The sequence below is a fragment of the Aplidium turbinatum genome, chromosome 12 (assembly GCF_918807975.1).
Source record: "Aplidium turbinatum chromosome 12, kaAplTurb1.1, whole genome shotgun sequence".
In the NCBI taxonomy this organism is placed as follows: Eukaryota; Metazoa; Chordata; class Ascidiacea; order Aplousobranchia; family Polyclinidae; genus Aplidium; species Aplidium turbinatum.
Window position 1 is genome coordinate 11,668,815 of NC_137483.1, and position 120,338 is coordinate 11,789,152.

At 38.1% G+C, this 120,338-nt stretch overlaps 4 protein-coding genes across 4 annotated transcripts; 3 read left to right on the top strand and 1 right to left on the bottom strand.

Moving 5' to 3' along the window:
• Window positions 1–31,493: 31,493 nt before the first annotated feature.
• LOC145780769 (tuberin-like) lies at window positions 31,494–63,159 on the bottom strand. The gene is made up of 4 exons (XM_082592399.1): window positions 63,071–63,159; window positions 52,456–52,510; window positions 36,355–36,543; window positions 31,494–35,598 (listed from the first exon to the last, which is right to left on the bottom strand). The coding sequence occupies exons 2-4, from the start codon at window positions 52,498–52,500 to the stop codon at window positions 31,738–31,740; spliced, it is 4,095 nt and encodes a 1,364-aa protein (XP_082448525.1). The 5' UTR covers window positions 52,501–52,510; window positions 63,071–63,159; the 3' UTR covers window positions 31,494–31,737.
• Window positions 63,160–81,731: 18,572 nt separating this feature from the next.
• On the top strand, window positions 81,732–83,898 carry LOC145780816 (NF-kappa-B inhibitor-interacting Ras-like protein 2). The gene has a single exon (XM_082592457.1). The coding sequence runs from the start codon at window positions 81,778–81,780 to the stop codon at window positions 82,345–82,347; it is 570 nt and encodes a 189-aa protein (XP_082448583.1). The 5' UTR covers window positions 81,732–81,777; the 3' UTR covers window positions 82,348–83,898.
• Window positions 82,557–94,636, top strand: LOC145780815 (ubiquitin carboxyl-terminal hydrolase MINDY-2-like). The gene is made up of 8 exons (XM_082592456.1): window positions 82,557–84,201; window positions 85,155–85,212; window positions 88,486–88,709; window positions 89,450–89,552; window positions 90,600–90,742; window positions 91,390–91,560; window positions 93,014–93,114; window positions 93,309–94,636. The coding sequence occupies exons 1-8, from the start codon at window positions 84,004–84,006 to the stop codon at window positions 93,472–93,474; spliced, it is 1,164 nt and encodes a 387-aa protein (XP_082448582.1). The 5' UTR covers window positions 82,557–84,003; the 3' UTR covers window positions 93,475–94,636.
• Window positions 94,637–108,378: 13,742 nt separating this feature from the next.
• LOC145780587 (retinol dehydrogenase 12-like) lies at window positions 108,379–113,420 on the top strand. The gene is made up of 6 exons (XM_082592212.1): window positions 108,379–108,565; window positions 109,059–109,148; window positions 109,544–109,696; window positions 110,347–110,452; window positions 111,556–111,767; window positions 113,128–113,420. Exons 1-6 carry the CDS (start codon window positions 108,379–108,381, stop codon window positions 113,418–113,420), a joined length of 1,041 nt encoding a protein of 346 aa, XP_082448338.1.
• Window positions 113,421–120,338: the final 6,918 nt, after the last annotated feature.

The following is a 120,338-nucleotide window of genomic DNA, read 5'->3' on the forward strand; positions in this document are numbered from 1 at the left end:
CACAACGTACAATTATAATGATGCTGAGGGCCAGTCTATCGAATAACACATGAATTTATATGAACAACTTATTTAATGGAAAAGTACACACAATCAAGTTACACATTGAGTTTCAGATATCTTGAAGCTCAGTTTTGTAACAAGCTCAATGTCTTTCTTGTAACCGTGAAATACCTCTTGCTGTTTGCTCAAAGACTTTTTCAACTGCTGCATTTTGTCAACCGTAATTGACCCACAATGCTATCATAATTAGCAGAGTGTTTTGCACAGTAGTGTCGCTTGATATTGTACTCTTTCATTACTGCTATAGTGTTTTGACAAATCAGGCAAACGACATCTTGATTGTGTTGAACAACGAAGTAATTTATACACCATTCATTGTTGAACTTCCGCCTTTCATAATCAACCTTCCTTTTCTTACTTGTTGACATTTTTACTATGCTAAGCTTTTTGTAGAATAAATATTAATATATTCACCACACTGCACCCATAAAGTACGTAAGATTTATGTTACTAAACCATTGCCAGAAGAACAAGGCGGTTTTCTGCAACGCTTACTAATGACGCAACAATAATGCTAATGATGTAATAATGCTAATGATGACGTTACAAATAACAACATCCTCCGATCTAACAGTGAAAAGTATTTAAAAATAATGGGCTACTTGATGAAGAATGTGCGGGCCACGTAAATGGGTACCGCGGGCCGTGCTCTGGCCCGCGGGCCGTATGTTGCACGCCTCTGGTTTAATGTTTTTATTGTAAAAACACAGTAAAATTGTCAAAAAATCCATATCCATTCCGCTTTTATCACCTTCATTGTGACGCTTTTCAGCATCCTTGTTTTCACCCCTTATGTAGTGGTTGCGTCCGTTTTGTTAGGTCATGTTGACCAAGAAGGCGGATTCTATACTTGCACCTACATAGGTCTATCTATACTGATAAAAGTTAGAGAAAATATTTTTTTTTGTTTATTTATTTGCATCAGACTCAAGGTGGTAGCCTATGCTTGCTGTATGCACCTATTTTTAGTCCAGCATCAACATCATAATTGTCTGAAACACTGACGTCTCACTCTACAAAAATACTTAATTTATATTAGTCTAACTCTAGACTAGACAGCTCAAAAAGCACTGTAAGTTAGTAAGGGAATACACACTTGCCAGCTTGAATTGAATGGTAGCCACTTTAACAAGTAGAAAACTAGAAATCCTGTCACTGCAATTGACTAGAATCAAGACGGACTATATAGAGGCCATGACAACGTACAATGGGATTGTTAAAACTGGGGGCAGATAGTGACGTCATAGTGCCATTGTCTTCAATGAAATTTCTCTACAGATACTTCCATTTTGCAGTGCGTTTAGTTCAGGGTAGTCAGGAATTATTTTACTTTAATGAATAGGCTACCGGTAAAGTAGCCTACTTAAGTTAGAACTCTAAACTTAGTAGGAATGTGATTTATCGGTGTCCTATATCAGCATTATAAGGATGAGATAGATCGATATTTGAAACAGAAATAGCCTAGCCTACTTTGATTTGTTTGGTATTTCAAAATATATTTTTTTAATCATTTCGAAATCCAAGCAATTTCATTTGATTGTGCGTTTGAAACGATAGTGAAAAACTGGAGAATCTCAGAACGTAGGCCTAATAAACTGCCGGACTAAATTTGACCCAACACGTCTGACGTCTATATGAATGAGAGAGTCTCCTACAAGTCAGCAGTTCTTGATATCACCAGCTGAGTGTATGAAACTGCCATACAAAACTACTAGACTAGGCTACTAGTTTGAGAAGATCTCAAATAGGCCTGTCAGTTTCTGTGAGGTAGAAAAAGAATAATTTGCCTTTTCCGGAGTGTTTTTTTTTATCATTTCATTTTGATTTGAAGCAAATTATACTTTTCTTGGCTTCCCCTTAATCCATATTTCGGAAATTTTTGCAATAAACATATTGAAATCATCAGTCAAAAAGTTTTCCCACCTCTAGTGCTATTGCATAGTAAGCTGCTTTTCCGGTTGTAATACAATGATTGTTTTTACGTTCATGGATGATTTGATTCGAAACAGCATAGCCTAATTGAATTGCTGGTCGTCATTTGAGCTATTAGGGCGGAGGGTCTACCCTTGAGAAACCCAGTTACCTTACTAGTAATGAGTCAGGATGCACCGTAAGTAGCCTACCGTATTTCGAAACATGTTTGTTTCGAACAGCCTTGATAGATAGGCTATTCAACGTCCTAATACGTCTATATTTGATTCAATCTTATATTTGATTTGTTTTACGTTATGAAGCATTGTTTGTGATATATTAGTACCCTTGTAAATATGGTTAATTGCTGTGTCTTTAATTGCAATGGAAATTATAGTAAAGAAAATAAAGTTGCAGTTTTTAGACTGCCTAAATGCCAACCGGAACGTGATAGATGGCTTGCCATTATCCCAAGGGATAATTTCCCGATTCTAAGGACACCGTCGTTTGTGAACGCCATTGGCCAGAAAACTATCCTACCACAATCAAGTATGGGAAAGTAAGACCTTTGTATCCACCATCTGTGTTTACCTGTGTCCCTTTGAGTTTAGTTCCTTCACCATCATTTCTCCCTAGAAGTACTCAAAGGGCGTTAAGTGGAACTCGCAATCAGCCTGTTGATGAATTACCAAGTTTTGACAAAAGGGACATTATTGTGAGCTTTGAAAATCTCCTAGCTAATGCTTTTAGTGTCCAATTTCCTTTTTTAGCAGGTGATGATGTTGTTGTTTTTCAATACAAGGAATTTATGCAAGATCATATGCAAGAATTTATGCATACCCAAGTTTGTGTTAAGAATTGATGACAATCTGAGCTTTGAAGCATTTCATTCTGGAGTATCTTGCATCATATGGAATTATCTCATCAACAAAGTAGCCTATTCTTTTGCAACAGATGAAATCTATGAATTTTATGCGGGCTATAGAAAAGAAATACACCTTGGAAACAATCGTTAGGTCCTTCGAATATTTTTCTTTGTCCAGAAGCTTATACAACCGACTGAGACGGGATTTCAAGTTGCCCAGTAGGCTACTAGAACACTTACAATTCTCAAGCTTGGGAATTAATTATAGACTAGTTAACGTTAGTTTATGAGCTTTTCTGGATATTTATCAATTTTTTTTCTTGAGTGTTCTCATTAATACTGTAGCGATCCATTATTTCATCGTATAAGTTTTCCTGCCTTTTACTAAAGTTTCTGTAATTTTCCATGCAACTGCTCCCAAAGAAAATAGAAAAAAGGGGGCACACAATAAAATGGTTTGTTCGTCCTTTGACGAGAGCTCTATCAAATCGGACCAGCTCTTCTATCAAATCGGACCAGCTCTATCAAATCGAACCAGCTCAATTAGACAAAGAGCTCTATCAAATCGGACTAGCTCACATCAAACCAGCCCAGTTAGACCAGTTCAGCTCTCAGAAAACATTAAATTGATTGTTTAGCTAAAAATGTAATGATTTGTAATAATAATAAAAGTAAAATGCCTGGTGAACAGTCTCTCTCTGTTTTTACTACGATTTGTAATAATGTTTCCCTGTTCCGTAATTTCAATAATGTTTCCCTGTTCTGCAATTTCACTATTCTGTAATGTATAAATTCAAATTGTGTTAGAGACCTACAATATTATATGAACACCTTCTTAAAATTATAATTCGAATAACAATTGTGTGGAAATTAGTTCATGGAGTCAGATAGCTAAATTAGATAAATAGAACTTTCATCAGGTAGTCAGACAGCCGTAAAATTTAACTCAACTTATAAACAAACCATTCTCATACTTAAATAACTTAAACACCAAAATACCACATTGATGACCCCGCACGTAAGTAGGTTTTTAAAAATAAAAGTAAGTTTAACAAGATAACCAAAATATGGAGACTCTGGTAAGTACATTATGCTACAAAACTTTTATTTCTACGTCAATAAAAAAAAAAAAACACGAGCTCACAATTATTTTGTAAAAACATGTCACCTTTTATGATTTCACGCGTCGGTTTTCCAACAATTTTTCTGTAGCGTATTGTAGCCTACTTTTTAAAGCACCCTGCCGGCAATTTATTGCTTGTTAAACGTAACTGATTTTTGTTGTTGTTCGCTCAATGGAAGTAATGAAGCGAATTGTTCAACGGCAGACTACTCATTTCAGCAGCCGATGTGGACAATTAAATTTTATGCCGAAGCGCCAATTGCCAATTTTTAATGTTTTTTAAACGTTGCTTAGATATGCTAATTACCAACAAGTTGCCGTTGCAGGGAAACATAATTATGTAATTTTTTGTGTCAAATGTTATTTAAATCCTTAGCTCAAAATGCAGATAATGCAGAATTATCGCAGTGTCAAATGTTACTTAAATGCTTAGCTCATTTTAATATATTTTTTTTATTTTTGCCTTAACCTAAACATGCAACTAGCATGGAAGATTGCCAGGTTCGAGCCTCAATCTCACTTTTTATACAGACGTACACGTGCAGGCACAGCTCTGCAAAGCGTTATGGTGTCGCTTCCAAGCAACCATCCGTGAGTTTGTGCGTCTTTTTACTCCGACAAGGAGATCTCCAAATAGGAGAAATCATTGTGAAGACTTTGCTTCACAACTTTGCCACCCTTATGTTCTCAGCTGAAGCATCAGTTTGTATAACTCTGTGGCGCAAAGACAGGGAAAATTATGCGAAGCCACCCAAAGAGGTTGTAGTTTTCGTGTGCCCCAATTTTTTTTAATATTACTTGGAGCTAACACGATTTAAGAAACGTTGTTTCTGTTTTTTGTTTGCATTGCACTACTGTAGATGCACAGTTTTTTTTTACCCTGTAATGGAACTTTTTGTGTAAGCTTGCTTGGCATTTAGCAATATCTTTTGTCTCTTGAGAAGGCAGAATCGCTGTCACGTGTGCTGGTGCTGAGATCGACAAAACAGCACTATCCATCACACTTAACTTTTACTCAGCAAAACCATCCATTGATGACATCACTCGCATCGACTCAACTGACACTATATAATTTCTTCCATTTGTAATTTTGTATCGAAATATGGCTGATCAACGTTGGATAACCGTTTTGTAGCAAATCCCTGAAAATCTTCCCGACAACCCATAGGGTTGACTGCAAATCTTAGTGTTCAGTGTTCACGTTGCATGAACAGTTTTCGATGTTTTAGTTATGTTGCTGTATAACGTTTTTTTTCGTCAACAGTGCTATTATCGCCACCAATGATGTCACACGCTGTGAACAACAGTGATGGACCTTCGAACCCCAGAAATGTAGCTAAACAACAACCTCATCAATCAGTGACATCATCCGGCGAACAGTCGATGGGCAGCTCATGTGATTAAAAGCTGCAATATCTTTCGTTTACGTTGTATTTTAATATTGTAATTATGTAACTTTATACTGTATTTTTTGTGTCTTTTTAACAGCGCCAAGCTGTTGTGCTAAGACGAATGGTCTTAAGGATTGTCCACTCCAGCATTCGTCCATTTGTTTATTTTGAAGTCTGCAGAGCAGCAATTTAGGTTATTTTTGTTTGTTCTAAATACATGTGACTGTTTAATCATCCTATGTAGTTCTTTGCAGGACAGTACAGCGTCTTCCAGTATAGCCATCTCAAGTACGCCTACTTCGGCAAGAGATGCATCTCAGCCAATTGGCAATTCTTTTTCAAGTCTCTTGTAGGCTACAAGCTGGCCTACCTGCGTTTCAAAAGTTCTTGCCTCCACTGCAGGTTATATTACTTCGTTGCAGGAAAAATGCAAATATTGCATTAATACGAAATCGTTGTTTTTTTCTCCAACTGTCTGCATTCTTTCCAATGCAGACCTAGTGGTTGTCAATTTCAACCTTTCTCTTTGTATAAGTTGTTTGCTCAGCGTTTTTGTTTATTGTGTATGGTTGAATATGACTGCAAGTCTGCAACTGAGCGTGTGGCATGCAAATGCACATATCTAATGGTTGGCACGGCGTGTTACTAACCTCATCATCATCATAATCCATCGTCGGTTTGTTCCCCACTAGTGGGGGTGGCCGATTGTTTCCGCGCAGCAATTGTTTTAATCCCTTTTCTCCATTTCACCCTGTCCCTATTTAACCTATGTTGGGCAAGCATGCATATGCCCACGAAACATTAGTTTACATACTGTATGAAACAACCGCATGGTTTTAAATCATGTACTGCATCTTTTTTATTTCTGTGTTTTATTTGCAGTTGCCGAACGACTATCATATAACTATCAACTATCACTGTTCAGACTAATGAACATTTACGATTTTGTGAATGCTATTTAGACCTATCGAAGCGTATGTTCTTTTGTTACGTATTAATTTTTTTTTCCGTATTACAAATAGTACCTTCACATTTTGTACAGGTCGACTAACAAACCAAGTCGACAAATATTTCTATAGTCGGACGGGTAATTGAATGTATTTTGCCTTTTTCAGAAATCATCATGAACAACCAACATCAAAAACGCAAGTGTTCTGCCCTTTTCACCGCCTGCAACAAAAAAGTGCTTCAGATCCACTTGCAACCGACTCTCTAGCGCCTCACAGCGAATGCAAAAAGCCAAATGCCAACAATTAAATGCTATGACCACGTCAATGATCTCCAGCTGCGTTGATCTCTAGCAAACAAAAAGGAGACAAGGCTGCTGCTGCTGCATTTGCATCAACTCAATCGGCATGGTCTGCTTTTCAACAGAAAGAGCCAGACAAACAATGAATGCCTGCTACGGTTTTCAACGGCGCTTACAAAACAATTAATGTTTCTACGAGGTGGACTCTTCAACACAGCACAAACTCAGACATTCCTTTGCGGAAGGCGGTGGAACCACGCAGAATCACTTCGCGACACGATATCACAAACACAACACCACATTATTATCATAAACACTAAACATACCTATTTCATACTATGTCTGTTACAATTGTGTTAACGTTTTTAACTCCTTAAATTTGAACTAAACTTGGTACCCTTGGTTCCAATTTAGCCCAAATTTGGGGGGGCCTCTGTAGCGATCCATTATTTCATCGTATAAGTTTTCCTGCCTTTTACTAAAGTTTCTGTAATTTTCCATGCAACTGCTCCCAAAGAAAATAGAAAAAAGGGGGCACACAATAAAATGGTTTGTTCGTCCTTTGACGAGAGCTCTATCAAATCGGACCAGCTCTTCTATCAAATCGGACCAGCTCTATCAAATCGAACCAGCTCAATTAGACAAAGAGCTCTATCAAATCGGACTAGCTCACATCAAACCAGCCCAGTTAGACCAGTTCAGCTCTCAGAAAACATTAAATTGATTGTTTAGCTAAAAATGTAATGATTTGTAATAATGTTTCCCTGTTCCTTAATTTCAATAATGTTTCCCTGTTCTGTAATTTCACTATTCTGTAATGTAAAAATTCAAATTGTGTTAGAGACCTACAATATTATATGAACACCTTCTGATAACTTAAAATTATAATTCGAATAACAATTGTGTGGAAATTAGTTCATGGAGTCAGATAGCTAAATTAGATAAATAGAACTTTCATCAGGTACTCAGACAGCCGTAAAATTCAACTCAACTTATAAACAAACCATTCTCATACTTAAATAACTTAAACACCATATTACCACAATACTACTGTAAGTCGGGTTAGCATATCAGTAAAATTCTATACTAAAGATGATGCGTATCAGCCTTGTCTCGATATTGACTTGTTTATAAGGCTTAGTGAATGATGCTTACCTTTTTACACGTTAACAATATTAATCTTTTAACTTTGAAGCGAGTCTAGGCTACGAGTAGCTGGAGATTGTTTTTTTTAAATACTTTTTGCTAGTGATATTACCACTTTTTTAAATATTTCAATGTTTTCCATCGCAATTTTCAAGGTTGGTGTGGTGCAATATCAGTATAACGAACGATTTAATTGTATTTTTCCTTTTACAAGTTTGTGGTGGGCCCGTTTGATACGAGATTAAAAAATATATAAATTGTTTACAAGACGAGTAGCGTACTTGGCGATTTATTTCAACTTTCAGTAGGCGACCGACCGACCGTTCTGTAACAACATATTAATTTTTTAAAGCTACCACAGCTTTCGTTTCAGTGTTATAAATATTATAATAACGTTCAATGTAGGTTCAATTGAAGACAATGGCACTATGACGTCACTATCTGCCCCCAGTTTTAACAATCCCATTGTACGTTGTCATGGCCTCTATATAGTCCGTCTTGACTAGAATGCAACCGCCAACCAATCAGAACACGTTATAAGAGGCTACTGTCCAATTGTGACCTTTCTAGCACTCAGCCATAGAGTTAATGCTTGTTTTGAACTCTATTTGGTAATTACAGAAGAAAAAAAGGGCAATAGCAGTGGTGGGAATCGAACCCGAGTCAACGAAATAACTACTTTCTAGCCCTAACCCCTAAGCTAACCAGCTGACAGAAAACCCATCACTTGATTTGCTCTGTATCATCATCTTTTCGCTCTTTTTTGCGTCATAGAAAACGTAGCTTATGATTGGTTGGCGGTGCATTCTAGTCAATTGCAGTGGCAGAATTTTTCCTTGTTAAAGTTGCTACCGAATTGAATAGCTTCGACTGACCAGGGTTGCCAATAGGTAGCCTATATCACTGGCATATAGTCCAGCAGTTTCTGTCGTAACGAAAATTTCAAGACTACAACATGGCAACATGGTACTGCGAAATTTGAAGTAACTCAGCCAAAATCGCCGCTTCCAAAAGTTTCGCACATGCGCAATACAGCACAAACAAGCCGAAACTGGGACTGCACGTCACTGCAGTACCAGAATTTCCGTACCAGAATTTGTTTAATACAGTGATTTGTGCTATTGTTTTCTAGATATGACGATTGGTTTGAGAAGAATTTCAAGAAATACACATACATTAGGTTCTTCAATAAAGGTTAGGTTATACATTAGGTCAGGGCCTCTGAGAGAAATTTTCACGAGGGGTACGAAGAGTCATTCCGGGCCCCCCTCTCAGTCCGGGCCTCCTTTGTCTTGGGCAAAACGCGTGCTGTTTGGTTACGCGTATAGCAGTAGCACATCATACAACATTTTACTACAGAATTGGACATCTGTGCACAATAATAGTATCAGGCTGCAATAAAACTATTATTTAGGGTTTTGTGTTGTGCTTATCATGTGATCTGTCCCTCGCCAATTTGTGTATCCTGCATTGAATTCGTATGTCAGTTGTTGATGGTGCTGTTGAGAGGTGTCGCTTGTACAGCTTTAATGTAAAATTTTCAAATTCATTTATTTATTTCTCTTCGATGTAGCCGATAATAATCATTCCTGATGAGGACACTACGGGTTGTCGAAAAGGTTGATTAAGTAGTCTTTTTCTTGTTTTTTTGTATGTTTAAAAAAAAATGTTAAATCCGTTAACGTTACTGAGTGTTATATGTAGCCTATCTGGTACAAGCCAAGCTCTCTACCAAAACTCAAACATAACATTTTGTTAAAACATCATCAAATTAAGCGTCTGACCAATAACTTTTCTTCATTAACTTTTGCATTCACCACACGCCCAGCAGAGGTGAACGAAGTCACTTTTTTTTACGGATCCGCTTCTGCTCCGAAAGTATTGACTCCGGCTCCTACTCCGAAATTCATTTTGAAGTGAAATAAGCGTGAAACTACCTTTTTCAAATAGTTTTAAAAAACACAAAAAAAAACACCCGGGCTTTTCGCCCGGGTTTTTCTTGCTACACTATGCCCCCCCAGACAGGAGAATAACCAACTTTTATGATTTAATTTAGGGTGCTTTTAACAGAACATTTTTTGCACGTAAAGCATTAAATCACCACTTTGGCTCCTAATTTGCTCGCAATGCACACAATTACCTTTCCGGGCCCTTTTGCTACATCACGGCCCCCAAGGACTAAAAAATAACCACTTTTATGCTTGAATTTAGTCATTTAGATGGTCACATCTAATTAGTCACATCTCCTCACATCATTAGTCACATCTCCTCCATGCAGCATTCAAGAGACCATCACCTATAAAGCAGCGGCTGAAATCAAGACGCCCCTTTGTGCCTGCCGCACAACAACTACTTAAGAACGCAGAAGAACTTGGTTTAAGTGCGGCACACTAGACGAACCATATGTGGAACACGGAGTGGCAAAATCACACCTCCACGCTCCGTGACTTCATACCCGACGCCGATCCCCGTCCACCAGGGATGTCCCTCGCAAGGCTTGCGTGGGTCAGGCTTAACCGCTTGCGAACTGGCGTCGGCCGCTTCCGTTCGGACATGCACAAGTGGGGCCTGGCTCCTTCATCAGAATGCGAGTGTGGTGCCACTGAACAGACCGCAGACCATGTCATCCACCACTGCCTAATCCACCGGCCTCCACACGGTACGCATGGTCTGAGGGTCCTGGACGACGAGACTGTTGAGTGGCTGAAGATTTCCTGCCCTCCAATCTAGCCTGGAAAGATCGCTCATACGCCATCATCAACCAAACATTTTTGCGCGTAAACCATAAAATCACAATTCCGGGCCCCCCAACAAACACAGGCCTGGGCTCTCAAGGGTACGCCGTACCCTCCGTAACCCCCTCTCATTGGCCTTGCATTAGGTTATATGTGCAACAGATGAAATTAAGGCAGGGGTGCTGCAGTACCGCAGCACCTTCTGACGAGCCGCCACTGACCGGGACGCGAAATTTTTTTTCCCACGAGATTTCTGTCTCATTGATTCTAATCACTCTAAAACAGCGTTTCTTAACCTTTTCTGACTTTAGCACCCCTCTAAACAGGCCTGACCAGTCTAGCACCCCCTAACTATCATTGACATAAGACTACTACAGTACCGACCAAAAGTTTAGTACAGGCCGAAATTTTAACATGCCTTCAGATCGCTGGAGATATATTTTGTAATGAAGTCTCTTGTTGTAAACTGAGCAGTTGTTTTAACGCAGTTGATTCAGGATTTGGTATTTGGCTTTCATTCACCAACAGAAATTCAATTATAACCATATGTAAGTGAATCAACTCCCTTAAAACAACAGCACCGTTTGTTAGGCGACAAAAATATACAAAATATACCGCCAGTGATCAAATAGCATGTCAAAATTTCGACGCTGCCATTAAACTTTGGCCTGCACTATTGAAAGGAAAGCGAAGTACAAATTAATCATTTTGTTTATTCTTCAAAACTAGGCCTACTGTCGTCATTGGTGATAAAAGAAATAGGAAAACCCGAGAATAGTAAAAGAACATGGACAAACTTAAGCATATTTAAGTTACCCAGCTGGGTATCTAGTTACACATGTATCAGTGTGATTTCTGTTGTTGCTTATGTGTGACCAATTTCTCTATTCGAGGCTTCGTGTTTGTCAAAGCCACTCTCATGTCGTGGAGCAACCCATGTTGAAGGCGGCTCCGGCCAATTGGTTTGATTTGGAGCATGGTGGAGAACGCCTTTTCACACAGGTAGTTAGTCGGAAATGGGACGATCAATTCCATTGCTGCTCGTGCCAATGCAGGATGTGCCGTCAACTGGTCACACCAGAAATTAGCAAGCGGAAGGACGAAAGTTTGTCTCACAACTCTGATTCACCTGCATGTCAATCATAGCTCCTCCTTTAGTCTATTAGCCTATGATCACTCATGTCTGCCAAGAAGGCTGCTGTATCCACTCTGGATACCTTGCCATGGTGGTTTCTAGAAGCGAGAGGTGAGCAACAATATTACAACAAAACACCCACCAGATAAGTTTGCACAATCTACTCAGGATCAATTTGAGTATTTGACTGGGAGATGACTACAATGACAGCAAATCATGTAGGCTACTTCGAAACAGCAATCATTGATATGACAACTGCTGATACTGGCAGAATAACAAAAAAATGCAGAAAATTAAAATGGCATTTTTGATATTATACTGCATGCATTTAGCACCCCCTATAGTCTATTCCAGCACCCCCAAGGGGTGCTAGCACCCCCGGTTAAGAAACGCTGCTCTAAAAGTAAGATTTTCCGAAAGTGTTTTGAGAGATTGGTTGATTCAGATTGCAAAATAACTATTTGCCAATGAAATTCTGCAATGATAATAAAATATAAGCTTTCCCAAACCCTACTTTTTTTGAAAAGCTTTTGTGCACCGCAAAAATTAATTTAAAGAAAAAAAAGTTTGACTTCGACGGGCGCCGAACCCTCGTTTTCACGATCACTAGGCAAAGAATGAAACCACTGAACCAACCGTGGCAACGAGAAAATGTTGCATTCACACGGTTTTAATACAAACTTCTACCAAAATATGTAAATGAGACAGAAATCTCGTGGAAAAAAAATTTCGCGACCGGGACCCACAAGCGTCAGAAACAAATTGGGTTTGTGGTACAGTACAAAAAAAAACATCCTAAAAACGGATTTTACTAATGACTATGTGACATCACATAAAACTTCGTGAAAAGACAGAAGCTTCTTTTTGCCCAAGTTGGGAATTTTCGGCATTATGAAAACGCGCTTTGCCGCTTATACATTTTTCTAGACTTCTATGTTTCGCTGTTCGCATAAGCGTATATTGTTTTTCGTCGTAATGGTCAGAAATAGAGATGTAAATGCAAAAAAAACGAACCGTTTTTTTTTGAAAAAAACGTGTTTTTTTTCAAAAAAAACTTGAGCCAAAAAAACACTCGTTTTTTGGTTTTTTTTTTTTTTTTGCTTTTTTTCATATTTTTCTGAAAAAGTTGCAATTTTTTTGCAATTTACAGCTTAGTTTTATTATAGTGCTCTTGAAAAACATTAAATTACTAAAAATAGCTTTATTGGTGTGCTGAAATTCCTAAGTGTTTGTGTTTGGCAGCATATGTTCTTGCATAGTCCTATGAGGACCTATGTTGTTTCGCTTTCTTCTTCATTCTCTGGCATGTTTGTGGCAGTAGACCTGACAAACATTGAATTAATGAAATTTGATACATGACATAATGTAGATGAGTTAATTTCTTTTTCCTTTTATGGAAGTTAGCCTATGATGTTAGTATACTGTGGTACTGGTTATTCTTGTACACACTCAATGGGTTGACGAAATTTTGACAAAACAAGGTGGCAGTATTCAGTAGGCCTACACACATTTACCTTGTTTGTGGACGTGGTAATTTACTAATGCAAGCTATTGCCAATAGCTTGTTTAAACATGTTTTGTAACTGATAGCTTGCCAACGATGTATATGCTTTATAAATGTTGAAACAGAAGTATTCTTTTCGTGTGTTGTAAGATCTTGGATTGGACACTTTGTCATTGATGCTTCTTGCAGATTATTTGGGACATATAATGCAAGAGACCTTATCACTGATATTTTTAGCTGTCAAAAGTTAGTGCATTTGTCAGAAAAGGTTTAGGTTAATGTTCCTTTCAAATGCCCACCACCCATGTTGACTATTGCTAGTAACTACCATTCTACCAACCTTGAATGAAGAAACTTTTCCTTTGAAGTGGAGTTTTTCAGCACTGCTCAGTGTTCACATAGTGAATAAATGCTTTATAATGCTTTTCCTGACAAGAATAAAGTTTTACCCATATTCCCACAATGCAGGATAAAGATACAAAACAAACATCAAAGATGAAAACTTATTTTATTTGAGAACTAGGCCTACTGTTTTTTGAGATAAAAAGAAATTGACCTCTTGTCGTTACGCACCAATAAAACCATGATGCAAACTTTAATTTTTTTTATTGGGCAGAGGAAAGATTGACGAAAAGTTAGGCAAAAACAAAAAATACAATTTGGGTAGAGAGGTAACTCTTTTAAACCATAAACAGACATAACTAAGCAACAACACTACATTTAACATTATAAAAACAAAAAACAACAAGCGAACGTTTTCGGCTAGTCATATAGCCCTTTTCAAGCCTATAAGAAAAATACATTATTGAAAGAAATGCTAAAGAATCATATAGTATCACAGCAAAAATATGGTCAAATCTAAACATTTGAGAAACTGCCTCGCTCACACAAAATGATAACTGAAAATTACACAGCGCAACGGGTCAAGTATTTCAGAGGTAAAAATAATTGATTGTTCAGACAAGGACTCAGGCAGATTACGCAAGAAAGACAGAAGCACAAGTAGTCCAGTCGTTGAAGCGAAAAAAAGGGCCGAACCTTGACTTAATTGGTGTAAAGCTGAAACTTTGCACATTGTTTCTGTTGATTATGTACATTGACCAAAAAAAAAATCCCCGTGAAAATCTTTTGGTGAAAAAATGTTATCCGCCTTTTTTGAAAATCCGCCATTTTTTTTTCTCAAATTGGCGGATAAACAAAATTTGAATATTTTTCCGAAGTATCGTCATACTACGGCTTCTTTAAAATATGATATTATCATTGTCACAATTAATTAGCAAGTAGGTACTCAATAACAACTATATTTGACTTTAAACGAAGTGACATTAACAAAATATTATATAATAGCCTACGCTAATGCATAATAGTTCCAAAAACGATAAATTTGTTCACTTATAGTCAGGTCAATGTATGGTTTGACCCCAAAAAATTTCTATACAAAAGGCTTTCCAACGGTTTTTTCTAGTAGTTATCATCAAGAATAATATATTAAAAATCTAGAAGAATCAGAGCACCGGAAAGTTGTCATTTTCAAGATGGCCGCCAAAACAGTATAATGACAATAATTCACTTAATATTCATGCTAGAGCTCTAATTCTGGCGTCTATCCCTAGGTTTAAGGTGGTAAGGAATTCATTAAAACAATTCAAAATAAAATTAACTAATTAGTTTAATGGAAAGACTTATTAAGTTATATGAAACCAAACCAATAGTGAAACACTGGCAGCACAAGAATCGCAGACCACTTATTAAGTAATTTACATTCAGTTGCTTAATAAGTCCTGGTCATCATCCTCATCCAGTAATGACTGATTGTACGTATTGTCACAGGCATCAAGTTGCACTGTCCACATGCTGAGGTACAGGGTAGATTATTCTGCCTACACCTGGCAGTGCTACAGGCAGTTGTGCAGTTGCAGTGGATAATCCATAAGAAGAAATCTGGCTCCGCATTCATGTCCGACTCTGTTGTCACAAACTGACTGCCTTCCAGTTTCCAACCCCACCCGCAAGTTTCCATATCACTCTTCTGTCCTAGCCAGACCATCATTTGGTAGTAAACCCTTAGACAGTGAAAGTTTGTTGATGACTCAGTAGGTGGTAGGCGTTCTGGTGTCACAAATGATTGGAAAGAGACTACTTTTTTTCTTAGTACCCTACTCTGTAGTGCAATGACGAGAGGGAATCCGTCCTCGTGCCCCTAAAAATCACAGCCATCGCTTGACAATCTTTGTTTACAATGGATGCTGCTGTCTGCTTTGGAAGAAGGAGGTAATTGACACAGTCTTTCAGAATAGCATCACCCTTTACCAGCTTGTGAACGACAGTTTTTCTTACCTACACCAAAGATTCTTGATGTTGTGTCACATCCAGTGTAGGCATGTAGAAAAAGTAAATGAGAACATAATTCTTCACCCATCACCATTTTCAGTTCGTTTATATGATACACTTTGTCAGCATTTTCCTTGTCGGAACGGAAATATAGATCTCTGTTTACTTGTTGCGCATAATGAAAAAGCAGGACCAACAGATCTGTGTCTTCTCCAATCAACGTTGTCGAGTGTGACACTGCACTAAGAACAGTAGCCTTCACAATCGGAACATCAGCATCCCCTGGAGCAGTGATCACTTCGCAGCCTTTAGGCTATCCCGAAGTGTTTTACTGATCGAATAGGTCGATCATTTTTTTTGTTCATGTTCATGTACATTAACGTTATTCTCGGTCACAACACCATTCACAATATTCCTCAGGGTTTGATCTTGAGAAAAAGGTACATAACCAGCCAGTGATGTCTTCTACGCTTCATTGGCAAAGCGGAGTTGCATGATTTCAATCCTAGTCTTCTCTGTGATGTTGAGTTGTGATATGCTGTGCTTTAGAATCATACGGTTTGCTTTCTGACCCGATGTCAAGGCAGCAATCATTCCCATCCGGTGGAAAGTCCCCTTCCCATCCAGGGTGATAATATTATGATCAACATTGTCAGATGCAAATAACATTGTGCTTTCGAGTTGGTCTATGTTCTCTAGAACAGCGTTTCTTAACCGGGGGTGCTAGCACCCCTTGGGGGTGCTGGAATAGACTATAGGGGGTGCTAAATGCATGCAGTATAATATCAAAAATGCCATTTTAATTTTCTGCATTTTTTTGTTATTCTGCCAGTATCAGCAGTTGTCATATCAATGATTGCTGTTTCGAAGTAGCCTACATGATTTGCTGTCATTGTAGTCATCTCCCAGTCAAATACTCAAATTGATCCTGAGTAGATTGTGCAAACTTATCTGGTGGGTGTTTTGTTGTAATATTGTTGCTCACCTCTCGCTTCTAGAAACCACCATGGCAAGGTATCCAGAGTGGATACAGCAGCCTTCTTGGCAGACATGAGTGATCATAGGCTAATAGACTAAAGGAGGAGCTATGATTGACATGCAGGTGAATCAGAGTTGTGAGACAAACTTTCGTCCTTCCGCTTGCTAATTTCTGGTGTGACCAGTTGACGGCACATCCTGCATTGGCACGAGCAGCAATGGAATTGATCGTCCCATTTCCGACTAACTACCTGTGTGAAAAGGCGTTCTCCACCATGCTCCAAATCAAACCAATTGGCCGGAGCCGCCTTCAACATGGGTTGCTCCACGACATGAGAGTGGCTTTGACAAACACGAAGCCTCGAATAGAGAAATTGGTCACACATAAGCAACAACAGAAATCACACTGATACATGTGTAACTAGATACCCAGCTGGGTAACTTAAATATGCTTAAGTTTGTCCATGTTCTTTTACTATTCTCGGGTTTTCCTATTTCTTTTATCACCAATGACGACAGTAGGCCTAGTTTTGAAGAATAAACAAAATGATTAATTTGTACTTCGCTTTCCTTTCAATAGTGCAGGCCAAAGTTTAATGGCAGCGTCGAAATTTTGACATGCTATTTGATCACTGGCGGTATATTTTGTATATTTTTGTCGCCTAACAAACGGTGCTGTTGTTTTAAGGGAGTTGATTCACTTACATATGGTTATAATTGAATTTCTGTTGGTGAATGAAAGCCAAATACCAAATCCTGAATCAACTGCGTTAAAACAACTGCTCAGTTTACAACAAGAGACTTCATTACAAAATATATCTCCAGCGATCTGAAGGCATGTTAAAATTTCGGCCTGTACTAAACTTTTGGTCGGTACTGTAGTAGTCTTATGTCAATGATAGTTAGGGGGTGCTAGACTGGTCAGGCCTGTTTAGAGGGGTGCTAAAGTCAGAAAAGGTTAAGAAACGCTGCTCTAGAACAATGGATTCTATCGCTACACAATCAGCTGCATTCTTTTCAAACCTCAGGACTTCTGCGTAAGAAGACCAGTATCCCATATTGTGTAAAGTATCAACAAGAAATCTCGACCTGTACAAATAGACCGAGAGCCTACGACAGAAGATTTCACCCCATAAGGTACAAAAGGTTTGACCCCTTGAAGTTACTGGGGTCAACCATGTCACTCACAAAAAGTATGGAAGATTGACCGCACCGGGTGGATCTGGACCCTAGAGCCCCCTAAAAAGCCCAAAAAGGGGGTTAATTTCACCCCATAAGGTACATGGATCAAACTTGGTGAAAACGAAGTTCTATGTCAGGACATCACAAAAATATCAAATCTAACAATATTTTCGAGTGGAAAGGTGATGTAAGACTCCCCCCAAAGTGACCCCCCAGGGGGTTAATTTCACCCCATAAGGTACATGGACCAAAGTTGGTCAAAACGAAGTCTTATGTCAGGACATCACAAAAATATCAAATCTAACAATATTTTCGGGTGGAAAGGTGATGTAAGATGCCTTCAAAGTGACTTCCCTTAATGTGACCCCCTCGGAAGGTTTATTCCACCCCATAAGGTACATGGACCAAACTTGGTCAAAATGAAGTCTTATGTCAGGACATCACAAAAATATCAAATCTAACAATATTTTCGGGTGGAAAGGTGGTGTAAGATGACTTCAAAGTGACTTTCCTTAATGTGACCCCCTCGGAAGGTGAATTTCACCCCATAAAGTACATGGACCAAACTTGGTCAAAACGAAGTCTTATGTCAGGACATCACAAAAATATCAAATCTAACAATATTTTCGGGTGGAAAGGTGATGTAAGATGTCATCAAAGTGACCCCCAGAGGGTTTATTTCACCATAGAGTACATGGACCAAACGTGGTCAAAACGAAGTCTTCTAGGGCACCACAAAATATCAAATCTAACAATACTCTCAGTTGGAAAGGTGATAAAAGACCTACCCAAAAGTGAATCTCCTCCTATAGTTTAATTTACTTCATCCCTTTCTTGAACCAACCTAGGTGTAACGAAAGTGCTATGCCAGGACAGTACGAATGGATTAAATTTAAAAATATTTTTATATAGGTTTTGATGAAATACATTCACACGCTGTCCCATGATGCATGAAATGGAACTATAGCCTACTTTACAAAAAGTTTTTGTATAAATCATATTCAGTCAATCGAAAAAAGGCAACAGGACATGACAATACATGGCTTTGTAACACCAAAAACAGAAAGTACATAAGAAGCATATAGGCTACAGTAGCCAGAAAATTGATCCAAGATCTTGATACGACCACTAAATGTGGACTTAATCGAACAACTGACTATCCAAATCAAAACGTTTCGAAATGAATCATTTGGAACGTTAATTTAGGCAGTAATGAACATTTTCCAGCTGCTACAATAAATAACCCAATAAACCCAATGTAGTAAATTTTTGTTTAATGCCATTTGCTTCATGTCTCCAATCAGTTGTTGTAACTGTTCATTCATAAACAGAGATTGTTCGTGTAAATGTAAACGGTCGTTTCTTTATTCTTCATTGTCACTGCTGTCGCTTTCACTTTCTTCATCTTATTCTTCAGATTCATACAATTCTCCTGTTATATACAGAGATAAAGCAAGCTGTCTGCGATGTACCAGCCCCAAGCAATGTGGTTATCCGCACGTCTGACACTGACTGTCTTGTAATTGGGCTAGGTTGCTATGGAACTTTTGATCCTTCATTAAAGATATGGATAGAAGCTGGCTTGCAAAGCAATAACACGCAGCGGTACATCAACATCAACCAGCTGCATAGGCCTACCGCACTTGGAGTGACGATTTGCAAGTGTTTACCTGCATATCATGCCTTTACAGATTCTGATTACACCTCGTCATTTAGCAGGAAAGGGAAAGTGCGGCCGCTGAAATTACTCCAAGGAAACCACGAAGCGCAGGCTGAACATTTTCCAGCTGCTACAATAAATAACCCAATAAACCCAATGTAGTAAATTTTTGTTTGATGCCATTTGTTCATGTCCCCAATCAGTTATTGTAACTGTTCATTCATAAACAGAAATTGTTTGTGTAAATGTAAACGGTCGTTTCTTTATTCTTCATTGTCACTGGTGTCGCTTTCACTTTCTTCGTCTTATTCTTCAGATTCATACAATTCTCCTGTTATATACAGAGAAATAAAGACTGTACGAAACAATTGCTATTATGCACTACAGATATGCGTAACATACAATAGTAATTTTATTATCTTTTACAGACGTCTATTTTTCTTCGAATAATGCAACATTGCAACTTACTATTAACTGGAAAAAGTTCAACATTTATTTGTTATTTAGTGCACCCAGGCATTTTTCTCAAGATTGCAGAAACTATTGGTTATAGGTTCCTAAAACGAAACTTTACAGCCAGTTATTGGCTAATGTTTACAGTAAGAAAGTAAATGACAGATAGACCAGGAGAAAGTTTTATATTTATAAAGGGTAATCCAAGCGACATCCAATGTTGTTTACCTTCTTCTTGACTTTCCTGGATGAGATCAGATTCCACGCAGAGACATCTAAAGATGCTTTATACCTTTACCTTCAAACCACACCACTTTATAACAACCTCCTTCTTCTTTCCAGCCATAGCCTACTCTAGCAGCAACGTTGCTGCTTGTTCACTTCTAGTTGAAGATAACCACCATCTTGTGATGAGATGTGTGCGCCTTGTCTTCTGGAGAAGTACTCGTAAACAAAGTGGTAGAGTACTACTATCTACAGTAGCTTCTGGTATGCATGATATCCTTTCATTTTCTTTTTTGGGTTTGTAGCCGTCTAAAAACATTTGTAAACGGACTTCGTTGACATAATTAATTTTCTTGTTTTTGTACATGTTACACACAAAGTTCTCTATTGCGATGATAATGTCTTCACTAATTTCTTTGTCTTGTCCGAGTTGGCTAAAAGCTGCCTGCGCTTCGTGGTTTCCTTGGAGTAATTTCAGCGGCCGCACTTTCCCTTTCCTGCTAAATGACGAGGTGTAATCAGAATCTGTAAAGGCATGATATGCAGGTAAACACTTGCAAATCGTCACTCCAAGTGCGGTAGGCCTATGCAGCTGGTTGATGTTGATGTACCGCTGCGTGTTATTGCTTTGCAAGCCAGCTTCTATCCATATCTTTAATGAAGGATCAAAAGTTCCATAGCAACCTAGCCCAATTACAAGACAGTCAGTGTCAGACGTGCGGATAACCACATTGCTTGGGGCTGGTACATCGCAGACAGCTTGCTTTATCTCTGTATATAACAGGAGAATTGTATGAATCTGAAGAATAAGATGAAGAAAGTGAAAGCGACAGCAGTGACAATGAAGAATAAAGAAACGACCGTTTACATTTACACGAACAATCTCTGTTTATGAATGAACAGTTACAATAACTGATTGGAGACATGAAGCAAATGGCATTAAACAAAAATTTACTACATTGGGTTTATTGGGTTATTTATTGTAGCAGCTGGAAAATGTTCATTACTGCCTAAATTAACGTTCCAAATGATTCATTTCGAAACGTTTTGATTTGGATAGTCAGTTGTTCGATTAAGTCCACATTTAGTGGTCGTATCAAGATCTTGGATCAATTTTCTGGCTACTGTAGCCTATATGCTTCTTATGTACTTTCTGTTTTTGGTGTTACAAAGCCATGTATTGTCATGTCCTGTTGCCTTTTTTCGATTGACTGAATATGATTTATACAAAAACTTTTTGTAAAGTAGGCTATAGTTCCATTTCATGCATCATGGGACAGCGTGTGAATGTATTTCATCAAAACCTATATAAAAATATTTTTAAATTTAATCCATTCGTACTGTCCTGGCATAGCACTTTCGTTACACCTAGGTTGGTTCAAGAAAGGGATGAAGTAAATTAAACTATAGGAGGAGATTCACTTTTGGGTAGGTCTTTTATCACCTTTCCAACTGAGAGTATTGTTAGATTTGATATTTTGTGGTGCCCTAGAAGACTTCGTTTTGACCACGTTTGGTCCATGTACTCTATGGTGAAATAAACCCTCTGGGGGTCACTTTGATGACATCTTACATCACCTTTCCACCCGAAAATATTGTTAGATTTGATATTTTTGTGATGTCCTGACATAAGACTTCGTTTTGACCAAGTTTGGTTCATGTACTTTATGGGGTGAAATTCACCTTCCGAGGGGGTCACATTAAGGAAAGTCACTTTGAAGTCATCTTACACCACCTTTCCACCCGAAAATATTGTTAGATTTGATATTTTTGTGATGTCCTGACATAAGACTTCATTTTGACCAAGTTTGGTCCATGTACCTTATGGGGTGGAATAAACCTTCCGAGGGGGTCACATTAAGGGAAGTCACTTTGAAGGCATCTTACATCACCTTTCCACCCGAAAATATTGTTAGATTTGATATTTTTGTGATGTCCTGACATAAGACTTCGTTTTGACCAACTTTGGTCCATGTACCTTATGGGGTGAAATTAACCCCCTGGGGGGTCACTTTGGGGGGAGTCTTACATCACCTTTCCACTCGAAAATATTGTTAGATTTGATATTTTTGTGATGTCCTGACATAGAACTTCGTTTTCACCAAGTTTGGTCCATGTACCTTATGGGGTGAAATTAACCCCCTTTTTGGGCTTTTTAGGGGGCTCTAGGGTCCAGATCCACCCGGTGCGGTCAATCTTCCATACTTTTTGTGAGTGACATGGTTGACCCCAGTAACTTCAAGGGGTCAAACCTTTTGTACCTTATGGGGTGAAATCTTCTGTCGTAGGCTCCCAGACTAAAATGATGTCCTTGAACAGCAAGACCAATTTGCAATGGTGCAATCACCGCTCGCGGTCTGACGATCTGGTCGGTCGAGTGGTGAGAACGACAGCTTGGCCAATACGTCCAACCTTTTGCTTTGTGTCTTTTCCTACAAATAAAGAACCCAACAGTGTTCGCAAAGTTTCAGGCAAGTGGGCTACATTAGAGCAGGACCGAGATTGAGTGTCGGTTGCGTAGCCAAGTGGTGAGAACGTCTGCACGACGTTCGAAAGGACGTGGGTTTGACACCGCTCCAGAGCACGCGGCTGTGTCTCGGCAAAGACACTTAATGGCAAGCCAAAATAAGGGGAGCAGCTGACTCGAAGACTATAAGTTATGTCACTTCGCTGCTTCCTGTCGTCTGTTGTATCGCATCTGCGATCGCAGTGTTACTGTATGTTATGTATCGCAATGGGCGCACATAAAACACGATTACTATTATTATTGAGTGCGTCAGTGCTTGGATAGTGATCATTAACAGATGGAACATCATTTTTGATGATCCTTGCCGCAGTTATAACTATTTCTCTTTTTTGGGACTCTTCATCATCCTCATGCCTTGTTTCTAGGTAATGAGATCGGAGGAATTCGGATGTCTTTTCCCTCATAGTGACAATGTCATGAAGGCCCTGACCTTCAGTTATATAAATAGATTCATTGATTGGGTCTTCAGATATTTTGATCCATAATAAAGGCAATCATCATTTGCTAAAAACTCCTTCATTGTATATCTGAGGTCTGATATCGTTAACTGTTCTTCATCATTCTGTTCAAGATGGGAACACATCTTTAGAGATGCCTGGTCCTGTTCCTTATCCTTCGGTCGCCCAGATTTTCGACGTTTTGAAAACAAACAATGAGTCTTACTGCCGAAATTGCCATCAAAAATTCGAACACTTCCTTTCCCGTGACGCAGGACCCACTTTCCTCTCTGTTCTTCTTAAGCTGTAGGCTATATCGATTGGGTTGGTGTAACGTTTACGACAGTCTATGTGTACTTTTCGACCAGCTATTGCAACAATGTTGTCGCCTCTATTAGTACTGGCAGCACTAATCCCATCAGCACCCTTTTGACGCAGTATACTGGAGGCTTCAGAAGCTTTTAAATCCCAGTCACAGATCGTAATTTCTTTGCAGGCATTTTCCCTGAATCCCTTTCCGTGTATTCGTAAACTTCCTCCGGCAATCACGGTGGACCAAAACTTTGCCAATGTGAAATAATTGCAGCATGAAATTTACTTTTAAATGAGCACCAACACTAACAATAGTTTTATAAAAATTGAATATTTCAGTATTTGTACATCCGCCATTTTGAAAAAAATGGCGGAATTTCGAAAATAGCGGATAACTTTTTTTCACCAAACAATTTTCACGGGGATTTTTTTTTGGTCATTGTACACAATGAACAGAACCAATGTGCAAAATTTCAGCTTTACACCAATTAAGTCAAGGTAAAACCCTTCAACGACTGGACTAAAGAGATAGTGGCACAAAACAAAGTAGCCTAATGCGAAAAACAATTACTTTGTTTTGTGCCACTATCTCTTGTGCTTCTGTCTTTCTTGCGTAATCTGCCTGAGTCCTTGTCTGAACAATCAATTATTTTTACCTCTGAAATACTTGACCCGTTGCGCTGTGTAATTTTCAGTTATCATTTTGTGTGAGCGAGGCAGTTTCTCAAATGTTTAGATTTGACCATATTTTTGCTGTGATACTATATGATTCTTTAGCATTTCTTTCAATAATGTATTTTTCTTATAGGCTTGAAAAGGGCTATATGACTAGCCGAAAACGTTCGCTTGTTGTTTTTTGTTTTTATAATGTTAAATGTAGTGTTGTTGCTTAGTTATGTCTGTTTATGGTTTAAAAAACAAAAAAAGTGCTAAAGTCTCAAAGTTCTGCAAACTAGTTCAAATTGGATGGATTAAGTGCAACCAATAACCATACTTCTTTTAAACATGTCTATGACAGCACAATGGTGTGATTAAGGGAAAACAAACATGACTATGACGTCACAAAGGATTATTGAATCTCTTCAGGGAAAATAAAAAAACATCAAAACGTTTCCATCTTTCACTACATTTAAATGTGATTTGGGCTAAAAGTTGGGACTTTAGCACTACACTGCTTTTGCCAAACTTGTCATCAATCTTTCTTCTACCCAATTATTTTTTTTTAATTTACGCACCATGGTTTTATTGGTGCGTAACGACAAGAGGTTAATTTCTTTTTAGCTCAAAAAGTAGTAGCCAAAACTTGTTTTAATATTCATAAACAGATAGCCCACCCCATAAAACATGGGGGTAGAGCTAAAACTTATGTAAATATGTTGAGCGGTTCTTGAGATATGGCCGTTTTTCTATTGCTCCTTATCTATAAAGCCACTCAGTGGCTAAGGTTATTTCACTTATAACTCGAGAACCGCTTGTGTGATTTTCATCACGTTTGCACCAAATGCACATCAACTGGAACAATCTCTTGACGTTGTACTGGTAATGGTGTGGTGTGCTGGTGAAAAGTGCCTTTGTGCAGTAGAGAAACAGGACCCTGACCACCTGGTCCTAACGTAACATGCCCATTAACCAAAATCCCAGGTGGCTTCGAAACTGTACACGAGTGTGGTACTGCATTTAACAACTGGCTGAACCAAATTACAGACAATACTTGAGATGAGCCAACCATAGGACACTGTGTTACTATTTGAGACGATGAGAAACCTTTATGGCTCGTGTGTTGAGACTTGAGAGACATATTGTCTCATTTGAAAGATGTTATACGAGTTATGAGACTATTTTTTTGTTGAAAGAGACGCTATTGCAATGAGTTTACCCTAATTGCTGCATATTCTGACATTTAATTAAAAAATAGGTAAAAAAAAACAAAAAAAACGAATAAAAAACAAAAAAAACGATAAAAAACAAAAAAAACGAACTCGTTTTTTTTTAAAACAAAAAAAATGTTTTTTTACATCTCTAGTCAGAAACAAACTGATCTGAATAATTGACACTATTTACCCGCGAATTAGTTAAATTAAAAGCCCAATATGCAGATACTAAACTCATGTTCAGCAGACGTTTCGAAAACTGTAGCCTACTGTCAGTGGCGTAGCCAGAAAAAAAATTGGGGTGGGGAGGCAAATGTTTGATGAATTGAAGAGAATGACAAAGTGTTTGATTTAAGACATCGCCACGTGATTTGCAGTGGCGTATCCTGGTGGGTTGAGCAAGGGAAGCAATAAAAGTGGTGGTGGCTAGGGGGTCCGGGGCCCCGGAAAATTTTTAAAAAATTACACTCAAATAAAGGATTATAGCGCTTTCTGGAAACACTTTTAGGGTAATATTTGTATGAAATTTATTAGCAGATAAACTATTAACTTATTAAAGGTAGCTATTACACACAAACGGGCAAAAACTGCGGCTAAAATTAGAAAACACCAAAAACTACACAAAACCCAACAGAGTAAGCGATTCTGAAACTGCTTCCACAGATTAGTTAAAAGAAGCGTAAATCGCGTAAACTTTGCGCGATTTACGATTTGCAAAATTTATTGGTGTCTTTCTGTGTGTCTAAAACAAGTTCTGGGGGGTGTTAATAGCCAGATGTCTTGGAAAACGATATAAATTTCTACAAATTTTATTATATTTTCAACAAAGGGCTCAACTTCGGAATCCAAAGTTTGAAAATTTGAGGGGGCTATGGCCCCTTTCGCCCCCCCCCCTGGCTACGCCTATGCCTACTGTCTACACAGGGAATCCTAAGCTACTGACTGAAAAATTGTCACTAAATTGCATAGACGAACTTAACTGATAGGCAGTGTTGGGCGCGATAACTCATTTTTCAGTTAAGCGATAACGATAATCGATAAACGAAAAATGCCTAAAGCGATAACGATAAATCAAAAAAACGTTAAGCGATAACGATAAGCGATAAATTATCGCCGATAATGTCCGATAAGGACAATTTTTTTTCTTGATTAGCACTGCCCCATCCCATGCAGCACGAACTGTTTTCATCAACATGACGAAAAATCGAACATAATATACTGTAAAGGGACAAAACTTTTTGTAAGTTATGCAATAAATATGCATGAATAGAATCGCAACAGCGGCAGTAGGTATCGAATCTTCAACCTCTTGATTCAGAATCAAACCACTGAGGTAACCGCCGTGCTTATAGTTATACCTTCAGATACCAGTTGGACGCTTTTATCAATTGAGTTACACTACCGCTTACGTGCAGTAGGAAAAATAATCAAATTAAACATAAAAAATTCCAAACTTTGTATTTTGCTTTCTGCTTAAAGGGCTGTTTGCAGCAAAGTCAGCAATAATTAAAATAATTCCAAAAAACGTAAAATGCTTGAAAATTTATCAGTAATCTTAAGCGTTATTGGTAGTAAAAATGTGCATACTGTGAAATCCATCAAGCTTGTCAAATTAGTCGTGTTTGTTTAAGAACAAAATCATAATTATCGTAATTTACTGATAATTTTTTTTGTTTTCTTTGTGAACACCATCATTAAAACAATGGCAGGACGCTGAGTTGTTGTGATAAGAATTACAATATAGCCTAGGCACTGTACTAGTGGGAATAAAAATATTTGATTGAGGTAGGCTAGGTCGCATAGGTAAATGAGAAAGGTTATAGGCCTACTGTATTTAGCATAATTTTACCACGCAACTCGATGCGCCTATTGTCATGCAAAAACTACTACAAGATGCAAAAAATGTGATGTCGGTCTGCATGTCAAATGCTTCAAGCAATATCATATTCCGCAATGACTTGTTTCAGTGATATTGTGTTACTTTGCTAATTTTCATCTTTATATTTTTTGAACTTTCATTTTAATAAAATGCTCGATGACAATAATGACATGAACAAGACATTTCCCATTTATCACTTTGAGCGATAGGCCTAAGTAAAATGTAATAACGCTTAAGCATTAGCCTACGCACAAGAAACTTGTGAAATTTGATAACGGATTTGCCTAGCGTCTTATATATAGGACGGTTTTTTTCTCAAAAAGTACAAACACAATTAGGAAAAAAATAATTGTGATATGTTCTTTAGGTCATAACACAGGGTCATAATTATGCAATATTTAAATTTTCCGAAATTTTTTTTAAGTACTTTCACTTTCGGCACAAATGGGTTAACTTTTTAAGTTAAATGCCACTTACGAATTTGGTTATTATTTTTGGATTAAAGTTATAAAGCCAAGCTAGAAAAAAATCGATCTTATAGTCTATAACCGATCTTGTGTTGTTATTGTGTGTAAATTTTGTCTTTTAAACTGAGTTTGTGACGTAACCGCACTTCTCAAGGCAAGTTCTTGCAATTTTAGTTAATCTACTCATCTAAAGATTTAATGCGCTTAAAACAGTAAGTTTCATGTTTTGACGAGAGGGGTTTTATTTTTTTTACGACAGTTACTAAAACTAACACTTCCAACGAAAAAAGAAAACACAAGAATAAAATAGTTGATCGTGAGGTGGCGCGAAAGACCATGTTTCCGATGTAAAAGCGGCCTCGTATTGCGACACTTTTACAAACCACTTGCCAATTTCTTTCGCTTCAAAGGAATCTGTACTGTCTGTGCGCTTACATTTTAATTGTAAAATTCACTCGCGATTGCCGATTGCAGCAAAACAACAAGAGACTTGTTGCATGCATTTCATTGCATTGCAATTTGCAACTCTAATAGTTATTGTGTTGTCAGGGCCGTCGCTGCAGGGGGGCGTGACCCCTCCCTTGACAACGACCTGTGCACACACACTTCAGGCACTGAAGAAGAACTGGTTTTAATTTTAGTTTCATTAACTAGGTGGCTAGTAAAAATATTACTTTTCATGGTCTTTCCACTTGTGTGTTGATCCGAAATAAAATTTATCGGCGATAATCAAATATTGCCTTTGGCGATAACGATAAACGATAACTGAAAAAATAATTGAGCGATAACGATAAGCGATAAAAATTTATCGCCGATAATGCCCATCACTGCTGATAGGACTTACCACGCCACAATATTCAGATTTTCAACTTGTATTTATTTATTACGCACACACACAAAAATTTGCTTTTTGGTTGGTGATAAAACAAAATTCCAAAAATTTAGGCAAAAATTATAATAAAACAGCACCAAAGGGCATGTTCAGATAACACAAGAACATGGTAAATCAGCATCATACAAAAAGAAATTACAAGGAAAAGTTTCATACGACAAAGTACAGTCGGAGTAACACCGATCTCCTTTAACTGAACTAAACAAAAATCGGAAAAGAACTGTTCATAAATTTGTGTTATTTACACCGTGCAGGTCTAACAATCTATTCACTTTCCAAAAAAATAACTTATTTGATATTCTATTACGTTATAAATATTTTCCCATAATGTGGACCAAAATTGTTTTCCCCATAGATTCAGTGCTTTGCATTAAAACATAAACATCATTGATTACCATAACTGCATACAGACATAGAACGACAAATATGACTAGCTGAAACACTTTGGAAACATGGCGTTAATCACACAGCACATCATCGGGAGCAGTGTATTTCTTTTTCGATTTAAGCAACCAGCATTAATCGGGTCAGGTTATATCCAAGAAACTGTTGACCTGATATGTTCCTCCAATAACGAAAAAACTACGTTTTTGCAAATTCTGGGTGAGTGGTTGGTCAAAAGGCATATGACGCGTTTTTTGCCGGTTGCCTTAACAGTTAACACATATGATGTTTTAAGCCAACATACACAACACGAAATGATGGTGCTGACACCTTCCAAAGGAGGGGTTCATACAATATGCGAAGCGTTCTTAATAAAAAAAATTCTGTCGCTGTAACACTGTTGTCGTTTTCTTACTTGCAAAATGGTGTTAAGGGTTAACGGCGGTAGAGTAGTTGCAATAGCCTAGAAGGTGTCACATTTCAACCAATTAAAAGAAAGATCTGCGTCACTTGACTACCACTCTACGGCATAGCCTACTGTTAAAAATAACGCCGCAGAAAGGTTAAAAATTGTTTTACCAAAGCGGACAGAACAATAAGTTCTTGGGTAAATTGTGATTAGTAAAACAAATTCTTTATTCAGAATCTACCATGTCCCTGCTTGCTTTAATATGGCTACGACCGCAGTTAAGAATCAGCAAATGACGCACATGAAATCCATCAAAGAAAATGCCTAGAAAGAAAGCGCTTGGTAAGCAGCAGCAGCAACTATCCGACAGTGTACCTCAAGGCGACATTGAGCATACATTATTACATTGTATAAGTATCAAAACCTAAACCATTGCCAAGAAAACAATCATTGGTAATTCGCCAAGCCAGGCAAACTTTTGAGTTTCAACGATGTTGCTCATATTTTAAAACTCAATTGATATTGTATAATAACGTTAAGGTAGATAGATAACCATGATTTGTAGTGAAAATAATAATCTCTATGTATTGTACATGCACAATGTTCACCATGCAAGAACAGCTTACATTTTGCATTTGCAGGGAATCGACCGGTAATTGTCCTAATTGCGAGATAGACATTGTTTTGAAGAAATGAAAAAAACAAACACAAAATTCGAACAGTTTGAGGCTGTGGTGTTTAAAGATTTGCTAGTTAAGTCTATCAATTCTATAAATGACGCAAGCCGAATTTTAAAAATTGTACAGTTTAAGCTGTGATACTTTTGTGATTGATAGGTAATATGTAACATATGCAACACATGTGCGTGCATTGTACAACGCTCAACTGCGCTATCGAATTGAAACTGCTTGTCAACAACCTTTGCTTGCGCAACAAATTGAATGTATGGTAAGGTTTAATGATTTTGCTTTTAAAGGATACCGAAGCTTGCTTACAGGTAGTCAAAGTCTATGAAACTGTGAAATAAAGCGTATGGTAGATCACAAAACCATTGCAATTAATCAGACTGCTTCAATACACAAAACCTTTCCATAATGTGGAGTTACTTCAACGCTAGGCAAAGCATAAAAAGCAAAGTTTTGTACCAGTTTTGTAGATTTTGGATAACACAAACAATATAAAATATCCACAATACCGTATTACAGGTGAACTCAAGATTGTCACTTGCAGAAAGAAATTTGCAAAACAAAGATAATTTTACAAAGTTTACTCTTAAAATTATATCATCAGCATTTTGTTCTAACGCTACCTTGCGCAATCTCTTATGTAAATATTTGTAGAAATTTGCGGATGACTCTTTTATCTTGGTACAACGTCTTCACAATGGTGCATTCGGCCAATACCAGTAGAGGCAGTCATCACTTTTTCGTGACAAGAGAGGGTTTAAATAGCACGTATTGAAGTAACTGCAATAAAATCGACCGGTAATTGGAAAGATAGGTAAATCAATGCAATTTCATATCATACATCGAGGAAGATTGCAACTGAAAAAAAAAGATTGCATCTAATACGCTTGTTTAGAAATGCTTTTCGACGATGTTTTGCAACATGTTTGAAGGCGTTAAGGGGTAATTATTAACTAGAATTCTATTCAAATTCCATAAAGTTAAAATTTGAAGAGTATTTTGCCTAAAATTCCTAACCATTTAAACAAGACTAAATTATTAGAATAAATCATAATAAAATGAGCGCACACTAATCCAGTTCTATTTTATATAAAATAATCGCTCAGAGTGAACCCATTCAGCCTATGACATGCTCTACTCTCGTGTCCGCTTCCAACGAAAACGAGTTTCCGAATCGACAGTCAGGTAGCCTAAGCTTATTTCTTTTGGAAAATGTTGCCAAGTTAGCAGTGATACTTTATCCCAGAAACAAAAAAAACGCACTCGTTTACTGTAAATTTAAGAAAAAAGTTATGTTATGTTTCAACAGAAATATCAAACGTTACTTTTAGCAATGACCCAGAAGCAAAATCCGTCATTTTTGTATTGAATCAACGGCTGCAGACGTTAAATCAATGTAAAATGACAGATTTTGCTGTCTGGGAAAATGTCAAGACAAGCTGGTTAATGCGCAAGTATGTTTACGAAACTTTCACTCGTTAGTAAGGTTTCCTATAAACGCATATATTCTTGAGTTTTGATAACGAGTTGCGGATCTTCTGGTAAGAATTTGTATGGAATGTGTATCCAATGTCGATGGCTAACTGCTTGTGTTTGTCCTATCCAGGCTTACGCCCGATGATTGAAGATTTGGATTAAGTGGGCGGGAAGGTGACAAAGACGCAGTGCATGCCCTTGAGCGGTGTCCAACCGGCGCTCTTTCGAGTGTCGTTCCAGGGCTCTCGTCACTTGGCAATGCAGCCGACGTAACAAAAATAAAGAAAATATAACGCTTTATGAGAATCTATCGATAGAAAAATGAACACATTTTCCTGCGGCTCCCGCAGGAGGTGATTCGCTATTGAAATAGACAGTCTTTACACTAACACTGCCGCTTCAGAACATATCCAAAGGTAGGCTGTGCTTCACGAGCATGGTGGCAGTTAAACGTAATCGGAGAACTCTTCAAGTGAATAAAGATCATTGTTTGCAGAAGCAGTGCCATACCGTTTTGCCTTCACTTCGTCTTTCCAAGTAGTTTCTTGCATCGTTCTTGCTCTGATACGCTTGATTTGTTTCAGCCTTGAAAGCGCTTTGGAAACGAATTGCTCGGGAGATTTCTTGTGAAAAGCAGCAGCAGCCATGTTAGCGTGAAGAGCAAGCTGTCTGACGTGCACGCCAAGTTTCTGATCCGATACCGTGCGTTTCTCATTAATTTGCAAGATCCCTTCAAGTTCTGGTCTGTGATAAACGACTTTGACCAAATTGTAGCCCAGATCTAATGGCGAAATGATGATTTCAACCGACAAAAATTGGCCTTTAACTATGGAGCCTGGAACGTAGACCTGGGTGTCGTTATCATCGTAAACAATCATCACATAGTCGTTACCGATGTGGCGTTGTTTGTTGCTCACTCCTGACTCGCGGTTAGGCATTAATGTTGCTATATGAAATACCATTTGCATGATATTTTCCTGCCATACATAGGTGAACTCCCCGTCCTCTCCGTCGTTTTGGTCCAAGCCACCGAGATACGTGTGAGACATATCACAGTTCGCAAGGGAAATCAACTTTCCCAACGACGAAAGCATATTTTGATACCGTGCTGAGCCATGCTGATTGTACAAAATAGCTTTTCCGTCATCCGTTTGTCCAGGCCGAACGTAAACGACTCCCGTTTGCCAGGTGTCATATGGCGGGATCAGATCGAGAACGTTGACAGCGCGATCAATTGTCGTCGAGTCGGGAAGACGCAGCGGGCGTTGCAAACCATCGGCCACTATCGCTGAATGAAAGAGTTGCAAAAAGACAAATTGTGGAGACAATGCGCAATCATCACCTTGGCTTACATTGTTGACAATAGAAGACGTTGCTTGGTTTGCTGAGGATGATTGAAATGTGTTGTTTGAGACTAGACCGCGACTCTTCGCTTTGGCAGCAGCCCGAGCGGCGGCACCAGCAGTATAGTCTTGTGACGATGACACTGTGTGGCTGCGCTGACGAGAAACACTTTCGGTATTGTTTGCTTGATTGTTCTGTTGATCTGAAGAATCTTCATTAAGGTAATCGCTGTTGCTTGCGCGTAAATCGGAAGTTGACGAAGAGTAAGTGGATGTATTTACAAGATCATCGCTAATCAGTTCCGTGGACTCTGGAAGCAGTTTCAATTGGTGAGCATTCAACAACCAGGAAGTGTTGCCAGACGGACGACGAATACAAATTTCGGCCCAGCTCGAACCTTCGTCAGTGATTTTCAAACAATTTGTATGGTGTACGTTGTCACCACATAGGAGAGTTCCATTTTGTATTGCATTGTTGTGATATTCACTGGGCTCCATGCTTTTTTTCAATATAGCAGCACTTGACTTATGCCGATGTCGTGAAGACGCCACAGAAGAGCTGTCTGTTGATTGTAGTTTTCCGGGTGCCTCGGCTGAAAGTTTTTTATCAGAACCAAGTGCTGCTTGATCATTTTTTATTTCCGTTAAATTTTTCGCAAGTGATTCGATTGCATCAGCATGGCTGTTGCCTGAAGTGGAAAACCTCCGCTCAGTTTTGATTGTAATGAGCCGATTGCCAATCAGCCAAGTTGCTCTTTGACCTGTCGTGGAGAAGCTGCGTTGCAAAACGGTCTTTTTCGTCACAGGCATAGAATTGGAATAGGTGTAGCGAGCCATCACATCAATGCAGGATTCAATCAAGTTGTGTTGCAAAGTGTCATTGTTGCTGTGTCTGTAAGCACTTTGCAAGTTGAGCGTTATGTACCTGACGAAATCAGGCCTGAAAGCAAGCCTGCATTTGATGAACCACATATTGATGACATGATGGGCGAGGGATACAACATAGAGAGAAAATTTCGATGGGTCGGCATGCTGGAGTGCTATCTTGAAAACACTCATGTATTGATCCTCTACAAAGTTTGAATACAGATTAGGTAGTTGACCTAAGGATGACAAAAGTTCAAGAACAGCAGTTGCCAGATGCACTGTAGCGGACATTTGCGAAAGACGAAGCAGAATAAATGGAAGAACTCGTAACAAACATTCGGATTTCATTTCCATGATACACAGTGTAGTGACAGATATACACTGTTTAGCGCATTTCGTGTTAAAACCAGACTCTAAACATCTCAGTATTTGCCTTTGCCTAGATATCATAATATACTCGTGAAAAGATGATAGAACTCTGATAGCTGTCAAAGCACATGATTGCAAGTCGGTTCTCTTGAAACCTGCCGGAGTTCCAGACAACATCATAGCCCGGTTTGAGTTGGACACCAAACTAGTGAGAGCTTCAGCTAATTGGTCAATTTTTGGAGGTGGGACAGTTAAAATTAGCGTTTTGTGGTCGAGAATTTCACACAAATTTTTTATCGTATTCTGCAATAGCGGCCAGTGATGCTCTTGTAATAAGCATTCAATGAAACAAGAAAATGAGTCTTCAAATTTTAAAACAACGTCGTTGACAGAAGCGAAGGATTTTTGGTTGAAGCTAGGAGACATGGGAGTCATCCTGTTGAAAGAACTATCTTCAGTATAGCAAATGACATTGCTCAGAAAAAAATCACGAGAATTTAAGGATACTTGCAATTTAACATTAACACGTATTAGAAAGAGGGCATCGAAGATTTTCGCCCGTATCTCTCCAAAGACAGAAGGGTGTTTCTGCAGAGAATGGCATTGGTAGTAGTTATTTAAGAAAAGAACTAATAACTGAAACGCATTCACAGAATGCGAAGAATAATCACCATAAAACTTTTTCAAAAATAAATCAATCAAACCACTGAGGACACATTCAATACATGAAACCCTCGGGTTGTTCCTGGGGTCATCGAAGTCGTCTAGAAACGAAAGAAAGTCTTCCAATGATCGCAAAATAATAATACATCTACTTGTCTTGCAGTTTTCACATATGTTAAACAAAAGCTTAATAGCCTTTTCTTGTACCACTAAAGAAGTGCCATCATTTATGATCTGCAACTTTGGTAGAATAACAGTATCAATAAGATCTTTTTCGTATAAATCGAGGTTGTTTATCATTATTTCTGCCAAAATATCCAAGATCTTCAATTTGACTTCGACGTGCATGGCTGGGCAAAAATATCTATTCATAAAATTTAATAAACTAGCTATCCAATCGTTTTTGGCGGGATTAATAGCTTGAGAACGATATGTGACTAACAAAACAACGGAATCGTATGGTCTTTGCTTCATGCTTTGTTCCAAGATATCAAATAGTTCATCAGATGATCCGTTAAAAGCTTGAGCTTTATACAGATTTTCAATCAACGTTAAAAGTTCATGTGTAGCTTTTTGGAGGGACATATAGTGTTTGCTTTCATCGCCGGCTTCTACAATTTTTAACAAATCAATTATAATCGACAGCATGGTGTCCCATGCTGAAACATGCAATTCGTGACCGAATTTTTTTATGAGTCTATCGCAAGTTATGCAAACTTCAAAACCCAAAATCGGGCTATGTAATTTGAGAGCACATTTAAACGATGGCAACACAGACTGGGGTTTATGCATTAAACTGTTGACCCCTTTGTTGCCCCACAGACCCATTCCAATGAAAAAAACTGCACTGCGTAACAACCCAAACTCTGTTGAAGTTTGGTCTTGCAAAATCTTGCAAAGTATTGCTACACAGCTATGTCCCAAATGCGTTCCAAGCAAATTTCTCATCAACTTCCAACTGAGATCGCAAAAGTCTTTGAGATTCAGTGTGCGGCATAATGTTGCAATCACCGAATATAAACATGCTTGTGGAAGACAGTTATAACAAATGATGGCATCAAGCACCTGTAAAACATAAACTCCATGACAATTTCACTTATTAGAAGCAGAACTCACCTATAAGTTTCAAAGAAAATATATACTGTACTAAATAATAAATACTATTGTAAAACTACAAAAAAGTGCTCAATGCCTAGCAAAACAGTAAAGCAAAGCGATTTGCATCAAATGCAGTTACAATTCACTGTAAACCTTGCCAGGCTGTTTCACCCTTATTAGGATCATCAGAAGTACTTATTTAAATAGAATAATTTATTAAATTTTATTCTATTAATACTAGTTATATATATTACAACTAATTATTCTATTTGAATAAGAACCTTCTGATGATCCCAATAAGGGTGAAACAGCCTGATAAGGTTTTCAGTGAATGATAACTGCTTTTGATATACTATGTAGTAGGCTATGTATCTAGTACTACGTATATCCCGTATCTGGCAGAATAGCCTATAGAAAAACTCACTTAACGTAAGTACATGCAGTGCTATTGCTACGTTGCATAAAACAGTACATATATAATAAAAATATTCCTGACATCAAAATTTTCAGTGGTGATAGGTGTCTCATTGCAAAACGTGTCACATTGTCTTGCTTCAGACCAACTGCACAAAATATGTGCCAATTCTTTAGTTATACCAATAAGCAACTTGCCTGAGGAACATCACATATTCTCGATTACTGCTCTATACATCACAGTAAATCAAACAAAACAAGACACATACAAAATATAACACAAGCAAAATCTAAGCATCAAGTAATGACCTTAAGAAGAGATTTCAGTTCATCAGCTGACAAAGTGGAGCTGCAGTGCTTACAGAGGTGCTGCACAATTCCTTGAATTGTTTCTTTTCCAAGGTGGGAAGAATTAAACTTAATTATGTTTTGAAGAAGAGACAAGTATGTTTCATCCCCTCCTAGTTGATCCATCCACTTCACTAAATGCAATCCAATCTAGAAATTGGATATATTTAATTTTATGTCGAAGTTGAGTCAAGTTTCACATCCAAACATAATAAGGTGCATGTTTTAATAATATTTGAACACTGCATTATCATTATTTGTCATTTTTATTAATTATTTGTTAAACTTTTTCTCATTATTTATTTGTATTAGACACATCATCATCAGTCGTTATCTCCGCCTGCGGCAGATTGCGCATTAACATGGCTTATTTGCTTCCAAGAGTGGCGATTTTGAGCCAACTCGCCCAGTGTCGTCAAGTGGAGTCCGGTCCATGATTGAATGTTATCTTGCCATCGTTTTGGTTGTCTGCCACGTTTTCTTTTTCCTTCTACTTTGCCTTCTGTGCAAACTTTGCTGATTCCGAATTGTGATCTTTTAGTGTGGCCGAACAGTTTTAAAACTTTTGATTTTATTATTGCTGCAATTGGACGTAGTTTTGTCATAGTTAAAAGATCTTCTATTTTTGTGTGATCAAGTAACCTTTTGTTGGTCATGCTTCTCATGATGTGATTTTGGAAGGTAGTGAGTTTTTTCATTGTTGATGATGTCCAATTTACGCATTCTAGACCGTACAGCACGACTGGTAAAACGTAGGTGTTGAAAATTTTTGCTTTCAGTTTGACTGGGAGTCTATTGGATGTTAGAATTTTTTTGTTCTTTTCAAATGCTGCCCAGCCTAAGCCAATTCGGTGTTGCACTGCAGTCTTTCCATTGTTGGTTGCGGATAGTCGGTGGCCAAGATATATGAATTCTGGTACTTGTTCTATTTGTTTTCCATAGAGAGTGATATTGAGTGTGTTGTTAGTTTTGTCAGTTGTCATACATTTGGTTTTGGACACATTTATTCGGAGGCCGTATTTAGCAACATTTTTTGACAGAGCATCTAGGTATTCCTGCATTTTCAGTTTAGAATTATTCAAAATGGCCATATCGTCTGCGTAGCTCAAGTTGGATATTACATGACCGCCGATGGTGAATCCAGTTGTACACTTATTTTCTGTTTCTGAGATTATTGCAGCCGCTACGATGCAAAACAGGATAGCAGACAAGACATCTCCTTGCTTAACACCTTTTATAATATCAATTCGTCTGGTTGTTCCGATGTCTGTTTTGATTAGTGCTTTAGAGTCGTCGTACGTTGCTTTCAAGAGGTTGATGTATTTTTTGTTGATGAAAGTTTTATCCAGAAGTTGCCAAAGGTAGGGTAATTTAACACTGTCAAACGCTTTTTTGAAGTCAATGAAGGTGATATGAACGGGATTGTTGAATTCAATAGACTTTTCTATGATTTGTTCCAGCGCTAAGGTTTGCTCAATTGTTCCTCTTCCTGGTTGGTAAGCTGCTTGTGTACGGGGGAGGGATGCATATAGGTCATTTTTTACGCGTGCCGCAATGATAGTGATAAAGAGTTTGTATACATGACTGAGTAGACTTATTGGACGGTAGTTGCTGCAGTCGAGTCTATTGCCTTTCTTGTAGATTACAATTATTAGAGCTTCTTTAAAATTGCTGGGTATCTTTTTCGTTGTTAAGATAGAATTGAAGAGATGAAGCAGTGCTGTGATTAGAGGTTCGCCTCCTGCTTTGAGATATTCCGAGTAAATGCCGTCTATACCGGGAGATTTGTCATACTTTAAGTTGCTTATAGCATTAGATATTTCGCTTCTTAAAATAGATGGGATTTTGTCAGAGGCAGAGTCATCGATGAGTATCTGTTGCGGATTGTCGTGATAGAGTTCTTCATAGAATTTTGCCCATCGTTCGAGGATACAGCTTTTGCTCGTGAGGATGTTTCCTTTTGCATCTTTAATTCCCCAACTGATGTTTTTAGATTTTGTTTTAAGTTTCTTTATGGCAGCATTATAGATTTTGTGTGGAGGTAGGGTGTTGAGTTCATCGATTTTATCTTCTAATTGCTTCATTTGGTCTTTTTTCACGAGCTTCTTCGACTCAGATTTAGCGATTTCGTATTGAGTAGATGAGGATCCATGTTGTTTTCTAATTTTATGTTTAGATTGGATGGCTTCTTTAGTTTGTTGCGACATCCAGTTCAGTTGGTCTTGGTGCATTTTTCTGGGAAGAACAACTTCTGATTCTTCCCGTAGTCCTGCGGTTATAGCTTCTTGTATGGACTCTGGGTCTGTCATTTGCTGTAAAGTGGCATATCTGTTTTGTAAATTTACTTGGAAGTGTTCAGCGACTTCTTGTTGTTTCATAAGGTGGGGTCTTTGGATTGGTTTCCGCTTCTGCTTCTGAGGCCATGAGAAGCTTATTCTGAATTTTGTACGTATCATTCTGTGGTCTGATATGTCGGGAGTGTTCAAGGTAGAGCTGTTCAGGACGTTTGGAAATCAATCTACTATACAAAAGATCAAATGAAAACAGCATTACATAAATGCTTTAGCTCAAGCTAAACATACTGTTAAAGTGCAACTGCACGATTGAATTAACATTGGCTAGAATCCATTGCCAAGACATTCGGTACCTGTTGAAAAACTCATTTCCTTACAATTGAGGGCCACAGCCGAGAAACCGACCCTTTTCCCAAACTCTCTAACGCTTCTCTCTCACGCTACATGGCAGTGGCAAACTCCTCAACGCCACCTAGTGATATGACGTGAGCTGGAGTCGAGCTTAGTGGAGACCAAACTAGCCGAGATAGGCTTGGTTGCTAGTGAATGCGCAAATTTAAAAGGCATCCATAATGAAGACGCATCTTTCAGCCAGCATTATACAAACTTAGTTGTTCAATGTTCATGCCTGTGTGCCAGGAGTGGTTTGCGAAGCCCATTGCCGAATGCTAGTTTTGTAGATTACAACAGCCAAACTTGGTTATATTGAAAACATTTTGTATTGTATTGTAGGACATAGTACATTTGAATATCATGCGATAACTAGGGCCATTTTTATATGACCTTAAAAAATCAATAATATGACTTTATTTTTTGGAAAATATGACTTTATATGACTTTATGTGAAAATCGTTTATTTTTACATGCGAACAACGTCACTCACGGAACCAAAGAGTAAAACATACGCAACATAACAGTAATTCACATCCATTTTTATTTTAAACCACTGTTGTAGTACAGTTTCATGTAGTGTGGAATGTTAGAGTCTTTGAAGTTACGATTTGGACGTAAAATGACTTTAGTAAGGAAAATGAGCGCTCCACAGACGCTGACATGGGTTGACACTTCTGCAGTTTTGCATAAAGCGCTGGTGAAATGTCTTGTCTTTGTAAATCCATAATTTGTTTCACATGGTTTTTATCCAATCGCTTCTTAATGTAATTTTTGAGCTCAAGCGGATCTTTTCCGAAATCAAGGGCATTTAGATCAGCACGGTCCTCTTTGATGGTGTACGTACAACTTTCCATTTTGAGTATTAAGTTTGAAATATTGTTGTAGTGGAGGCATATTTCTGTTAATTGACTAGTCAACTTTGGATCGTTGGCTGAATTTTTGACGCTCTTTACAATAACTCCTTCACCTTCCCATGCATTGACTATTTCTTTCACTTTAATGCAATGTGTGACCTCATAAAGTATAGGTCTGTGACTGTAAGTGTTATGTAGGCTAATCCTACAGTTTGCCTTCGTTCAATCAGAAATTGCCTTACTTTCTTAGTGCTTAATTGCTTCACCGCTTAAATTGGTACTTTTTATTTAAAGTATACAACGGTATGACTTTATAACTCAAAAATATGACTATATAACTTAAAAAGCTGATTTATGACCTAACCATGAAAATATGACTTTATATGACTTCATAACTTTCTTAATATACCTCATAGGGATGCGGTTTTTGCGTTAAAATTGAATACACGACTTACTGATGCATAGAAAAAAATATGACTTTAATGACTTTAAATGGCCCTAGCGATAACGCTTTAGCATTCATTAGGATTGTCTTCGGCAGTGTTGACATCTAGGTTTTTTAAATATAATTAAAAATAATAGAGACTAAAATGGTAAGTGGTGACACTGGTCTTCAGAACCCAGCATAATCTCCAATTCTCCATTGTCGCTGGGGTACTTTCTGCAAATAAAAGAGACAATGCAGAATGGCTGCACGACTCTGTTCGACTTGCCCAGAACTTCTCCACCCAACAGCCACATGCCTATAAGCGACCGCCGACCAGCCTGAATTGCCTGGGCGATATAACAGCTTCGTTTAATAATGAATGCAACAATTACGCAACCAGCTCTTGAAAGGCTGTTGAACAGTAAACAAGCTCAAGTAAACTCACTCATTTGACAACTTTCCCTCGCGTCCTCTGGGCTTGCCATCTTTTCCCAATTCTTCCTATCAACCCTGAAGAAGGTTTGTAGGACTGCTGAATTGACCATTGCATGAAAGTCGTCCAACACAATGATGCAAGAGGTGCTCTCAGCCATGCCGTTAAGCACCCTTACACACTGCTCGATTTCGTGGTTTGAATGTCACATAACATTTTTTAAGACGTACCGTACCTTACCTCGCATGGGCCTATGACAGCTTTGGTCTGTCCCTTAACCAACAATTTCAATGGATAAGTCAACAAACCTGGCTTATTTTTTTCAAACGTGAGATTGCAAAGAGCCTACACTACCTGCCTTCAATCAATCAATCAATCAATCAATGTTTTATTTGTCAGTAACAGGAACATAGGTACATGTTTGAAATATGCAAAATACACAGTACAAAAGTTACACAAGTTCCCATACCGACAGGGAGACAACGAGACGACCATACGGTCTACTAGTCAATTGCCACCCTACGGAAATTACGATTTTGCCATTTAAAATAAGCTTACAAGAGAAAATAATAATTGAAACGTTCCCACGCTTCAACAACAGCATACGCACAAAAAAAAAACATATTGATGATAAAGTAGGCCAAAACACAAAATTCCATGAAGCAAGCAGAGAATAATAAAGTTTCCGAAGCAACTGACAAGTTGGTAATCACATAAAAAGCACGTGCAACAAGATTGAAGCAGCAAAAAACAACCTTTCTCTAGGACAGTGGTCGGCAACCTGCGGCTCCGGAGCCGCATGCGGCTCTTTAGCTCCTCTGAAGCGGCTCCCTCCAGATTTGACATGATTTGGTATGGGAACAAGTCTTTTAGGCGCAAACAGTTAGGCGCCAGTCAAATAGACGCGCACACTGTGGCGTCTGAATATTTAGGTGCGGAGCACTGTGGCGCCCGTTCATTTAGGTGCTATTCCTAGTAAAGTCTGCAGATTGTATCAGCTTGGGTGCAACCTAATTCGTACCATGAACAATTCGTACCATCAGTTCGTACCTTGAAAAGATCAAGAGCAAAAATTAAAAAAAGCCGAAGTTACTGATCATAATTTCCGCAAACATTTTAAAAGGGTTAGGATTAGAGCAGTGGTTCCCAACCTTTTTTTGACTGTTACCCTAATCTCCACCCTGAAGTGAGCCAATTACCCCCATGATCAATTTTCAAAAACAAAAATGTTTATTGCTATGTATTTCAAAGGGCTAACTATGACAATCAAAATGCAATACAATACTGAATACAAGATAACAATGCGTGGTAAACATTCAATGCGAAGGTCAGGCCTGGACTTCAGGCGCCAGCTTTGTGATCCTGGGCTTTGTGGTAGGCTACAGAGGACAATTCTTGTGTCGCTTTTGACATCCTGGCGATTGCGCTTCTTTGTCTTCCTTCCCAAGACAGTTAAAAATGCTTGTTCACAGCGATACGTTGTTGAAAAAGATGTCAGGATATTTAATGCCCGTGTCGCTAATGTTGGTGCGTCCTGGAGTCTGCTAAACCAGAAGGTTTCTAAGCCTTTCTCATTGAAATCAAGTTTCAACGCTTTGTTAATTCGGAAAGTGATAAATTCTTCTTTGGCCGAAAAGTCGTCATCATCCACCTGGCTGTCATCACATGTGAAGGGCTCAGTGCACCATTGAAAACTAGCCATGTTCAAATTCGGAAAGTAGTTGTCCATCTTCTTGGCTAGCTGGCCTAAGTGGTCAGCTATGTCCTTCTTCAACGCCGCTGTCAACTCAAGTCCATTGCCTCCGAGATACATGTCAAACGTCTAAAACTGTGCTTCTTCCAACTCGCTTGTTCCACAATTTAACATTTGCGATAAATGCTGCTCCGGCTACTTTGGTGTCGATCACAGTTACATTCTTGCCTTGAATTAAAAGATTGCCTTTGTTCGATTCACCAAAGATATCAGCCAGGTAGCACAGCTGGGAAATCCACTGTTGGTTAGAGAAGTATTCAGTCAAGTCGGACTTCTTTTCTATCAGAAAAACATGGACAGCCTCAAGAAGTTCGACCAGGCGGGTTATCCTTTGCCATGAGACAGCCATCGTACGTACCAAGACAGTGTGTGGTACAGTAATACTTTGTATATTTCTCCCATCTTCTTGCACAGTTCCTTGTAAAGACGACTGTTCCATTCCTTCGCTTTTATAAAGTTTACAACCTCCGATCTCGTTACCTTCCAAAAACAGGCAAATTACCCCCCGGGGGTAATGTACCCCCAGGTTGGGAAACACTGGATTAGAGTATCGGAGTATCGGTATCCGCAAACAAACAAATTGAAAAGATTGGGAGAAAAAAATTGAACATTGCTGATCGCAGTTTCCGTTTTTCTGCAGTTTCCGCAAACATTTAAAAATTTTTGGTAATGATCCTAAGAGTTTGCCAAAGTCACTGATTGCAGTTTCCGCAAACATTTTAAAAGGGTTAGGGTCAATCGGAGTTTCCACAAACATTTTAAAAGGGTTAGGGTTTAGAGTTAGGGTGTTTCCGCAAACAACCAAACTGAAAAAATTGAGAGAAAAAAATAGAACAAAGCCGAAGTCGCTGATTGCAGTTTCTGTTTTTCTGCAGTTTCAGCAAACATTTTTTAATTTTCGGTAATGATCCTAAGAGTTTGCCGAAGTCGCTGGTCGCAGTTTCTGCAAATATTTTAAAAGGGTTAGGGTTGATCGAAGTTTCCGCAAACATTTTACAGTGGAAAAGGTACAGTGGATGCTCTGTTTATATTGAGAAGAATGCAGGAGGAACACCGAGAGAAGCAGAGAAAACTATATATGTGTTTCGTCGACTTAGAAAAGGCATTTGACAGAGTACCAAGGAAAGTGATGGAGTGGGCAATGAGGAAAAGAGGTATACCGGAGGTATTAGTGAGAGCTGTGATGTCTATGTATGAGGATGCAAGAACAAAAGTGAGAGTTGGATCAAATTATTCAAACGAGTTTTTTGTGAAGGTTGGTGTACACCAAGGATCAGTTTTGTCACCTCTGATATTTGCTATTGTGGTTGACGTTGTAACTGAAGGAGTGAGGGAGGGCTTATTGAGTGAAATTTTGTATGCAGACGACCTGGTCTTGACAAGTAATAGTATGGAGGGACTGGAGAGAAAGTTTGAGAAATGGAAAGAAGCATTTGAAACCAAGGGTATGAAGGTGAATCTTGAAAAAACAAAAGTGATGGTGAGTGGAGCAGAAGGAACAGTTGTTGAGAGCAAAGTAGATCCCTGTGGAATATGTGGCAAGAGAGTGATGAGAAATTCAATGCAATGCAAGGAATGTGGAAAGTGGGTACATGCAAGATGTGCTAATGTCAAGAGAGCCGCAACAAGATTGGCGAAGTGTTTTGTTTGTGGGAAATGCAGTAAAGGAAGGAATGAAGTGGAAGGCCATGATGATGAGTTCTGCCATGGCATCGAAACAGTGACAGACTTCTGTTATCTGGGTGATCGGATAAATGGAAGTGGTGGATGTGAAGCAGCGGTGACAACAAGGGCAAGATTGGGCTGGGCAAAGTTCAGGGAATGTGGGGAAATGTTGTATGGCAGAAAATTCTCACTAAGGATGAAAGGGAAAGTATATCGGAGCTGTGTGCGGCCCGCAATGCTATATGGTAGCGAGACATGGATATTGAGAGAGAGTGAACTGGCAATCCTGAGAAGAACGGAAAGGTCAATGGTAAGAGCAATGTGTGGGGTGAAAACGAGAAGGGAAAAAAGGACTGAAGAATTGTTGGATATGCTAGAGATGAAAGAGACCATAGACCAACTGGCAAGGGCAAATGGAGTAAGATGGTATGGACATGTGATAAGGAGGGAGGAAGGAAGTTTTCTTAGAAAGGCACTAGATCTAAAGGTGGATGGGAAGAGGAAACGCGGTCGTCCAAGAAGAACGTGGAAACAACAAGTGAAGGATGAATTTAAAAAAGTCGGACTGAAGGAGGAAGATGCAAGAGACAGGGTGAAATGGAGAAAAGGGATTAAAACAATTGCTGCGCGGAAACAATCGGCCACCCCCAGTCCCACTAGTGGGGAGCAAACCGACGATGGATTATGATGATGATGATGATTTTAAAAGACAAGGAAGAAGTTATTTTATTTTGACAAAGAAGAGAAGGTTTAGGGTTGATCGGAGTTTCCGCAAACATTTTGAAATTTCTGTTAATGATCCTAAGAGTTTTTGTTTGTTTGCGGAAAATTTTAAAATGCTGCGGAAACTGCGGTCAGTGATTTTAGCTTTTTTCAATTTTTTCTCTCGACCTTTTCAAGGTACGAACTGACGGTACGAATTGTTCATAGTACGAATTAGGTTGCATCCTATCAGCTTGGCATGTAGGGCAATGCTTTTCACACAAAATGTTGTATTGAATAGAAAAATATGCCATGACTTCCGTCAGTAAAGCTGCTTAAACCAGCAATGCTTTTCACACTAAATCTCATATTGAACAGAAAAATATATTGCTTTTTTAATGCGCGTGTTCGGCATTTATTTGTTGTTAGTCCAGGTTTGCGTCGGCAAAAGCTTTATCAATAAATTATTCAAGTTTCCGAACATAACTGAGTTCACTTTTAGTGAGTCAAATAATAACTACCGGTACACTAAACATCAGTAAAAAATATACCGTAGCCTATATTTAAGCAGGTGGTAGGCTTGAGTGAAGGCACGTTTCCAATATTACAGAGTAACTTAGTTTTCCGTAAAACCCCGACTAGGTTTAATAACGAGTTGCAACTTGTAGTCAGGGTTCATATGCTCTATAGAAATGTATTACTACTCATGTTGTAAAGCGTTCTCTCATACGTAGCCTACTCACAACACAACCGGTCGACCAATCCATCCCGAGTAGAAGTAATTGCGAAAAATAACAGATTAAGTAAAATTCCATCTGGCTGCAACCGGTGTTCAGGATGCATAACAAATGTCTTGTGGAGATGTGCTAATACCAAGATTAGTAGAGCGTTGTCTGGCACCTCATCTCTTCACGCGCACTGACAAAACAACGTATGTTTCTGTTCAATACAACATTTTATGTGAAAAGCATTGCCCTACCTGCCAAGCTGATACAATCTGCAAACTTTACTAGGATCAGCACCTAAATGAACGAGTGCCACAGTGCTCCGCACCTAAATATCCAGACGCCACAATGTGCGCGCCTATTTGACCGGCGCCTAATTGTCTGCGCCTAAAAGATGTGGCCCCTTTGGTATAGCCTATGCGTTTGACTGTGATAATGAAAAAAGAAAACGGCACCAAAACGTTGTTTACTAGTTGTGCAAGATGATGCAGCAATGAGCCAATTCTGATCGAGTGATACTCTGTCAGAAAATAGGCTAATAGACTTTTTTTTACAATTTTTGTTATTCAAGTTTTGACTTTATCAGGTCAGTTTACAGCTTTTGGCGTGAACACTGAACAGCATGCCCTTTTTATCACTAGCCGTGCACAAATAAAAAAGAGAAAAGTATTGGCAAAAACAAATATGTTACTCAGCAAGGACAATTGGACATAAACATGAACTTTGCATTCAATGCAAATGATGTTGGCATATCTGCATGCTTAATAGCCTATGTGGGAAAAAATCCCAAAATAAATGACTTCAAAAGGCACTGTCAGAACAGCCATAGAGCATTAATTTTTCTGCACATTATCCCATTTTGAAGATTAGTTAAAGTAGGCAGTATTGGAACTTATGCAAAGATTGGAGCAGAGTAAGGAAGCTTTCAATAAATGGATAACAGCCCCATGCCACAACAATGCTGCTAGTTTTGTGGCAGCAAAAGCGATTGTCGCTTCAGTCTGACTCCAACTGGCGTCATAATCCGCGTGTTGCGCAATGCAATCCGCCATTGCAGGAACGTGGCCAAAATTGCAAGCGCGTGGAAAACTATAGTTTTGATAATTTTATTGAGATAAATATAGCCTTAAAAAGTAAGGGTGAGGTTGGTATTTATAGATTGAAACATGCTCTTTCAGATAAAGTGCCATCAAAGTCATCGTGCAGTTGCACTTTAAGATATGATTAAGCTAGCTAGTAGCCAACAACTTAACATACAGTATCTTTTCAAAACTGACAAAAAATATTGTCAGTAAAACATGCTTAATATCTCATTTATGCAGCCATACCTCTTGTTCCAGCATTGCAAGATTCTTCCCATTATCAGTCAATGCATCGGTTATTAACATCACATGAAGCACATCCTGATGGTGGAAATAGTCCAAAGCTTTTAGTTCTTGGTAAAACATTGGTCTCAACATACTTAATTGTTTATATTGACTTTTTATCAGCTTGATCAAGAATTTGAAATAAGACAAACGTATATTTCGTGGAACACGTATTTGAAGCAAGTCTTTTGTTTCCATCCAAATCTTCTCGACAACACCCCGTTCCAATTGCTTGCTTTGAAACAGAGATTCAAATTGACAAAGCTTATTGATTCGAACATCAAATGTAACAGACGTACATATACAGTTCCAAAAGTCATCATTAATAGTGATGTCAGCGTACTTATGCTGTTGAGTGGGAGAGGCAGTGTTGCCTTTAAATAAACTCTTCAACCAGCTTTTCTTTGGTGGGACATCTTTATTTTCAGACATTTTCGAAACAGAAAAAAGTTAATCCACTGTTAAAGAAGACAAGCTCTCAAGTTTTTCTGCCAAGCAATTTGCAAACAAGCTCCTGTATTGAGGGCTAACTGTGTCAAGAAAAGAATACACAGTTTCAAAAAATTTTCCCACTATTGCCGTAGTTGTGTTTTTGTCATGTGTTTCTGTGGTAGCACATGAAAATGAGACAACTTCAATTCCCTGGTTTGTCACAGATAGTTTGTACGTTATATCTTCCTTCGTTGTAATAAAAAATGAACTTTTGTTATCCACACAGATCTCAGAGTGCTTCACAGCATATTGCACTTCATACACAATAGATTCTACTTCTTTCACAATATCTTCATCATCCATCAGACAAACGCAAAAACAAAACTTCAGTTCTAACAACGAAATAATTGAATCCTATAAATTTCATACAATCTACCACAGTAATAAGAAATTTGAGTGTAAAAGCTACGAAATCTTAAAATTGTGTAAAATAGCAAGATATAATATAGCTACAATGATGTTCTAGTGGTGGTGCCATCATTGTTCAACAAAAATGTTTAGAATCAAGCCAAGATATATTGTAGTTGTCACTACTTTTGAATGTAGTTGTCACTTCAACACTTCCCTAATCACAGTTTATTGTCTCACAGAGACATGGAATTTTCTCAAATTGGCACAGAAATCCTCATCTGGGAACATTGGACAGCTTTAAAACTTTTCTGATGTCAAATTTAAAGTAAAGCATGCAGTCATTGTTGTTGCAATTGTGTCCACAACTTTGCACAAGCGCATTAAAAGTGCTACATGTCGTGAAGTTCTGTTCTGTTGCTTAAAGCTTTGTGTTGATTGCAGCGGCGCCGCTGACGTGTAAGGTCGCGTCTTCCTTTACACCTTTGTTGAGTTACCATTAACACGCTGCTTGGGTTGAAGTAGGATGGTGCTAGTATAGTTTTCTGTTGCTGTTACGTGAAGGCATATTTATGTTCTGCTATGTTTTTCAGACGCAGTGCCTATTTAGTTTATTAAAGCCATTAAATGGTGTCATCTACTTTTGTTACTTAATTCTATTCGTTACACTACATATATAGTCCATTTGCATATTTGCAACTTGCCAAATAAAATGATCCGCAAAAAATAATGCGATGACAGCAACAACATGTTAACCTTGATAAAAGCACTTCTGGTTGACAGATTTATGTTTATGCCGCTTTGAAAGTCAGGATACCATTTTTAATTTTTATTATAAAAAATGAAGTGTTTCTAAAAACATAATTTGAAAACCAAAAAACAAGTCACATAGTTAGCATACAACTTGTGAAAACATTATTGATTATTAAAAGGTTAATTTTTTCTGTCAAATTATTTTCAATGGCATGGAAAATATTTACAAATTTGTGAAGTGAACGCAAATACATCGATGGTCACAAATACTTACATGGAGCCTATATCATTTTTTGCTTGCAAAAGCTTTATAAATATATGTACCGTACTACAAAGTAGATATAACAACTTCTTTTGATTTAATTGGTTGATACCATGTCTTCTGGGGGGGGGTGTGAGCATGCGGCTATAACTCGGTGCAAGTCAGCCTGGAAAAAGTTTAGAGAACTTCTCCCTATCCTCACAAGCAAGCAACTTCCTGCTGCAACCAGAGGACAAGTTTACTCCAGTTGTGTGAGGAGTGTCATGCTCTATGGCTCTGAAACGTGGGCTACTTTAGCAAGCACCGTCAAGCGCCTACAACGTAATGACAGAGCGATGGTAAGATGGACCTGTCTGGTCGGGCCTGAGGACAACATCCGGTTTGAGACTCTGCTATCAAAGCTCAAATTAAAAGACATCAGTGAAGTTCTCCAATTAGGCAGACTGAGATGGCTTGGTCACGTTGAGCGCAGCTCAAGCTGGATCTCACAGGTCAGATGTGTCAACATCGCAGCACAGCGGGGTCAAGGTAGACCAAAACTTTCTTGGGAAGAACTTGTAAAACGTGACCTTGTAGCCCTGAACATGGACTCTGCCAACCCAATAAATCGCGAAGTGTGGAGGGGAAGACTTCGTTCTCGACAGACAGACAGGCCACACCCTCGACAATGAGGATTAATTCATGGCCTGTATAATCTAAATTGGTTGATGATGATGATGATGAAGCAATGTAAAGTAGCTAATAACTATACATTCCGTAAAATGGTACAACTTTGCCCAGATATCATGAGCTAGCTGAAAATTATTTGTTGTTAAGGAGGTAATTCTTGTTGCAATGGCTTATCTGGGTTGCAAAAACATGTGCTAAAGCATGCAACAACTTAAATTATCAGAAGTAATCTTTTTCATTATTATTTTTTTGTTTTATTTTGCTGAGCAAAGTTGTCCCGAAAGTGGTAACTTTGCCCACAGCTAGTGTTTTGGCTATAATTTACACATTTAGTTGTGGATCAAGCTATCATACAACTTTGTCCACAGGCAGTGTTTTCAAAAATAACTTAGAGTAGAAAAATAACTTTCTGCCCAATTGGTAGGGACTTTATACAATTGGTTACCTTTATGGTCGCGATTAGCCACTCCAGGCTTAATGATCGTATGTTGAAATCAACTTGATTATTGAATAGAAACTGCTAACGCAAACAGCAAAGAAATATAAACAACTACTGGAACGACAGTATCATACGCGCCGACTTCCGGGGGGGGGGGGGCAGCGCCCCCTGTAAATTTATGGTTGAGGGGCAACAAAAATGGTTATTACAAGTGGTGTTTCAAAGATAAAACACTCCGCGAAAGAGATTTAGATCATTTAAACGAACGTAAAGAATGCCGAAAGCGAAAAATAGCCTACTTTGCTCTTGCCCGCAAAACAGCAGTTGATCACATGGCTTTCTCATACGGTATAAAAATTTCAAAGTAGATGGTAGAGTAACTTACGCTGCTGGAATAGTCAGGTAACTATTCACTGCAATATTAAGAAAACCAGCTAAATTAAACGCGCTATTTTCAACGATGTCTTCCCGCTGTGAGATCAATATGATTCAACAGAACGCATTGTTTTGTTCGCAATGTGTGAGAATTAAATCGAAAACCGATAAAAAAAGGTGTTTAATGGTCTTGGTATATTGCCTGCATTAACGACGTTTTTTACCGCTATTATCATCTAGCCAACCTGACATCATTGTTTTATGCGGCCGCTAAGGTTTGACATCGACTTCAACGATCATGGAATGTTACTTGCCGGTAATAAGAACGATTATATCCTACACGCAAAAATAAACTAAAGTGATCTCTTAAAACTGCTCTTTCTGCTGTTTTGTCTCGTGAGCTTTAAATATTGCTTAAGAAGTGTGTAAAGTTTAGAATTGACAAGAATTCATTAAATTTAAAAATTAAGTTTAAATCACTGCAAATGAACGTATGTAAAACTTTTACTTCGGCCGACGCCATTTCACACTCCGTAATCTACGTCGGCAATGATTTTGCCGCAGCAAAAATGCGTTCATTTTGAAAACTGCCGAGCTGGAGACAACAGCTTGTCCCATGCATAAGTTGAACCTGTCTTTTTGAGGTGAAAATCACTTGCGAACATCTCCACCTAATACTCGAGTATTTATAGTTATACGGTATTCGATAAAAGACAGAAGAGAAAACATTTGGCCGATGTTAACGCTTTGAAGGTAATTAATTAGCGAAACCAGGTTAATAAAACTGATAGCCGAATTTCACTCTGCTTAAGATTATGATTTTTTGCGTTTTATTTCAATAACTTCACTGTCTTGATCGTTGTTATTCACTCGCACGAAAAGGAAATTAATTGGCTTGTTTTCTAACTGTTCCAATTATGAGCTAACAATATCAAAATTTTTACGACTAGGTGTACTGCATGCGTAAAACTAATCGTTTCAAGCAGCGGTTCTAATAAATACGGTTTGCAACCTAGGTGTCAATATAAACATGACAGTAAGCTTAATCAAAGACTATTTTAATTGAGTAGAATAACGTGATGGTTATGACGTCATCACCTTTTTCGCCCCCCAAGGTTGTTTGAAAAGTCGGCGCCTATGAACAGTATCATCAATCATATATCTTTCTGTGACACATATAGTGTCATATAGTGCCAAAATGTGGTGATTTGGAACGAAAACCTGGTAGACAGCACTAGTGATGGAGCAAGCTGTAGCCCTGGAGCCAGAGCTGTGTGCAAGCTTATCCTAAAAAGTATAACTAAACAACAGAGAAAAACTCATAGCCATCAATCCAGCCTGCTTCTGCTGATTTTGCTAGCTGCTAGCAATTAGATATTTAGCTGAATGAGGTATCACCTCACATTCATGATGCTATTTTAACCAATCACAGCAATGTGTCTCTTAGTGACCTGCAATCAAGTCCATAACCTTAGGTACAAACTTTATAAAAGCTATACGCAAGAAATAGGCAGTTGGGGTTTGCTGCCAGAGTGATCATGAAGAGTGGGCAAAGTTGTACCCAAAGCACAAAATAAGGGGTCACAACGACTAAAATACCCAAAAAAATATCAAACTTCTTTGAATTTAATAAAAATTCATTTGCACATACTCATGAATTAATATAGAAGCTTTATATATGGCAAACAGTAAACACTCTGCATGGGTAAATGACCTTTGAGCCCCAAGTGAAATTTCCGACACATAGTTTTTGCATTTTCATTTGGAATTAACTTAATGAAAATAATCTTAAAAAGCTATTTTTTTCTGCTGAAACAATTGATAAAATATTCATATTTAACAATATCATCCATTAAACAAAACCAATAAAACATGAAAACCGTATTGTGGTCAGATATACAAGTCATAAATTTTGGGCAAAGTTGTCCATCCGGACAAAGTTGTAAGGTTTTACGGTTCCACATAAATGCGTTTGCAAGCTAAAATTGTTATTCATATTTATGAAAGGGTTGCAACTATAGCACAAAAATATCTTAACCATCTTTGAGTGTTAAAGATGCAAAAAAACTAAATGAGATGTATGGTAATAGCACAAAACAAAACTACCGTACCGGTACCTTGACTTTCCACCAAACCTGGCTTTCCACTACAGTCATGTTCTATATCCTTAAAAAAAACATTAATTATAGGAACAACTTTCTGTGTGACACAACTGACACATGCTTTTGAATTTAGATGTAGTAGGCTACTGTACCAACTTCCTTGATGCCATCAGGCAGGTTTAGTGTTGCCTATCATAAATTGTTTGTTGTATTTTTATTGGCCAATTTATTTCAACAACTGTTTTGCATGGAAAAAGTTGACACAAGCCCCACAAGATTACATCTACCAAGAAAGGCATGAGTTTTTGGCGTAACTATGATAGTCAGATTTACATTAACAAAGAGTGACATCTTCTCTTGTTGTGAGTGTGATACTGAGAACATACCTCAAACAACATCATTAAAGCAGGCCTCTACGCTCCCAGCAGCCATGGCAGCTGAAAAATAGTTAAATGGCCTCCAAAACTAACATGCCGGTAGGCCATGCTTGGTCTCCGACTTTATACTTCGAATTTGTATTCGGCAATTGAAGAACACAGTGTGAATTTTGTCGGTGAAAAAACTGCCGAAGCAAATTTTTACCAAGTGTGGATAACAGAAACCTAGTCAGCAAATCAGACTGTAGACGTTGAATCAATGTAAAAAACCAATGAATTGCTGTCTGAGTCTCCACTCCATTAGTATTTGAAACTTTCTTTTCTGTACTTGCGTTCATTCATGCCCTAGATTAACTTGGGAAGCAGTGCATTTAAATACAACTGCAAATATGTTTCAGGTCCTTGTTCTTACCTGAGTGAACGCCAAAGCACGATATTAATTAACTAATTTTTAAAAACACAAACTTTTAACCGACTTTTTTTTTAGCTGCCGGGAGCGAGAATTTAGCTGCCGATAAGAAGCTCTGGTAAGCTATGCTTGGTTGCCAAAAAAATAAAAAAGCTTAGAACACTGTTAAATACTACCATACTCCAATCAGCAATTAAATCAGAAGGTTTGCATCAATCGCATGCCTTGGATGATGATGTTGAATATGGCACTTGATGCTTTTGTATCCTTTTAGTGTAGTCCAGACAACATTGCCAATGTGGCGCTGTAGCCTAAACGAAACACTGTAGGCCCAAGTTCTTACAGTATAACATGGTAAATTGCTTTGAAAAGAATTTTGCAGAGGCTATCTTATAACTACAAGCTTCCACATATGGTATGTTATGGTTGGTATGGCTGGTAGCATAGGTATGGTTGGTAGCATAGGCGTCGATTTTTTCTTAGAAGAGAGGAATTCTGGGTGGGCGAGAGTTTTCAAACAGATTTCATTGAATGTGTATGTTTGCAAATTCGCAATGGTTCAGTCTTCAAAATGAGCATATTTTTACTTCGGCAAAAAACGTTGCCGAGGCCAAACTGCAAAATTTGAAATTGCCTCGGCAATTGCTGTGAATATTTAATAGGAAAAGATTATAGGTACTAAAACATGTAAAATGAGAAGCGAAAAATATACTAGAGTAGTCTATTACGAACGCATTGTTTGATTTGTTGTGATGTAATAATACCAAAAGTAGCGATAAAGTGAGCAACAAGATGCGCACGCTGTTACGGTAATTCACATTAAAAAACTCACGGGGAGGGGAAAGTAAGTTAATTTGGGTCGACGTCTTTTAGGCGCAGACAGTTAGGCGCCAGTCTAATAGGCGCGCACACTGTGGCGTCTGGATATTTAGATGCGGAGCACTGTGGCGCCCGTTCATTTAGGTGCTATTCCTAGTAAAGTCTGCAGATTGTATCAGCTTGGCATGTAGGGCAATGCTTTTCACACGAAATGTTATATTGAACAGAAATATGTTGTTTTGTTAATGCGCGTGTGGAGATGAGGTGAGAGACAACGCTCTACTACTCTTGATATTAGCACATCTCCAGTTCTCCACAGGACATTTTCTATGCATCCTGACTAAAAGTGAACTCAGTCATGTTCGGAAACATGAATAATTAATTTATTAATAAAGCTTTCGCCGACGCAAACCTCGACTAACAACAAATAAATGCCGAACACGCGCATTAAAACACAATATATTTTTCTGTTCAATATAACATTTTGTGTGAAAAGCATTGCCGGTTTAAGCAACTTGACTCACGGAAGCCATAACATATTTTTCTGTGCAATACAACATTTTGTGTGAAAAGCATTACCCTACCTGCCAAGCTGATACAATCTGCAGAATTCACTAGGAATAGTATATACCTAAATGACCGGGCGCCACAGTGCTCCGCACCTAAATATCCAGACGCCACAGTGTGCGTGCCTATTTGACAGGCGCCTAACTGTCTGCGCCTAAAAGACTTGCTCCCGTTAATTTTGGGTTGATTCAACGTTCGAGTCAGCACAAATCGATTTAATTTTTCCGGCGGGTTATATTGCATAACAACAATGCCCAATAAGAAATTTACGTTTGTTTTACACCAATTCGACATGTAGCGACGTTCATAGGCGTCATTTCAGGGGTGCAAAGGGTGCTTGAGCACCCCAAAATGAAAATCTGAGGTAACAACATAAATGCGAGAGCACCCCTGGGCCCTGGTTTGCATACAATATACACCGATTCAAATGGAAATTTGCATTGCTAAATAACGTTTTTTTTTCTTTCTTGAAAGTCGTTTCACCAAAGCGCAATATTTTCAGTGTTTTACATTTGTGGGTGGCACGCAGCGCCACACATATCAAAGGCAGACATGATTGTACTATTGCGTAACAATTAAGCACAAACACGCGCACTGCGTCAAGAAGTGCTGTTCGAGAAAAAACAATTTGTCTGGCTCGAAGAAAATTGCTGTTTTCTACTCAAACGTCTACAAAAACATTCTGCAAACGGCGTCAGATGGAATCGTTAACCGCTTCCCTTCTTCATCATACCGAATGGCAGACTTGCTACGAGAGCTGCTAGAGAATCCCACAATGAAGCCGATGTTACGAAAGTAAACAAATTTTATGATGGTGACTGGGAACGCAAGGATTTGCTGCGTGAACGCAAACAGTGGTTCGCTTGGTGCAAACGTGACGGTGATGTTGTGACAGTGAATACGCTACGTCAGAAATTCATTGCACAGCCGTCAATGGTCGATATAATGCCAAATATATATGCAGCTTTGGTAACTTACATTGTTATGCCGACTTCTTCCTGTGAAGCCGAACGTTCCTTTTCGTTATTACGACGCTTGAAGACCTACCTTCGCAGCACTCAAACGCAACAACGACTGAACAATTTGGCCGTTATAGGTAGTCATTGCGAATTGGCGGAGAAATTAAACATGGAAGAACTTGTCACGGAGTTTGTTTCCAAGACAACGACACGCAGAAACAAATTTGGATGTGATTAATTTATAGCAAGCCGCATTATAAGGCAGACGTGAACAAATTAAAGTCGACTATATTTCAATATTCAATGTAAGATCACTTTCGCCTTGCATGTAATACTTGTTTTCATTTCTATCTGATCGTTTACATACCGCTGCAGTCTATTTGATTACACATACAAAATTATCTTCTTTTATGTTGATTCGACGTTTCATGACGTAGGCTAAACATGGTTGAATTTACTATTAGATTGAGTCATTTGTTTTAACATTTTCCAACGGTCAGGTTTTCAATTGATTAGCTTATATTGACAATTTTCATAAGATAACTTAGAGCACCCCTAATTTCGTCAAATTTTTAAAAAAAATTACGCCAATGGCGACGTTGAATTATCATAAAATAACGTTAATTGCTCAACCAGGTACAGGTAACATATTAATAGCTCCCTGCGAGAAGATCGCCTCGATTTATGTAAGCTTATAAGCCAACATAATTTCGGCACAATTGGGACACTGCGAGCAACACAAAGTCTGTTTGATGAACTAGTCAGAATCGGTATCATCAGATGCTGTATCAGCTGGACGAGATAACGGAAAGCGAGGCGCAACAAGGAGTAGATGCTTACAATAATTTGACGTCTACTGAAATTAAATCAATGCAAATAGGGTGATATTTTTATAAAAGAATCTCCCAGCTGGGCACGTGTCTAAGCGGCGGCGAAGTAGGAAGTAACCCAAATAAAACATCCAGCAATAGTAAGATTGAATCAATATCCTAGTCTGGTGTAGTCTTAAGAAAATTAGGTTTTTCTTGTAATCTTGTGGTCCTTGCAATCACCTCGGCAATTGCCGACGCTAATTTTGACAAGTGTGGTTAGTCTTTCTCACAAAGACTGCGTTTAGCGTCGCTGCAGCAATTAAGGTTTAATAGGTTGGATGTTTTCTTTCTTGCATCTTGCGATCTTGTGAGCGCTGCTAAACTAAACAAACTTCTTTTATGTTTTCCGTTGCGACTTAAAAAGCGCGTGACTTGTGACCTGTTATCTTTAAAGTGGCGCCTTCGGATTTGCCGCATTTTGATTAGCAAAAGCGATTGTTTTAGTACGTTTTTAGTTTGTATCGGTTATTTTATTGTCATGTTCATTATGCTGTCATATTCACATTCCCTTACGCTGACCAGGAACTGAAAGAGAAAAATCAAATTGCCGACGCAAATTCGGAGAAAAAATCAAACGTGGCTTTCTCTCACCAGGAATTGCCAGCTGTGGCAGTTGATGTAGCAACAACAATGCAGTGAGTACCGCATTTTTTTCCACGCAGCGTTGTTGCGAAATTGCTTTGTTCTGTCGGATACCTAGCGAGAGACATAGCGTAAAACAAGAAGTTGCGCTGCAGTTGGTTGGATAGTCCAGCGTTTAAGAAAAACGGAAATAATTGTAACGAACACTTCATAAGTGTCATGAAAACAGGGTGGGCGAAACATATTTTGCCCACCCTCGTTTCACGGCAGGGTGGGCGTCGCCCACCCGGGCCACCCTATTTCGACGCCTATGGTTGGTAGTATCACTTTTGCTTTTCTGATCTGATTATCTGAAGTTCAGATGATCAGAAGATCTGAACCTTATTCATTTCTGTCACTCAAGCATGACGTCAGGCGCTCAAGCACCTATTTTCATAAAATAAAATTTCGAGCACGCATCAAAAGCACACAAAACTTTTATTTTGGGTGCTGGTTTAGGATCGGCCGCCTTGGTTAGTGACGTCATGAAAATCTGTGACGTCATGCAAAAAAACGCAACTACTTTTAGGAAGGGTGCAAAAATGCGGAATAGAAGTAAAAGCGGAATGACTATTGATTTTTAAATATTTGTAGGCATTATTATTGATCTAGCGCTAACTTAAACTGTTACTATTTTGTACCAATTCTCAGAAATTCATTTTTACAATAAAAATACTTGCTTTATTAACGTAACAACTTTCACGTTTATATGTTATCTACAAAACGAGCAATCGTGGTTCAGTATAAACCGCCCACAGTTTGCTGTGATCGATGAATACTGCCTCCATCAAACATGCTGTAGCTTTCTCATTTCTGCTCGGATTTTAACAATTTTCCTATCGTTGGATGGCATTATGCTTCATCTACCCGAATGGATTAATTGCCAATCTAAAGTAGGGATTATATTTATGTAGCGCTAACTTAAACTTTACTATTTTGTACCAATTCTCAGCAATTCATTTTTTACAATAAAAATACCAAACCAACACAAATTAAAAGAATATGTCTTGCTTTATTCATATGTTAACTTTCACATTTATATCTAATCCACAAAACGAGCAATCGTTGTTCAAACGTAACCGCTCGACGAAGCTTTTTACCAAAACAATGCAAACACAAAGCGATCAGTTTCGAGTGTTCATTACAAGCCGCCCACAGTTTGCTGTGATCAATGAATACTGCCTCCACCAAATATGCTGTAGCTTTCTCATTTCTGCTCGGATTTTAACAATTTTCCTATCGTTGGATGGCATTATGCTTCATCTACCCGAATGGATTAATTGCCAATCTAAAGTAGGCACTATATTTATGTAGCGCTAACTTAAACTTTACTATTTTGTACCAATTCTGAGAAATTCAATTTTTACAATAAAAATACCAAACCAACACAAATTAAAAGAATATGTCTTGCTTTATTCATATGTCAACTTTCACATTTATATCTAATCCACAAAACGAGCAATCGTTGTTCAAACGTAACCGCTCGACGAAGCTTTTTACCAAAACAATGCAAACACAAAGCGATCAGTTTCGAGTGTTCATTACAAGCCGCCCACAGTTTGATGCGATCGGTGAATAGTGCCTCCACCAAATATGCTGTAGCTTTCTCATTTCTGCTCGGATTTTAACAATTTTACTATCGTTGGATGGATTCTTGTTAGAATCCGAGCAGAAATGAGAAAGCTACAGCATATTTGGTGGAGGCACTATTCATCGATCACAGCAAACTGTGGGCGGCTTATGCTGAACCACGATCGAATCGCCTTGAAAAATGCATTGGAAAAAAGCTTCGTCGAGCGGTTACGTTTGAACAACGATTTCTCGTTTTGTAGATAACATATAAACGTGAAAGTTGTTAGGTTAGTAAAGCAAGACATACTCTTTTAATTTGTGTTGGTTTGGTATTTTTATTGTAAAAATTGAATTGCTGAGAATTGGTACAAAATAGTAAAGTTTAAGTTAGCGCTACAAAAATATAGTGCCTACTTTAGATTGGCAATTAATCCATTCGGGTAGATGAAGCATAATGCCATCCAACGATAGGAAAATTGTTAAAATCCGAGCAGAAATGAGAAAGCTACAGCATATTTGGTGAAGGCAGTATTCATCGATCACAGCAAACTGTGGGCGGCTTATACTGAACCACGATCGAATCGCCTTGAAAAATGCATTGGAAAAAAGCTTCGTCGAGCGGTTACGTTTGAACAACGATTGCTCGTTTTGTGGATTAGATATAAATGTGAAAGTTAACATATGAATAAAGCAAGACATATTCTTTTAATTTGTGTTGGTTTGGTATTTTTATTGTAAAAAATGAATTGCTGAGAATTGGTACAAAATAGTAAAGTTTAAGTTAGCGCTACATAAATGTAATGCCTACTTTAGATTGGCAATTAATCCATTCGAGTAGATGAAGCATAATGCCATCCAACGATAGTAAAATTGTTAGAATCCAAGCAGAAATGAGAAAGCTACAGCATATTTGGTGGAGGCAGTATTCATTGATCACAGCAAACTGTGGGCGGCTTATACTGAACCACGATCGAATCGCCTTGAAAAATGCATTGAAAAAAAGCTTCGTCGAGCGGTTACGTTTGAACAACGATTTCTCGTTTTGTAGATAACATATAAACGTAAAAGTTGTTAGGTTAATAAAGCAAGACATACTCTTTTAATTTGTGTTGGTTTGGTATTTTTATTGTAAAAATTGAATTTCTGAGAATTGGTACAAAATAGTAAAGTTTAAGTTAGCGCTACATAAATATAATCCCTACTTTAGATTGGCAATTAATCCATTCGGGTAGATGAAGCATAATGCCATCCAACGATAGGAAAATTGTTGAAATCCGAGCAGAAATGAAAAAGCTACAGCATATTTGGTGGAGGCAGTATTCATCGATCACAGCAAACTGTGGGCGGTTTATACTGAACCACGATTGCTCGTTTTGTAGATAACATATAAACGTGAAAGTTGTTACGTTAATAAAGCAAGTATTTTTATTGTAAAAATGAATTGCTGAGAATTGGTACAAAATAGTAACAGTTTAAGTTAGCGCTAGATCAATAATAATGCCTACAAATATTTAAAAATCAATAGTCATTCCGCTTTTACTTCTATTCCCCATTTTTGCACCCTTCCTAAAAGTAGTTGCGTTTTTTTGCATGACGTCACAGATTTTCGTGACGTCACTAACCAAGGCGGCCGATCCTAAACCAGCACCTTATTTTGTTAGTTGTGAAAATAGTACCGTACTGTGCAGTAATCATCAGAGACACATAAAACTGAGTAACGTCAATGGGTTTAGCATATCTTTAATTTGTATTCATTTAAAAAAATATATAAGTAGCAGCCCTCGAAATTAGCTTCCATCTACGACGGCAAAAACATTGCCGTCGCCAAATCAACAAACCTTGGATTGCGGCGGCAATTGCCGTATGCTTTAATCAAACGAAATTTTATGCGCTTCTTCTTCATCGTGTGTCACACGGCGGTAGCCCAGAGCATCACGCACGCTATTTTATGTGCTGACAATGCTCTTGTGAACTGTAAAAAGTTTGCAACCTTATAAATACTGGCTTAATTGTTACGCAAAAGTTATTCTTTCATCGAATGCTTATTTTTGACCGGTGTCGTTGCGAATATAAAAAGTGGTACAAAATTGGATAAATGGTTCTTCGGCAGTAAAGGAAAGTAATGCTTCCGATCATATGGCATCGAGCGTTCATGAACGGGCAGTTTTGCGTCTTCAAGTATTCCAGTGACGACGCGACAACCTCATCCTCCGATGATTCCGATTCTGACTAGTTCTTTATCCAACAGACTTTGTGTTGCTCGCAGTATCCTAATTGTGCCGAAATTATGTTAGTGTAGCCTACTGTAACGTAAATCGAGGCAATCTTCTCGCAGGGAGCTATTGATTTGTTATCGGTACCTGATTGAGCAATTAACGTTATTTCATGATAATTTAGCGTCGCTAGATGTCGAATTAATGTAAAACAAACGTAAATTTCTTATTGGGCATTGTTGTTACGCAATATAACTCTACTCGCCGGGAAAATTAAATCGATTTGTGCTGACTCGAACGTTGAATCAACCCAAAATTAACTTACTTTCCCTCCCCCCCAATGAGTTATAACGTGAATCACCGTAGCAGCGTGCGTATCGCGTTGATCACTTTATCGCTACTTTTGGTATTATTACATCACAACAAATCAAACCGTGCGGTCGTGATAGACTATTCGATTATTTTTTTCTCTTCTCGTTGAACGTGCTTTGGTGCAACTTTTTCGTAATAAACGTTCGCAGCAATTGCCGAGGCAATTTCAACTTTTGCCGTTTGGCCTCGTCAACGTTTTTGCAAAGTAAAAATATGGTAATTTCGTAGTCTGCGTGAGTGCTCACAGCAAGTAAAATAGTGCGAGGTGAGGTCTTGGTGCGGTGTTTCTGCTGATTAAACTCCTGCTGATTAAACTCTTGCTGCGAGTAAATCAAACAGGAAGAAATTTTGAACAATTTTTGTCCGAATTAAATGCTCATTTTGCGACGGCATTTTTATTGCCGTAGCAGAATGGCCATTATGACGTTTGCGGCGGCATTTACCACGGCAATTGCCGTGTGCCGCCGCTAAATTCGAGGACTGAAGTAGGCCTATAAATAAAATAAACTTTTAAACATTTTCAACACAACAATGTATCCTCATCAGGACTGGCCTAATTTACATCCGCAAATCTTAACAATACAGTGAAACAACAAAAACAAAGCAACATAAAGACTATGTGTAACAAGATAAGCAGATGGTATGTTTTAGGAGTGATTAGTCTACTGTAGAGATGCAGCCAACCCAAAATTTTTATCCGCACACCGCACCGCAACTGACTCGTCTATCCACGCACTGCACCACACACCGCAATTTATCTGGAACTTTGACACTGCACCGCACACCGCAAATTACAAAAATTTTAAAAAGTATTTTAACGCGTTATTTTTTTAGAAAGTCAATTGTAGCAAAAAGCATCCATGGCATATAACTGGTAACCTACCAGTACAGTTGTGCACTAATTGGCTAGGCTAACCAGATCATAATTCTCTATCAGCAATGCATCTGAGTCATTCCATTATAATTCAACAAATGGTGAACACTACCACCTCTTAGATTTTCTTCATTTTTACATATTTAGTACATATTTTAGAATAATATTCATAACTGTTGGAATTTTTTTGATACCTTGTGTCGTTTTCAAGTTATTGCGATTTAAAATTTCACATTTTTGCCACTAGTGGCGCCATTGTGCGTGGGAACATTTTGGGAAAATGCTCTAAAGTCACCATTTCTTGTCCAATTATGATGAACAAAGTGTCTATTCCCATGTTCTCATGGGTGAGGAATTCAATTATGCTATTAAAATATCAAAAAACAATTGCTTGATATGAAAATCTTCATGTTAATTTTAAAAAGTTCCTCAAACTTTAAGGCCCCCCCACTCCCCCATGATTGCATATTTTTTTTTCTGATTGCCTCCATTTTGTAAAGTGATTGTTTAGTTACCAAGAAACTGAAAATCTTTCACTGAACTTTTCTCTAAGTGCTTTTATCACATTGACTGTTAGCATACCCATTGCAAGCTAATAATTGTATTGAGAAAATAAATCAATAGTTTTTTTTCAAGTCTAAACCTTAAACCATTTGACCAGGTTAACACTCACAATAGTATTTCAAAAATTTTCTTAGTATAATTTATGTTGTGGAACCGGTTTTCTTCCTATAGGATTCATCAGCACAACTGGATCGAAACGAAAAAATTACAGAAGATTACTATCAGCACAACTAGCCCAAAAAAAACGCAAATATACATGTTAAATAAATAAAAAAATAAAAGTCACTAAATGTCCAAAACCTTCATATCCTTGCTTTATTCTTTTTCATTTCTTTTTTTTCTTTATAGTATTGCTAAATATACCAAATACAGAAAATATTGTAACAATTTGATACGTTAACTTACTTAAACTGTCCGTACAAGCAGCAGTAAAAAGTAGAATAATTGAGATGAATTTTACAAGTATGATTAAGAAATGCTTATGACGGTGCAATATGGAACAATTTTTCTCTATATGGAACAATTTTCTCCTAATTAATAATTGTATTTAAGCTATTGTGAAGTTAAGAATAACAATTATGACTTCAGAGCCATTATGACTTCACAAAGACATAAAAATGATGTGGTTAACCTCAATTTAAAATAAACAATATCACACAACATCATAAAAATCAATTTATTAAAATATAGAGCTTTTGCCACACATGTGTTGCTTCTTCAGTATAATCTTATTCAAATAGAATTATATTGGAATATTTTCAATCGCTTCAATCTTATTCAAATAGAATTATATTTGAATATTTTCAATAGTTTCTATTTGAATAAGATTATACTGAAGAAGCAACTTGTGTGGCAAAAGCTCTATATTTTAATAAATTGATTTTTATGATGTGGGGTGATATTGTTTATTTTAAATTGAGGTTAACCACATCATTTTTATGTCTTTGTGAAGTCATAATGGCTCTGAAGTCATAATTGTTATCCTTAACTTCACAATAGCTTAAATACAATTATTAGCTTGCAATGGGTATGCTAACAGTTAATGTGATAAAAGCACTTAGAGAAAAGTTCAGTGAAAGATTTTCCGTTTCTTGGTAACTAAACAATCACTTTACAAAATGGAGCTAATCAGAAAAAAAATTATGCAATCATGGGGGAGTGGGAGGACCTTAAAGTTTGAGGAACTTTTTAAAATTAACATGAAGATTTTCATATCAAGCAATTGTTTTTTTGATATTTTAATAGCATACCCGTCAACCGGGGTGACTTTGTTCACCGGGGTGACTTTGATCAGCACTGTTTTAGCTTTGTAATCGCCAATTTGAGTAACTGGACTTCGCTCAAATTCCAAGGATGGGGTCTGAAGTACTTGAGCGAAGTCCAGTTACTCAAATTGGCAGTTACAAAGCTAAAACAGTGCTGATCAAAGTCACCTCGGTGAACAAAGTCACCCCGGTTGACGATAATTGAATTCCTCACCCATGAGAACATGGGAATAGACACTTTGTTCATCATAATTGGACAAGAAATGGTGACTTTAGAGCATTTTTCCAAAATGTTCCCATGCACAATGGCGCCACTAGTGGCAAAAATGTGAAATTTTAAATCGCGATAACTTGAAAACGATACAAGGTATCAAAAAAATTCCAACAGTTATGAATATTATTCTAAAATATGTACTAAATATGTAAAAATGAAGAACATCTAAGAGGTGGTAGTGTAAAATTTCTTTAAAATTTGTTGAATTATAATGGAATGACTCATCTAAGTTCTAAGACATACGGTAATACAAACTAAGACAAATAGAATGTTCTTGGATCCAGTATCAGGAGCCAGGACTTTTGAACACTTTTTGCAAGCAATAATGCAATTTTAATGTCAGTGGCTATATCAGTGGTTCCCAAACTTTTTTGACCGCGACCCAAATCTGAGTTTGGTGAACTTCTCGCGACCCAAGACACAGACAACCCATATATATAAACAATTTTACCACTCCACTGTTTTTGCAATCTTTGCCTGCTATAAACAAGACACAGACAACCAGTTGAAGGGTGGTCTACTGTAGCTCCTCTTGCTCAGAGTCTAAGTAAAAGTGCTAGATTCGTTGCTGAGTCAAACCGGCTTGGCTCCAGTGCCTCTTCTCGGTGCTTAAAAATGCGCTCATTTTTTACATGCGTCGGATGTCTCTTTAACTTGTTCTTTTAAGGATTCGTTTGACAACATTTTACAACACAGCCTACTGTACATAGCGGCTTGCCAGCAGCACCTGGGTTGCAGATAAAAATGAACTTTAAATCAAAAAAAATAGTTTAGAAATCTTAAGTTGTCAACTTAAAGAATAATTTACGTGTACTGTGATTTATTGATGGAAGTGACTTGAATGCCAGTAAAACTGCTTGCCATAATTGATTTTGATAAGAGAAGCCGAATAAAAGCGTGTGATGCTCAATAGAAGAAAAAAAAGTTTATTTATAAATTAATTTACAACAGTCCGATTTTGGCAGATTTAGATCGTCTCTGCACGACCCATTTTCTGACCCTTCGCGACCCATGTTTGGGTCGCGACCAATAGTTTGGGAACCACTGGGCTATATGAACTACACACACAAGAGTAAAACTTATAGCCTGAACTAACTGTTATAGTAACTAATGCGGTAGTTGCGCTAGGCCTATAGCCTGGTAACTGGGAGCTGAGCTTATCAGCTAGGCTATTAACCAAAAACACTCGTACAGCTTCCCTGACAAGCCAACCCCAAAACCCTGTCACCTGCAAGCCATTTGCAATTTGCATTTGCATTATTGCATAGCTTAATAGCTTTCCAGCTTAGGGTTTCCGAAGGAAAAAAAAACGATTCTTGTTTCCAATCTAAATTTGAAGTTTCATAACTGATTTTCTTTAAAAGTTGAAAGTTTACGTTTACAAAAGTTTAATTTCTTGAAAGTTTACGCGGCAAGCGGCGCGGCGCATTTTTTTTTTTCTTTTTTCGGCAAGCGGGGCGGCGCAGCACGTGGCGAAAAAATCAAAAGCGGCCGCGTACGCGGCGCGGCTTGCATCACAAGTCTACTGTACAATTTTTTTACAATGCTTCTAAAAAATTAAAAAGATTCCATTTGAATAAGACCCTTCAATCTGATAATCCGTTAAAGGTAAAACAGGCTGTTAAGGATTCAGATAGTAATAACTATATTTGATTTAATTTTAAAATGCTGTAAGTTGTTCTCTTTAGTTCTTTTGATATTCGATTCCATGGTAACGGCAGCAGTGGCCGATCGAGTTGTTAGAGCGTTGGGCTCACAGTGGAGAGCCTGCATGTTCGACTCCAGCCACCCGCACTTGCTGTTGTTTCTCTGGGCAAGAAACTTTACGATAATTGCCTCTTCCCAGTGATCGATTTCGAGCAACTGGTCACTGGGTGTTACGGCCAATCTCTGTACAAATCAAACGTCATATAAAACCGTTCAAGTCTACTGAATATTACGTCATGGAAATTCCTAAAGCATGTGCCAAAATTGCACCATCGTTCATAAGACCTGTTTGGGCCTGTTTAAACAGGAAATATTACATCAGCTTAAACACCTGTTGGAATGACTTCATAATTGTCTTTCATTTATTGCGTCACAGTTACTTTCTACGTGAATTTGAGATATTGATATCTATTCTGGTCATTCGTAAAATGATTGTTTGAAAGTTGGCCGCACATTTAACTGTTGGCTTAGTGCTTGCTAGCTGGACAAAAGTTCCGTCTTTTATCCAAGTAATCTGTTGTGTAGTGACAGTTTAAGTGGTGTACGCGTTGCACCCCCTCGTTTTTGGTAGCCGTGGGCTAATTTTTACAGAAATACACTGTTTGAAAAGAAGTTCAAGTGTGTGTTTCTTCGGTCATTATATACAGACGAACGGATTAGGGAACTTTATGTTAAAATTTTCCCAAGAAGAGATTATGGTTTACCGCTGTGACCATAAAAAATAAAAGACGATTCTCTGGCTAGTGTTTGTACGGAAGCACAGGCAGCATAAAAAATAAAAGACGAATTTGTTAGCTGGTAGGCCAAGAAGCACTTGAAGGCATAAAAAAAATAAAAGACGATTCTCTGTCTAGTGTTTGGCACAGAAGCACTTGGAAGCAAAGAAATAATAAAAGAAGATCTTATTGGTTGGTAGTCTAAAGAAGCAAAGAAAATTAAAGACATTTCTTCTCGGTAGGCAACTGAAGAACTTTAAGCTAAAAAGTAAAGACATTTCTTCTCAGTTTGGTACAGAAGAAAAATAACTTTGACATTTATTGGCAAGAAAGAAGATTAAAGGCAATCCATCTGTGCTTGAAGATTCAAGTGGAAGAATCCAAGCAAGTTTTGTCGACGTTTGGACTTCACATATTCGTACAGCTACGGTATCGTGCATTTAAATTCTTTTTTGTATTTTTACGGTCTTTGCAGTTAAGTTTTTTATAACTACTGTAATTTTGTGTGTTTGTGTAACTTAATTTTTTAATTGTTAAATTTAGCCCTAACATTTAATATGTCTACACTCGGTGGCGACAGGGACTCGACCGCCGTCGACTCGACTGAGTTTAAGCCTGATGATGTTCTTTGCGGTCGGGCAGGCCATTCTGGGGAGGGACCCATTAACGATGAGGCTAAGTCAGTTCGAGAGGCCCGGCATCTTAGACGGGATATTTTGACTCAAATTGGGAAACTTTCTGTAGCCCTAGGTTCTTTGAGTGATAAGCAGGAACTGTTAATTTTTAGATCTAAGTTATCTACTTTAGAAGAGGAATTACGGCATTTCCATGCTCTTTTGAGTAAAATTGTTAACTCTGCAATCGTGGCAGAACTTCGTGATAGGGTAGATCCCGAATTTAACTCGTTAAAAAATAACTTCGAACAAAAAGAAAGTGAGTTGTCAGATAGGTTGGATGCTGACATACATCCTGAGGATAGCGCCTCAAATGTAAGCACTAGGATGTCTGAGAGCTCGTCACGGATAGTTGCACAAATTAACCTACAGTTAAGACGAGAGGAGCTCCAGATCCAAGCTGAGGCCGAAGCAAGAGCTGCTGAGGCCATCGCAAGAGCTGAAGCCAGGGATATCTAGAGAAGGGGATATGAAGGCTCGCAGCGATTGCCTTATTCTCGTGACACTACCAGGGCGGTAGTTTGTTGTGCTTTAAACATGTGGTTCTTTTTAAAATCGTAGAAAGTTTTGTAGTGCAGCTGGTACAATGAGCTACAGTAAACAGTTAGCAAATGTTACGTAGAGCATATTTAAAGAATACTTGTTTACAAAGACAGTAGAAAAGTTACCAGTAAGCTGTTTTTTTTAACAAAGCCTTTGCAACAGGCTAGATGTAAAGCAAGTATATGAGTAGTTGAATTAACAAGCAACCATGAGCATGCTGTGAATATCCAGACCTGATGCTAATAACGCAATGCAAGTTATCATAACAAGATTTATTAAACTACTATCGGTGGCAATTGTCATTTTACGATAAACACAGATTATTTACGATAAACAAAAGCCCTTCTATTGTCAGACGTAATAAAAGCCTTCGTATCCCCTTCTTTAGATATCCCTGGCTGAAGCCATACGAGCTGAGGCTGCCGCACGAACAGAGGCTGCCGCAAGAGCTGAGGCCATACGAGCTGAGGCCATACGAGCTGAGGCTGCCGCGAGAGCTGAGGCCGACGCGAGAGCTGCTGAGGCCGAAGCGTGAGCTGCTGAGGCCGCCGCGAGAGCCGAAGCTAGAGCTGCTGAGTTCGCACTCAAAGACGCTCAGTTGAGGGCCGAACAACGTAAAGAGGTAGTTTTAGCTGAATATCGTTCTGAGTTGGGCTCCCGGCGTAGCTCTAGAAAGGGCTCTTCTAGGCATTCCAGAAGTGAACATCAATCACAGTTTAATTTACCTAACCTTTTCCACACGCCTGTTCAATCCGTAAGTGGACCTGTACAATCCACATGTTTTCCAGCTGTTTCAGGAGGTCTCGGGGCCGCGGCTAAGGATCTTCCGAAGGCTGTAGAGCCAAGGTCTGCAAATTACAACCGAACTCCTGCCCCAGAGCGTACAGGTCACGGGGCCGCCATTAGCAGTAATGCTTTGCCCCCTTCACAGTTTTCAGCGCCGCTAGTTTTTGATCGCCCAGCTACACGTAATTTGGGTGGTTGTGAGAGGCGTATCGTGTCTCCTGATTTTAACGTATGTGAGGATCGTGATCGGGCTGTGCATGTGACTGAGCCCACTCAGCCCATTAAGGGATATAGCTTGTCTTCTCCCGCTAAATCGAGTTCTCAACAGCAGGATTGCTTTTTTGAATACCAAAATAGTAGGACGTTCTTCGATAAGGCGGCCTTGATTGGTTACGATGGTAATAATATGCCATTTGTCTTCTTTAAAAATCGTGTTATGGCCTTGATGGCAGCTTCGCCCTTTAAGGGAACTCGTTTGACTTTGTTGCAAGCAGCTTGTGTTAGAACAGCTGCACAAACGATTGCTAATTTGGTTTCTGACACTCCTGGTTTGTCAGAGGAAGACAGGATAGAAATGTCGTTAGCTCGCTTGTCCCAACGTTTTGGAGTTCGTGGAGGTCTTTTCGCAGAACCAGAAATTAGAAAGTATCGCTATGGTAGCAAATTGACTTCTATCTCTTCCAGTGATTTGAAAGAGTTTAAAGATGAATTGTCGCAGTGTTTGCTTTACGCGAAAGCTTATGGTCAGCGTGATAAATTAGAAGGACGTTTTGTTTTGGATTTGGCTAAGCGACTCCCGTTTGACGCTAAGCAGCGTTATCTTGACTTTTTAGGTGATCAGTATGGTAGCACTGAGGAACCTACCTTTCAGAGTTTGTTTGATTTTGTAGTACGGGAGGAAACGCGCAAGTCGACTGATTTTAGCATTATGCTAATGGGCGATTCTGGTGAGTCGCAGCATTTTAAAAAGTTTGGCAAAGGAAAATTGCCTTCATGTCCGGTTAGGCAGACGTCGGTAAAACCCCATGATAATGTGATTTCAGGGAGTTCGCAGTACTCGACTGCTGTTGGCGCACCGCGCGGCGGTGTGGCCAGACGTAGTGACATACCGGCATGTTTTTGTTGTTCGTCACGTGGTCAAGTTGAATATCATTTTTTGTCTAATTGTAAAGAATTTTTGCGCTTGACACCTAAAGATCGGAGAGATGTCATTGTGAAAGCTGGCAAATGCTTGAATTGTTTGCGCCAGCATATGGTTAGAGACTGTAATCATGCAAATAACTGTCGTAAGTGTGGACCTACCAACGATAGGAAACACTATTTTCTTCTGCATGATTTTTATGTGACGTCACGTGATTCTCTGGATTTGGTCGGTAAAGATGAGGCTGGTGCCAGAGTTCCTGTGCGTAATGTTAAGATTGGAAATGTTAAAGCAGCCTTTAACCGCGTTACTGCTGCTCGTGTTTTGACTCCAATGACTGGCAAATCGAAGTTGGTGTATTGTCAGCATGATCCTGGTTCGCAGTTGACCTTTGTTTCGAGTGACTTGGAGTGCGAACTTGGTCTTAAACCGTATGATAAAGCGTCGTTTAAAATAGATACTCTGGCTGGTCAGAAACCTACTTGTGCTGACCTTGTTAAACTCAACATCCAGTCGTTAGAGACTGATGAACTGTTTTGTGATATAACCTCGGTGGTTAACCCAGCTTGGGCTGACGATGTTAAAACTTTACCTCATAAACAAGATTTAAGTGGTTTCCGTCATTTTCATGACGTGAATATGTTTCATTTGAATGATTGTAGTACTGTAGATGTACTGATTGGCAATGACAACGCTTATTTGATGTGGGCAAAAGAAGAACGTGTTGGTGAAAATCGCAGTGAACCGCATGCTTTGCTCACTCCTCTCGGTTGGTTGGCTTGTGGTGGTAAGTCACCCTTAGTTGAAAGCGTTGCTAAAGTGTGCAGAGTGCAGACGTCTTCAGAGTCGGATGTCATCTCTGGCTTTCAGCGTAAAATTGAGTCTCGCGATATGGAAATAGCAGACCTGAATAAAGTCATTCAGGATTTGACTTTGCAAAATGAAACCTGTGAATTGTCTCGCAATGATATTTTGGCTAGAGAACTTGTCGAACCGAATATTGAGTTGAAAGGTGGTCGATTTGAGATACCTGTACCGTTGAAGGAAGATATTGATTTACCTAACAATTTTGTGTTTGCGTCAGATAGAGCTGCTGATTTAAAGAAGAAGGCTTTAAAACAATCTGAATTCCGAGGAACTTGTGTAAATGATGTAATGTCTTCTTGTCCTGACTTGTCTGCCTTGTTAAACCCTCTGGCAGATGTCTTGGCTAGATTTCGGCTTGAAAGATTTGGTTTCATGGCTGATGTGTCCAAATACTTTTTTCACATTTTGGACTCTTCAATTCGTAAGCCCAATTTTATTGAACTGCTTACGTACACAGGTAGTGCCGTTCGGATCGTGAACGAACGCCCTTTGGTACCTTTGAGTGACGACCCTAGGGATTTTACTGTCATCACCCCTGCCTCACTTTTGACCCCATACTTAGACCCATACTGTGCTGTTGGGCAACCACATGATCGTGACCAATTAAGAAGGGATTATCGGTTCAATTTGTCACTTTCTCAGCAGTTTTGGAGTAAATGGATCGATTTTTACTTGCCAGGTCTTCAGGGCCGGAAAAAATGGCTAAAAATGGCCGAGAATTTGGAGCCTGGTCAACTTGTAGTGGTAGGTTCTCTCCAAGACATTGGTAAACGTGGGAAGTATCAACTTGGGAGGGTGCATGAGGTAGTTCCACAAATTAGGAAAGGGAAGCCTGTGGTTCGTAGAGCCAAAGTTGCCGTCTGCAACTATGATGAGAGTACGGGGAAAGTGAAAGTAGACTACGTGTTGAGGGATATTTCGTGCCTCGCCCCCGTAAAGAACACCTAAGTGTTAGGGTTTGAGCCTGGTTTTGTCTGCGGTGGCCGATACTTGTCTGAGCCCAGAACAGTCGGTTATTATCGCAACCATTGTATATAGCGTCATTTTTTGCGTGTACCTATGGTACCAATTTCATGTATCGTCGTGTTTATTCTTATTGCTGTTCATTCTTTGCATGCCCTTTGTAGTTACGTATTAACTTAAACGAGAGTGATTCAAACAATTTGTGTATCGTGTGTTTTATTCATTGGCTCACGATTGTCCTTCAATTCTTTTTTAGTTATGCCATGTTAGACTGTCATAACTAGGGGCCGCTATGTTACGGCCAATCTCTGTACAAATCAAACGTCATATAAAACCGTTCAAGTCTACTGAATATTACGTCATGGAAATTCCTAAAGCATGTGCCAAAATTGCACCATCGTTCATAAGACCTGTTTGGGCCTGTTTAAACAGGAAATATTACATCAGCTTAAACACCTGTTGGAATGACTTCATAATTGTCTTTCATTTATTGCGTCACAGTTACTTTCTACGTGAATTTGAGATATTGATATCTATTCTGGTCATTCGTAAAATGCAGGGGCGTATCCTCAATGGAAGCAAGGGAAGCATTGCTTCCCCTGTCAAAATTCAAAAAAGAGAAAATTATATTTTTCAATAAAACGGTTTCGTAATTTCGTGACCTGAATACAAATTAGAACGGTTTCTAACTCCTGTCCCCGTGTAATTTCAGCTCGGTTTTAATTTTAAAAAAGTTGGAAGCTTACGGAAGCAAAGATTCGTATCGCTTCTCTTGCTCTCGTTTTTGCTATACTAAGAAACAAGTGAGAGACTAAGGAAAAAAAGCAGAGCAAAGTTTGCGCGAGTTACGTTTCTTTTAACTAATCCACGGAAGCAATTTTTCAATCGCTTCCCTGGCGCAGGGTTACCAGATTGGCCAAATTCCTCAAATTAGGCTGTTTTGTTAAATTAATTCTTCAAAATGCATAATAATAATGAATATTTCTCAAATATTGTAACCTTACCAGATGAAACCATGTTCACCATTGTTCAATATATGTTCTATACTTGTTTAATACTCGTAATGTGGCGGATTAAAACTCATCCACTACAGTCCTTTTATACTTGCTATGTTTCGGGCTATACTTGCAGAATTATTTTTGTTTCAATTTATTGAAATCCACTAAAAGTCATAAAATCTATGTGCATTTTATTATTTTTAATAGAAACAGGTAAATATATCCATTTTTCCTTTTTGTCTAATGTTTTCCTTATTTTTGGTCTTTTTTTGTATTATTTTAGTTTTTAGACCTTATCATAATCTGGCAACTCTGCTTTGTTGGATATTGCGCCCGTGGGTTGAAATTAAAAAATTTAAAGCGCTGTTATGGTTATAATATCGGCCTTGTAAGCAAAAGTTTGAGCCAAATGTTGGCTTTACACTGCTATCCTGGCTGGATAGACTTTGGCATAAGACAGGATATGTGATGTCTAGGCTAAACTTGACTGAAATAAATTCTGGCTTAAGCTACTACAGCAGTAGTTAGCTGTAGCTGAATTTTTGGTGTTTTCCAATTTTAGCCGCATTTTTTGCCCGTTTGTGTGTAAGAGCTACCTTTAATAAGTTAATAGCTGTTTATCTGCTTATAAATTTTATACAAACATTACCCTAAAAGTGTTTCCAGAAAGCACATTAATCCATTATTTGAGAGTAATTTTGCAAAAAGATTTCCGGGGGGGGGCATGCCCCGGACACCCTTAGCAAACACGTGCCTTCGGCACTCTCTGATTCCCCACGACTTTTATTGCTTCCCTTGCTCAACCAACCAGGATACGCCACTGGTAAAATGATTGTTTGAAAGTTGGCCGCACATTTAACTGTTGGCTTAGTGCTTGCTAGCTGGACAAAAGTTCCGTCTTTTATCCAAGTAATCTGTTGTGTAGTGACAGTTTAAGTGCCCAGTAAACATTGATTGTTGGGGCAACATTGGCAAGAAGTTGGCCGCAACATTGGCAAGATGCAGACGCCAACATTGGCAAGATGTTTTATGCACCATTTGGATGCATCTGGCCAGCGTTGGCGTCTGCATCTTGCCACCGTTGGCTTCTGCATCTTGCCAACATTGGATTATGCATCTTGCCAACGTTGGCTTCTGCATCTTGCCAACATTGGCTTCTGCATCTTGCCAACGGTGGCAAAATGTTTTATGCACCATTTGGATGCATCTGGCCAGCGTTGGCGTCTGCATCTTGCCAACGCTGGCTTCTGCATCTTGCCAACGTTGGCTTCTGCATCTAGCCAACATTGGCTTCTGCATCTTACCAACGTTGGCAAAATGTTTTATGCACCATTTGGATGCATCTGGCCAGCGTTGGCGTCTGCATCTTGCCACCGTTGGCGTCTGCATCTAACCAACGACGACTTCTGCATCTAGCCAACGTTGGCTTCTGTATCTTGCCAACGTTGGCAAAATGTTTTATGCACCATTTTGCTTCATCTTGCCAACGTTGGCATCTGTATCTGGCCAACGTTGGCAAGATGGCTTGTGCACCATTTTGCTTCATCTGGCGCCTAAATTCTGGTTGACTTTTATGCACCATGATGCTGCTTCATCTGATCTATTGACTATTGTGATGCCCGCGCTTTGACCAAGGTTGGCCATGCGAAGCAAGCTGGTGCATAAAACATCTGAACAGCATTGGCATCTACATTTGCCAAACGTCTCTGTACTTAAACCTCGCTCATCACCAAAAGTTTATTGTTGAACCTAGCTAATCCTTGGGCGAAAGAACAGCAGCAACACGGATTTATAAGCAACACTTCTCCCTTTGTGACAAAGCAAAGTAACAGCCGAGCTTCGTATATTTTCACATTTATTAGAAACAAGCCACATCAAATCGTATTGATAGATGGAGATTCATTGCACATCAGCAGCTTTTTCTTGTGTATCTTTATCATTGTGAATTCCTGCGAATGAAACAAAAATATTTAATTCAAGAGGGCTGTTTGGCAACAGTGTAGGAATCATAGGCGTAGCCAGGGGGGCAAAAGGGGCCATGCCCCCCCAAATTTTCAAACTTTGGATTCCGAAGTTGAGCCCTTTGTTGAAAATGCAATAAAGTTTGTAGAAATTTATATCGTTTTCCAAGACATCTGGCTATTAACATCCCCAAGGACTTGTTTTACAGAAAGACAGAAAAACACAAGAAACAGAAATTACAGAAAGACACACAGAAAGACACCAATAAATTTTCCAAATCGTAAATCGCCCAAAATTTACGCGATTTACATTTCTTTGAACTAATTTGTGGAAGCAATTTCAGAATGGCTTACTCTGTTGGGCTTTTGTGTAGTTATTGAGTTTTTGTTTAGCTGTGTTTTTGGTGTTCTCTAATTTAGCCGCAGTTTTTGCCAGTTCGTGTGTAAAAGCTATCTTTAATAAGTTAATAGCTGTTTATCTGCTAATAAATTTCATACAAATATTACCCTAAAAGTGTTTTCAGAAAGCGCTATAATCCATTATTTGAGTGTAATTTTTCAAAAATTGTTCGGGGGAGCATGCCCCCGGACCCCTTAGAATACGCGTGCCTTCGGCACGCTCTAACCCCCGCTACCAGTTTTATTGCTTCAACCCACCAGGATACGCCACTGCACATCAAGTGGCGATGGCTTTAAATCAAACACTTTGTTGTTCTCTTCAATTCATCAAATATTTGGCCCCCCCAAAACATTTTTCTGGCTACGCCACTGTGTAGGATTTTGATCAGTTGTCGTTCAGGATACTACGAAGTTAATTGACAATCTGCAATATCAATGTAATATCCCTCTCTCCAACGTGCGTGACAAAAAACTTATCATTCGATTCTGCGCCACGCAGAGCAATAATCAAGTTCCAATACATTCTAATTGCGTGTACAGTAGTTATTCAACAACTAAAGCAACACATGCGCTGTTGTCTTTCAAACATATAACAAGCTCACCAAAAGTTAGTTTTGCTGTTTTCAGCCACCTTGCCTGTCCTTCCAATTTCGAAATCACTCTGAAACTCTTCATCAATTTGCTGCACGGCAGCAGCTTTGTCGTGCGCCATCACCATGTCTAATCATGAAAGTAAAAAAAGACGTGTTAAATCAGTATATAGATGCCGACATAGCCTACTAACCACCATGTTCGTTGTTCACATCAATGCGAATACACCACTAAAACATTTTCATACATTACTCAATACTCTTCACAATTACATCATACATTAATCAAAAGAACAAAATGGCATAGTTATGACATAATCATTTAGTCGTAGTAAAAACATTTATCCGTACTCACCAAGAACAATCTTTTTCAGATTTTTTTTTAAACAATCAAACGAGTGCTTAGACTTCACAACGTTTTTTTTCCTTTCTTTTTTCTCGACATGCTTTGAACTGTGTTGTGTTCGATAATAATAGTTGGTAATAAGTCCACTGATACAACCGCTTGCATTTTTGCCAACAGCTTGACTTAAATTTGCTATCTGCAAAATGTAAATCGAATGTAATGACAGGGGTTTCATCCATCATATTAAAAAGCTTCAGCACTTGTTACAAACATTTTCGACTGTTACAAATGACAGCCAACGTTTAAAGTTTATTTCGGTATTCCAGTCGTCTGTTTTGTTGCGTATGTAGGTCGCAGTGTAGGCTACTGTAGGCTATGTTGTCGAAATGGGCGCAAAATAAAACATGTTATTATTATTATTATTCAGTTGACGGCAATGAAAGCTACATTTGCAAATACTCTACAACCATCACAGACCTATCCACACGACATAAAAATACAAACACATTCAAGCAGTCAGGCAAACACTGCCGGAGCAGCAAAATCAAAGATTGAGCAGAACCCTACACATGTTGTGGGACATCACGAGCTCTGCTACTTTGCTGATATCTTCTTAGCACTCATCTAGAAGCACTGGCACTAAATTTGTCACGAGAATATTTCATATGAAAGTTTTCCATTGGTCATTGAGTTTTATAAATTTCTCTAAATTGAGTTTTATAACTTTCTTTAAATTGTGTAAACGTAGCCTAGTGACAAAAACGACTTTACACAATTATTTCAGGTTCAATGAATAAAAGACATTCACTTACCAGGTTTTCATAGACATTGTCGTAAGTCATTCCTATAGTTTTATTTTGATCATTTCTAAAACTTCTTTCGGCCGTAATAGGCCTATCTCAATTGAATTCGATTTTTTATATTTTCGATGCAAGAAGCGAAAATTCCTCTTAGCGCTGTTGACATAAGCATTGTGCTTTCGGCTCTCCACGTAATTGTGTATTGAGCACAACCGCCATGATTGAACAGTCGAAGTGAATCGAGTGACGTCATAATCCCTTTAGCAAAGAATTACGTCATGGCCTTTGTCTTTCTTCATAAAAAAAACAAGTTCTTCTGCTAAATTGCATCTCCTCACGTTGATATAACACATCGCCGCATTCTAAAGCTTTGTTGCCTTCTTTCACTTCAACGCGTCATATTGCCCAGTCAAAGTTTAAATAGTGACGTCATAATGGAGTTTTCACAACAATTATTGTGCCTGCAGTATTGTTCTATGCACCGCGAGAGGAGAAAAAACGATTCGCCACATCGTTGAAAGTAAAAGTAGCGATCGTTTTGTGAAATCTCGCTTCAAGAAATTGAGGAGAGATTTCGACGCAACATGACTGCTCCTGAAGCAGGCCTATTGTGCAAGCTTTGCTACATTTAAAGTAAAGACGCCCCTTTGTTGGCGACACGAGAATCTCACCCACGTGGTCAAAATCAGACAATGAGCGAGACTGCTCTCAGAACAAAATCAACAAGTGATACTGCATCAATCGATTTTTTTTACATTGATTCAGCGTCTGCAGACAGGTCAGCAGCGCGGCGGCAGTGCAGCCGCAACTCAATGATTACATGATCACCACAATCATGCTGCTGTGTCGAGCGCTACTAAACATCAACAAGTGAATTCGATTAAGCTTACAAGTTGTTTTAAATTTTCTTGAACTGCACGCAAATTTTGAGGTTAGTCCTGAAAAAATGTTTTCAAAAATATTACAAAACATTTTAGTATAGTTAAACTTGAAAATTAAAAAAGCTTTTGTTAAACACAAGAAAAAAATGAAGACCTGGCAACTTGAATTAGCAACCACGTTTTTAAGTTTATCGCTTGTTAGTTACCTTACCAACGTCTGCAGACGTTGAATCAATGTAAAAAGAACGGATTATGCTAGTTGGGTATTGCAGGCGCCAAAGCCTAAACTTTCTGGAAGTGTTCTCTGAATCACAATACATTTATTGCACTAAATTATCTAAAGCAATTGAATATGAACAAACGATTTTTATCATGGCGTTGTTGGTACAAGAATACGGTATGCGAAAGAAACTGTGTTTTTCCACTAAACCACATGAGTCATTTAGTTAAAGAGTCATTTTATTGTTGGCTATTAATATTTTCAAAGAATAAATCCAGTGAAGCTGAAATAAAGTAGCCAACGTTGCAATTGTTTATTTTGTAGAAACGCGTAGGGCGAATGGAAACTTTAAACTGGTTCGGTATCAAGCACGTTATCGCGTTCGCGTTTTGTTGCTCCTACCTTTTTCTAGACCTCTGCTCCGTTTGGCATAAACAAACTTGGCAAACTGTTGGCTACACTTCTGACCAACGCTGGTCTTAAATATTCATAGTATACTTGTACGGTATCAAAAAATAATAACAGCATTGATAGCCTATTATAAAAATGTAAAATTGTAGCAAAATCATGGTATACATTTGCATAATTTTAAAGAAAACACCGAAATTGTTATGAATTGGCACAACGCTGGCAATGCTTCTGACCGATGTTAGCCAACCACACAACTGTGTTTTGAAGCAATACCACATGAAAAGAGGTTTGTGTTAGTAATTTTAAAGATTAAAACAAATAAACCTGAAATAAAATCTTTGAGACCTTTTTGAACGCATGATAAGAAATAAGTTATTGAAATTGATGGCGTATTGTTGGCAACATGTTGGACATAATTGCCAATCTTGTGCCCTCACATCCAGCATATGGCCGACGTTGCAATTGTTTATTTTGTGGAAACGTGTAGGGCTAATGGAAAGTTTGAACTGTTTGGGTATCAAGCACGTTATCGCGTTCGCGTTTTGTTGCTCCAGCCTTTTTCTAGACCTCTGCTCAGTTTGGCATAAACAAACTAAAATGAAACTACTTTGTTGGCAAACTGTTGGCTACACTTCTGACCAACGCTGGTCTTAAATATTCATAGTATACTTGTACGGTATCAGAAAATAATAACAGCATTGATAGCCTATTATTAAAATGTAAAATTGTAGCAAAATGATGGTATACATTTGCATAATTTTGAAGAAAACACCGAAACTGTTATGAATTGGCACAACGCTGGCAATGCTTCTGACCGATGTCAGCCAATCACACAACTGTGTTTTGAAGCAATACCACATGAAAAGAGGTTTGTGTTAGTATTTTTAAAGTTTAAAACAAATAAACCTGAAACAAAATCTTTAAGACCTTTTTGAACGCATAATAAGAAGTATTGAAATTGTTGGCGTAATGTTGGCAATGTTGGCAAAATGTTGGACAAAATTGCCAGCCTTGTGCCAACATACCCAGCATATAGCCGACGCTGGCCCAGCAATCAATGTTTGCTGGGTGGTGTACGCGTTGCACCCCCTCGTTTTTGGTAGCCGTGGGCTAATTTTTACAGAAATACACTGTTTGAAAAGAAGTTCAAGTGTGTGTTTCTTCGGTCATTATATACAGACGAACGGATTAGGGAACTTTATGTTAAAATTTTCCCAAGAAGAGATTATGGTTTACCGCTGTGACCACTGGGAAGAATAAGTAGAGTAGACAACCGGAAACAGATATTGCAGTCGGCTGCAGCGTAGGTCAGGTGTACGTCGGAAGGCGTACACTGATGCATAGCGCTCAAGTCCGCTTTCCGCAATGCAGGATAAAGATATGAAAAACAAACAAACACTCCACTAAAACATAGCATCTTTTTACTATAGTTTAATTTTATAGATGGCAATTATATACCGGTATCGTTATTTTACTAAAAAAAAACTAGAGGCCGTGCAATATCATATTTATTTACAATGCCAAATAACACCCATATGCCGACGTTGACACAGTCAAACAAGAAGCTTTAAGAAATTAATTTATCGGCAGCAGTGGCCGAGTGGTTAGCGCGTTGGGCTCGCAGTCGAGAGCCTGCATGTTCGACTCCAGCCACCCGCATTTGCTGTTGTTTCTCTGGGCAAGAAACTTTACGATAATTGCCTCTTCCCATGGTCGATTTCGAGTAATGGGTAGTACCAAATTTAAGTCATAAGTAGAGTAGACAACCGGAAACAGACATTGCCGTCGGCTGCAGCGTTGGTCAGGTGTACGTCGGAAGGCATACACCGATGCATAGCGCTCAAGACCGTTTTTCCGCAATGCAGGATAAAGATAATAAAAAAAACAAATTAAATCAATTTATGCGTTTTGATAGCGCCGCATAATAGAGTAAATAAAATAACTAGCCTACGTTGCGCAATGGACGGCACGCGGGCACGATCAGAAATAGTCGCAAACAAATAAAAACGGTCATCAAGTTAGCCAGCAACCTGCAACAAAACTTTTTAATGTACGCTTATAATATGTAATTAGATGTGCAAAAACAGGCACACTGTTTTGATGACAAGCAAAGATAAGCAAGTAACAATGACACTTATTACTTCCTGAAAAAGAATTTTGCGGGGAAACTCTAATTAGCGACTTCACTTCAGTCTATCTTTTGTGGCAAACTAAACTCTAGAACCTGAGTCCTACTCCTGATCATAGCATACAATCGACAAGAATGAAAGTAAAGCATAAGCTGTAACGAAAAAAAGGTGTGGGGATCGAAAATTATTTATGAATTAAAATTTCTACTTTGTCGATTCTATGGTCAGGTTTTAGTAGTCTATTTACCATTTTATTTTTGTCTACATGATGTCAGTACAATCAGTGGGGAAAATTCGAGGAGGAATTCTTTACGCAGGAGAATAATTAGTTCTCATACATCAGAGTATTGCAACTGTCGGAGCTGGTATACAAGTCCCCTTCCCCCCTTGGTAACTCATGACAAAGACAAGACTCGACCAAACATAAAAAACAACTGAACTTTCTATTCATTTATGCCTACTAGTCAGTGTTGGAGCAGTTTTGTTTCTAAATAACGTGTATTGCTTCGACTTAAAGTTTTTTTAGACCAGACTTCGACTTTGTTTCTTCTACTTATTTGGCAGAATGTTTGAAATGGCAAAGTGTCGTTTTTTAGTTTGACTCGGATCATACTGTATCTTGAAGGCTGAACTAGTCTACCATTTTAATTGTCCTCAATCGTTGATGAATTCAACACAATAGGAAATTGCAACCAGCCGTGGAAAGATTGTTCTTTGTGAAGCTTTCAAATCAGCAGACTGGTGATGTTGCCAAGTTTTGATATTTCAATACAAAGCTTCGTGGCTTCACAAGTTTATGGTGCCGAGAGGCAGTTAGGCATGATTAAATTGGTTATCTCCAGTGTTGTACGTTGACGCTGGGGCCAGCGCTGTCAGTGTATTTTTTAGTTGACGGAAGTGATAGCGCCGTCAATTACGGTATTTTGCCGATTTTAAGTGTTACGGTAGTAGGCCTACGTGCTATGCGTCATTTTTCGTTTTCATGAAAAATCTCGTTTCACAATGAGAGTTAAATTTTGTTAGACATATTGACTTTCAAACTGATAGCAATGAACAATCTTTTTATGTGGCAGCTGTTCGTCTATCCAATTATGCAGTTTCAAGTTTGTTTATCGTATCCTGGGTTAATCTGAAAGACAAATTCTTTTTTTGCAGGTCAAAACAGTCTCAAAAACCAAACTCATTAAAAGTCGAATACTTCCATTTTGTGAGACCCTGGCTAAAATAGCGCTATCATAGCGAAATTGACGGCGTCAACGTTAATTTCTTTAAGAGCTGACACAGTACAGTGCTTTACGCCTTGAAGTTTTTCGGGAGTTTGCGCTAACGCTGACACCGTCAATTTATTTCATTGACGCGTACAACACTGGTTATCTCTTTTGTCCTTTAGTTTAAGTGAGCATCTGTGATAGGATTTGCATAACTCTTGGAACTTTTTAAAATGGGAAAAATTGCAAGGATTGTAGTATGTGGTGCAAGTGGAACTGGAAAAACTTCTATATTAGAGAAAGTGATATATGGAGATCATGCTTTGAATACATCTTACAAAACTATTGAAGACACATACATGGCTCAAATTGATACAGACAGAGGAGTGAAAGAAACTGTTCGCATCCAAGACACGCCAGGAAGTGACTGTACTCCTTCAAATCTCTATAAACATTATTTCCATTTTGGTGAAGGATTTGTCCTTGTCTTTAGCGTCACTAGCAAAGAGTCTTTTAACTGCATTACCAACTTAAAAAAAGAAATTGATCGAAATCGTGACAAGAAAGACATAACAATTGTTGTCATCGGTAATAAATGTGATTTGCATGCTGAACGCAAAGTGGATAGTGCTACTGCTCAAAATTGGGCTATGAAAGAGAAAGTTCGTTTATATGAAACTTCAATTAATAGTCGAAAGTTGTTGGCTGAGCCATTTTTATACCTTTGTAGCAAAATGACACAACCTGCAGTAAAATCAACACTGTTGGGAGGTAGGCGTTTGAAGCAGCAAAGTGTGGATTAACATTTTTAGCAAAAGGCTGTTTTAGGATGCTGCTTCCATTTCTTTGTCATTTATTCTGGAATTTGTCAATCATTAAAAATAAATTAATTTTGTATTGTTTGCTTCAGGCTTGCTTTTTACAAAGTTATGTTTATGTAATACATAATTATATATAATATATATACTGTATTTCTGTTTTTCTTTCGTTTGTCACCTTTATGTCCACATGTTAATAATAAGTTTAAGTTCAAAAACTGTTGTTTAGACAGAACCTCAACCATTTAACTTCAATATGCTATTATGCTTAAAGTGCTTATTCTAATTATAGCAATATTCTAATATACTTGTCCTGCTAACATGCATTTGGCATCAATTACACATATTGTTGATGTGACTGGGGTAATGAAATGTCCTATGTATTTTAAGTCAGTTGTATTATTCACGGGTCTGCTACTATTCGGTGAGTCCGATTCGGTGAGTTCCTAACTCCTGACCCCTAACCTCTAACCCTTAAACGGCAACGATAATTAGGCTACGGTACCCGATAATTAAAAAAAATAAATAAAAAACCACCGAATAGAGAATCGAACTCACCGAATTGGACTCACCAAAACGGGCCATTGCGATTATTCACACATGTTATAAAGCAGTCCATTTAACAGTACTGCTTTACAAATAATGCCTATTTTCTCTCAATTGCTACTGTCATGAAAAAGCTGATGTTAGGATTGAATCTTTTGTTGTGGCCAATGTGGCACTTGAATTTTGAAAAGTTTAAATTTTTGTGAAGCTTTGAAAACTCTTGTAATTAATGAAAGAAACTAATACTGTTTAATTTCTAGTTCTAGGTCACAACAAAAAATAAACTCATCAAAGTATGAACCATGGCCACTGGCCAAGTGGCCTGTATATTCTCCTAAGAACTTATTGACCAATGTATTGCCTTGGTGAAGCAAACCGATCTTAGGTCTTGGCCCTTGGGGTAATTTCCAACATTGAACATTTTATGCAATTATATAATGAAATACATGATACTTGTAGGAAAAAATTCAATACAGTATTGCATTATGTAGCCTATGGTGTTGAATCTTTGTTACTATTGCATCAATAGATACTGCTCAAGAGAATGTGATTGTTGTGTCTTTCGCGAGGCGCTTAATAAAATGCTTGAAGTTTGACACAAAGATTGGCTTCCTTACTTTTTCATACACATAATCTAAATCTTCAGCAATCTGGCAAAAGCCTCAATACAACTATGGAAACTAAATGTTGGTGATCTACTGTTGAATTCTTTTGAGCCGCAATTGAGTATAAAATGTGGTAGATTGCATTTAGTATGTGATTGGTTATAAAATTATTTTATAAGCAAACTTGACATTGTCTATTAATATAGGTTAGTAAGTTACCGGTATTAAAAATGTTATTGCTTTGAACATTTTTGACTCCATGCAGAACAACTTGCAACATAGATTCATGACAAGTTGACAATGATGATTCATGATAAGTATTACCTTTTTTGGCAATATGTACTTGGCCCACATATTCCCACATCTTGAATGACTGTGCTTTATAGTAGGAAGTAGGTGACGCACATTTATAGCTGTAGTGACTACTGTATTTATTTGTGTTGTGTTGATTCTGCAAAGAGGCCACGCAGTTAGTTTCAATCGTAACAGAATGGCTAAAGATGGTGTGGCTTCTGATTCGACACCTGTTTCTCAAAGCAACAGCGCCACAACATTTGAAGATGACAATAACACTTACCACATTAAATGGATAGAGTGGGGAGATGAGAAAACGGCGATTATAACACAAAACAAAAACGGTCCTTGTCCTTTGTTGGCCATATTCAATTGTTTACTTCTTTCCAAACGGGTAAGAAATTTACATTGGTAGACATGTTTTTCAAGACATATATCCTATGGTTAAGTATAGGATATACGTCTGTAGTTGCTGTTGTTCAACTTTAGTATGATGATGTGGCTAGCTAATGTTAGCTATCAAGCTTATTTCACACAAGTGTTTCATAAGGCTGTGTGCATGTCAAAAGTGTGTAGGCTATAACTACATCCATTTTTGTGAATATCTGCAAATCATTAGAATCTAGTTCTAGTGTTTGATTTGCTGTTTGGTATTTCTTGCTGGAGAGCTCTCTCGTCTTTGTCTAACTTGAAAGCTAAGTTGGTAGTCTATGGTGTTGGTAGCCTATGGTGTTTCCAAAATTAGATTTGTATTATGAAAAAGCACCAGCGTGCTTGTAACACCACTGTTATTCTTATTACGTTTACAGCATAGGCATATATATGCCATATACATCTTACAAAAAACATTAAAAATCTCTTTGCCTTTGTATTACCAGTGTCAGTAGGTGTAGTCGTAGGTAGGCGCAAGTTTTTTTTAAAATACATTGTTGACATATTGCTTAAAAAAAAATTAAGATGTCAGAATTTGCCCAGTATTTTTTGCTTGTAGTATTTAAAACAACTGTTAATAAACGCAGAGAACCAAGTACAGTAATATTACAAGGAGAGGCGTCACTTTAAGTTAACCCACAAATGCCCACTATGTAATTAGAAACTGTGCTAAGCCCTGTGGTGTTTTGTAGATGGTGCATCAAGTCAAACTTCCTACTAAAGCGAAAACGCTAATCAAATTTTTGAGGTACACAGACTTAGTTGTGGAACACCCTGTTGTAGTTTGTTTGGGATGTATTTGTGTTGTCTATTGGTAGTTTTGTTTCATCACAGCTGAGTCTTGAAACAATGTTACCATTGGTATTACCTTGTGGCGCAAACTTGCTTTTGAAGTATTTGCGATTTTATTTATAGATTACCTTGTCAACAGTTCTTGAACTGATATCTTCAGAGCAAATCATCGATTACATCGGTGAGTATGAAAGCGAATTGTTATTAAATCTAAACTAATAATCCATCAATTTTGTGAATCGTTAATATCTACATTGACATTGCGAAGTGAGTGCTCAGCAATCATGCTGCTGAAAGCAAAAATCAAGCTTGTAAAGAGAATTGTGTTCAGTGTTCATTTAAATCGACTTCGGGTGATAACGATGTTTGAAGTGCAACACTTTACCGCCGAAATTTTGTCACACCGATAAACATGATTCAGCTGAAAGTGATCGGAATGGCCTGTTTCGGCTAGTCCGATTCGGCTAGTTTCCTATTCGGGTACAGTCTTTCTCGGCTAGTTCCTTATTCAGCAAATTTTTGAAAATCCAACCATAATCCTTCTGTAATCCAACAAAATCCTCAAGTAAATCCAACAAACCAGCCGAAAAAGACTGCAGCCGAATCGGACTAGCCGAATTGGACCAGCCGAGTCGGACTAGTCGAATAGTAGCAGACTCGAAAGTGATACCCCTTACCCACACTCATGCAACGAAAATAAGTGAAGGATGTTGAATGCCCGAGTTCCTGCAAAGAACTTTCTGTGTAGCTGATTGAAAAGAATGTATACGTTGAAGTTCAATACCCTGTAGCCTGTTCTTCGGCAATTCTCAAAATGTGATAGTTCTACGCTAGATTTGTGATACATACATAATTATACACAACTCTGTATGAGGTTCGGGCTGTGATGCAATTGCCCTGTTTGCTGAATGCGAGGAACCTAATGCACACTAAAAAATTTGAATTTATCTCGCTATCATGTCAAACAATTACTTACAAATTTTCTAATCAATTGATGTAACAACTCTAGAATAATTAATTAATTAATTATTATTGGTATGATTGCGTAGCAACGAAAACACGTTGGTTTTGTGAGGCTTTTAGTTACTTTTGTTTTCATGATAAGTAAACTGAATTTGTGATTGCTTTTATAATTTGCAATCATATGCTGTCGAAGTTGATAGAATATACTTTTTTTCGACTTGTACTTTGGGGAGTGCCAAGGAGATGAACACACAAAGAGCTGTTTCAAGTGTAGGCTTTAGCTTATCGTTTTCCTGGATGGTGCAAAACGTTTTCCGCAAATCCCATAAAGTCCTACTGGCCAGAAAATGTAACGGCATTGGCGTTAAAACTGCGCGAAAAGGGCAAATTTTATTAGCTGGGAAGGCCCTCCTGCATCTAACTACATATCCTCGGCAATGCCATGTCCCAAATCCACAAACCAATACTTTTTTACGTTCATTTAACGGTACACCGACAACTGGGCGAGACAAAGTGGGCGATACCCACTTGGGCGAGACCAGGTGGGCAACCAGAGAAGTGGGCGACGAGTCAAGTGGGCGACGAGTCAAGTGGGCGACGAGCCAATTGGGCGACAGACCAAGTGGGCGACGAGCCAAGTGGGCGACGGCCAGAGTGGGTGACGGAAGCGAAAGTTTTTTTACTTTTAATTTTTACTTTAAAATACAATGATTGATTTGTGGAAGGGAGGCAATGAGAGTTCTCACGCTGAGTGTCACGAAGCATTGGAAGCAACATTTTCATTATTTTTTGTAGTCTAGTAATAGCGCTTGCTGTTTGATGTTAATTTGCATTGTGACATCATCTTGACACATTATTTTGCAATTTGCGGCGTCAGGGTTTATCGTGAAGCTTAAGAGAAACCTCTCAGAAAAGAGACAAATGAATGGCCAAAGAGTGGTTTAAGTCAGTTATGAACGCTCCCTAACCGTTATCGAAGCTTGTCAGAATAAAATATGCCTTTTAATTTTTACTTTAAAATACAATGGTTGATTTGTGGAAGGGAGGCAATGAGAGTTCTCACGCTGAGTTTCACGAAGCATTGGAAGCAACATTTTCATTATTTTTTGTAGTCTAGTAATAGCGCTTGCTGTTTGATGTTAATTTGCATTGTGACATCATCTTGATACATTATTTTGCAATTTGCGGCGTCAGGGTTTATCGTGAAGCTCAAGAGAAACCCCTCAGAAAAGGGACAAACGAATGGCCAAAGAGTGGTTGAAGTCAGTTATGAACGTTCCCTAACTACTTTAAAATACAATGGTTGATTTGTGGAAAGGAGGCAATGAGAGTTCTCACGCTGAGTTTCACGAAGCATTGGAAGCAACATTTTCATTATTTTCTGTAGTCTAGTAATAGCGCTTGCTGTTTGATGTTAATTTGCATTATGACATCATCTTGACACATTATTTTGCAATTTGCGGCGTCAGGGTTTATCGTGAAGCTTAAGAGAAACCCCTCAGAAAAGGGACAAACGAATGGCCAAAGAGTGGTTGAAGTCAGTTATGAACGTTCCCTAACCGTTATCAAAGCTTGTCAGTATAAAATATGACTTTTAATTTTTACTTTAAAATACAATGGTTGATTTATATATTTTTTTGGACATTTTGACCGAATTGACTATATTTTTTTCGGACATTTTGCTAAAAAATCGGTCAATGACCGAAAAAAAAAACAGCTCACAATTACGACCTAAAAATTGAAAAATATGACTTTATTTTTAGAGCATCAAAGTTATGCTAATCTCCGTAGTTAATGATTCGTATGTAAGTTTTCACACGTATTTTAAACAATAACACACTCGAACAACTAACAAAAACTTCTGTTTCGCTTGAAAATCACTACAAACATTCAAATGTCTAATGCATGTACCTACCAAACCAGCTACTTAGTAGTTAAGATCTCAGCACTGGCTGACCTAGTGAACTACCGCAAGTGTTTATAACATTCAGAGACTGGATTGTGTGTTGCAAAATAATGTGTCAAGATGATGTCACAATGCAAATTAACATCAAACAGCAAGCGCTATTACTAGACTACAAAAAATAATGAAAATGTTGCTTCCAATGCTTCGTGAAACTCAGCGTGAGAACTCTCATTGCCTCCCTTCCACAAATCAATCATTGTATTTTGAAGTAAAAATTAAAAGTCATAAAACTTTCGCTTCCGTCACCCACTTTGGCCGTCGCCCACTTGACTCGTCGCCCACTTGGTCCATCGCCCACTTGTCTCGTTGCCCACCTGGTCTCGCCCAAGTGGGTATCGCCCACTTTGCCTCGCCCAGTTGTCGTGTACCGTTCATTTAACGCCTTCAGACATAGGCTGGGTTGTATTATAATTAGTTTGCTGGCTTGGTTGCATGACTCATTCTATGGACGAGCGTTGTTTCATACAAACGTATTTCGAAATCAGTTCTTCAAGCTGTATTTTCTCAAATTGCTTTGTGTTTCAGGCGGCTTGTTATATGAAGAAGCGCCCCCGGCCGTCTCCGACGAAGAAAGACTAAACTACGAGCAAAATATCTCCGACGCCTTCGCCGTGTTTTGCAAGTTGCAGACGGGCATTGATGTCAATGTTCAATTTAAAAATGTGTCCAGTTTCGAGTGCACTTCTGAAGTCACAGTGTTTGATGTGCTGAGAATACCGTTATATCATGGCTGGCTCCCTGATCCGCAGGTAAGAGCTTTATTAACTCTGTTTCTAACGCGCGTGGAGAAAACATCTCCCATTGTGATTCTGCGGAATGGCCCGTTTCGGTGAGTCCGATTCGGTGAGTCCGATTCGGTGAGTCCGACCCCTTAACGGGGGATTTTTTCAATTTTTTTTTTAACTTATTGGGTACCGTAGCCTAATTATCATTGCCGTTTTAGGATTAGGGGTTAGAGGTTAGCCTAGGAATTCACCGAATCAGACTCACAGAATAGTAGCAGACCCATGATTCTGGTTAGCATGACCGTGTCATGTTAGTATGATATAGAACATATCAGGGATAAGTTGTAGCAATTGCAAACAAAGCGCTCAATGCACAGCTAGTCAATTATAGAAAATCTAAACTGGCTAAGTCATGCGCTACATGAGGTTTCATGCTGGGTGGCCTAGTAATCGTCAGGTACAACACTGACTCAAATAAAAAGCCATTAAGCATGCTTAATATATGTTTATAATGTATGCTTATTCTATTTGAATAAGTGTAGCACGTAATGATTGCCAGAAAACCTATCACGAACCTTAGGTCGCGCATGACTTAGTTAGTTTAGATTTTCTGTAATTTTATTTACGGCAAATACAGCAAATTCTATCACAGTTACTTTCACCACTTTACAGGGAAGATATTTTCAGTATTTCTATTTGCTGTATGTGTCAAACCATTCGTCATCGAAGGAAATGTTTAATTTGTATACGTATCTTTTTTTAAGGATGCAGAAACTCATGCTGTGCTAAGTCCATGCAGCTACAACTTAATTGTCGACAAGATTATCAGCAGCAAGGATTCCAATGATGAACAAGTTATTAAAGAAGGTGGCGTGTTTGTAAACTTCCCAAGCTAGCAAAATCCCTCCTTTTCCATTGATTTAACATCTGCAAAAGTTGAATTAATATAATAAGAAGGGAATCTGCTAAGCTGGGCTTAGCTCTGCTGTTGATCAAATCGCTTTGTACGGCAATTCGACGTCTCTAAGCGTTGAGTAAACAATTCGCGGGTATCGTAACGTTTCAATCTCTTTTATTGACCACCGTTCTTGCAAGTCCTTACATTGTTCAGAATAAGAAATATAAGATTTGCTGCTTGACTTTCAAGCTGTAACAGCAGCGCAGCAGAGTTCGTAATTAAAACAATAAGTAATTAAACACAACCCCAGACCGCAAAATCCGTCATTGCAGACGTTGAATCAATGTAAAAATAACAGATTTTGCTGCCTGGGACAGTACCTGCCCAGTTAACAAAACATCATTTTTACGTCGTTAGCCATTGAAACGATGCGAAAGGTAGCAACCATTATTGGCTTGATATAATCCTACTCAAGGTGGACTGGCATTGACGTGACTAATAATATTTGTTTGTATTCGGCTGATTTGTTCAGTAACTATAGTAGCTACCTTCACATTTTCCTCATCAAGTTAGGATTTTCTGACAACGTTTCCAGACAAGAAAATCCGTCATGTTTACGTTGATTCAACATCTGCAGACGTTGAATTGCAGTTGAGTTGTTGTTACAATGCAAAAGCGACGGATTTTGCTGTCTGGATTGTCACTTGTCGATTTGATATCTGCGTCCTGATGATGCCTGCAGATTAAGATTGTGTTAATGACAAAACGATGCATAGCTGATGAACAAAGCACATTTAAAATACGGTGCTTTGTATTGCGAAAGTAAAATGACGTATATCCGCTTTCTTGGTTAACTGATTTTTAATATATAATCTTATTCGATGTTGTTTAATGGACGCTTTTATTATGAATAAGATTACAGCTCGTTTGAGTGTGCTTTTAGACTTCGAAGATGTTGACTTGTTTTATTTTCTGGCTTACTCAACATAAAGCGATACTTCGTCTGTTCTTTGCAGGCTTGATCGCCGAGGAGTTTTTAAATTCCACAGCCTCTCAACTCACTTACCATGGTGTGGTGAAGATCCTGGAGACGATGGAAGAATACCAGCTTGGGGTCTTCTTCCGAAACAATCATTTTAGCACGCTGTACAAAAAAGGGGTAAATGATGCTGTAAATTCTTCTTTCCAAACCAGATCATTCTTAAAGAACGTCTGAAGTCATTTTCAAATTGTTTTTTTAACATATATGTATAATTATAAAAAAATATATAATTATATAATAAATATATAATTATATATATTTTTATAGAAAGTACTTTTTTGTAAGCAAACGCAGTTAGCAACGAAGTGAGACTTTAGATTCGCCCTGTTTTTAGCCTTAGTTGGTAGTTGCGGCCTGATATTGATCAAAAATAGTGTCATGGCACGCCTACATCAGTACGGGCGATGCCATGCCCTTATTTTTGTATCCTTCCATTAATGCAACGTTGTTGAGTAATTGCACATTTACTTCTACTTTCAACAAGAATCCTTTTGAAACGTTTTTGCTAGAGCAAATCCCGTAGCCACAAAGCTTCTATTAAAAGTGGATGTGTGTAATCGTGCACTGCCTACTCAGTTCTCATGTGTTACGATAGTACAACAAATACTGAAGTCTGTCAAAAACATCCTTCTGTGCCCATAGCGCACTAACCTAAATTATGTCAGCCCATTAACGCAGTGTATGACATGCTATGTAAAATTCGTTTTTTATTTATTTTTAGCAAACACATTGTACACATAACGAGTGATTATTTTTATTTACAGAACGAACTTTTCACTCTTGTAACTGACCAAGGCTTCTTGTCGAAGCCTAACATTGTTTGGGAGACTCTCTCCAACGTGCAGGGGGACACAGTTTTTACGGACAGCAAGTTTCTCAGCGCACCCCCCGAAAGCCCTAACCAGACCGTCACGTCAGAGCAACAGCTAGAACAAGTAAAAAAGAAATCTTTGTCACTTTATTTTTATGACTCCAACAAGGCTTCGAGTTTGTGTGCTGAAGGCTGAAGTTGGCCGTTGTCTAGAATCTCTTGATGTTCAGCGGCGAATTTATGTCGTCTGTCATTTTTTGCTCTACTGTCATTGTCAAGCATGCTTTTAACAAAGGCTTTAGATAGAGTAAGCAAGTTTATTTTTCAACCGATTGATCAGCTGTGTCTTTCCTTTATGAATTCCAGGGATTCATAGTGTTGTAGGGATCGCCAACTCAGCTGGATATCTGACAAGCGGAGTGTAAAAGTGTTGCCGGATATTTTTTAAATTTTTAGAAAAAATATTATTTTAGCAATTTTAAAGTAGTAGTTGCCCAAAACTTGCCCGTAAATAACTATTTTAAAACTAATCTAAACCAATTTTATTTTTCACTTATCAAACTATCATATTTTTGGCAAGTTTAACCTCTCTGGTGCATAAAACATATTACTTCAAAAATAATTACCTGCTTCAACACTTAAAACATGAAGCTTTTTATTCCTGAGCTGTATTTTAATTTTTTTTTGTTCTTAAATTGTTGGTAATATACTTTTTTAAACCTGTAAATCTTATTTAAGTTTTGTACATAAATTCAGCACATTCTTATTGCAAAGTAACACAACTACAAACTACTTTAACTCAATCTTGTGCAACCTTAAACTTCAGGTTAGTTTTAAACGGACAAGCTTTGGGCGACCACAACTGTTTGAAAATGCCAAAAAATTAGTTTTTCTAAAAATTTAAAAAATATTTGGCAACACTTTTACACTCCGCTTGTCCGATATTCAGCCGCGTTGGTCATCCCTATACTATGAATCCTTGATGAACTCCCTCCATTTTGATATGCCCTTTGATTATGTTAGTCTTTCCGGCATTCTGTTCAGTCGCGCAATCACCTTGATGCTGTCAAAGTATTTTATATTTTGTTGTCCTTTTGTTCGTTTGTCTTGCATCATCCCACTCAACATTACACTTTTCAATGAGTTGCAAGTTTATACTTGGCAAAAATGCTTATCATGGAATATATTGTATTTGTTTTTGGTTTTAGTTGGTGCAATGAATGCATGCGTAGTTTATGAATTATACAGTAGATGATGGTGCAAAACAGTAAAGATGCGTAAATCACGTGCTTCTTTAAACTATTTTACCGCCTTTTTTAACCATTATTCTGACCAATAACACATTGAGGTTTACTTACTTTCACCATTTTTCTCCATCTCATTCTGTCCATCGAATCTTTCTCTTTTGGTTCAACCTTGTCTGCTTTTTTACAATATAAAGGATAACCGATTTGCTGGCTGGGATCAAGATTGTACATTGTGGTAATAATGTTGAAAAGCCTCATGATGCTCACATGGCTTCGATTTTGATCACAAGCCACTCATCTCATTTACCTGTGCACTCTGTTGTCATACAGGATTCCCAGTTGGCTCGTGCTTTGTCATTTCAAGATGAAGGCCCTTCAGCAGCATCACCTCCCGAGGATTTTTTGGTCCCAACATTTCACGAAGAAACCGAGTGAGTTCCTTGATTGGTCGATGGCCATGTGTTTCTACTTTACGCATAATAGTTATGTATTACATAAAAGAAAGACGTGAAAAACAATTAGAATAAACAAACAGAACATATTGTGATTGTCAACAACCTTCGTCACCTCAACTTTTTCTACAATAACTTATTTGAATACATTCTCGTTTATCATCACTTTTCAGCCGCCAGCTTGCAGAAACACTTCAACGAGAATACGACCAGCAGGTGGCAGCCTCGATCGAGCCTCGGTCTGGTCCAAGCCAACCACGTGACCAGCCGCTCAGCGAGCAAAATGAGCGACCGAGACGATCTGCAGAGGAGAAAAGTGACAAGTGCTGCGTGTTATGATGACTTATAAAAAGTTAATTTCACGAGAGCATAGCGCTCTCTTAAAAGTTCCTGTACCTTTTTCTCTGAGAATGAAAAGCATGGGGTGCGTGTGGTTTGTGTACTTGTTCAAGATTATTACGTTTTTCGGTGCAGTAACATGTATTTTTTGCTGAATTAGCAAATGATCGACCTTTTTTGACGTCATAGTGAATCATCACTGAAGCCATTTGCATGAATAAGTCTGCTGGAGGCTTGGGTCGCGCAGAAGTTTTCCATAGTTATTATTGAGTATATACCTTGTGCTATTTTTTTGTGACACTGCTAAAGATGTATTATTACCATGCCTGCAGATGTTAAGATCGTTATTGTTATTGTTGTTCAATGCGAAGTATTTTAAGGCCCTTTTCTTTCTACTGCTGTATGAAAGTTTTCAATATTAAGAAAATTCTATCTTGTTATGCATTAATTTGAGTTGACCGCACTATAAAGTTGCTGCAAAGTTTATTAAAACTTATTTTTGAAATTCCACTTCAAAACCCCAATGTAACGGGGTTTTCTTGACAGTTTTATAATATTTCACTTTAAATTCATAAATTATTAAAATTCTGTGTGGATTGATATTGTTATTATTTTGAAAGTAAAATATATCTTTCTCCCGTTTCACGTTGCGCCAACGTCTTCTGTGGATGTTCAAGACGATGTAAACTGATTAATTATTATATCGATGTTGAAATGCACAGTGATACTGTGACTACCGTCTAGTGAAAAGTGATTTTTTTTTGTCAAGTACACGATTTAAAAGGAAAGTTTCTGTGCAAAATTTACACTTCTGCACCGTTTTTATTTTCAACTTGCTGCACGTTTGCCTTGCAACTCGGAGCTAAAATGACCCCAGTTGCTAGCAATTTTGAGCTAAATTGTTATAGAATTTTAATTTCTGTTGGATCGCGTTCGAAACCAGGGTTTGATTACAGCAAAACACTTTTTATTAAATTTTCTCAAAAAACAAGAGATCAGAACAGTGTTATTTATCCAAAGGATTTAAATCAACCCAAATTTCATCATGACACGTTTATAGCATGCTGGTGTCATTTGCTGGTCTTACAGCTACTGCTACAATTTCTAAATATTCTCAGTTATGTGTTATGCGTCTTTAATGAAAGTAATACATGAAACTTGCAATTGGAAATTGGTGCTGCTGTGTATCCGGAAATTCTTTGGCTCTATTTTTACAACCCGGTCTCTGGATGAGTGGTTAGTGTGTCTGCCTCTGAATCAGTAAGCATGGGTTCGATACCCTGTTGGGTCATAACAAAAGCTTTCTTACAAGTTACTCTTGCCTGTAGTACTTGGCGCTCATCAAAGGAACGAATTCAAAATAATATTGTTTTCTCTTGAGCGTCTGTGCACTATGCAGCTGCGCTGACATAGCCTACTTTGCAAAGCGCTTAGACTTAGAGTAACCCGCATCTCCGGTAGATACATTCGCTTCATGGCCGAGTGGTGACAACCTTGGTAAGAAGCTGGAATGATGCCGCTCCACAACGTGCAATCCATTTTCCATCAAACGCTGAAAGGCGACGTCTTGTGAGTGAAGTATTGACAATTTTATACACTGCTTCATGAAGAATCATATTCAGTTCATGAAAACGATAATTCTCTCACATAATATAACAAACTCGTGACAATATATAATTTAGCAGGCCCGTAGCCAGGGGGGGTTCCCGGGAACCCCCCCTTGAGCCGAAAAGGTCCACAATTTGGAGAAGGTGTAGTGTACATACGATCGCATGATCAGCTGAAACCTTCCAGATAGTTCTGAATATGTTAATATATTGTTGCTTGTTTAGAACATGGGTCCGCAAATACTTGTTGGCGCGACCCAAAAGACAATCGTTCGAAATCTTCGTGGCCCAAACGTTTCAGAAGAATATAATGTTGCGCAAAATCTTTTGTAATTTAATATCAACTTCAATACGGTTGTCCCTGCTTATTAAGCCTACATCGGGACCGGACAATTTTGGGCTTATTGTGCGGGGGGGAATTTTCTACCACTTCTATACTTTCAGGAATGGACCAAATTGGGCTTAATAAGCGAGTGGACCTACTAACTGTGGTCGTCGTTGTGTAAGCCTCTGGGGCCGAGGATCTTCCCTTTTATCACCCCAGATTCACGATGTTCCATGACTACACTGGAAGGCCACTAGAGAGCAGTTAGTCTTTGGTTTCATCTTCCACTCCGTTCTACAGTGATTGATGATGTGGTCTGCGGTCTGTTCCTCGTCACTACATTCACAGGAGGAGGAAGAGGCCATTCACCATTGGTGCATGGTTAAGCGGAAAAGCCCGACGCCCGTACGAAAACTGTTGAGGCGCACCCATGCCTGTCTTTGTAGTGTCAGGCCTATGGAGCATGTGTCGGCGTAGGAAATTAACGAATGGAGTCTGGTAATATAGGCTACTTGACTTCCGTTCAGAATTCCATAGATGGTCTGCCCAAGTAGCCACAGAGATGTTTTGTTCATCGTTGATTAGAAGTTGAGCGTCTGGCACGAATGGGTGTCTTAATTGATTTTAGTCGACGGGAGTGCTCGCTTGGAGAGCAGAGATCTTGTGAGGGAGAAGATGGTTAGGCTCCAGTGCACGTCGACTGAGAGACAGAGTGGCTTCTTCACGACGAAGATCAGCGGGTTGGATGCCAGCGAGAATGGGGAGATTGTCTAATGGTGTGGGACGCAGGCATCCGGTCACTGCGCAAGGCGCTGTTTATGGCTGTGTCGATGTTGTGGCAGTGAGCACTGCAGCACCAAACAGGTGCACAGTACTCTGATGAAGAGTAGACAAGAGCTAAGGCTGCTATGCGCAAAATGTCAACTCTCGCTCCCCAGCTGAAGCCTGCCAGGCGCTTTAGCCGAGCGCGGATGTCAGTTTCTTGCGAGTGACACCAAATGGTGGTGGTATGTGAGCGATCTGTCTAGTGTCACCCCAAGATATTTTGGTTCGGGGCAGAAAGACAGAGGTTTTCCATTGCTCTGAACATGTAGCTCACGATCAACTTCCCGATGTTTTAGGTGGAAAGACGAAAGTCAATACGTCAAAGAGTATATGATTGTATTTATTTTTGACATACAAGTTATACTTATAGTAAGTTTAAACCCTTTTGCGACCCATTGTGGAAGGTCTCGCGACCCAAATTTGGGTCGCGACCAACTATTTGCGGATCCCTGGTTTAGAACCTCGCATATCGTAAACAATTTAGGCTAAAAGCGAATAGCTGAAATTGTTATATTGCAAAATGTGCAGTAGCTTACATGACCTTACAAGGGCATCCGTCCCCTCTGCCCGGTTCTGGCGCCCCTGTAGATGTGCTATTGTTAATGTGAAAATTGTTTGTAGCCTGATGGCCACCTAAAGATATGGCCTGATTTGTCACATTTTGCAGAAATTTCCAGGTTTTTCTAACTTTGGGCGAACGTTAAATTTTTCTAAAAATTATATTTTTATGCTTTCTTGATTCTTTTCCCCAGATGACACAATAGGTTTTAACATCCTCACATGTTGAAAAACAAAGAAAATTTGATTTTGTAAATTTTAGTCAGACTGTTAGTTTTCAATAACAGTCTGATTTTGCGTTTTTCAACTTACTTTTTCTTATTTGCTACTGCTTCCCCAAGGCAACAGAAAAGTTTTTTGTCGTTAGGAAACCGCAAAAAGTAAAAACATCTCAAAAAATGTCAGACAAGCATTAGCAGTAGCTGTAATCAAAATCTGCAAAATGTGACAAATCAGGCCGCATTTCCAGGTGGCCATGGTAGCCTATTAATTTATTTCGTTTTTGTAATGTTGACAATTTGAAATTTGTTGGTCTATATATTATGTACTGTCATTTCCTATGTTTTGATTGCTTGCTTGTGGGCACGCCAAGAAGAAAGTGTTATCAAAAGGTCTATATTTTTGGATTTGGGAACCCCCCCTTGAAAATGTCTGGCTACGGGCCTGAATTTAGCAACCATTTTACCTTACTTGTTTTTGTGATCATTTTTATTTCAACATACCTATAAATCTCACAGATCGAAAACGATTTCCAGCCCAGGTAAATATGATTTACAAACTTGAGTATAAAATTAGCCCACTTGTGTCACAAGACATTTAGTTGAGCTGCTGGTATCGAGAGTTTTTCTGTAAGTTTGGCACCTGTTGAAAGATGCAGTAGGCCTACTCCTTCAGCATACGTCAATTAACTCTGCAAGAATTTTTTGTAACGTTGCGAAAGTGTCAGCTTGTGACTGTATGAAACAACTTTTTGTAAAATTTCAAACAACAATTCAGTTGTTTTTATTTCTGACCATCACAGCGAAAACAAAACACGTCAACACAGTAGAGGTAGAAGGGACAAAACGCAACCTAACCCTATAGTGGTTACGCTATGACTGACAGTGTTCAAACGACTAAGCAGACCATGGCAGAAACTATGTCATACATGGCCAGTGCAGAGGGGGGGGAGTCGGGAAAATTTCTCCCCTAGCTAAACATTGCAAAGGAACAACGAGTAGTTTTTTGTTTCTTCACTTTTGAAGGGGCCCATTTTTACTACAAAAATTATGCCATACATGCCATTGGTCAGTGGCGTGAATAGCAAGTACCTGTTCCTGGGAGTGGCATCAAGTTAATTTTATTCTCCATGTAAACTATACAGGCTAACAATTATATCCGAACTGCAAATTCTTTTTTTTTAAATTAATTCCGTCTGTGGAGGCAGTAGCGTAACCAGGAATTTTGAAAGTTTTTTTTTTTGATGACCGGCGGGCGAAGCACAACGGCGTGTTTGACAAAGACGACACCCAGCGGCAGTGGGGTCTGGGAGTCTCCCCCAGAAAATTTTGAAAAATTACTTTGAATTTGGTGTATTCTGATAACATTTTCAACAAAAATGTGGGTATAAATATTCCTGTAAAATGGTGCTGCCCGGTGGCATAGCAAAAGGATAAGATCATGTTTTCTTGGGCATTTTTTTGGTAATAGAGCTAAGTCTCTATGTTTTCGTGTTGCTTATTCCTGGCTGAGATATTTGAAGGTTTGGTTTTGGCAAAACTCGCTCTTTTAATGCAGTTTCGTTTAAAATTAGGCAAACTTTGTTTTAGAGACATAAAGACTGAAAGCATCATTCTCAATATCGTGACGTCACACGCGTGCCAAAGGGGGGGGGGTTGTTACCCCCAACCCCCCCCCACCCCTTGGCTACGCCACTGTGTGGAGGGGCGCAAAAATGTTATTGTTCTTGGCGCTAGAAATCGTAGCTATTCCCATGTCCGCGTGATAGCTGACTGTACAGCCGGCAGCAATTGGCATGGCTTTAGTCACATCGGATAAAGCGCTTTTATCCTGCCCCGCCTTATTACTCGAACCAGTAGGATTTCTGTTAGCTTTGTTTGCCTTTTTTCTGTGCATGACTAATCACATCTCACTAGTCACTAGATAGCGTGCGGGGCCAAAATAAACACTCTGAGTAGCTGCTTGATTGAAAGAACTGAAGAAGTGGGTCGCGTGCCGCCGGCCGTATGTTTGCGTGCGACTCTAACCCCGAGTTCTGCATTGCGTGAGAGACTAGTTTTGTGAATTGAAGGCATGCCGCCAGAGGCTCATTTTTTCCCAGCCAAAGATTGAATTATTTTTGCCGACACGACCACAAAAGACGTTGTTTTTCGGAAAACTAACCAAAGTGGTATTTTAAAGGTATTGCTCCAGTGACCAGCATAACAAACAGTTGCCAATTTTTTAACACATTCTTTTACCAATTTGTTGTTAATCTGTTAAATATTTACCGAAGCATTGAAGTGAGCGACAATCACTGCATTGGCAACTTTATATAATATTAGTGTTTTTAACATTACAAGTCTCAAATTTATAATCTAAAGTTTTGACTTTGGTATGAAATGGATTGTAGGCCTATAGGTAGTACAAAACAAGATCTCTTTTCTGCTTCTTGTTTTGTAAATAGTCTGTGCTAATTAAGGATTGTGAGTAGGCTACGTGCGATAACAAAACACTAATCATACAGACTTACTTCAATAATGGGTCAGTGACCCTAACAATAATCATAATTTTGACACCAAAATGCTATATTTCTATTTTTCAAAATACAAGCAAACTATAGGGCATGTTTTAATGTATACGAGATTTTATAGCCATTTATTAAAGTAATTCAGAAAAAACCTTGCTTGAAGTTTAGTCACTGACCCGCTCCACAGCAAAGCTTCCACTAGACTTTATTTCTTTATTGAAAGGTAACAAAGCGAAACCAAAATACTTTCCGGCGGCCACCTAGAGATAATAGAAATATCAGGTTACCTTTTTGAGGTCGGGTGGTTGCTCGTTGTTCACAAAATTTCGGCAACTTCACACGCGATTCGATGTAACGACTTACTAAGTTTTTCCACTGGCTTCTGTTTAAGGCCCAATAGTTACTTCCATAGTCGTAGAAGACGGGACTGCATGGAAGGAGGTCGCTCCCCCGCTACAAAAAAGCATCAAGCCATTTCAAACTACTTTACAACTTTCGAAAGTTAAAAGTACCGTTTCGCAAATCTTTTAAACCAAAATATTAAATGCTATTAGCATTTTTGATTTTATGACCTGGTGATAACAGTTTCAAAAAACTTCTTCAAAAAATGTTTGAAATATTTAGTCCAAATAGTTGCATTTTCACTGGTACATTGGTGGCGTATTTTGTTCGTGTCACTTTTACCGACCTACAAAACATATGAGCTTACCCAGGCGCGGATCTATGGGAGGGGGCCAAGGGGCCCGGGCGCCCCCCGAAATTTTGTAAGAAATTGTTGAATGGTTTGATATGCTTCTAAACAGCTGATATTAGTCCCTTAGCGGACTTAACTTATTCCGGGGGGAGGGGGGGGAATTATCTTTTGTTATTATTAAGGTTGAAATTATCCATCGATTATACATTTTAATAGCAACACTTGTTGGAGCTGGCTCAGCTGAAACCAACGCTGAGCCAAATGACGTCAGTTGAAACAATCTGAAACCTGAATTGTTTTATAGTTTTTAGTCTTCATCATAATTTCAATCAATTACCTTAGGCTATATGTCTGCAAACATACAAATATCCAATTGGTCATGGACACTGCAGTGCATACGGGGTTTTAAACCAGATTTCAAGTTTACTTTGCAAGTTTGCATGCTTAGCAATTTTTATTCCAGCAAAATTTATTGATGAACATGGCTGTTTTAATGTCTATTTTATAGCATATCGTATCGTATATGTCGTAGTATCATTGTTCACAGTGGTTGGGGGTTACAACCCCCCCTTTGGTACGCGTGTGACGTCGCGATATTGAAAATGATGCTTTCAGTCTCTATGTCTCTAAAACAAAGTTTGCCTAATTTTAAGCGAAACTGCATTAAAAGAGCGAGTTTTGCCAACACCAAACATTCAAACATCTCAGCCAGGAATTAGCAACAAGAAAACATGGAGACTTAGCTTTATTACCGAAAAAAGGCCCAAGAAAACATGATCTTATCCTTTTGCTATGCCACCGGACAGCACCATTTTACAGGAATATTTATACCCATATTTTTGTTGAAAATGTTATCAGAATGCACCTAATTAAAAGTAGTTTTTCAATATTTTCTGGGGGAGGCCCCCAGACCCCCCTGCCGCTGGGTGTCACCTTTGGAAAACACGCCGTCAAAACCCCCCAAATTCCTGCCTACGCCACTGATTGTTTATATATGTTTTATCTTTTTCTTCCTTTTTAATTCATTTTTAAATTTTCTGTCCCCCCAAAAATAAACTCCTAGATCCGCGCCTGAGCTTACCTACCACACGGTAACAAAAAAATAAAAATAAACTACCTAAACAGGTCACTGTGTAAAGTGAGCGATAAAACTTTACAAGAAATCGAATGTGTTTTTAAACCAGCTTAAACTTCTATCAAAATCTAATTAGATATCTGAAACTTATGGATCACTAAACAGTCATGGTGGTTGAAATCAGCAGGCCCTACATAGGCCTACATCATCATTAGCCACATTAAAAAGCAACAGTTGTAGTGATGATGAAAACATCAGACAGTAGAGTAGATTTAATCGATGTTACTTTTTGGTTATTTTTAAGTTTTGGTTGGAATCGAAAGCTAATTGTATAGGTGCGATGCATGCAGATGCAATGGCGTTGACAAGGGGGTCAGGTGGTACTTTTGAACCCGGGCGGGCATGATTTTAGGGGTCCGAAGCCTTTTCAAGGGGCCGGGAGCTTAAGATATAGTGTGTTTTTCTTTAAATGAGGCCCAAAGATCTCATTGGTTACCACCGCAAATTATCCTCCCAACAGCCCTAGATGTGTGTACGACACGTTATTAACGTTAAGTTGTTAAGTTGCATTGATTTGCTGTTGATTTGCATTCGTTGTCCCGTATTTTTTTGCTGCCATTTCGAACACTTTTTGAATATATCGTTTTGTTTTATTTTGAAAAACGCGTACAGTTCCAGTGACAAAGACAAAGGATTATGCAAAAAAGACAAGGATAAACAATAAAAATGAACATCAGGGAGGTAATCCCCTGCTCAACCTATTTGACCTAATATCTAATTTTTAATTAACCAACCTGCTGAGATCTACCAGATCAGTGCCACATCGCAAAGCCCTCTTTATCAATCATCAACATGAGCAATCAATAGCTAATCAACTTGCCAACGTACATTTATTGAAACGATTTTGCGCTGATTACCTGCTTCTCTTTAGCACAACGGTAGCCTGCAAGTAGAAAGAAAAAAAAAATAAACCAGATATAAACCAATAAAACAGGAAGATCTATGATACATTGAGCTCGCCGGTTTACTCAATGCACCATACCAATCAATTGGAAGCCACTGTAAGAAAAAATCTTTTGATTATGAATTTTTCCTACACATCACGCGATCAACTTGAGATCAGTTCGAAATTTTCCAGTAGATCGCGATCGATAGGTTGGGCACCCCCGGGTTAATAAATTTATTATTATTGTAGGGCAAACCTTTAAAGTACATAAATACCATTGTATTTTCTGAAAACTTGTACTGTAGATAAGTGATTCATCTTTGTGACTTCTAAACGAAAACGAGATTGTTCGTTGTGGTCACTTCAATAACCTGTTTATGTCCAACGATACAGATATGGACTATGGTTTGGTACAACACCTGGTCAGTCTATAAAAATCTATGCAGCCACAATTAGCTTTTCGCGATGTCTTACTTCTTAGTTGGAGTAAATCAGCAACCTAATATCATTTTTATCTACTTTGTTGCCAACAATCAGGTATTTTCATAATTACAGACAGGGGGGCCTACATTTACGTTCTTCACAAAAAAAGTGAAAAGTTTAGTTTGTATGAAAAGTTTTGGTTCATTAAACAAAAAAATACTATTTGACGTCATTCGATGGGACCGGCAACAGCTCAAAATTACTCAGCAGTTGTTTGTGCATACTTAAGATAACATAAGCCGCTTAGGAGAGTGATAAACGAAAATTATCTTAAAATCGTGTTCAGGATCTTGGCGAATCAGCTGATAGTAGCAAACACATTCGCGTGCGGAACCAAGACCAAGCGTTTATTGCGTGACAACGACGACACGGTTTCTAGAAAGCGTTTCACTAAAAAAAATGAAGAATTTTAGATGATTATGAAGCGGCTAAAATCGGTTTAGGACTGTCTGTCATTCGAATTTGATTGGACCTTTCAAAGACGTTTAAACGATGTATCGTACTTTAGTTTCACTGTGACCGGCAAAAGGAAAGGTCTACAACATTGTATTTTTTCAACAATCGACGGAGACTTTTCCGAACAAACCCGCCACAAGACATCGCGTGCTATGACTCACGACTCGAAAACCTGCAAAGGCTGATACGAATTTATTTGTCTGCACGACGATACCTCGGTCTTTCGTGAGAGAAATCAAGCGAAAACCTACATCAAACGAAAAGACTCGGGTTCACAGTTCCATGATTTTACAAAGTTCTTCAAGGATTGTTTGCAAACAATTTAGCTTTTTAATGCTCACACAATAAAACGAAGTTTTAACATGCCATACACATAATAGCGTAGAATGCATCAAAGCAATAAGGAGATGCCCGAATTTTTATTAAATATTTAATAAAATAAGTCTGTAGATTTACGCACGCGATGTTCACAAAACACAGAATTAAACTCAATAAAGTATGAGTTCACAATGATCTGTTTAATTCATTTTCTAAAAATACTACGTATAATGATTCCAAGCGATCTTATTAAATTAATGCAAAACAATTAAAAATGACACAAAATGATTGTATAATTTGAATTTTTGAAAATTAATTTTCTGTTTTTCTGATTTGTCATACGAGCTTCTGGGGCTGAGAGTTTAGCGGCAAGCCGGAATGCTAAAAACAGTAAAACTTACAGAAGTAAAATACTAAAGTAGGATATCACTGTAACATTGGTCTAGAATATTAGCTTTTGATTATTTAATATTAGATGCTTGTGATTAATTTGTTTAAATGCAGGGCAAATGATAATATTACTCAGTGATTACATAAATGACATTTCAACTTCGTCAATTGTCAATGATAATGGACATTTTTTAAAGTTAAGCAATGAAAAGTAGCCTGCAAAACTGCAGTTTTCCGAAACAATTTAATCGATTGCTTTTAATTGGTTATTTTAAACTAATAGTGTTGACTATAAAATTTCTGCTTTCGGAGATTTAGCCTACTCAGTTAAAAGTAGACAGAACTATTCGAGGTTTGACTGCCAACATCAACTCTTTTATAATTTGAGCATCGTTATGTAATCTCAAAAGAGGAAGAGAATTATTCAATATTGCATCTTTTGAGCAAACTTATCCTTCAGGTGGTGGTTAAACGATCAAACATAAGAAAGCTTAGTACTGGCCTGATTCATATACCAACTGCTTTGATGGTCAAAGTTGAGTATACATGAAGCTTATTAATTCCATGCTCAATCATGGCCACCTGGAGATGTGGCCCGATTTGTCACATTTTGCAAATTTTGATTACAGCTACTGCTAGTGCTTGACTGACATTTTTTGAGATGTTTTTACTTTTTGTGGTTTCCTAATGACATAAAATTTTTTTGTTGACTTGGGGAAGCAATAGCAAATGAGAAAACGTAAGTTGAAAAACGCTAAATCAGACTGTTATTGAAAAATTAACAGTCTGACTAAAATCTTCGAAATCAAATTGTCTTTGTTTTTCAACATGTGAGGATGTTAAAACTTATTGTGTCATCTGGGGAAAAGAGTAAAGAAAGCGTAAAAATCTAATTTTTAGAAGAATTTTTTTAAACGTTCGCCCAAAGTTAGAAAAACCTGGAAATTTCTGCAAAATGTGACAAATCAGGCCGTATCTTTAGGTGGCCATGGCTCAATCAATTAATAAAAACTCTCGATTATTGAGTGATTTGCAGATGTTGCCGGTTTATCTTTTAAAAAATAAAAAAGATGATGCTGATAATACAAACACCCATCAAGACATAGGCCCAATAGCATGGACAGGGGGTCCAGGGGGAACTTTTGGACGCGGGTCCGGCATGGTTTTAAGGGTCCTTAACTTTTCCAAGGGGCTCTAGAATTTGAAGAACCATGACGTATTCTTTAAGTATAGTGACTCTTTGTTAGAAGTGTCTTGATTTAGAACCGCGGGATCTCATTGGCACCGAGTCCAAGTTATCCTCTCAACAGTCATGTGTATGTCTATTCTGTGAAGGGTTGTATTGTTTTTTTGAAAATCATTGCGTTTTGTCTTCTTCGAATAAACACTCAATACATCGTCTTTGGTACAATGATGCTTACGTTATGTAACTGCATTATAACAAAATGACAGAATAAGAAAACAAAGTTCGATTAGCAAATAATGACCCATCAAGTAGGAACTCGTTGAAAAAAGCAGTAACATAAATCTTTCTTTTTCACTTTGAAATAACTCGAACTTACACGCTATCAATCAAGGTAGAAATTTCTGCATAAGTCATCGCCTATGGCAGCATTTTCACTCGATGTAGCGTGCAAAAACATAGGTCAATGATAAAATTTATGTAGCATTTGATAAAAAGAGATTAAAGAAATAATATTAACCTATAATGTATTTTTACTTCTGGTAACAGAGCTCATTATCTTTATCTTAAATTGGAATCGACTTGTCGTATCCTGTGATGATAGTTTATAAAGCCGATTACATGAAGACCAGCTTTATATATTATTTTTTTATCGCTTTTTATAAGACGCATGATCGCGTGCTTTACATTAACAATTCAAATGTCTTTCAACAACTTGCATAAAAGTTACAAAATAAAATTTATGGAAATTTTATATCGATAAAAATGCTTAAATTTGCAGAAGTTAACGTGTTTTAATGGTAACTAGCGAGAACCGAAGAGTTATAAAACAATATGGCTCCTCATCAATCATAATCGATCATCCACAAAACACAATTTCAAGCAACAGTTTCCAAGCTATCAAAGTTGCTCATTTTTACATTGATTCAAAGACTGCAGACGTTGAATTAATGTAAAAAGAAGCAATGCACGTAAATGCAATACAGCATGGAAATATTTTTTACTTTAATTATTTTTTATGTGGCCTATTACTGTAATGCGCCATGGACCGGTAGAAAATAGCTTATTAGTGCTGTTTGAAAGCAAAAAATTTAAACTGTTTTGTTACTTTTCAAAGGAAGATTCTTTGTTTGATCTCCTTGGTCACCGTGATCTTTACCTAGAAACGGTTGCATGCACCAGAAACCATTAAACGGAGATTTTTTTGCATGGTGTTGCTTGGACGCATAATAACGATTAGCGGAGACTGCAGTAATATTAAAAACAAAGGTTTTATTTTCACTCGCAAAGCACTAATTACAAGAACATTGGCCGTTTTACAAGAACATTGCCGTTAAGAGACAAAGACACCTACACTAGCTTTCGCACTCTTATGATAAAGCAATAGATGCTAGAGGCCAGAAGGTCTGATATACAAACCATTCCTGAATCCGACTTAGCAGATGCATGGTGAATAACGTTACTCCGTTATGATATACTGGGAGGGAGACGATCAACTCCCTTGGGTCCGCCACTGGATAAGCAAATGACTGGGTTGAAATTAATTTCAGTGAAAAAAATCTACGGCTTTAGTGTTACACATTTGGCAAAATGGTGACAAGATCATAAGAGATCTATAGGTTGAATAAGCGTTTTAGACTAAGACTTATATAACTTTACTCATAAGTCAGGTTTCTCAAAGTGGATAGAAAAAGCAAAAATTGCTGTTACCAAAAAACTTCAACTTTCTGTACTCACCATCACTATGATAAAAAAAAGTACAAATCACCCAATTTGCAAACTAAGTTTGCAGTCTCGGTTGGTGTCCCACAATTCAGATTAGAAAAATTAAATTTTGATCCAATAAAAAATATTTTAATATTAATTAAATTAAGTTATTGAGAACTACTTTGACACTTCGCAGAAAAGTAGTCTGCTAAAGTTTAATATCAAAACTTTATCAATGCAATGAAAATAAAACATTTAATGAAGTCATGGTGATATATTTTACATCAGCGATTATGCAAAGTCATTTACGCAAAATTTTAACGTTTCAAAAGAATGTGATGTACTTACTGTAATTTGTCAATTATGTAAAAGAGACAACTTCGATGCAAAAAATGAACAATTTTAGTGTAAAAATTATTTCCTATCTTGTTAAATCGATTTTGTCGATATCAATTTACGCTCTTAATCTCACAATCAAAGGGATTCCACCCTGACAATCATGTCACGTGACGAAGGAAGCGTGCGAACGTCGCCTGCAATCTCACGCGACGATCTTGTATAACACACAACAATGCAGCTTTGAAGCTTTTTGCGGTTATCAAACGCAATTTGACGTGGCGAGTCTGTTATGAAGATCTGTTGTTGTTTTTGAATGAGTGGTCACATTGCAACGCAACGCATCACAAAGCAACCGGTCTGAAACTTTTTTGGGCCTGAGATGAAGAAAAAGGTAAAAAACTGACCAGTCTTTCAAATAACAGTGGCATAAAAAAAAACTACCTCAAATACTCGTGAGAATGGTGGCGCTTGCAGGTAGATTTTTATCCGAAATGTTGCTTGGGCTTAGACTTTTACCGAACACTTTTCGTGTTTTTAAACAATAAATTACTTCATTGGAAAGAAAGTTACATAATTATGAAATATTAACAACGTTTGTAACAAATTTTATCGGAGCTTTTTGTTGAGCTTGCTACAATTTTACTAACCTGTATTAAAAAGTTTTCGATAAATATTTAATGTAATAAAACCGTTTAATTTATAAAACCAAAACAAAACAACATATAATATTGCTTATCTTCCAAAAATAAATTGTAGCAAATGCAAACTAAGTGCTCAATGCAGGTAGCAGAGCTAATAATTACAAAAAAACTAAACTGGCTAAGTCATACGCTATCTAATGTTTCATGCTAGGTGCAATGATCAGGCGCAACACTTGTTCAAATAGAAAAATTCTATTTGAATAAGTGTTAAACAATATGTTCAAATTCTATTTGAATAAGAGTTGCGCCTAATGATAGCTAGGCCACCTAGTATGAAACATTAGGTAGCGCATGACTTGGCCAGTTTAGTTTTTGTAATATTGCTTATCTGTACTTATAAATAACCCATTTACCAAACAAATCTTTTTATAATAAAATAAGTTAATATTCAATACCGATAAATTGCATGCAGTGGAAAAACACATAGGCTACGAATGTATTCTCGTCATTAACTTGATTATTAAATTTTTAAAGAGGTTAAACTAATGTTGGTGATTTAGTCAAATGCTTCGGAATCGTTAAAACAAATTATTTTTTTGGCAAATACCAGCCCAATGTGGAACGGGAAAATGTCTTTGAATTCATCAAACGATCAACTCGAATTCATTGGCAATGAACAGCGCCACCTAGCGCCAACCGGTATTATTTTTACTCTGAGCCTCGCAATGTGGAGTTATTTTGTCTTTGTTATCCTTGCATCGAAACCAAAATGCCACTGTAAGACAAGCTTGATTGGGAAAACGGTCGTGATTACAGGTACGGTGCTATGGTTGCACAATGTACATCCCAGTCAGAAAATCAAGTTTGACTGTATGAGTATCATTTTTAAGATAGATATTTTTGCAACTTTTCATTTCAGTACGGTATTAATTGTTTGTATTTGCTACTCCCACCATCGTGATATAGTAAGCTTATTGAAAAATAAAAAGTTCACACCATTTCTGTGACTAACTTACAATTTTTATCACTAATTAAAGATTTCAAAAAATAATGAAGTTAATGAAATATTTTCTTGTTTGTTTTTATTGTATCTCATTACGTCGAAAGTGGTTGCATTTTTATTGATAACTATAAGGTACGCTTACCTGTTTCTCTTTACAGAAATAAAAGTTTTTAAAGCGTTCTTCATATATAAAAATATGAAATTATTTTGCTTATTTTCTGAAAAACTTAAACGCGTTACATAATTAAAATATTTGTAAAAGTAAGTACTATTTTTCTTTGAATTTTTGCATGTTTTTCCTCCCAGGGGGAAGCGATGGCGTAGGAAAGGCAACCGCGATTGAACTTGCAAAACGTGGAGCAAACTTGATTCTTCCCTGTCGAAATCTTAAAAAGAGTAAAAGAAAATTCTTTATTTTTTAAATTACCTTTGTTTGAAAGTACATTATATAAAATCTATTCCGAAGCGAGGCTGTGCAAACTAACCTTTTTTTTGAGGTTACAAAAAGTTTATTTGTACAAAGCAGTTTTTGAAAAAATTATTACAGCTTATACCAAGTTGAAAAACTAGTTTAAAGTTAAACATGGTGTGATTCTATTTCTTGATAGCTTACATTTTGAGGTTTTATAGTTTTCCTAGAAAGGCATAAACAACAAGCATGTAGGCTACCGTTAGACACATCAGTCTCAATTTCTGAAAATATATTGAATGATAAAGTTGCTATTTAGAATGCGTGCTGGGATTAAAATTTTATTTCGCAATTTGCAACTCTTTTCTTTTTTATGTTGCAGGCCACACGGTCGCCAAAGAGATTTACAGACAAAGTGGGAACAAAAATGTTTCTGTGTTGTATGCAGAATTGGAAGACTTAAAATCAGTTCAAAGATGCGCTGATGAAATTCGAAAGAAAGTGTCTAAAATTGACATTTTAATAAATAACGCAGGTGAGAATAAACCAATTTAATGGTTTGAAATGCGTTACATCTCTTCTTATACAATTAATTGATCTATTAATTTTATTTTTGTTCCTAGAACAAAAAGGCGCAGCGACAGGAACCTAGCCTACATCAGGGCTTCTCAAACTATGTGTTGCGACCCTAAACGGGGTAGTAAATCGTAATTTTAGGATGGCCTCAAACAAATTGAAAGTTGGCTTACGTTGGGTAGTTTATACTTTAAACTGTTCAACAAGCGGTCGCGTAGAAAAATTAATTTCTTAAATGGGGTAGCCTACAATTAAAAAGGTTGAAAAGCTCTGGCCTACATGACATTAATAATTCTGTTGCTTTCAAATCAATAGCCTGCTGCAGTTGCAAGTTAAAAAGAAGCATTTTGATGGGCGTCATAACTTGGCTCCTAAATGAGCTTTGCAATAAGAATAAAAGAGACAAGGCTGGGCTTCTTTTAGCCAGGAGGTGTGGGTAAGGCATTATCTTCAAAATACTTTGAAAATTTTGCCTTACTTTGTAACAAATATCACATTTTTTCGTTTTTGAAAAAAGATTACGTGACCAATTGCTTTCCTCTACTTCAGCTGTACTGGCCTACACTATGAAACAAGAAAATATTTGATTTTTAAAACTTTGCTTTTCAGGAATTGGCCATGGCGTAGGTTCAACTTATGATGGATTTCCTAAAATATTTGGAGTTAATTACATTGCACCTTTTCTTCTGACCACTCAACTACTTCCGTTGCTGAGGTAGGAAATAATATAAAACGTAGAAAAACTTTTTTGATTAACATTAATCAAATAATTAGCACGAAACAATACTATCTGTTGCAATTAAAGTTTGTTTTTTTGGTAAATTTAAGGGAGTCGTAAAATAAATATAACGCCCAGTAAGCATTAGCGTAGCCAGGGGGGGGGGGGGGCGAAAGGGGCCATGGCCCCCCAAATTTTCAAAGTTTGGATTCCAAAGTTGAGCCCTTTGTTGAAAATATAATAAAATTTGTAGAAGCTTATAACGTTTTCCAAGTCATCTGGCTATTAGCCTAACACCCCCAAGGACTTGTTTTAGACACACAGAAAGACACTAATAAATTTTGAAAATCGTAAATCGGACAAAAGTTAAGCGATTTACGTTTCTTTTAACTAATTTGTGGAAGCAATTTCAGAATGGCTTAGCCTACTCTGTTATGTTTATGTGTAGTTATTGTAGCTGAATTTTGGTGTTCTCTAATTTAGCCGCAGTTTTTGCCCGTTCGTGTGTAAGAGCTACCTTTAATAAGTTAATAGCTGTTTATCTGCTAATAAATTTCATACAAATATTACCCTAAAAGTGTTTCCAGAAAGCGCTATAATCCATTATTTGAGTGTAATTTTGCAAAAATTTTGACACCCCACCAGTTTTATTGCTTCCCTTGCTCAACCCACCAGGATACGCCACTGCACATCAGGTGGCGATGGCTTAAATCAAACACTTTGTCGTTCTCTTCAATTCATCAAATATTTGGCCCCCCCCCAATTTTTTTTTCTGGCTACGCCACTGCCAGTAAGATGTACTATTTTCTAAGGTTATATCCAGAAAATAGTTTTAACGAAATACGGTTTAAATACAGGATTTTTCGGGCGGCACAAACATTTCAAGTAAGTTCTGGTCTTGATTAGTATGACGTAATTTTGAGTCAAAATTGATCGGTGACGTCATAGTAATTAACACTGAAACTTGGTGAACAAATTGGAGCGAAAAAATCCGCACTTAGAGTGTGTTTGACTAGAATTGTTTCCAATTACACTAGTTACTTCATCTTACACTTAGTCAGTTTGCAAACCATAAAGCTGAATTTTTTCTCCATTTTTAGAAAATCAGGATCAAGTCGTATAATATTCGTTTCTTCAGTCGCACATCTTTGGGGAAAAATTGATTTTAACTCAATAGAAGAACTTGACAATGGCTTTGTGCATTCGCAATTTCATGCATACGCCAGAAGTAAACTTGCAAATGTCCTGCTTGCGAAGCGATTGGCCATCGAGGAACGACGTCACGGTATCACTACGTTTGTCGCCCACCCAGGTAGGGAAGCCATTTTAAATTGCTGGAGAAAAATCAATCCGATCTGCTGATCTAGTAAATTTTTTTCCAACCTTGCTGAATGCAAAAATCTTTTTGTAAAAGGTGAAGCTACACGGTAGCCTACTGTTAATCTATTGCTACGCTTTATCGTTTTAACTATATTATCTCTTAATAAAAATTTAAAATACACCATTGCATAATATACTTACTTTTCCAAAAGAATAGGGCTGGTGGAACCCTTCCAAAACATTAATTTAAAATACAGGAAACAAGACGACGAGATCTGGAACTAGATAATTTTCGAATAATTAATTGCAATTAAATCATTGAAAAGTCGCTTTGTTTTCACAAAAGAATGAAATTGCTTTAGTTAAAGCAAAATCAAATTCGCCAATTTGGAAATTTTGCTTTTCAACCGATCTGCATAAAGAAACGAATATACAATCGCTCAGTTTTCATTTTAATATGCCCGTTAAATATAATATCACAAAGCATTTGAATAAACTGCATATTATTGATTGATTCTTTATTCTTGGACTGGAAAAGCCTCTTTGAGAGCTTAATCATGGCAGTTCCGCATACTTGTAGACTGTAGAGGCTTTGAACCACTGACGCAGGCCCCGGTCGCGAAATATTTTTTCCCACGAGATTTCTGTCTCATTTACATATTTTGGTAAAAGTTTGTATTAAAACCGTGTGAAAGCAACATTCTCTCGTTGGCACGGTTGGTTCAGTGGTATCATCCTTTGCCTAGTAATCGTGAGAACGAGGGTTCGACGCCTGTCGAAACCAAACTTTTTTTTCTTTCTTTAAATGAATTTTTGCGGTGCACAAGAGCTTTTCAAAAAAGTAGGGTTAGGGAAAGCTTATATTTTATTATCATTGCAGAATTTTATTGGCAAATAATTATTTCGCAATCTGAATCAACCAATCTCTCAAACCATAGTTAATAATTTATTAACTATGCTCAAACACTTTCGGAAAATCTTACTTTTAAAGTGACTAAAATCAATGAGACAGAAATCTCGTGGGAAAAAAAATTTCGCGGCCCGGTCAACGAGATTGACAGAGTGAAGATTCCGATTGTTGAAGAGTTGTTGCCGGGGAATTATCTCATCCATTAGATACCGCTGAACGGAAAGCAGTCCTTAGAATGCGTTGCTCAAGCGCATACTCTACAACGCCGCTTGATCTTGAAACTTCTTCGTTTATGAAGTCACTCGCTAATCAACTGAGCTATCGGAGCTAAGCTTTCTTCTTGACTCACCAAGTTGCGTCCCCTGAAATCATGTAGAAGATTTACGATAGAGGTAGCTTAACAAAAAATTAAGTTTTCTGATGAGAACCGAATGCATTTCAGGTTGGACATTCACTGCTATCTTCAGAGATTTTCCCTATCTGCTCAAACTGATAGCTTTCCCACTCTTTCACCTGTTTCTGTACTTACCGGAGGAGGGTGCGCAGACGCAGATCCACTTGGCGTTGGCGGAGAGTTTGGAGAGTCAGAGCGGCAATTATTTTGTGTCTTGTCGCCGGAGTGAGACATGCCCAGCTGCGTCCGACAAGAAACTGGCTGATGATTTGTGGCTTTACAGTGAAAGAGCTGTCGACACTGTATTGAGTCAAGAGATTCGAACATGTACGTCCATCTAATGTTTGTCTGGAAACGAATTTCATTAACTTTTCCGCCACGTCTGGAAACGTTGATGCAACGTAAAAAGGGCGATTTACTGGTTGAAAAGTTGTAATTGTTGTCGGGAGGTTTGGTACAGCAGTTTTGAGAATAAATGCAAGAAATTGAAAGCCCAGAACTTTTGAAACTGTCATCATGTTTTATAACTGAACTATTGAACCGAAAAAGGTTTGAGGTGTGATTGACTGTTTCTATGAAAGTGACTTCATTTTTACAGAGCTGAGTTTTTATGGTACCCGGACATTTTGCCGAAAGACATTTTGCCGAAAGGACATTTTGCCGAAAGCCATTTTGCTAAATGGACATTTTTCCGAAACTCATTTTTGGGTTATATGTATCAATATTCTCCACAATGACTTTTAGTCTATCGTTCACAACCTTAGTCCTTTCGGCAATTTGTCCATCGGCAAAATGTCCGTGCACGGTTTTTATATCACTAAACTTCTTAACTGCATGTGCAATTGTACAAAGCCTATACATCAACATTGTTTCAAAAGTTGAGCAAATCACACTATGTTTTTATTGTCTTCAATGCTATTTGTGTCAGCTGTTTTCAAATACAAACTAATAAGGTTATCGATTGTCTGTCTATAATAATAATAATATTCGCTTTGTTTTAATGTTTCATAAAGATGTTGTGGAAAAGTGACGACAAATGATTGGTTTCAGTGAGTCCTACCAAAAAGAGAAGTTAAATGGTGCAATGCTACTGAATTATTGTGTAGAAGAAGCAGCATTTGAGACCGCCTGCACGCGTTTGAATTCACTCAGCTTATCCTGTTTATTCAGAAAAACAACTGCAATTCCCTTCTTGAAATGCAGCCAGTGACGTCACTTTAGTTACGTTGGCCCTCTCTGGCGCAAACCGCAAGTCAAGCTTCTGGCTTTTCCGTTCCTTGATCTCTGTTTGGCAATGATTCTCTGGCAACACTGCTACGATGATAGTGAATGCGATGCAGAATTTAATAACGATAATCGGTGGTAAGAAGAGTAAGACAGAATAAAAAACAACGCAATAAAAGCGCTTGAAAAATACAAAATGCAACTTCGCCCAACCGACAAAAGGATTTTGCCAACCGCCCAGCAACGCACGGCCCGAAATGGGACCACGAGATACGAAACCACACGAAGATACCGATCCAGACAACAAAATCTGTCATTTTATATTGATTCAACGTGATACATTGATTCAATGTCTGCAGATGTTAAATCAATGTAAAAATGACAGATTTTGCTGTCTGGGGATGATGCAAAACTACACACTGACATTAAACTTGAATGCACGAGACAAACGTAAACCAGGTGGCAAAATTATATCGTTATTAAACGTTAAAACAATGTAATGCTTGTACAAAGTTTGCGGTGGATAAACGGTGCGATCGGCGAAAAGGGCAAGCGCTGCCCACCTCGCAAAAACTACCTTTTATTAGATCCATGCAACGTCGAAACGATTCAAAAAGGCGGATTTTGTTAGATGGGAGGTAAAGCAAGCCGTGAAAACGACCTAACACAAAACTACAAGTAATTCATCACAGCAACAACAAAAACAAACAAATCATTGAAAAAAAATTAACTCAGCACTGAAAGGTCACCAACAAAACGTTACACAAGCCCCAGCCCGCAAATCAGTCCTTTTTTACATTGATTCCCTGATTAAGAGGCAGATTTTCAACAGGTCAGTAGCTTTGCTTTCTCTGCTTTCAAAATAAACGGCCCATCGTAAGGTGGCTAGTATGTTAGCGAGATGTCCGGGGCTTTCAGAAGCCTGTTCCTTTGTTGATAGCAAAGACAGCAAAATCCGTCATTTTCACTTTGATTCAACGTCTGCAGACGTTAAATAAATGTAAAAAATAACGGATTTTGCCGTCTGGGGTCAGACTAGCCGGACTTTCAGTCAATCATGGCTTCAAATTAACGTACTCGCTGGGTGACCAATTTGACACAGTATATAGATAGCTGGTCGTTGTAGCAGATTTTGTTTTTCATTTACAGCATGCAGACACGACAGTACGCCAGAAAACTTGCAAAGAATGGAGTCATGTTTTATAAATTACAAATGATGGGGTGCACATGGGTTTAAATAGTGAGGAGTACACAGACACGTTTGGAACAGCACACGACGACAGTGAAGTTTATCCAACAACAGCCGAAGCATTGTCGCCATAGAAAACGAAAAAACACATTTAATCAAAAAAGAGGCTTTTTTGATTTGAATCTGCTACATACCCATTCAGCAAAAGCTGTCTTTTCAACACCTATTGATGTCAAAAGAGCAACTTTTGGGGTGCTACTAGTTTGACTGCGTTATTTTTACATTAATTAGACGTGTTATGACGGTGTAAAAAGTAAGCATCCCTCAAGTAAAGTAATGGACTATCATACGCCAGTGTGTGCAAAATTATTTAAAGGTATGTTGAAGTCACTTCAGTGCATTAACTTACAAGCTAGCGAAATCAAACGCACCAAAGAAATAGAAGTGATCACTGCAGCCATAGTTAACTTGATATTATCAATGTGGAAGTTTTCGTCCTTTAAACGTTTAATGTCGTCAAATCGACAGAATGTAACGGATTTATTTGCTGGGCATAACAATACAACTAAAACACCAATGCAATTGATAAGGGTTACAGTTCTCTGCTCTTGTACAAATTTAAGTTTTGCATCGTTATAACCACGTCGCACGTTAAAAGACGCAACAGTTTAACGCCGTCTTTGAATGAGTGAAAATTTAATACTGACAAGAAACATAAAAAAGTTTGGCTTTTGGTTAGTTACTTTTGTGCGTTGTCGAAACACCTTCTATTGTTGCTCCCTCGTCTTAGGAAGAAAACGATCTGTGCTATGTACAATCAATGTTATATTACAGTGAATCGACGTTAGAAAAACGTTGAAGGAGCGATGTAAGCTGGTAGTTTAATGATGGTAAATGTTTCTCAAAAGACGGAAGCAAAAACAGAAGAAAAAAAAGTATATTTGAAATGAAGTGAAACTTACCTACAAGTACTTAAAGCAAGCCGCCATTTTGTTATAAGCGGCTTTTGGTGGAGTTCCAGCACAAGTCTAACCAACTATACGATCTACAAAGATGAAGGGCTTTGGCTGGGATTCACAAACCCCTAATGTCCATGAAATCCATGGCGGGGAATGAAGCGGATATGACTATAGTGAAAGATGGAGAACTATATATAACCAGAAAAACAATGTCGGTAATCTCATTGGAATATTTAAAGCCTTAATTGGTCGAACTAGTTTTGAAAATACTGGTCTAGATTTTAGCCTACATTGTGAATACATGTGGCACCCCAAGTTGAATGGGCAAACATGTTCACAAGCCCTTTCTCTCTCTCTCTCATGTTATTGTGCAAGAATTTATGACTAACGCAGAGAACAGGAGTTGCATTTCTCAGCTGGCAAAATTGTTCTCTTTTGCATTGATCCAACATTTGCAGACGTTAAATCAATGAAAAAGGGGCGAATTTGGCTAACTGGGTTTAAAATGGCAGATTGAAGCGAAGAAAAGCGGCATGTTTTGGTAGAGAAGAAAATTGATGAACAAAACAAAGCAATAACGTGATCAGTGTTGTGTAAACTCAACGAGTTCTTTCATTCATGACCTTGAACACATGAAAAGAAATGACTCCATAGTATGCAACTAACCAAACAGTAAAGTCCATCATTTTTGGATTGATTCAACGTCTGCAAACGTTGAATCAATGTAAAAATGACGGAGTTTATGGTCTGAGTAGGAATTGGGGAACTGTCTTGAGCTGTAGGTGTTGCTTTGTTTGAAAAAAGTAGAGCGATGTGAAATGTCATCAGAATAGGGGAGATAATCAGCAGAGAAATACACTGGATGTCACTTGGCAGAACCCAACGGAATAAAAACAACTAGATTGTGTCCGCTTTATGACGCAAGAGAACAATAAGACAGTCTTACGTCATCGTGTCAAAATTTTCATTGCAGTCAAGCTTGAAAGTGCTCGTGGAAAGAATGTTTACATCACGTAACATGAGGATTTCTTGCCAGTGAAAAAAATGCTTTTTCACATCTTTTTGACGTAGCTAGTCGTTGAAACGATGTAAATAACAAGCATTGGTGACTGGGTCTGGGAAAAGCTTAAAACTGAAAAAGCTTTTCATGCAATTTACCTTCAAACATATCCACAATAGATAAGACAGCAGGGTTGCCAAACAAGCGCAAAAATGAAAGCAAGAATATTAGCACACGACGTTTTCAACCAAGTATGAATATCACACAATAACACAAGTCAATTTACGCAAATATTCTTAAATGTTTCTCACAGCCACTCAGAGATTATACTGTTGTCTTAAAACAAAGCCAGACGAAGCGACACAAAAAGACTAACTGGTGATTGCTGGGACTTTCCAAATGACAATAAACCATCATAACCATGTGGTTAAATCGCAAATTCAAGCAAACGCCACAGACAGCAAAATCCGTTATTTTTACATTGCTTCAACGTCTGCAGACGTTAAATCAATGTAATAATTTAGAATTTTGCTGTCTGGGGCAAAAACCAAATCAACTTTTAGAATGAAGCATCACTTTGATCTGAGATGGATAATTACTTCATTGCATTGATTCCAGGCGTTTTTTTTTCAATGTCAAAGAGTCGTCGTTCAAAGTTGTACACCGTTGTTTCTATGCTTGAATCAATATCGAGTTGCAACCAAGACACTACATCAACTTTGCATTAAAATAAACATTGGTAACACGTCAAAGCGTAAACAACGTTTCTAAGTGACAAACGCACTCATCATTTACGTCATCAATGCGTTGCCGCTAATTCACGTTATTGCTGTGCAAATTAAAGAAAAAGTACAAAACGTTTAAGAAAATGGTGCCTTACCAGTATTTTGATTCAGTCTGGCGATGCAATAGCAACGTTAAATATTATAAAAAATGTAGTCATGTTTAGCTATTCAAAATATTTCATAGACCAAGCGGGGATTTTGTTAAATTGTTTGGTAGAAATGAAAACCTATTTTGTGACGGTCAATTGGTATGTTGCTGAGATATGATTCTTTCAGCCCAAAGATGTCTTTTTATCGATTTAACGTCGTCTGAAGTTGAATCAATGTTAAAAAAAGACTGATTTATGGGCTGGAATAAGTGCAAATCTTACTGTTTTTGTGCCAGTTTATGGTTTGGGATTAATCAAACTAAAAATAGAAGGCGGTGAAATGACTTATTTTTAAAACTAGTTTTACAGAACTAAACTGTGATTAAATATTGATTGTAAACATAATAGTCTTGCCACAATTTAGGTTTGTATGCCTACATTAATTTTTGGAAAAAAAGTTCTGAATGTGCAATGGTAGGTTTCAAATCTTAGTTTCTGCAGTGTATCAGCAACATAACCTTAACGCTAAGTTTGCAGCGTGAACTTTTTGAGCCGGCAGTTAGAGATGAGAGTTTATGAACATCTGATTTACGTGACTCCCTCGCAAAAGCAAACACATTCCTGCAAAAATTCTAGACCCAGAAAAGTGCATCTTTTTACGTTAGTTAATCGTCTACAGACGTTGAATCGACGTAAAAGAAGACGATCTTCTCTGTCTTGGGGGTAATCGACTGCACGAAGATTGTTTTGTCGATCTCAACATTGCAACCTTGCTTTGATGAATGGCAACATCTTGCGGGAAAAAAAAAATCCTGAACAGGTAAAATCGGCGGGTGGCGCTAAATGAAAAACGTTTTTAAACGTCTGTGATACTAAGCATTGTGACAATAAAAATGGAAATACAAGTTTCAGTCACTAAAAAGGTAGGCTTCAAATCAACTAAACAATGACATCTAAAAACAATTGTATGAATAGCTACTTGCAACATAACACAGCTAGGTCGACAAATTCATCGTTCTTGCATGACTCAATGCCTTTGGAGGAGTCAATGTAAAAACGGCAAATTTAACGAACAGGACAATAAGAATACTCAATAACCAAGACAGCAAATCATTCTTTTACATCTTTATCATCACCTACATCTTGATTCTACGTCTGCAGACGTTGAATCAACGTAAAAAACAACTGATTTGCTGTCTGGGGAAAACATTCCAGCCAGCAAGTTACTTCTTTTTGCATTGATTCAACGTCTGCAAGCGTTGAACCAATGTGAAGAGTGATTTGCCGACTGAGATCGCACAAAAACACCGACCAATCACGTCGAGACCACAGCTGACAACCGCACGAGGAAATAGAATAATAAAACCAGCAGAATTGCAAGGACAAAATATTTTGCGTTAATTAAACGTTTTTTCACGCAACGAAGAGTTTTTCCATTGAAAACAATTGAAACGCGCTTGAATGAGCAAGTGGTGTGCAATCAAGTAAAATAAAGAGGGAAACTGAACCCAGAAACACATTTTTGAAAACGGCTGCTGACAATATTTCAGAGATGATTGCAATAAAACCTGTTTTAAAACCCACCAGGGTTTCACCACGACCCAAAATAAAGCACCCACCGCAACTACTGAAAACGTACTCAATGGCTAAATGACACGTTACAATAACGTTAAATGAGGTCTGTTTACGGTGGCTCAAGCAGAAGAAATGTTTACGAAAACTTATCATCAAGAAAAGTCAAGTTTTCATCAAACAACGATGAAATAACATCAAACGATGGTGTGAAGTAGCTTACAAGTTTCCAGTCGTCTACGTGGCAACATCGCTGTAATGAAGCTGCAAAGTCTACTCAAGTGTCTTTTTTGCGTCGAAAAAACGTTTTTTGACGTTGCGTAGTTGTAAAATTACACGTTTGCAATAAGCAGCTAGTTTTGTGAAACAATAAAAACAGACAAAGGAAAAAACATTCAAACTAACAACGTGTTAATAATACATGCATGCAAGTGGTGGAAT

Bases quoted from the DNA above. Each gene is read 5' to 3' on its own strand.
- LOC145780587 (XM_082592212.1), top strand. From the start codon at position 108,379: ATGTCTTTGAATTCATCAAACGATCAACTCGAATTCATTGGCAATGAA. The intron at 109,149-109,543 runs GTAAAAGAAAAT...TTTATGTTGCAG, and splicing joins CTGTCGAAATCTTAAAAAGA to GCCACACGGTCGCCAAAGAG. The intron at 109,697-110,346 runs GTGAGAATAAAC...TTTGCTTTTCAG, and splicing joins CATTTTAATAAATAACGCAG to GAATTGGCCATGGCGTAGGT.
- LOC145780815 (XM_082592456.1), top strand. From the start codon at position 84,004: ATGGCTAAAGATGGTGTGGCTTCTGATTCGACACCTGTTTCTCAAAGC. The intron at 84,202-85,154 runs GTAAGAAATTTA...TTTTATTTATAG, and splicing joins GTTTACTTCTTTCCAAACGG to ATTACCTTGTCAACAGTTCT. The intron at 89,553-90,599 runs GTGGCGTGTTTG...TGTTCTTTGCAG, and splicing joins TGAACAAGTTATTAAAGAAG to GCTTGATCGCCGAGGAGTTT.
- LOC145780769 (XM_082592399.1), bottom strand. From the start codon at position 52,500: ATGACTGTAGTGGAAAGCCAGGTTTGGTGGAAAGTCAAGGTACCG. The intron at 36,544-52,455 runs GTACGGTAGTTT...TCCAATTTCTAG, and splicing joins GGTGGAAAGTCAAGGTACCG to ATTGGATTGCATTTAGTGAA. The intron at 35,599-36,354 runs GTCATTACTTGA...TATGTTTTACAG, and splicing joins AACTGAAATCTCTTCTTAAG to GTGCTTGATGCCATCATTTG.
- LOC145780816 (XM_082592457.1), top strand. From the start codon at position 81,778: ATGGGAAAAATTGCAAGGATTGTAGTATGTGGTGCAAGTGGAACTGGA.